Raw genomic sequence first — 121,029 nt, forward strand, 5'->3', positions numbered from 1 at the left:
TATGTACATTGTAAATCAGTGTCGGCTTGTACCTTTTCGAGCACAATGAGAAGAAACTTACTCGTACGTTTCCTTTTTTTGAGTGTACAAGTTAACTCCCTCAACAACTTGAGGTCATGTTAAATTTGGAAAAGCTGTGTATGGCGCCATCTGCTGGTGTATTTACGAAACAGTAAACCACAAGAGCAATCAGAAGTGAGGGTCATTCCAGAATTTAAATGTCTTTTTCTGACACTCAACTGCCTCCCTCATGAAACTTCACAAAATTCATGCACGAAAAACATAAACATTCATTAGTCGTTAAATTATAGTTGCGAGGCAAAATGTAGTTTGGGGTAAAAGTGAGACCTGGAATGAATGACGTGATCGGGAGGAACGGCCCCCCTGATCAGAACGCAAATGGTCTTCTGTTATTGGACTTCTGTGCTGGTCACGGATTGACCATAATTGCACCATGTTCAAAAATAAGCCTGTCCATATGTGCACTTGGCACCAGGACACCATTGGCTGCAGTTCGATGATGATAGACTTTGTTGTCGTGTCATAGAATTTGCGACCGCATGTTTTGGACACAAAAATTCAAGACATAGGAGGAGTTTTATATTTCTCTCTCCCTCTCTCTCTTTACGTCACAAGGAAAAACCGGAACCATTCCCATGCGTGCCGGAAGTACTTCAGTGTGACACCCAGCGGAAATAAACAACGTACATGATCGACTCCGTTGCCCGGCCTTGCTCAAAGCATAAAAGCAACGATGGCGTCTGTTCAATATTTAAGGCACTTTGTTAACGAGCGACTCACTGCTGCCGCTGAGGAAATATTTGGCGTCTTCGAAAGAACCATCGTCGAGTATCAGGAGGAGCTTCAGCGTCAGCGTCGAATGGTGGACACACTCTGTAGCCCCCAAATCAAGTTACACAGAATAGGTGCGTCAAACCCTTCATTCACTGTCACGTTAGCACCACTGACAAAGAGAAGACTATTGAATTGTTTTCAGCTGCGCTGTTATCTTTACCTTCAGAGGTCCAACATGAAGACAATCAACAAATTTGCACTGAGCAGCAGCTTTATAAACAGGAAGCGGACTCGTGTGCGGACCAAAGAGAACCAGAACCTCTACTGGATGGGGTGTCCAGGCATGAATTACATTTAGGTGTGTAAAACAGAATAGACTCTGCGTACCTCACCCGTTAATGAAGTAAAATCCATGGATACGTGATAGCATGACATACCAGTCATGCTTACGTAATCTTCTTTACATTTCTTTGATGATTTAAGTAGTAGAAATTCAACTTCATGGTTGTGGCATTCACTTCAATTGTTAGCAATTATGGTTCCTTTGTTTTGCCCCAATACCATGTGATGTATGGAATTAATAGTCTGCTATAAATTAAGATAGTATATATTGTTCAGGACATCCTTAATTTTACAAAGAATAGTTATAACCTTCAACGTTGTGTTTTTAACATGTGGCTTCCAACAAAGCTTGGCATCAAAGGATAATTCCAATAGATTTGGGGAAGTATACTCTTTTTATCTGAATTTAATTTACACTGGTTTTAATTTTTGTCTGCATCCATTTATGTGACAACCCTCTTATACCATATCACTATAATTATTTTCAGTGGTATACAATGATCTCGAGTGTCAAATGCCCCCCCCCCAGATCTATAAATTGATCAAACACTAGTAGATATATAGATAGATGTTTATGACAAGACAGAATGTAAATGTTTATATTTATGCTTGAATATGCTATCTTCCGTCATCTTACCCTGAGTTCCCATCAGCTCTCCTCAGTTTACTTTAAAGCTTCAAACCCTCAACACAATAACCCTTTCTTCTTGGTCGTTTTTTGATCTTCAGAAATACAACACATCAAGGAGCCGCAGCTTCTTCGTGACGAGCAGCTTTGTTGGCCGGAGCAAAATCCATTTGTGGACCAAGAAGAGCCGGCACCTCTGCAAATTAAAGAGGAACCGGGTTCCAGTCACGAGGGAGAAGAGCTAAATAATATCCTATCCATTCCTGTTGTCGACGACCATTACCAGAGAGGGAATGCCGTCCTGTATTCGAGTCCCATTGAAAGTCCGTCGGAGGACGTGAATGTACACAATGAGATGAACATAAAGTCATTCCGATGTGACTATTGCAGTAAAGCGTTTGGCTTCAGGTGCAAGCTGAAAAGACACATGATGACCCACACGGGAGTGAAGCCCTACTCTTGCAAGACGTGTGGCAAAGGATTTAACCAGACATCCAACCTGAAAAGACACTTGATGATCCACACGGACGAGAAGCCGCACGCTTGCAAAACGTGCGGGAAGCAATTCAGGAACACTCACGAAGTCATCACGCACGCCAGAACACACACGGGCGAGAAGCCGTACCCCTGCAACACGTGTGGTAAGAGGTTCGCGCAGCTGTCTATCCTCAAGAGACACATCATGGTCCACACGGGTGAGAAGCCGTTCCTCTGCAACACGTGCGGCAGAAGTTTTGGCGACCTGTCGGTGCTGAAAAGGCACGTAATGGTGCATACGGGAGAGAAGCCGTACGTTTGCAACGTCTGCGGCAGAAGGTTCCGCGCCAACAGCAACTTGAGCATCCACAGGAGGAGGGTGCATGCGGCGGAGAATTCTCTTGAGGAAGCCGCTTGTTTGGACACTTGTTAGTTTGTTCACTTGAAAAGAATTTAAGTGTACAATTTTTCTTTTTCTATGGAGTGTGCGTCTCTCCAATAAAAGATGATTTGATGCGTATCTCGATACATGGTGCGTGATACGATTAGGTTTCGGTTCATCTTAAAGTGGAGCAATGCAATTTAGTTTCACTTGGTGGGTTTGATTCAATTCAATATAATACAGTTTATCAGAGTTTTCTATGTATAGTTTAGGCATGTGCAGCTCCAATACGACATGTGATTCGTGGAGTGCGATAAGATTAAAGGATGGTACATTTTAAAGTAGAATCATTCGATTTGATGCACTCATATTAGTACACTGTTGTGTGCAGGGAGTAAAAAGTTAAAAATTGCAAATAAAGCACAAACACAGTACTTGAGAAATCTTCCAGTTAAGTATTTGTGCTGTTTGCACTGGGTGGTGTAAAATGAAAATGACCAACAGAATTACCAATTGCCTTTAGTTTGGAGTACCTTGCCAGATCTTGCCCTGTGGGATGATGGTGACTAATTATTGGTGTAGTTAACTTTTTTGCAGTATAAAATCTAACAATTGACATAACTGGGGTTTATATCTTGCGCAAGCCATTCTTTTTGAAAAATATTTAACCTGACACCCCAATAATGTGCCCAGCGTGGTAAAATGGTGTTATTTCATCATATTTATTTATAAAATTGCCACTGGAAGTTTGGGCCACCAGGCTACTGTTAATGTATGACCCTAGTTGGAAATAATTTAGGAACTAGTATGGTGAAGCTATGCAGTTTTCAGATACAGGGAAGGGTCATCAATATCAATATACAAGGTTTGGAGGTGATGAATGACATGTAAATTACACTCAACAAAAAAAGTTGAATGAACTCCAGATGTCATGGTAACAAACTTGATTAAATGTCAATGTAACTTTTGCTTTGTTGAAAGTTGGCGTTCCCACATTTCACAACCAAGAAATAATAGTTTCCAGAACAAGAGAAACCCAACTTAGAGCTATAAGAACAACTAGGTAAATTGATTAGACGCAAACAAATTGCTTGCTTTGTTGAGCTACCTTTTTGTCCAACTTAAATTTCAGTTTTAGGCCAACAAATACTTGGAAGTTTTGAAATGTTGGTATTAATCTTTCTTGGACCCTTCTGCACCTTGCCTCATCCTCCTCTTCACTTTGTTCTTCTGGCCTTCCTCCTGTCTAAACTGGTGTCTGGACAAAAAAATGTCCACCTCAGTCAAATCAAATCGGCAACAAATGAGTTAGTCTCAGGATGAAGAGTAGCATGCTGGAATCTCACCTGGACTGCCAGCGTCTGCCGCTGTTCCACACGCGACCAAAAGAGGGCAACCAGTTGGCGTCTGTGTTTGAGCTGTGATCAAAGTTGGCACCCACTCTGTTAGGGGGGAGCTTCTTCAATTTCTCTTGCTCCTCTGGGAGAAATACACAGAATTCCTGTTAGTGTACGTTGGCAATCAATTGTGAATGTCCTTCCTGTGTGGTGCCACGAAGAAGCACCGTAATACATCATAAAAAAAGTCATCAAGGCCGAAGATATTTTGTCCCCACCCAAGACGAGTTAAAAAACAAAAACATATGCTACTCTGTCTGAGGAACTCGTGGGCCGACGGGCCAATCTCGGGAGGTGCCACGCTCGTAGACGTCCCCTCTAGAGGATCATCATCCTGGAGCCAAGGAGGGACAGCACCTGCAATGCCAAGAGTTTGCAATAAGTTATCAATACAGCTGTGTCAGTTACTGAAAAATACTAGCACATGCACTACAGTGGGGACACTACACATACGCCTTCAATGAGGTGGTTAGACCTTAATTTTGATGAGCTTGTTCCAAAAACCTTTTTTTTTTTTAATTTCATGTTTTTTAATATAGAAAAACATCACAGTACAACTTTTGTGTGTTGTGCCTTTACATGGAGCAGCCTTTTGAAATTCAGAAATGCCAATAATCCGTTCCAACCTCTCCACTCTACCCAAAATATATTTCTAATCTGGACAACAAATACTAGAACATTGTACTTGCTAAACAGTAATCTTTGAAATGTGGCGATTGCTTATGGTATTGAGGCAAAGTGAATTGCCATGGGCTGAGTCAGCGCGAGCAGCCGAGCTATTGCTATGCTAAAAGCAGCTGAGCTAGCACTAAGGCGGCGCGCCCAGTGTATTTGGCTGCCAGGATGGCCGAGTGGTCTAAGGCGCCGCGTTCAGGACCCAGTCTCCCCAGGAGGCCTGGGTTCGAATCTCGAATTTCCCCATTGTGGGACTAATAAAGGCAATATTATTATCATTAAATAGAATGCAAAGATGTCAACAGTAATGCATCACAATTTAATGCTGCACTCCAATTAATTGTGCTGCTTCTTCTGGTGTGCCTGCCTTGTAGGCTTAAATGAGGGGAATACCAAGACTAATGACTGTAATAGTCATTTATTGAAGAGGATAAAGAATATATGCCTGTTAGTATTGCTATATTATGTCTACACGTGCTGCTGTGTCCGTAGCTTCTAAAATCAACTAATGCTAAACGTTAGCATGTCCATGGCGTTTTGCATTGTTCGTCAGCATTAAGCTAATCTCTCTTGACAAATTTGTGACAATATTAGCTTTGTTCCTTATTGCTGCTCTTACTAATGTACCTGTGTGCACGTTTCCGCTGTTTGATGAATCCTACGACAAAGAAAACAACACCAGTGAATGCTGTGCTTGTGTTGGGTGGGTTAAAAGGCATTTCATGTACCTGATAACCAATGAACGTCAGGCCCGGCTGCCGCGCGTCGACCATAGAGTCGAAAATGCTGCTCGCCGTCTGCTGGTGGCCTCCCCATGACGTCCCTTGAAAGCTATTTCGCACCCCCGGGTAAGAGCATGAGCACAAACCATGTTAAAAGACTCTTGAATGCATTTGAGGAGACGGTGTTACCTGACACTGGCCTCTGCTGCCTTTTCTGTTCCGTTTGGTCCGTTAATCGACCCCGGCTCCGCTTCATGCTGATTTTGATTCAGGAAAAGCCAACAGCGGTTCACATAGGAAGTATCGCCGCTAATCACCCCTTACTATCCAATAATTGTTTATCTATTTGGCAACTATTTTTGGTCAGTGAGTTTGACCTTAAAACCACTCCACAGGAACACCATTGTTCCTGATACATGCACACTTTCTTTCACAAAGGTTGTTGTTGCTACAATCTACTCAACTTCTCTGCTGTGCGTGTGAAAGCTGACAGTTGACAGTCAAGACCACAGTTATGGATACCGCCATTGCATCCTTGGAAACAAACCTCTAGAAGAGACTCAAGGAGCTGTTGGCGTTGTTTCTCCTGGGCCCGGATCAACTCGGCTTGCTGAAGACAAGGACACAAGCAGAACAGCAAATATGAAATCTTGAAAATTGTGCTCGAAAACAATATGGCATTAGTCAATAAAGAGGTGGTTCTCAGAAAACATGATCCAGAAGTGCGACGTGGGCCCAAAACTGAACTTGTGCAAACATAACCAAAAAAAAAAAAAAATCATACATGCTTTAAATCAAACCTTCCTGTAGTGTGCAATAAATAATGAAAAGGTAGGTCAGTCAGCCTTTTGTTGCTAGGAGTTGTTGCAATGTTGTGGTTGATGGACACCAAACACTGAGCGCTCAAGGGCAAAATAACTTCTCTACCTTCATACAAAGTTATTCAGTCGAAAAAAAAAAAATTACGTTGAAAATGCTGCCATTCAAGGTCGTTAAAATTGAGGCTCACGTTGAACTTATTAGCTGTTGGTGTCGCAAAATATCAAATGCCTGCAGCGGGACCGTGCCCTTTTCAAATCCTGCTGACTCACGTACTAGAATACACACACACACACACACACATGTGCACGTGCTTTCAAAAATACTTCCAGCCACAGCAAAAGTTGCAAAACATCAGACGTGCCTCGTGGACTCAAACTGTAGCAACCGGAACAGAATTTTAACGGCCAATGTGATGTAACATGCTGGACAGCGTGCCACTCAACTAAGCTGTATTGTGTTGTATTTACATCGTACCATTTTATTAGCGACAACTGTTTGTGAAACTGATGCATTTTAAGGGTATAAAGGTACATTGTTTACATAGTAGTGTTGGCAAGTCACAAACAGGAATCAGCTTTCTTCACTGCTCAAAAAAAACAACAGCACAAATTTATGTCAGTAAAGTTGTTCATTTTATCTCTGCAGTGTATATGCAATATTGCAAACAGTCAAAATTGGTGAAGGACTAAAATGTTGACTCTTGAACTGCGTGGGTCACCATTCGCAGTCTTCCATGGAACATGTTTTCTGAGAACCACCCAAAGACAGAGTGCTTTATTGTTGTATTAACAGTGGTTAACTTGTTGATGTTGAAAAAGTACAGAGCTACTGACATTTTGACCCTCTATTACTTCCTATAGAAAAAAAAAGGTTCATGTGTGAGTCACCATAAAATAAAATGTAATATTACCTGTTTGATGAATTCATCCTCCTTCTCCACAAATGTTTCCAACACTTTGGCCACCTCAAATTTGAACCTACAGGGTGGGGAAAAAAAGCATGTTTAACATCATTTTCACCTTGTTGTTGACTTGAGAAAACATCTCTCTTCATCTTTCCATGAGATTCACCAGGCTCACCGCTGAGTCTCTTCCTGCGTGATGATGACTTTGTCTTTCAACTTGGGGTCTGCCTTGTTTTCCCACCAGAACTTGTGGGTACTTTTTCTGTGTTCTGGCCTAAAATCAGATCGATTACAAAGGTCAAACACACTACACACTGTGCCCGCTTCTTGCATAAAAAAATCTTAGAAGTTATCCTATCTGACATCCTACAACAATTTTTGATGCTGTGTATTTAGGAACCCTTTAGGAAAAGTTGTCACTCACGTGGCCATGTGCTCCAACAATCCTCCATGTAACACGGTCATGTTGCCATCCGAAACATTTCGTTCCACTTCATGGCCACAGCAGTAACACCAAAAGGTTTTCTTGTGCTGAGCGCAATCAAACTTTTCAACTTCGGGTTTTTTAAGTGTTCGCCGAGCTTCCTTCACCTGGAAGACATGATGAACAGCTGTCCAAGCACCTTTGTAATATGTTAAAAAATAAACTAAAAACTATATATTTTGACTCAAGTTTTCTAGTTCTTTCGATTTCAGAGAACCAAATCACGGATCACCAATGCGTTTCTGTCTTTTGCCTATTCTACTATAACTCCAGTGCACTGGAGCCTATCCCAGCAGTCTTCGGGCAGTAGGCGGGGTACAACCTGAACTGGTTGAAAGCCAATGGCAGGGCACACGTAGGCAAACAACCATGGCGCTCACACTCAAACCTAGGAGCAATTTAGAGTGTTCAATCGACCTGCCATGCATGTTTTTGGAATGTGGGAGGAAACCCGGAGGAAACCCACGCAGGCACGGGGAGAACATGCAAACTCCACACAGGAAGGCCGGAGCCGGGATCGTTCATATTGATATAAAAAAGTTCAGTTGTGTTTAATGGCAACACATGCGATATTCTTAAAAATGTATATAGGCAAAAGAGTCCTTTTTGTGCAATCGAAAATTGATAAAATACTTAAATATTGCCTTTTAATTTCCAGTAAGTGATAACGTTCAAACTTAACAATGTTACATTGGGTGATATGTGAAATATTATTAATACGCACACGGTGGAAAACAAAAATACAGAACTCTTCGCTCCTCCAAGGCATTAATTACTCACCTTTTCAATGAATTTTAGTAACACGAGCCTAAGTCTGCTTTGGTGATACTTCCCAAAGATATGTCCTTTCCCGTTGAACGCCGTTTGTTTGCATATGGCGCAGTAATATGCGCCCATCTAGGCGAATAAGAATAATATAGAGACAACACTTTTTAGTTTGCGCTTATGACAATGGAATTATACTTGTCTAAACAGCAAAGAACGCAAAGTACTAAATTGCCAAAAGAGGAAATGCCGTCTCGATATGGATCCTCCTAGAAACAATAGGTGGAACTGTTTTTGTTAATAATCATTATACCATAAAATATCTACCAGAAGCTGGCTTTCACGTCATACAAAAAATATGTAGAATTTTCAATGAAAGGGTATTTACTAGATAATCAAATTGAGTTAATGCAATACTAAACCTTCTTTCCGGTTGTGGTCGGAAAGTAAAAAGCGTGACACATATGAGAAGTACTGTTGGGACGCTAGTTTTGGTTACAAATCTCAAACAAGTTCATTCAAAATCGCAAAAATTTCACTGACGCCTTTACTGAGTTTGTAATTTGTTTTAATTTCGATTTACTTGTGTTGCACACTTTCTTGGGAAACAAGTGGAATAAACTTAAAAAGGAAATACTTGTATGGGTATTAATGGCAATAAAAATTAGTACTTAAGGCATATGGAGGCAAAAAAAACTAACGATGTTTATAAACCCATCGTGCGCAAACAATTTTACACATCCTGAACAAACTCTTGACCTTACACAGTTGAAGTTGTACGCAGGAGAGTTTGACCATGGTGCCACACTTAAAAATACATTAGGAGATTAAACTCTTAATTTTACGAGAATGAAATCCCATATTTTGAAAATAACAAATCATAAAATTCCAACATTTATGTCAGTTTATTACGTCAATAAACTCTCATATTAAATTTTTTCTTTCTTTTTTTTCTCCAATGGATTGATGGATGCTGTAATGTTAGCAAAAACACGTGAAAGTCGTTTTAGAAATGAACAAGTTGTGATTTTCAATATCAATTGCATTTTCGCGACGAACATGACTATTTATTCAGTTATTTATTTATAAAAACATTTATTGCCAAGATTAAAGTATTTTTTAATGAGAAAAGTTAAAAAATGTTCAAGAAAAACTGTTATATTTACAAAAAGTACGTTTTTAAAAAATATATATTTAGGCAATAATATAATCTATAAGAAAGATATCCTAAATGTCTTTTAGATGGGGAAAAAAGAAGTTGTGTTTTATTGGGAAAAAAACATCTTATTATTATTGATTTTCTTTTTTTTTTTATATATATATGTGATCAAAATCTTAATTTTTCAAGAGTAAGCGGAATTTTAAAATAAAACACAAAAAGAGGGATTCTTTATTGCCTCACGTGCACGGTCGGAACCGAGCAGTGTGACGTCTACCGGAAGTTAAACAAACCCGAGCCGAAATTTACGTTAGCCATTTCGATTCTCCTTCGTAAGGCTAAACAACAGTCCCGTTTGCCATGTCGGTGACGCAGTTGGCCACGTCCAAATTCCATCATTTGAGGACGTTCGTCAACGAGCGCTTGACTGCTGCCGCGGAAGAAATATTTGGTGTTTTTGAGAAAACCATCGTCGCCTACGAAGAAGAGATGGACCGTCAGCGCAGGCTCCTGGACGCCGTCTGCAAACCCGCCGATCATTCACAACGGACAGGTTTGTAATACATTTACGTTTGCAAATTATTCACACGTATGTTCAAACACATCTGCTACAGCACTATTCATTTCCAATTCAATTGGATTTTGATTCATATACATACACAATAAATACAGGGCAATGCAAAGCAAATAAATGGAAAGAGTGTTGGTTATATTTCCTAAAATAAAGTTGACTGTCACCATCATAAAATCTTTATTGAATGTACAGAACGTTCTTAAGTAAGAGTTATTTTTGTTTCAATTATTTTATCACTTATTTTATCACCTCCCAGCGGGAGGTTTGTGTACCCAGGTTAGCATCTCCAGTGTGGCGCAGGAGCAGCAAGAGCCTTCGCACATTAAAGTGAAACAAGAGGAGCATTTCTCCAACTGTGCAGTCTGGCCGCTGGTTTTGGATTGTGACCAGAACGAAAGCGAAGCGGACAAAGACGCCACAGATGCAACGGAAAATGGCGACTTTGATGTGTCTGAACTGAGCAGCGATAATCAAATCGTCTTCCGTGGCTATTATCCAGAAAACAACCAAGATTACCTAGACGACAACGTGGCTTCTACATCTGCTCGGAGTATTAAAACGGAACATCACGACCAGGAGGACAGGACGTACAACCTGGAGGACGCCATGTCAGCCATCAACTCTCAGGCTCAACTTTTTGAGCAGCCTTTCCAGGGCAGCGTCTTCCACACCGACTCAGACGTGTATTCGCAAGCCAAGCCTTTTGTTTGCGACGTCTGCGGAAAGGGATTCGGCTTTAAGCGATACCTAGCGCAGCACATGATCACCCATTCGGCGGAGAAGCCCTACTCTTGCGGCAGGTGTCGCAAGACTTTCCGGCGCATGCAGGGTTTGCAGATACACATGCGGTGCCACACGGGTGAGAAGCCGTATTTCTGCAAAACCTGTGGGAAGAGATTCTGTCAGAGTTCCTCACTCAGGGTTCATATGAGAGTCCACACGGGGGAGAAGCCGTATTCATGCACCACATGCGGGACCGGATTCAGTAGCCTGCCGGTGCTCAGGAACCACATCGTGAGGGTCCATGGCAACAACATGCTGTACGTTACCTCACCCCTCGAGAGGAACTCTGTTGTATGGCCCAATTAAAGTGTCGTTACACATGTGATATATAACTGTATTTTTATGCAGGTAATTTTGGTGCAAAATTAACTTGTACTTGTAGTAAACAAATTTGAAGTTGAAACTACATTGTAAAAAAAAAAAACTCAGCTTGTACTTTTTTGGGCTAAAACAAGTTGGAACAACTTTAAAATATATATTATTGACATTTAGGGCAAACATTTGTTGCTTTAAAATTTGAAATTCATCCAGATTTTTTAAACAGTGTAGGCATGGGCTGATTAATGGTTTGATGGTTTACTGTGATTTTTAAAAAGTCAGAGGGGGGGGGGGCATGATGCCAGCGGGTCCTCGATAGCCCCTAGGAATAACATGAACAATCTTCCGGTCTGTTCTGAAAATAGGTAACCAGTGATGGGACACTGTGTCTTGCTAAGAACAATTAAAAGCACGGGATAACTTTCTTAATGTGCCAAATATTCTGTATTTTGTTTCAGCATAAAATAGATTGTGTTCAATGGTAACAAATGCTGTTTTTATTTACCCATATAATCTAATATCGGCCCATGCCTAGTTGTTGCCATGAATTGCAGTTTTAGCATCTTCCCGGTCTAGTTTAAACAAGATATTTAGGAAAATATATTGTTTGTGGAATAAGAATTAAACAGAAAAAAATCATGTTTTTATCCATCTCAGGAGGCGGCCAATTTGTCCCGAATTGCCAAATAGGGTTTACTGAAATTGACGGTAAAATACCCACAGGGTCGCATTGTCAAGGTCACGTGACCAAACCTAGAAAACAGGTGATGTTCGCAAGCTGAGGCCTTCGGCGCAGTGATGTCATTTTCAGTCAACAGCAAGTGGCAGTACGAGGCAACATGGCTGTTCCTTAAAATGGATGAATGCTGCATAATTCATATTGCACAAACGCAATATTAATCAGAATTCCGTGTTTAGACTAGTGAGGGGTGCATAGAACACATTTTTTGACTTGCCATTCCCTTTAATGTTGCATTGAGTTTCTCAAAGAGTCATGAGGTGAATTAGTGACAAGTCGACTGACAATATGCGAGGGATTTTCTGAGGCTTTTCTGGCCTCCAAGTGCAGTCATCCAGAAGTATATACTGTCTTATATTTATTTTCAGGGCAGCATGGTGTGGTTATGCTTCTGAGTTCAAATCTCGGCCCTTTTCCCCTATGTGATGATTGCATGTTTTCTTTTTTCTCTTCAGATAATCAGACCCCCGCTCCCAAAATGGGCGTTAGAGTAATCGAAGACTCCAAAAGTCTTGGTTCGACATTTTCCATCATTTTTGTAAACAGGAACAGATTTATTCACATTACACATGAAACATAAGCTTTTTTTAAGTTAAGTGAAACGTTTGTCTTTGTATGAATTGAAGGCTGGAGACAAGTGCAACATTAACAGTTTTAACGGGGTGACTTGTGCCATAAAAGCACTAATAAAGGCATCCGAATTGCTTTAGCTGCATATGAAGGGCTGTTCTAATGCCACTGAAAGTTGTTTTTGTCAGTTTTCCCCCCTCTCCTGCACTGATATCCACTTTCATGTGTTGTCGTTTCAAATGAGTTGACAAGTTTGAACTTCTGGCAAAAGCAAATCTCTTCTCACGATGTGCGGGAGACAGAAACTGTGCTGAGCTGTTTATGGACTGTGCTTTTGGCTAAAGTGCAAGGCAGTTACACTTTTTGTCCTCTAAATATTAAGTTCTGTGTGGTGTAATCATATTTTTATGATGGATAACGTGTCTCACTGAGATAGATGCAGCTCATCTGTGACCCTCTTGAGGACACGCGCTATGGAAAATGCATGGATGGATGGATTTTTGTTTATGTTTATTGTCACCACTGAGACAAGACTGATCATATTTTCGCCAGCTGAGATAAGCTACATCTTTGTAAATAGTTGAACTGTGAAAATATTTAATGTTGTGAAGACATTACAATTGTTTATGGTTCATTTGGTTTCAGACACCTGAAAAATTATTTATTTTCTGTTCAAATAAACTACCTCAATGATGTTGCTTTTCTGACATTAGGTTGCAAATCACAGAAGTCACCAAGCTTCTGGATACTCTCCAATTCTGCATTTAAATTTTGTTTATTTATATGTAATGAAGACACAATAAAGGTGCAATCGCTAAACGAAGTGTAACAGTCAAAGTTGGAACAAATAAAATGTAAAACTAAAATAGTGACTTTCTTGTTCTAGTTCTTGTTCTCAAAAGTGTGGGCTTGCTCTATTGGTTCATGAAAGAATTACTGTGCAAGTGCTGTTCAGTTGTGTTTAATTTAAATTCAGTACATGTACATTTTGAACGACTTTCCGAGTATTTGCATGTGAATGGAGAAGTGATGTATACATTACTATTTTAGGGATACAAAAAAATGTATAAAGTGAAAATTCAACAGAGGGTTAAAAGTAAGGGCGTTAATTGTGATTTATAGCTCATTAGTTGTGTGCATGTCGACAATTATCAAAGCACAGCTCGCAACGGTTCACCAGCTCCTGTTTCAAATTCGGATTACATCAGATTAACTGTCGCCATCTAGTGGGATTTTAAAACAGTTACAGCCATTTCTGTTCCAAGGTTTTCTTTATATATGTATTGCTTTAAATGAAATTGAACTCTATTAAAAGAAAAAACCCCACAACTTTCCCCGTACATAACGTTTGAATAAAATCCGCTCGATCTGTTTCATACACACGGCTGCCGCTATTTAGTTACGTGATTAAACCTCAATATGTAATTGGTCCAGACGCCATTTCGTTTGACGTCACCTTCAACTCAGATTTCTGGCGGGAAATGTCATTTCCACTCCACTGCGTGTCAGATTAAAAGTGTAACATTTAATAGTTAACACGTTTGAGTGCTCCCCTAAAAACTCCGAATGAGTTTACAGCATAATAAATGAAGGACATCTTGTGTGAGGTTCTCTGTTCTGCAGTAAGGTAAGAATCTATGGTACTGATGATTTTTGTTGGTAGCCATTTTGTCTGCTTGACAACATATATGTGCTCATCTTTTTTTTCCTCATTCCTTCATTCTTTGCCTTACTTTTTTTTAAACTACTGCTTCTATTGAGTCTAACTTGTTTTGTGATTTGGTGGGCCCAAGGCATGTTGTTTGAAGTGGGGTTGGTTTCATGAATGTTGTAAATTTTGCCACATTATTAGGACAACAGCGGCACAATCTAATGCAGCAAATCCCCAAAAAGTACTTAGAGCTCCAAGTACTATCATAAAGTCCAACATTGAAGTACACTGGCGAAATTGAGCCAAGTTGAATAATTAGAAGTTTATGTTAAAAAAAACACTTCTGTATGGTTTGTATCATTTTCAACCGCCAATTTGCTCTAATTATTGCTATGCAAAGATATAAACCAAGATCACGGACCTCACCAGCACGTCCTCTGACCCGAGTGAGTACTCCCGCTGGGTGCTTCAGAGTCGTGTAGATGGATACTTTTTACAACGGTAATAGATCACGACACTAAAAGATGTTGGAATTTGGAAGTAGCACAGTTCATTATGTGAGTTTAAGGGGGCACAGTGACACAGCTGACATGAATATCTGAGGTTGTGATCCCCAGCAGGTGAGGGGCCCCGCCGGGCCCCACGTTTTGCTCTGATCTTCCCTCTGCTTGTTAACGCGTTTTGGCAGGGACTGTCAACAATAATGTGTTTACAAGTTTAAGTGTGCATCTCTTGACAAAAGTATGATGTATTGTGACCCAGTGATGTGACTTAAAATGACACGTCAACGGTGACATTAAAGACCGAGGATTCAAATATGCCATCAGGCTCAAAAATTCACAACTTCGATACAGCTCAGATCAACTTTATTTTCTATGATATGCAGGTTCATTTTAATAATATTTTGTATATGCATAACAGCGTTCACAGATTTTTTAAAAAATAATCCTGTATCACTTTGGCGCCATCTGGTAGAATATTGGTCTTTCTATTAATAGCCCTTGTGGTCAAATTTGCTATTACAATTTGCCTATAATCCGTAATTTATGATTACGAGTAAATCCCCAAAGGTGAGTGATATGTTTGCGCATTGTGTAATGTCACATCAATTTGTGCTTGTGTTATATTGAGGCTAGTAGGCTACCTGCTACTAATGATGAGCTTCACGTGAGTGTTTTTTTTTTTTTTTGTCGAATACTTTAAAATATACAGTTGTTTATGGGGGGCACGGTGGCCGACTGGTTAGCACGATGACCTCACAGTGAGAGACAGCATCGGGCGTGGGTTCAATCCCGGCTCCGGCCATCCTGTGTGGAGTTTGCATGTTCTCCCTGTGCTTGCGTGGGTTTCCTCCGGGTACTCCGGTTTCCTCCCACATTCCAAAAACATGCATGGCAGGCCGATTGAACACTCTAAATTGCCCCGAGGTATGAGTGTGAGCGCGGATGGTTGTTCGTCTCTTTGTGCCCTGCAATTGGCTGGCAACCAGTTCAGGGTGTACCCCGTCTACTGCCCGAAGATAGCTGGGATAGGCTTTAGCACCCCCGTGACCCTAGTGAGGAGAAGCGGTACAGAAAATGGATGGATATACAGTTGTTTATGTAAAATAGGTTCACGATGTGTACAATCTAGATGAATGGTGCAGGTGGTTTATGATCCTCTTTGTTTGTAGTCCTTGGCCGCTATGTTGTGGCATATTGATGCAATTAATTAATTAATGTAGTTCCTTCAGATGATGTTTTGATGTTATTGCTGTAGGATCTTATCAAAATGATACAAAATACAATTCTTAAAGTATTTTGTAGCATGTGACGATCTTAACGATAGTGGAACCAGTGTAAAAATACCCATGTTAAAAATTAACTAGGGCTGCAAGATATTGCAAAAAAATTACATTGCGATATTTGGAGAGGCTGCAATGTACATTGTGATATTAAAACTAGAAAAATATTCACCAGATGACTCAAATAGCTCTGTTTGGGAAGACTTTGCTTTGTTTATTATACAGCTCTGGGATGGCCACTTGATAGAAATACGTGCGCCACGGCATTTTATACCTTTTGTTGAGCATGCGGATCATTTTTTTTAAACCTCTCTTTCGTGACGGCATTGAGTTTCACTTTCACTTTCGCCCCGTAAAAAGTTATTGCATTCGTGATTTGTCGATGCTGTCTGGACTTCTTCATAAGGTGTTATAATAAAGGCGTCTGTCATTGTTTTTTGAGTAGATGGTTTTGCATCGGGTTCCACTAATGGGTCTGAACTGGTTGTAAAGGAGCTCGTAATAGCATTCAAATGGTCGGACAGGTTTGTTGTATTACCTCGAGTTGTAACAACAACGGTGAGGCACTGTCAGCAGAGGGTTTTTTGTGTGTTGTATATTCCTTTTTATGGCCGAAATAACTCCATATTTCGCCGCTTCTGCTGCCGTTGTCGGTATTAGACGGGTTGCTAGATGTGGACGGGGTCTTTCGGAGGCTGCGCGCTTGCTAATGACGTCACGCTAAGAACGTATTTTTCAAATATATTTCTTTGCCACTGTGTTTGTTTTAACCCCTGGCTGTTCTATTTGCATATTTTGATTCGCTAAATACAAAAATAAAACAAAATCACTGCATGCCCGCCACGTTGCCGGGTCAGCTGCCTTATCACTTCCGCCTATGCCCCCGGGAAGCCGCTGCCACACAGCAGTGGAACGTTTGCGTTTCTCCTCCTTGTAGCGTGCTGCTTTTATGAAACAAACCAAAAGTTTCCGTGTTCTAAAAAAAAAAGATAGAAACATCGCCCGTCCTACAATGTGACTATTGCGCTAGCGCACATCGCAATCGCGATGTTAAAAACGCATATCGTGCAGGTCTAAAATTAACTGTTGCAAACACATAACCTTTTGCATAACGGCAATTGTTTGCTATAATTGTCCAAATTGTATTTTAAATAACTAAACTACTAAATATAGTAATCAAAATAATGGTTGCGTGTTTGGTCAACCAAATAGTTTCTTGACTTCTTGAGTGGGAGCATACCCGGTACTGCATATATGTATACACAATAGTGTTTTATCTTAACTGCAAAACTAATATTTGTTACTCCCCATCAGCCTTATTTTAGCCCCGTTCTACATTTCGCTTATATTCACCTCAGTAAAACATCCCCAAAAAGCATAAAAAAGGAGTCTGTTTATTTAATCGAACAACTGAAACAAATATGGGATCAAAGCCAGAGCCGTCAAGGCCACATCTGAGCCATCAGTCTTTTTACAAGCTTTCCCTGATGATTAGCGTTGGCTGGCAAACGCATGAAATCCCAACCAAATCCATTGTGGCCCCCGACACGCTCAACGCCCTCAGCGTGTGCTGCTTGGCCAACCCTGTCATTTCCAAATGGTAAAGTCACCACAGTGAGCCAGTCATAACCGATGGCCAGGGGGCAAAGGCACAAATTACCAGAAAGGTATTCTTTTTTTAAAGGGACCTGGCGTTTGAAAACCGCAAGATTCATAAAGCTGCTGTACCTAATTATGCTTTTATAGCTGTATAAACTGTATTGCTGCCTTGTAATTTGATGGTTGCAAACATAGCAATTTGCAGACCCCAAGTTTGATTTGGCTTCCTTTTATTTCCCTGTTTGGCGGTATAGTCACATCCTCACTTTTTGTACTTTCACAGTTACTTCTTCTAACACATTTCAGGTTTTTTAGTGAAAAAGTGAACTGGTGTGTAGATGTCATACAATGGAACATTCAAGGTGGGACACATGATCCTTTTCTATGATGCTGGGCAAACTCCGATTTGTTTATATTGTAAAAAATAAGATCTTTGCAGTTTCTTCATAGCAACACGAAACAAATGATTTTGCAGTGTTCAATCAATTTTTAATTTATTACTACTGCTTGGATAGAAATTTCCCTTCGTAACTAAGTTAAAACTCTCCGTCCAACAGTTATGGCGATTCACTTTTTGCCCCTTGATTACATCTGATTTTTTTTTTGGGGTGTACTTTAAGGCAGGTAAATTTGGTGCAAGCGTAACCTTTAATTGCAGAAAACAAATCTATAGTTGGAGCTGCACTGTAAAACATTAATTATTTATTAGTATTATTATATGATGTATATTATTATTATTTATTCATAAACATACGTTATTGATTTTCCTAGATTATGTATTCTTATCTGAGTTGAGTGTTTAAATGTTCAGTGTAAAGAAAAAAAACAGACAAAAACTCCCAATGAAGTACACAGGCAAGATACGTAATAGAATACAAGCAGTGACTAATGTGTTTACTTCAAGGTCATCCCTTGAAGGTCCATTTGAAAAGATGAGTTTTGTGGCCGAAGCTGATCAAGGTTAGACAGGCTGTAGAACTTAATGACTCTTCCAGCTCCCAGGACGGACGAAGATGGATGTTCTCCTCTCAGCGGAGCAGTTTGAGTGCGAGCAGCGAAAATGTGGCAATAATTTACTTGGCCTGCAGTGAGAATATGTCTCACAGAGGTAATGGTGCCCTTAAAGCTACTCTGGCTGCAGCGGGGAGGAAGCATTCATCAATGTGCTGTTAATGTGAAATATTGACCACCTTCCCAACGAGAAGAAAAAAAGGTCCGTTTATGGATTTAAAAATCTTACTTTGTAAGGAAGGTGGGGGGGGGGCAAAGTGTGATGAAGCATTTCTTCCCTTTTATTTCTCTTGCAAAAATGCCCCCTACTGTATTGCAGATTTCACTACTTCTCTTTTTTTCCTGACAATTTATAATATCGTTTCTTGCAGAAGCTTAGCCACCATTAAACGTGTTGTTTACTAGAATAACCGCATAAAACTGAGTTTCATAGAGCTCTTTCAGTGGACGCCTGAATAGTTGAAGTCAAAGTGAACAAGTGGAAAACATTTGTGGAGTGTCACATTTGATTTTGTTTGTCCAACGTTGCCGGGTTGACTGACGACACAGTGACGCAAATGGTGAAAATGAATGTTTGTTTGTTTCGTTTCTTTTGCCCTTTTACTAAGTGATTGCTCGGAAAAGGCTAACTGTATGATTTTTACTAAGCACTGTACTTGGGTTGACTTTTGAATTCTTTCCCTTTTTTTCTTTTAAACTACTCAACTTTACAGCAATCGTCTTACTGTATATACAGTGGTACTAATTGTTCCATGGCCATGCATGTAACCCAAGCCACTTGTATCTGAAGTCATCTTAGCCTGCTGAAATGAATCCAAGTGCCATCAACGCCCCGCCCCCTAAAAAAACAGTGGGAAATAGCATTTTATAATATATTACTTTGTCAAAACATCGATTAGTAACAGAATGAAATAACATGTATTGGGGTAAAAAACGACGTTCAAAGGATTGAATGCTTCAGTTCATTGTGCTCTTACTTGTGGTGTGCCCCCTTGACCACCGGGGGCAGTATAATAGTCTTACAGATACACTATTACCATTTATTGAATAGATTTAAAGATTCTGCTATTGGTCTATAGCAGGGGTGAACAAACTTTTTGTTGTCGGGCCACAATGGGTTCTAAAAGTTGACAAAGGGGCCGGACCGGGAGCAGATGGATGGAGTGTTTTGGTGACCTCACCTCATCGGAGAAAATAAATACATTTAATTTTAAATGACAGTGAACAAAAGCATTACAACAATATATATGTCTTTAAAAAACCACAGTATTTAGAAAATAAAACAATAACAAAGTTTGTTCATTTAGTTTTTTCAAGTTTGGCGGGCCCGATTAAAACGTTTAATGGGCCGTGTGTGGCCCCCGGGCCGTAATTTGTCCACACCTGGTCTATAGATAACTTAAAGTTGTAGGTCCTGAATACATTTGAGAAATGTTAATTGAATATAAGCTCAGAGAGCTCTGAAGTATTTAACCAGTGGAGTTCAGAGTTGAAAGAAAACACGGTGAAGCAGCATTTAGTTGTTTGCTTCACGCAAATGGAATAAGCTGCCAACAGATGTGAAGTCAGTCCCAAGTGTAAATACTTTTAAATCTAAGTTAAAAACTATGCCCCACTTCCCGTTCATATGATCAAGCTCTTATAAAGCATTTTAAATTCAATTTCGCTTTCTGTTCTTTTAGTGATGTGAGAAAACTACTTATTTGTTTTTGAAAGTTTTTGACTTTGTTGTTTGTATGTTTGTCACTGTATGTTCTTTTAACAATTTTGGTGGGGTACTTTTTTTCCTCTCTTTGCATTCGAATATCTTTGAGTGTTTCATTTGTAAATGCTTTTAAATTTGGTACTTTTGTGTTAAGCACATTGAATTTCTGAATTGAAGATGCTCGCCTTACCTTTTCTACAATAATATTGGTCGTTTTTCATAGATGGTATCATATTCCAGTATTGTTATATATCTGTCTACATGTTTTGCTACACCGTTTGTAGTCTTATATGAATTTGCTAAAAGGGTTCAGATTGATTAAACATTCAATACTAGAATACCATTAAAAAAATGGCCTGTTCTGTTCTTTAATCCAGCCCACCAAGCATTTTCATTATCAAGAGTCCAACAATACTTGTTGTATTCATTTACCTATTTTCCCCTGATATTGGTTCATTGTAATGTAATTGTTTATTTACTTTGTTTCACTTCTTTTATTAAATAATTTATTAGCTTATTTATCTTTAATAATAAAGTGAATGGTGTCGAAAAGTAGTTAAACTCATTTAGAAATCTTGTGAACGTTGATGATAATGTACCTGCTTTTGCCAGCAGGGGGCGACTACATCCCAGCTTTCAATTTCAACAGATTCAGTGCAGCTATTGCCGAATGCGCTAAGCTTTGTAATAAAGTGTTAAGAATTTGATTCGAATTCACACTTCAAGCATATTATAGGAAACAAGAGAGAAACAACCAAATCTGCTGACGTGACAAATTAATGACTAAAAAGACACTGAAAAGCTCTTTAGCTGCAAAAAAAAAAATCCTATGTATATTTTCCAGCGGCGCATTAACACGGTATGCACATACTACTTAAAATGTTAATAACCGATATGTTATTCTTCACATTTGGTCAGATGCATCTTTTTGGTTTTGACTTTACGTGGGCCTTTCTCACATCTGTGGCTGGCCTCTCCCCAGCACAGAGTGTAAAAGCAGCTGGGAGGAAGATGAGCTAGTCAATCTTCCTCAGCCAGCGATGGTGTTGGCTCACTGACCCAGTGACACCACTTCAAAAGAGACCCCCACCTTACGCCACCCCCACCCCTAGTCTTCAAATGAACTTTACTTAGACAGTCTCAGCTGGGCCAGCTGGGCCAAATGCATGTGTTTTTTTTCTTTAAAAATAAATAAATGAGTAACTGTTTTTTTTTATTATTATCTTTTGCTTCTTGTAAATCATATCAACTTTACACTGCTCCATATGGCTACTGTCTGTCTGTCTATCTCGTCATCACAGTTATCACATCTTTAATTTCAGCCTAATTATGTATTTCAAAGATGATACGAGAAAAAAAGGTAGCAGGGTGAAGCTGTGGTTAGCACGTCTCGTTCACAGTTCTGAGGTTCTGGGATTGAATCTTGGCTTCCCGACGTTGCATTTCATTTGAGCGATCAGCACGCTTCGCGACCCCTCGTTCGCCTCCTCGTTTAAAAATGATACTTGTAAGTGGGGTCGTTTATTTGTCATCACGCAGATTGTTGCTGCTGCTGTGCATGGACTTGCATATAGAACAAATAAAGTCCATACTGCTGTGGCGCGAGACGGCTTAACACCCTGCATCCAAGCAGCGGCGAAATATATTACTTAAGGCACTACGAGTGACAGCGCTACGCTTTTCTTTCTTTATTTTTTTAATTAGTACTGCGTGACCTGCTTTGTGATCGTGGTGCACAAACCGTAGTTTTGACGATCTCGAAATCGTGTCGTCTGAGATCGCGAGTTCCATCCCAAAACAATAAATCGTTCAGCCCTGTCAAACATATACATGTTTGGTTCATTGAAGACTTTAAATTGTCTCTAGTTAGACCAGTCAAGAGTCTTCCCTGCCTCGTGCCCAAACTCACTTGGGAAAGACTCCAGCTCAACAACAACAAATCTCCAGTGTTTTACTATGTATGTATACAGTAAAATTTCGTTATATTTTTCTCAATACGGTGGTGGTACTCATAAGTAGTAGTAGGGTTGGACGATTCTGATAATTATAACTGAAACTTAAATCAACTATTCAACTAAGACTCAAAGGTATCATCACAGCCTCATACCCCTTCCGTGAATCAAATTAAAACTGCTAATAAGCATCTTTGTCTTATTTTATTGTTCAATCTGTATCTTTGGATTTACTGGGCTAACCTGGAACCTTGGGTCCGACCGCCACTTCCTTCCATCACCATCGCTTATTCAGTTGTTTTCTATGTAACAGACGAAATAAACAGAGGTGTGTGTGCGTGAAACTTCGTAACTTGACATTCTTGAGAGAGAACGGGAGCTCTTGGACGTGTGCAGTTGTCTCTTCATATGTCCACCTTGTTTGACATTCTGTCCATATCTGGCAGGGGCTTCTGGCCTCTGACCCCCACTGCTACTACTATCACACTGGGAAGTGAGTGGAAGCAAAGTGGGCCCCACTTTCACATTTGTTTTTGCTTCAGTGGTGTTTTCATGTATTTTTTTTTTTTATGCTAGCACATCAAAACTTAGTTGTAGGTAGGCTCCCTACCAAGAAAACCACAGTTTTCCCCCATACTGTCTGATGTGCGTGTATAAATTTTAATTTCTTTTCCAACAATGTTAAATCTCTCCGACAACACAAATCATTTGCGCTTCATTCTAAAACTTGACGACTGGAATAAAACTTTAACTATCAAGCAGACGCAGCAAACTAAATCAATAAAGTTGTTCTGATTCTTTTTCCTGGCTGGTTTGTGCCTCCGCGTGTTGCCAGGCAGAATTCATGCAGCTGAATTGCAGCTACTCCTGATTAACAAATGAAAAACTTCATATTGCAAAGTACCAGCTAAAAAAAACAAAAAACAGAAAACCTAAAATGGGCATTTTACAAGCGTGGTCCCACTCTCCGAAAAGAAACAGACCAGCCAGGGGGTCAAGTGGATGAGGATGATCGGTGAAGCAAATGGCGTGTGTGCACGTGACAGTGTGTGTGTGAAAATAAAACGTGAGTAGAAAGTCAAGCAATGTAGGACACTCGCAGAAAGCCTCCATTTTGCAACCCCCGCCTTCCTTCCCATCGTCTTCTTTAGCCTTCGTCCCCTTGACCCTTGTGCTCCCTCACCTTGCAGCCGTGAACTGTCAGACATCCGCCTATCTATCCAAATTCCTCCCTCACTTCCATCTCCATTGCTTTTCCAGTTGTCTCCTCGTGGTTAGAATTCAGGATGTCTTGTGTGTGTGTGCGTGTGTGTGTACATCTGGCCTACATGAGGCGTGCAAAGACAGCAGACAAGTAATGGGAGAAGTGTGTTGGCGTGTGGGGGTCGCGCACATGAATGCGCACGTGCGCAGACGACAAAGGCAGCTGGATGCCTTTGTCAGCTAAATCCCATATGAACGTATTATTTCAGATGAACTTTTGCTTCTCACCCACAAAAACCGCATGCGTCTCAAACCCATCTGAAAAAGACTGCTGAAATGTGTCATGACGTATCAATAACTATTGACATAAGAATTAGGATGGCTATTCAAAGAACTGTATTTAATAGATGGTTGGGAAAATTATTATATATTTGGGTCCGACCGATTGATCGGAAAATCTTAGCTATTTTATAATCGTCACAACTATTTTCTTTGCCATTTTTTCCACATTAATAGATTTAAAAACAAAACGAAGATAATGACTTAAAAATTGGAAAAAAAACAAAAAACAATTTTTGGGGGTCAATTTTTCTCCCTGAACCAAATACGAAAGGACAAATTATTGTAAACAGTAAAATGGTGTGCCTGTAAGCCAAGCAAGTCATATCTGTGTTGTTCAAAGTGTAAAAAGACTAGAAAGGAAGCATTGACCGTATAAAAATAAATTAAAAATCCGCTTCAATCAGGCCCTATTATATGCATTTTTCATTTTCAGGACCATGAGGACTCATCGTTGTGTTGAGGGCACCAATATAATCAAATGTCGTACGCGTCATAATGCGCAGTCGCTTAGAAGTCATAATTATCGTTAGTTTTTGTAAGAAAAGCAATTCTATGGCAAATACAGAAAAACATCAAATGAAAAATGGTAAGTACAGCAGTAACTGAGCTTTCTTGGGCCGCTGACCCCGTTTTTGCTAATTGCCAGAGGCTTTCTAAGAGATCAAAAGTACACGTAAATCCCTTATCTTTATTGCCTCAAAGTCACGTAGCTTCAAACAGAAAAGAAACACCGACCAACATCGCGCACATATTTTTTTGCTGATTTATGCACATTTTTAAACCGGTTGTCTTCTTGCCGATTTCAAAGAGGCACACGGTGGCGGATTTTGGCATGTGTGACATGACAGACATGGATAGACTTGCTGTGTGACGTGACAACCCAGACAGAAATTGCTTCATTATATGGGAAGGCTGGTCAGGAGTATCGCAACTTCGGCTAATGGTGCGTTCAACGTTGCATCGACAACACCTCTTTAAGGATTTATGGAATTAGATCGTTTCCTCCAGTACTGTACTTGCTCAGATAGGAAACGTAAGTTCCCATATACTGCTCAAATAAATAAATAAAAAAACTGAATCCCAAGAACCGCTCTGGTCAAACATTTGAATCAGTCAGCAAGCAAACTGCCGTGTGCTCGAGTACAAATTAACCTGGAAACTTTGATTCTGCACCATCGTTAACAGAGTCCAATGAGAGACGGCACATCATATTGATATTTTGCGGTCATGCTCTTGACTTGTGAGCTGAAGAATCTGTCATACCAAATTGCATCGCCGAGCAACGCGACCTTGCTCAGCCATGTGCGCTTAATGAATGTGGCTCACTGCAGACACATGCCAAGTTCTGCCAAGCGTCTGCAGCCCGCTGGTTACGATCAGCGTACCCCGAGAGTAACTTGACAATGAGGGAATATGCTAAAACACGTAGCATCTGTCAAACTCTAATTTGATGTGTGAACAGACGAAGGTTACTTTGGTTCTTCTTTGAGGCATTTTGGCGGTTTCTAGTTTGCCTGCGGTTTCCTCCTCATTACCTTTGCTTGCACCTTGCAAGCCGCAAAACACTAAGTGACTCCGGGGAGTGACAAATTGAGGGGTTTTGGCAGTCAGCTGGCGGTAAAACATGCCTGTTTACATGGGAGGATCCCGCAGAACCGCATGACGTGCCGCTGGCAGCCAATAAAAGGCCAGCGCGGAAGGGTTGGAAGGGAGGTGCGCGGAGGACGGCAGAGAGTAGAAGGAGACAGGAAATGGCAAGGAATGCACAGACTAGTTCTTGATTAATTTCTCAAACACACTAGGCTTTAGGATGATAATTTTGCTTGTGCACTCCTTCATGCATTCTTGAGGAGATGTAGAACCCACAAATTATGGTTGAAACAAAACAAAGAAGGAAATGCCATTTTCTTGATTTTACACGACACCATTAAATCACCAAAGGACCCATCAGTCAGTATGCTGGGCCTCCTGTTAAGGGGGGGTGGGGCTGGACCGAGACCAAACTCTTTAAGACTCTCTGACAGAAACGTCTGAGAAGGGGAAACCCTAGCCGGCACTTGTCATTGTGATTCAGGAATATTCTGTGATTTAAAAGGTGGAGCGCTCAGAGATGTGGGCACAGAATTCTGCGGCAGACCAGACAAAGGATGTCTCTTTTCTCACAATGGAAACGTTGTTGGCCTTCTCCTTAGTGCAGTATATATCCAATTTGAGATTGAACTCCAAATCTGAATTTTCCTATTAGAGTCTGAACGCACCATTATCATATTGTCATCAGATAGGTGTGCTTGCGTGGCACGTCTCTCTCTGGCTGATGTATCAACGTGGGGAAGTGCACATGCATGAAAGCTGCGTATGCGCTTTATTCCAACGGATGCCCGGAAGTATATTTTGGACGACTAATTCCTTGATTTTGTTTAGACACCGTCAGCTACGTCATAGCAACAGGAATATTTACCCGGCTAATGCCGTGCTAGCAATAAACAAACGAAAATTTTCACAGTCTGATTACAAACCTGGGAGACAAACTAGCTTAGTGCTAGCTAGGATGAGGCTAGTAGCAATATAGATGGATTTAATAAAGAAAGAAAATTATCCTTGATTCTGCAGTCGGCCAGTGTATGCTGTGGGATCCTTTAGGTTCAAGTAAATTAACGAAAAACGTGCTGACTGATTTTTGGTGCAAGTCTGAGCTGTAATGTATACATAATGTATATAAATAAATGGGGTTTTTTGGGGTTGCTTTGCACGGTTTGCAATGGGCCTTCAGTGAAACCAAACTCATGTATTTAATTTTGGACAACTTTTCCTTTTAATCTAATCTGAAGATCGCCTTTTTTTTTATGAGAAAAACATCTGACATTTGTTTCATTGTTTCATTGATCGGCACTTGAAGAGTTGAAGGGGAAGACGCACACGCACACGTTCTCCTGCCAGCTGTAAAAGCCAAAGAAGCGTCTGCGAAGACAACAGGCGTATTTGAAGTCGGGGGGGGGGGGGGGTCGTCTTTGAAAACATGTCACCAAGGAAACAACCGCCGTGAGCCGCCGAGGATTTACGACCTCTTGCTGCCACCTCTGCAGATGATGTGACACATTAGTGTTAATCAGTCTTTTCGCAGCTGTGAGTGATAAATGAGCTAATGGCATCAAGGCCCATGAAATAACAATCAACATTTGATTCATGAGGGAGCAGTAAGGTCACTTGGCAGCGGTTTCTTTCACAGCACATTATTAGAGTGATTGTCGCACTCCTCTGAATTAACAGAACAAAACAGATTGACCCCCCCCCCCCCTCATCATATTAATCTGAGTTTCCAGGGACGATAACTTTATACCTGTTTGATGATGGTCACTCAGTAGTGTATATATTTCCCAGTCCAGTCCATTTTCACCTCAGATGAATCCGCAGAAGATGTCGCGTAATTATATATGAAAAGCAAGACGTGTAGAGCGGTTCATGGTGTTTTGACATTTTTTAAACTTTTATTGATATTCGTTGAATTATTTCATGCATTTGTCAGGCTTTGTTCACATTTTTTTCTGACTTGACCAACATGCGGTCAGAAGCCGTCCGCAGGCACTGATTCAAATCTCCATCCCGGCTTTGATCATACGTGGCGTTAGACCTATCAGTTTGGTCTTTTGCGCCAAAGGCAAAAACATTATTCAAGTTTGTGTGATTGCCTTTCAACTGCTATCTCGTCTTCTGTGTAGTGAGGCCAAAAATGTTCACAGATGGAAGAGGACTAATGGTCCAGATGGCTGTGGGGAAAATAAATAATAATTGTTTTAAAGTGAGAACAGCCCATGATTACAGTCTCCTGCTTTTACAAAAGCAAACATATGGAGACTGTTTCCGTCGGAACAAAAGAGAGATGGCACTTTTTAATATCATCCTCACCATCGTCTTCCAACATGTGAATCATATGATTGTTCTGTTGATAAAATGCTCTTGTCAGAAATAGGATGAGCTCATAGACAATTTGTGTCCATGGACGTCACATAACGTAACTCCGCAGTGCATGGTTGTGCATATGTTTACAAAATGACATATATTTTTTTGTGTGATTTATGATAAAAGCGGGGTATGACGTAAAGCTTTTTGGGGTAGTAGTTAATATCGGAACTTGCGAGCAGTGGTTTAGTATACCGTCACCTGCCAAAATATCAAGTATACCTGTCGAATGAGCTCAGCAAAAAAGGTGATGTGTTACTGTTGAGCTTTTTAAAAATATCAATATTGAAACAGTTAAATTAAATGACATTGGCAGTTAAAACATTTTGTGCAAATGTGTGAGAATACTTGAAACAACAGCTGTTTTTGGTTTTTATGCCTATCACATCAGGTTTTTGACATTTTCCTTATTTTGTTTTTAAGTTTACACTTGCGCAATATGGATTTTACCATGCGTTGTCATTTCTAGCTAAAAATCCACCTGTCGCCAAACCTAACCCTTAATATATGAACATTGCTAAATATATTGCAATATTGCACATATATCTACATTTGTTTTATTATTATTATTATTATTGCAACCTGATGCACCATAGAAAAAAAACAAGGGCAGATTTGGAATCAGCGCCCAAAAAGAAAAATACTTTCTTTGATTTTCTGATTTCTATAAAAAAAAATAATTAAAAATATGTTGACCAATGTAATGTACTATTTTTAGTCCATGAAGATTAATGGTCTTTTAACAATTTATTGTCCGTATTTTTCTGTATTTTGTACGTTGATTGGTGTATTTTACTGAATGTCTTGGCCTGGTGTTTTTCCCTCTTCACACTTGAATTTCGCTGAGAATCAGACTGAACCTTGTAGTGTTCAATGTGACCTTTAGGAACGAATCCATGGCTTCAATATAGAGATCTCCAGGAGTGATTCCCAGAGCGAATGACTGCACTTCGCATTCTGCTCACATGACTCTCTGGAGAGATGAACCCAAAGATAGGACGGCGGCTTTATGGCCCCCCAGATGCTGCTGATTTACAACTATTGTTTAATCTCCAAATTCCAGCCACATGAAGACCTTTTTCTTTCTTTTAGAGCACTCATTTACAGAACCCGAAAGAATCCACGTTTAACGTTGTAGTGACTTTGTGGCAGAGCAGCCATCTCGATGCTTGCAATAACTTTTATTTTGGAACCAGATGTGGAGGTTAGTTATCTTTTACGCAAGGTGCAATCTTTTTTAGTAAAATACAGAACACAGGTTTTTTTAAGAGTTGAGGCCAAAGATGCCACACCGAAATGACACTTCAAGTGCAGCTTTTCAGGCAAGTTCCCTCTGCACGACTACTTTTTTTTTTTTTTTTTTTTTACTCCCCAGTTTGCGGCAAGTGTTCTTGTGTTGTGGTGGGAGGGTCGACGTGGGCCAGTCTCGCTGTTTATTTCCATTCTGTCATGTGAGTGAATCTGATTACAGGTCGTTAAGTCAATATTTAGCTTCTGCGGACAGCATCATCTTGGCTCAGTTTATTTATTCTGCAACCCGGCACACATCTGCTGCCAGCGTCATGCGCGGTAGCAGACGTGTGCCGCTAGCAGGAAGCAAAGCAAACAATGAACGTGCGAGATCCCGCTTGAGTAACTCGAGTGGGGCCGGAAAAGCGTTTTGTGTAGCTAGAGGTCAGACTTCTTAAGGATGCTTGGAATAATTTTATTAGGAATGTAAAAAGGGGCATTGAAGTTCATGCTAATTATATCTTTTATCACCATTTAAAAAAAAAAAAAAAAACTTTTTTAGATCAATACTGAAACGCAAATCCTTAACTCATTCACTGCTCTCCGTTTTCGAAGTAACCGACCGATATAAGCACTGACCCTACCAAAGGAACGAGAAGACTTTATTAGCCGCCAAGAGGAACACTCCGTTGAGGCCTCTCTTCATCTGGCCCTCGGGCAAGGAGGATTTGATATTTATTAAAAAATAGAGAACAGTGCATTTCCTGGAGTTCTGACTCCATAACCTCGGGTTATGTCAGTGAGGCAGACCACACACCGCGACTGGATCTGGAACACCTCCGCTGCATGTTTACCTGACCTACTATTTGAATTTTGGTTCCTAATATATGCAAGTCAGGACTTCATTACACTTGGAATCCTTTCTGTGCTTCCTTGATCTTAAAAGAATGCTTAGTCTTTGTCACAAGCATTTCAATGAGACAGATTTGCATTTCATCTGTTTGGCTTAGGTCCACCACTAATGGGTTCATATTTCCATATGATCCTGGAGAGTCACCATACATTAGGGCCCAACTGCTTTTTTTTTTTTTTTTTTTGTCAGGCGTCCATACATATATTAGACATACACATCATAGAAAAAGACCAACTGCCAGCAACCCTCCCCCTAAAATTCACTTTCGTCTTTAAAACATCTGGAATTCATTTGGAGAAGGAGGAGGTTTTGAGAGGGGGGAGGGGGTAATGAACTCCAAAAAGAGTCTGAGGATTTGGACACAGCCCCTGACTTTAGGTTCCCTCAAAAGAAACCTTCTGATTTGACGTCTTAAAAAGACTTTTGCTTCCTCTTGTTGTGAGAGTGGTGGAACAATTCTGCTTTTGTTTAATACAAACTCCGACTGTATTGATGAACATTATTTTAAGTTTAAAAAAAAAAAATCGATTTTTTTTTTTGCCTGACTTGGTCCACCTGCAATCAGCTCACAGCTTGCCTCCAGTCTTAGTCGCATTACATTTGGATTCTATTGACTCTTTTGAAATATATGTAAATGTCTGTCATTACATTGGCCCTTCAAGTTAATTAAATGGTAGAAAAGTTAGTTACTTGTACTAAAACCCACCAGGAAGCTGCGTGATTACTCTTTTTTACTTTACTGTATTAATCTTGTCTGCATGATCCATACAATAAAGCATTTGGTGAGTTGGTGATTTTGTTTTAAATACAATAATTAAATGTGATATTTTTTCATTAGAATGTATGTATATATCAATATTATATATACATATTTTTATTAGGGTTGCACATCAGTCCAATATGAAACGATTCATTGCCTATGTCGATATATGGGGCGCGATTCGATGCAAGGCAGGTACGTTTATGTCATGGCTCCGTTTGATACAATAAGATGGAATGAGTTTCTTATCCTTTTACAAACATACAATATGGGTACATAATGACATTAATCAAGCTAGCATTATTAAAGATGTAATCACTGGTATATGCTCAACCCAACAACAGTTACTTGCATCACAACTTGATACGTTTGACTGCACATTGTTAATCGGTTTCAACAACTGCATTGTAGCCATGTTGTTAAGCATGTATGTGTATTTTTACTGCCAAAATATGAGAGGAACATGAGTCTATAAATGCTCGTTAAAGGAAATAAAATGTGCAGCGGTGCTTAAAGCAAATAGTTGTGCACTAATACCTGGCTGCACGCTGCATGGTGGCTTATATGAAGAGAATTACATCTGTTTTTTGTTGGTCTGAGACATTAATTATAACCTGCCGCAATGGTCTTTACAAAGTGGATGTGTGACTGCAAAGACAATAACCAAGTTGTCTTTGACCTTTTTTTTTTTTTTTTACTCAAACGTGTTTTTATGTAGGTGACATTTTTTGTCTGTATCTATCACTATAAACATAAATGTCTGTTTGATTCTCATTTTTGAGTTCAAGAATTCCGCCCTGAGAAATTGAGCCACCCCAGAATTGACGTACTTTTGTTCTTCTTCACGTCACATCTCGATAACATTTAACGTAGATCAAGAATTAAGATTATAAATATTTCGCAACATTTTCCTCTTGAATTTCTTCAGTCAAAAATATATGATGTAATGCATTCAAGACAAACTGGCTCAATATTACATTAATATTGTGGCATGTGCGGATATAGCCTGTTTAAACAAAAAGTTTGGCTAAAGAGTCAAGAATGCGATTTTTTTAGTCGTATTCTAGTTGGATTTAAGTTATATTCTCTTTGTGAAGGGCATGAAACAGGTGAAATTTGTTTCTGTCTCTAGAAGTAGTTTCACAAGATCCTCTCCAGTAGCTTAGAGGGTGAAACTCTTTGGATTATCATGTGAAACCTCTAACAAAGCTGATAGCTGCATAAATAAACTCCTTCTTGTTCTATCTATGGGCTACACTTTTTGGCAACACAAAAGAAAATAAACACCTCGGTGACGGCAGTTTCTTTGCTGCGGATTTAGGATTTATCCATCCATTAACGTTTGGCCCAACTCAAAAATAGTAAACACAAAGCAATTTTCGTTTGGTTGTCTGCCAAGGCACATGGCTGTATTATGATAACAGGCCTATTTCCTGTACTTAAGATTTTTCTTGAGCATTAGGCCTCATTCTCAGGCTGCGAATAGCAGTGATCGGTGGCCCGGTTTCAATAATCTCAACTCCTCTTGCTTCAGACGTCCGACCAGATGTGTGTTCCCCTTTGCAAATTATTAGTGGTTCCGAGTACAGGTTCTCTGCTAAATGCTTCCAGCTCAGCTTTGGCAGTACACAACCGAGGCATTCCAATCGTGCAAGATCACATTTTCCCTTTAGTTTAGCTATTGCAAATAATTATTTATCCCAGAGAAGCTTAATCTTAAAACCTGATGTGTCCACTCTTTGTCTTTTAGGTTAGGATGAGGCAAGTAAAGGATGTTTAAAAATATCCTTTCATTTGTCTTTTGATTTCTCGTAGGGCTGGGCGATATGACCTCAAATCAATATTGCGATAAATTGAGCAATTTTACCTCGATAACGATAAATGCACGATAAATTTCTTTTGCTCAAACATCGTCTTTATGGAACCCAAAACATTTCCAAACGACAGATGTCAAATTTCTTTTTGGCACAAGCGCAACAGGAACAACTTCAAATAACGTTACTTCGTCTTCAGCCGTGTCAGCCGCTTCTGGATTTGAATCGCCAGCTATGACCGCGTCGTCTGTTTTCTTTCTTGTTCAAATGGGTGGAGTCACGTGACTCGACGCGCTGTAGCCGTCTTAAAAGGGCATGAACATTGCCGCAGACAGAAATGACTTTTCTTTTCTTTTTTTTTTTTTTTAAGCACCGAATTTACCGACATGGGCAAAATGATGTCGGTCATTGTAATACATTTCGGTAACGGTAAATTTTATCGCCCAGGCCTAATTTCTCGTTCTGTCCAGACAGCATCATCCACGGTTGATGGTCATAGTAAAAACTAGATCATTTTCAATAAAATGTGTGAGTGTGAATTTTATTAGGGGGCCGTAGCATGAGAGCATGAGATGCTAAGCTAATATATATATATATCTATATACATATATATATCTATATATCTATATATATATATATATATATATATATATATATATATATACACATACATACATACATACATACATACATACATACACACACACGCACACCCCCCCACACACACACACACACGCCTAAGAGTCTCGCTGACCAGGGTATGACAACAACGCTAAGGAATTTGCTCTAGTCGTCTTCATCAACATGTCACGTACTCTAGACATGAAGCGCAGCTGTCTAAGTGGTGTCCAAATTCACACCTTCTTAAAAGACCAAGAGGGAGCCGGACAAATGTACAGCTAAGAAAATATTTACAGTAAGAGACTGCTCTCGTGTGGTGGTTGTCTCTCTCTGACTGGAACTGGTGTCGCTCGAAGGAGGTTGACCCCCCAAATTGAGAATAAACAATGAGCTGGAGCAGGAGCCCACCTGGTGCTGATGTGCACGTACAAATGCAGATTTGTGAGGTGGCCCTTACGTAACAATTGTCACCACACACTGGGATGACCATAAATTTGACATTTGCTACAAATAAGAGCCTGTTTACACGAGACAGAATTGAACCCAAGACAGATGAAACTTTGCTCCTTTGGTGAGACAACGACATTTTGTAGCCTGTTAAGACTAATGATAGTATATAGCCTTACTGTTTTTATCTAAGCGAAGCATTTCAATGCTGTGGCACAGGACTGACATATTAAAGTGGGACTTGGAACACACCTGCTCCTAGTTGACGTTCCTCTGATTAACCCCAAATAAAGTTCAGCTGCTCTAGTAAGCTTTTCCTGACTTTTTTTTTTTTTTTGCTTTCTAGCTGAACATTTTGTGCTCACTCCTACTGCTATTTGGAACGCTTCATACTTCCATCTACATTGTCAAAGGCCACAGTTCCAAATTACAGTATCGCATTACTGTTTGTGTGCAAGTAGTTGTTTCGCATGTGGGAAGTGTTTCCTCACAGTAGCATGGTCAAGCACTCGAATGACATGCATTGCCTATATATAGCATTTTTTTTTTTTTTTTTTACATTTTCTTGGTACAGCTCAATTGGGATTATTTCTGTTATCTGTATATAAAAATGAAAACTTGAATAATGCTATTAAGTTTAAGTCAAGCATTTAAAAAAAATAGGAAATAAACTGTTAAAGTCACTGTTATTGCAACCATTGTCACCAACAAATGAAATTGATTTAACACTGAATTTTGTGAGGTATTATGTTTATGTCCATATATGACAACCTGCTGCTATACTTAGATGTTTATACTGAGAGATTTAACAAATTCGACTTAGAAACTGCAAACTCTCTCGTTAAAAAAAAAAAAAAATAGTCTGTTTCACACAGAGGCAGGAATCAATCACTTTAAAATTTGGGGCCAATATTTTTAGGTTTTTTTTTTTTTTCTCCTAAACAGTGAAACTCGAAAAGAGAGTACATTTTTTTTTTATTTCTCCAAAATTCTCCTTGGCAGCATACTGAACGCCATCTTTCTGTCTGTTTTCAAACACAAGGTCAGACGAGTGTCCTCGCCAAAGCAAAACGTCCCTGGGTCTTGCGGTCCAAGGCGTAAATGAAGAACACCCACACTGACAGCGTGGAGTTAACACAGACGAGGAGGACATGGTAAACCATGATAAACACAGCAGACCACCCTTCGGCGCTCACTGTTTGTAGACGAGTGTTGCACAGCATCTCTGTGACTCTTCCAACGCAGCTCTATTTGACTTTGCAGGTGGATTTATGGGGATAACGTTGCAACAACTCGTGTGTTCAAATTACTGCAATGATAACCATGTCATTGTGCCAAGTCCATTTGGAGTTTAGTTTAAAAAAAAAAAGTCTATACACGCCTGTTTAAATGCAGTACCAAATTAAAAGCTTGACACTCTTGCTGTAGATCCTCACTAACGTGTACGGATGAGGATCTGGATAAAAGTGTGGTTATAGTGTAATAATCTTTTTCAACATATAAATTGCTATGGCAGCGACAGATCCACCGTCACCACAGGAATTAAAACTCACAAAAAATGGACAGGCTTGACGCATTTTTGCTCAGTTCAGTCTGCATAGTGAGTGCTAAACCGTTCACCAACATGATTTATCTTAAGCTTCCTCATCCGCCTGAAATTATTTTTTTGTTCTGAGGCCGAGCAATAACATCTGTAAGAAATGTCCAAATGGGTCTTTTTACTCGTGTGGGAAAAGGGTGTTGTGTGTATGAATCCACGCTGGGTCTGCAAGTCAATTTTGCACCACATTGAGGTGTTGACATCGTCCAATACTTCTTATTTACCTAACCTCTTCCGTTTGGGCCGTCTCTTCATCTCTTTGACACCAAACGAAGCCGGGGCCACCCTAATCTTGACTCCCCCTCGCAGGTGGAACTCCAGACTTGAATCTCAAGTTAGAAGTGATTATTGTGTCTTGAAACAAGCCTTTCTACACGCTAGCACGGCAAATAAAGCCGTGAAGAAGGTGAAAATAGCCAGCGTCGTCGTCGTGCCGCAGATCCCGAGGCCAAAGCCGAGCAGCCGCTCGCCTGCTGCTTGATGTTTAACAAGCCGGCCTTTTAAACAGTGCTAATAAAACATCTCCTGCTGGGGGGATAGGCGCTTCATAGACCTTTTTTTTTTTTACTTGATTCCGAGTGCACATTTTTCCTCCACTCCCCCATGGCTGCTGAAAAGGGCTCTTTTGCGGGCGTCATGTTTTTAACTATAATTGGCGTGATAAAATGGCAACTGCTAGCGCATTAAAGCTGCTGTAACTCATGTCTGGGCTTGGGGATCATAGCTGCTTGCACATGCTCTTGGTTCGTTCCTATACCCCGATTGTACCTCAAAACACTAATAATCATAATGGAAAAGAATAGAAATACCCCATTAATATGTTCCACCCTCCACCCTAAAAAAACAATTTTCAAGATTGAGCCACCATATGACTTGACTGCGATCAAAATATTAGTTTTATCAACATTATTAATGGAAAGCAAATGATAACTGGGCTTAGCATCATGATCAATCATCTGGCTGCATTTGCTCCTCTGAATATAAAAATCATTCTGGGTTTTGGTGGAGGCAGGGTTATTTTTATTTTTCCCAGAGCTGTCACGCGAGATAAACATGAGAAAGCTAGAAGCAATCTCGGAGACTTTGGCGGAAGACTGATGACATTCCAATGAGCTTCTGGGGCCTCGGCCTCATGGGGTCCTCTTTACTAGGACTACTATCAATTATGACGACCAGCAGTGTCGTGCTAGAACTGTTCTGGTCTCTGTAGTCGAAGTTGGACTCGGGAAATATTCAATCAGTGTTTATTTTTATGGATCAACCGAGATTAAACACCTTCTGCTCATTCAATTGCCGGCCTCCAATTTCAAACTGTCGCTATTATCAAACCATTTATTGACGTTCTTAACTGTCACGTTTTTGCGAAAATAAGTTAGCCACTGCATTAATTCACCTAAACCATTGAAATAAGTACTTTACTTGCATACATACTAAGTGTGTATGTAGTACGAACATAATGACCAAGATTAACATACAGCAACATAGTAGGCCTGTGTGTTCATCAAAAAAGGAGGAAGAGGTTTTATGCCAAAAAGGTGCAATAATTGTTGTAAACCACTCTAATATGATTCACAGATTGAACATTAACACTGTGTTTAACTTTAGAGGGCAAACTTCTTAATGAATAGATGAAAATTTCTTCCATGCAAGTTAAATGAAAACTGTACTTACATTTTTGATAAAAACAAGTCTTAGAATAGAATAAAAGCACATTTACTTAAAATCTTAACTCTCCTATAAAAAAAGTACTGTAAATGAAAAGTAAAAAAAATACTGTATAGGATTAAACAAACAATTTGAACAGGTTTCATTATTTTTAAATGTACAATGATACCTGGACAAATCAAGATACCAGCCGTTGTTCAGTTGATTATTATTATTTGTTTGGCAATGATGACAGATTCACAAGCCCCTATATGAAAAGCCCGACAGCAAAACACTTGCACCGGATGCTTTATATGCATACTTGATTCCAGGAAATGCCTGAAGCATGAATTTGCACCGACCATTTTCGAACCGACAAAACTATAAAAACCAGGCTGACGTTTTGGCGAATAAATCGTCATGAAACAAATCTAAAACTGAGGTTTTACCATATTTATGTTATACAATTGCGAATCATAAACGTTAACCATTCCCCCTCAGTATTACTCTGTTTGACTTTCCAGTTGATATAAATAAATGAAGAATTTCCAGTCACCACAGTTTGTTTTCCCCTCCTTCTCACATTGCCCCCCCCCCACATACATTTCATACACCCTTGTTAGTGAACCAAATTTACTGGTATCATTAGCCAGTATTCCTGGAGGTTACAAGCTGAAAGCCGTAAGGGCAGAGCAAAGGGGGACTTGGGAAGCATTCCGAATATTAGGTTTCCATTAGTTCGGATGCCGAAGCGCATGAGTCATTTCAAGCCTGTTGTCTTTGGACTGAAATCTGGATTCCAACCCCCGGGCTGCATAATCAGCTGGCGCCTTGAGCTACATGAAGACAAAAAAAAAAGCTTTCTTTGTAGAAGACGCAGAACCATAAATATAATGGGAGTAACTGTGCTTATGTGGCATAAATCCTCCTTATTAGTAATGTTACCAGCCATTAGTGGTTTTGCAGTGACGCGAGAGAAAAGCGATTGCCAACAACTTAAAAACATAGTGATGTTATTTATTGTTTAATATACTGTATGTGGGTACTTCTGAATAGCTATCGAGTTTCTGTGCACTCTCAAACCCTCAACTGGTGTGATGGACTCCAACCATCATGTCATCAGGCTGCAGCTGCATTCTCAAATACACACACGCGCACCCCCACACACACATACTACACACACTACACTGCACATTATCTCTCTGAGCAGCTGTCTCCATTTCACTTCAAATCGTCAGTTTGAAAAAAATATATCAAATCAGATGATTGAAACTGATTTGAAAACATGGTTTCCCCAAAATCATGAACAGTAATTTGCTCCAGGATCAGCTCTTTTGAATAATAAACCATTTATACCTTGCTTGTATGACAATAACTATGTTACCTAAAAAAAAATAAAAGACCCTGTAAAGTGATTTTAGCGATATGTAGTGATGAATACTGGACTTGTTTGAAGATAAGGATGACTGATTAGCACGTTGGTCTCACAGTGCAGAGGTCATGGGTTCGATTCTGGCTCCATTGCTTCCTGTGTGGAGTTTGCACGTTCTCCCCGTGCCTCTGTGGCTTTTCTCGGGGTACTCTGATTTACTCCCACATTCCAAAGACATGCATGGCAGGTTGATTGAACTCTCTAAATTGTCCTTTGGTGTGAGCGTGAGTGTGCCCTGCGATTGGCTGGCAACCAGTTCAGGGTATAGCCCGCCTACTGCCCGAAGACAGCTGGGATAGGCTCCAGCACGCCTGCAACCCTGGTGAGGAGAAGTGGAACAGAGAAGGGATGGAAGGATGTTTGAAGATAATAACAGGTGCAAAGACTGAGAATCCTATAGGGCTCTATTTCCAAATCTGATTAACGTATCATTTTCAATTTTTGACAAGGCTTCCACTGTTTTCTGCCAGTATGTATGTATTGCAACACAGATTTTCTGCCACAGTTTTTGAGTTTTGCCATTTTTGTAACGTAGTTCTAGCACCTAGCAGTATCATCCTGAAAGTCTCTTGCAGCGTTTGCGACCCGCTGCATTTTTTTCGAAAGTGTCAGTATCTGTTAGGAACCTTGTGATGTGAAGATGAAACCTAACCTGTCTCTTCATCCTGCGTCTGGCTCTTTGGCGGATGCAGGCAGTGGGCTGTCTCATAGAGGTAGCTTGATGCGGGTGTGCAGCTGCTGGTGGACTGAACTTGCCGCTTGAAAGAATTGGGACTTGCTTCACATTTCAAAGACCAAGACTGGTTGTCTTGTCTATGCGCTTAAACGCACACCGAAATCCTATGGAGGCACTTGAGCCTGTCACATTCTGCTAAAGTCTAATACACTCCGCTATCCAAAGTATTGGGGACCAACTGATTTTTCATGGCTGGTTCCAATTCTGATATTTGACTTATTATGAAAAGTCACAAAATGAACAAAGAGAGAACATGTTTTGATCCAACGTTACTGGCTAAAGAATATTTATTATGCATGATACCCTTTAATCACATTTAATCATTTCAAATATTTTCTTCAACATAAAATGTTGACTTCCAAATGAAAAACTACCAAATCATGTCATCTTTGACCGCGTTGCATTTGAAATATGACTTACAGAGTGAGAATTCAACTCTAACAAATTTCTGTCTGTCCGTCTGTTTCTTGTTATCAAAACCAGCTTATCCAACATAAAAAGCATAAAGGCAAGAGTTGTATCCATCCACTGTTGGTTTATTAGTTAGCTGGATGACCATTGTATGTGTCATGTCATACAGCCACACATAAAATAAGACTTGGTGTTGATCATTTGTGGAGATGGACAAATCCTGCCGTCTGGTACTCGCCGCTTGCTCAACAAATCCCAGCATTCAGGGTCAGGTTTCCAGAGAAAAGCACAAGATTGCTCTCGCTAAGGTTTCTCTCCGTTTGCCAAGAAAGCACTTAAGGTGACCCGCTGAGGTTCCTCCGCAAACGACACCGTCATGTTAAGTGTTGCGTTTACCCGATTAGTGCCTGAAAGCGATATAATGCAAGTACTGTTCTGGTGCTGCATGATGGTACCGAATGAGTTATTTTTGGCATTGCACGTCTGCGTTTTACTATGCTGTATGTGTTTTTTTTGCAATTGTCCACGCGATGCAAGACCAAACCCAGCAAATGATGTTGTCAGATTGTAATCACAGCATGGCTGACTCATTTGCAACATTGAATTTATTGCTCGGTCGTCAATGAGCTGCATTATACTGTATGTATGATGACCCAGATTACCTGTAATCTATAGTAATTACATTTGTTATTCTTTGGAAATTTATTCGTAAGAAAATGAACATTTATAGGTTTACTATTCAAGTGAGTTACACTGAGAGCTGCAGTGCCCAAAGTTCTCCCTCAAATTTCCATCCAATTTCATCTAAACTGGACGGACCGAAACGCCAAATTTGCCAGTTGAACCTTATACAGAAAAACTGTAACTCAAGAGGCACAAATATGTTGACACCCCCCACCCCCCTCAATTACTGTAATGTGTCCATAAAAGGCCCAACTGTTAAGGCAAAAACTTTCATTGCTTTTCGAAGGCAGTTTTTTACATAACCGATTGAATTTGAGGTGTAGAATTTTCCCCTCAGCATTATGGTCGCAGGGCCACAATTATCTTGGAATAGTTTTGATGCCGGCCATAATGTGCGCCGTGACTATCAAGAACATCAAAACCATGCCTGGAACCGAGGCCAGAAGTTCCCTCGCAAATGAGTCCCATATGGTTTCAAGCAAAACAACTCGCCTGAATTTATACAGAACCGCTGCATCCTTGCCGACTGCACAGTAGTCTGACTTGATGTTTGTTTAAACGTGTTTGTTTTAGCGTTTAACGCATCCTAACGAAGCCATCGTTCACTGTGTGATTGTTACATGCTTTGACACCCGTCCTTGATGCAGCCGTTTCTTTTTCACCGAGCGATCAGGCAAAATTGACTGCATCAGAGCCGCAACGGCAGCTCTGGAATCTTCTCGAACCTTGTTGAAATCACTAAAAAAATGTTCAGCCTAAAAACCATATCACGTTTTGTCAGTTTAATTGTCACTGTTCCCTTACATGAGAGAGAATTATGCCTCTGAATTTCTTGTTCTGTGCAGTTTATGTTTCAGCTCTGTGTGTGATGAAGTACGTTGTTTGCAGCATGTATGCTAATTTTCATTGGTCGAGCAGTTGCGTTCTGGATTACACTATATGTTGGCATTAAGCTAGCAGACGTTCGTTAAGACAAATGACGTGGTGTTCTCTTTCGGCAGACGTAAAGCTATATTAAAAATGTTTTTGTATGTTGTCTCTATATCACAGATTTTGACCTATTGCTGGTAGATCTGAAATATACAACGCATACGTGAAAAATGGGAGTTCCCTGGAACTATTAGTTTTATTATTATTAGTTATGACTCTGTTATATTGTCTGTCTACATGTATTGCTGCACAGTTTGTTTTCAGACCGTTGCTTAAAGGATTACAGCACCGTAATATAGATGCTATTTAGCCTTAGCATTTAACTAGCCGTCTGAAAGGCTAAGCTAAGTGTCTCTTTTAGAGCCAACAGATGTAATTATCTTTGTTTAATGTTTAGTTTGATGCTGAACCTGAACTAAAAATGGCACTAAACAGCTTTTTTAAAGAATTTTTCACTATACGACAAAGTGCTGCTTTGTAAGGTGAGTTGAGTTGGCCTCACTGTCACTGCCTAAAATTACCAAATGAAAAGAAGGGTAATTAAAAAGAAAAGGGAACATTCATTATCTTTACTCTTGCGTTTGGCTTACGCACTGGAAGAGGTGCAACTGATTCTGCTTGGAAACTAGGAAACGGCTGAATGACCGAAAATGGTTGAGAACCCCCGTTATATTAGCATTTGTTTGACGAAACACTCATTAGCCTCATTCACAATTCACTAGCATCCAAGTCATAGCAATCTACTTTAGTGTCTGTGTGGTTTTGCAAGCTCTCATTTAGCCGAAAGTATTATTACATATCCAAGTTATAATTGCCTCAAACCTTCTCAGGCTCATGTTTTACCCATCAGTGCTCGTCGTCGCCTTGTTTTTGTCATCGATACAGGGAACGAGGCTGCTACTGCAGTGGCATTTTGCCCAGAATGGTAAGGCGGCTCGGGTTTCCGTCCAGTTCATCCCCACTCGATGACCCAGAAGGCTGCGTGGCTCATTCGATGGTCTTAACGAGCTCAAATAGGATTGTATGTGGTCATGCAGTGGGCTTTAAGTGTGATAAACGTTCACAATTTTCTCTCGGGATCCATCAGGGGGATCATTCCATTTTTACGACTTCATAGGTTTTTGTTTGTTCATCACACTTGTTTACACAAGGAGAGTATTGACAACGCATATGTATCTCTGCGTGAGTGTATGTGCACAAGCCTGTCAGCCTTGGTAAAATTAGAACATCACTCTGAGTGCTGACAGGAAATAAATGTAGAGGAGGGCAGCACTGGTGGAATTTTTGGAGATGACATGGCCTATCTGTCATGAGGTGCAGCTGCTCCTGTCAGGTAAGGGAGGGGGAAGCAGTGGGAGAACAGAATGATGTGTTTATCAGGGCCGCGTGAGTATGCTGCGGACTTCTTCGTTGGTTCAGCGGCTTCTTCTTCTATGCTTTAACTGCTTCTTCAACGTGTTTGGAGGCGACTGCGCACTGCTTACTACATGCACGATGATTCAGTTGGGGTTTGCGTTCTGTTTTTTTTTTTCTATTTACGATTTTATCGTAGTCATTTTTGATTGATATCACGTGTCTATTGTGATACTTATTGAATTATCGCCCAGTCCTATCTGTATCATTTATTACATACAAAATGTATTTTCTGTATGTATGGGGACTGGCATGCCAATAAAACAAACACTAAAGCACTTACTCTAGATGTGTATTCCATTTTATCGGAGAGAACAAGTAACCGATTCCAGTGCCACTTTTACATGTAAAATTTCTATCAAAAAAGTAGGCAACATTTAAGTTTGGCATTTCTTTTGTTAAACCTGCAAGTCCATTAAGAATGTAAAATTGTTGATGATAGTGCAATGATGGCAAGATTAACCTTGGAACTGATTAATTCTGTTTTCCAATCTGGCTGACAACCAATTCAGGGTGAACCCCTGAGTCAGCTGGGATAGGAAGTACAGAAAATAGCGGTACAGAAAATGAATGGATGAATTAAAGGATAGCATAGAGGAAAAGATCTTCCTTTAATCTGCAGCCCAGGATGCAGAATGTTTGACCTTAGCGGTCCCACTGTATGCCGATGCTAATGTCCAGTAACACCTCTTGCTTCTATTTTGACTTTGATGCGAAAATGCAAATACGTGCACACAGATACACGCAAACACACCCACAAATCCATTTCCCTAACACCGACTATACTGAGACTTGTTATCTTAAGTTCAAAGCAAAGCCCGGCTGTCTCTCTTCTTCTGTGAAGAGCCTTAGCCAACCCTTAGAAAATGCTTTTATGATAAGAGCTAATTGTGTTGGTGTGATTGAGATCAGACATTTAAGACCTAATCACGCTGACCTTTTCCTGGTGCTGGGAATTGTAGCACTATTTTTAAGAACTGAAACATTTGGGCTCTTAGTTATAAAGACAATAACAAATAGGAATCTTAAAAATAACCTTCCAATAATAAAGACAAAACATAGGCCAAATAATATCATGTTTTTTTGTTTTTTTTTTGCAAGATAGTAGACCAGAAAGTATGAATAAATGAATTTAAAACACAACCACAAAATAGGTGATCTAAAAACGGCTCTCCATGAAGGATTGGTCACCATTTGAGTATAAGTGTGAAAACACAAGAATATTGATATGAAGTCTCGGCATTTGACTTTTAAATGCACAAATCTTTCACGTTTCCGAATGAACCAAAATCTGAACCATGTCTGGTTTGAAACTATTTCAAAAGTGGGTGATTATAACACCTCCAACGGTAAAGGCCAGTCAGATAATACCTCTCATGGTTTTCATCACCTCTCTTTGGAATGAGGTGCGCTGAAAGACAAGTAAAGTGATGAAACTTAATGTAATCAACTGCACTGCAACTGTTGTTGTTCATGCCGGTAGTACTCCCAACTTTTCAATACACCAACATGTTTGTCGACGCCAAAGTTTTCTCAAGTCCGTATGTGATGTTTTTGACTTGATATACCTTAAATACTTTACCAATGACAACATAGGAAACCAACCCTCGATAAAGTGTGGTCTCCGTACTAGCAGAATAATGTCACCATGCATCATTTACAAATATTTCGCTCTGTGAGTCGATTTCTGACTGGCTTAGTACACTTTCTATGTTGAGCTCTGCTAGTTCCTTTGGAATGACGTCACACTTCCGGGTTTGTCGCTCGGCAGAATCTAACTTTGGGAAAACTATTACTTTGTCAAATATACCAAATATTTTTTTTTCTGCTTTATTATTTTAATTTTCTGTAATTATTTTACTTGTGACAGAAAAAGATTTAATTTGCTATTGTGTGAACTTCACACTAGGTCTTAAATCGTAACGGAGGTGAAAGAAGGTAGCGCTAATATCATGGCCTCAAATATCATGGCAAATGCATGCCATTATCCTCCCTCCAAGCACTAACAAGTTAAATTTGGATAAGCTAAAAAAAAATGTTTAAAGGTTTTTAAAATATTTATTTACAATTATTTTGTACTATAGTGGGAATTTTTCGGGTAAAAAAGTACAAACCAATCATTTTAGATTGTATTTTGTTTTTAAGGCATGGAAAAAAGTACTTCGATGTAACAAATAAGTGGCTCGAACGGACGAGCCCTTCCCCCAGTTTGGCGGTGAAACTGAGGCTGCTCTCTACTTCCATTAACATTTTTACTCTTATGTTTATATCGCAATATACCCCGCTATACCGTTATCGTGAGGAGGCTGAATTCATACGGTGATATGAATTTTAGGTTTTACATTCTAGCCTTATTTTGCCTCAGTTGTTTTATCAAAAGCTGCAGTCCATGAAAAAGTCCCGTAAATATCACCTTACGGACATTTATGAGGTTACCTTTACTAGCTGCTGTAATGGTAAACTAGCACCAGACAAACGCATCGCGTAAACCCCTGTGATTAGTGTCATTGCCTCTACCTTTGAAACAACCATGTTGACAAAAGCCAGGTTCGTAAGCGACACCGCTCGAGACTTTATTACATGAAGCCGAGGGCTGCAGCTGTCGCCTTCTCGATCCTTTCCTAATTTTATCAGCTCCATTTCGTGAGGGTTGGCCATTTTAGACCCGAATGTCACCACAGGCTTCTAATGAGAGGAAACTGCCCGCTTACTTTAACGGCTACTCTTGCCTGACTTCTTGTCTGGCAGTTCTCTCCATTTGCGGCTGCAGTCTCCAGAGTCGCAGAAGGCCTCTTTCTTAATCCCTGACATCTAAGTTTGAAGCTAAATGCGTATCATTAGGGCTCCTGAGTATTCTCTCTGGAGGGACTCGTCGGGGGAGGAGAAAGGTCTTTAAATTGGTATTATCCAGCCATCTCCGTATTTCTGATATCCCGGTGCTGACTGATGGTCTGCTCCTTTATCTTCATTCACGGTGGACAGATTGTGACAGAAAGTATGTCTGGACAGAAGAAGGGCTAGATTGTTGGCTCGTAGATGGATCAGAGGTCTCCCTTGTCCTGGTGGATGAGTGTGTTTGCTAAGGGTTTGTCTATGTGGGCCCAGACTGCCAGGCTCCATACATAGACAGCCCAAGTCCAGGAAATTACTGCCATTATGCCAGATGTCCACTCATTTTTTTTTTTCACCACATGGTGATTGATACGGTATGTAATGGAGTCGAGGCTTAAACGCCACCATTTTGATCGAATGTGACGGGCCGTTTACGAAAAGCCGGTTTTAACTGAAACCATTGTTCATTTTAGGGTTGGAAAATTTGACCAGACCTCCTTATGAGGAAACTGAACAATCCAATAATGGGGTCATTGTTATATTTTTGTTCATATATATAGCAGATAAAAGACGAATAAACTATTTTCGTAGATCTCACTCCTGCGGCATGTCGCGAATATCTTGATTCTTGGTTTAACCCAAGGCATGTGTTTGCCAAATTGTGTGTTCCGGTGCAGCAAAGGCTGAGCACGTGCCCGGCAGTGTGAAAATTTGGTGTCAGAACATCAGTCTAAAGTTACCTGGTCAGACCATGTTGAAATGCTGGCGCAGATGGTCCGATCTGATGTTAAGTCAACCAATGCCCATGGTAACAAATATGATCATTGAATTGTATCAGAAAATATACACTGGATATTTCCAAATAAAATGGCATCAATATCTAATATCTAAAACAGTATTTCTTCAGCGTTGACAAAACACCCGCATAAAACCTTAAGTTCAACATTTAACTTTGTACATATGTACACGTCTCGCTAAAAATTTTTGTCATTTTTAGACTGCTAAATGATATCCGTTACACAACAATTGTGATGCCATACTGACTATATTTTGTCAGCTAACTCCCCAAGAAGATCCAGGTACCGAATACATTGCCCACCATTGGCATAAACTATGAATCAAACAATTGAAAGGGTGTCATTCACTTGAATGTGTTCATTTCAAATGACTTAAGCAAGCGCATTTTTCTCTTCTGTTGTTGCAGTGAACACGTGTGGGTAGATTCTGACATTTAGATCAAGACTAAACACATTCCTTCAGCCCATCTCAGTCCAGAAGCAGGTTTTATATGGAGTGTGATTTCCTTTTTCGTCTTAATAGACCATTTGAGATTTTTTGCCTTAATTTGAAAGACTTGGTGTCTCTTGTCACTTTTGTGCTTGAGGAATTGTTCAGCAAACAAAAAAATAATGATGTGGACTCATTAATTGTCTTGATTTTTACTCACCAGAAGCCTAATTCACACATATTGAGGTTTAATAATTGGAATCTAAATCACTACAAAATTGGACCGTCTTTGTCCAATAATTAGTGTTTGTCCAATAACAAAGCTTGACTGATTCCAAATATAAACCTGCATCTTGAGAAATATAAGCTAAATTGAGTCCCCGTAGGGATTCACAGGATCCTCTCTTGATTACAGTTACACCTTGTTTCCTTCGTACAAAAGTCTCTGCAAGCTGTGGTGCTGAGCAACCAGCCGACACTCATTGTGGCGACATCCTCGCTCCCGCTGCCATGTTAGGAGTGCAACAGGCCGAGGGAGTTGCAGCGAGGGATTCGACTTGTTTATTTTTGTCAGTTGTTCCTGTGTTATAAGCATCACGTCATTTAGCACACAGTGAAAACTTTTCTTCCCGAGAGTTTATAGAAGAATCGCTCACTCATAACCAAGCTTTTATTTATCTTTACACGGGGAGGAATATTATCTTCTCGTTTGTTTATCTGTGCTCAAACCCAGTATGACGTGTGCTCAGCCCAACCTTAGCGATGCGGCTACCCGTTGGGAAGGAGTCATAAATTTCCGCCAAGGAGTCGTAACCTTGTGACTTGAAGTGACTTCCTTTGCTCCTACCTGACAATGCTGAATTAGCCCTGCGCGCTGATGGATTACCTGCGTTTGACCTGGGGTGTTGACTGCGATGAATCTGTCCAAAGTCATCTGGGGTTGAGGCAGAGTTATTGCCGGGCTGTTATCAGCTAAAAACAAGTTGTTGCGGTAAAATTTCAGTATTTGACTTTGCGAAGCTGACGTCTTGCCCAAAAAGAGGAGAAAAAAATGGACAATTCTGACTGTCGTCAATAGGCAACCCTTCCTAAAAATGTCAGGCACTGCCACGTCACCATGTCTTCATGTGACTGATTACGAACCTTCCTCGCAAAGTGATTTGTTTTGAGTGTGTAACATGTGCGTTGGTCACAGTAATCCAGCCTGAGTCAAGAGTTCATAGAGGAATGATGCATCCCGCTTATGTTAGACATGTGCTTTTTATTTAATCGCCAGGCAGCCTTATCAGCGCTGTTCGAAAGGGGCCCCCGCAATAGCGACTTGTGGCTGACTTTTAAAAGGAATTCTCTCTCGTGTTCTGTGTTTTTTCTTAATAGCTGTTCAGCAAATGCTGACATTTAGTTCACACCTTAACCCTCACAACCAATAGAGCAGTGGTTCTCGAACCTTCTCGGCTGATTGTGATTGGTAGGCGATTGTTTGGAGCACCACTAAATATTTCTGAGGCTCACTGAGTCAGTTGTTAAACGCTGAAGAATGGACAACTCAGCACGGGTTTAAAGCAAACAGCATAGTAACCACATCCTGTGATTTGTGTTTTTCTTTTCCAGTGCAAAGGGCTCTCTTATGTAAAATTTACCATTCAAGAAGAGCACAAAACAACAAACCAACATTAAGTGCAAGAACTCATTTTGCTCAATTTTATATTATTGCGGTACTATGTTTGTCCTGCATATCCTTCCTAATCTGCATAGAAATATCCGGCCAACTCATACTTGTAGGATAGGGCAAGATATGACCCGATGTATGCGCAACTGAGCCCAACTATGTCTGGACTATGGAGTGAATGTCGCTGAATATTGAAACCTAAAACTATACAGCCAATGCATTTTTTTTCAATAATTTTTTTTTTTTACAATTGTGCTTCTTTCCATTTTTCTCCCCAGAATTGTTTTCTCCCATTTCCCCCTTTTTTGTAGAAAACATGTATTTTTATAGCATTTTTTTTAAGAACTCTTTGGGTCTGTTTAACAAAAAAAAACAAAAAAAAGAGAGAAGAATTATGTGTGGTCCTGAGCCACCAGCAGCCCATCCTTGCACGAATGTAATTCTGTAATTTCTCTGTGTGTTTTATAACGTACAGTATTTTATGTCATGTTCATTCATTTAAACTGGGCAAGATTTATTAAGACACTAGTGTTTTAAGTTACCAGCGTGGGCAAGGGACTAATTAAAGTTTTGTCTTAAGACATCACTGTATGTGCTTGTCCAACTTCCTTGGGGCAAACTGGAATTTCTCCAATCACCATCGTGCGGTCTGACAAAATGTAAGCAGTAATTGTGTGGCTCCACAAAACTTAAAAGACTGATGTTCGTATTTGACGGTGGTATAATATCAAATATTCTCATGAAACTTCAACAGAAAGCCTAATTCAATAATACAATAGAATACAGCTTTATTAGTTCATAATACGATCATTTCAGTAGTACATGTATCACGATGGAACAGGCTGTACCGTTTTTGATTCGGGGCAACACTTTTATCACGGCTCCAATGGGAGGAAGAGACGATAAATTCCTCAACCACAAGCTTTTGTTTCTTTGTATTGTGTCTTTATATTTGTTGGCAGGCTACTTTCGTGTCCATGGTGAATGACGCAATATGAATGAAAGTCTATCATTTGCTTCTTGGATACGGGGGAAACGTTCCATCATGACTGCGCATAGACGTTGAAGTCCTCAATACATGTGAGTGATATTTTTGCGAAATCCTGCTGACTGTCAAACAACAGACTTGCGAAATAACACTTCTTGCCTTCAAAATTTCACACTTAGAGCTTCTCAAACAATAGAAGACTGTTTGGATCTGAAGTTCTTGTGCCATTCGGAATGTCACAAATGCAACAGACCGCTTTTGAATATAAGGGAAGCTTGGTTGAGTGTTTCTCTGTTTATTTATTTTTTTTAATGGCATTGAATCTTTCTCAAGTACAGCGTTGCCTTCAGATATGAGTCACTTACGACTTTTTCAAGATACAAGCTGTCATTTGGCTGAATTTTTTTCTCTTGTGACTTGCGTGTGAAAACTTGAGATACAAGCGTTGTCTGACGACAGTCAAATAAATTCAACTCACTTTTCAGTGAGCAGCAAATGGTGAACAATTGATGAAAAAAGTGGTTTCAACCTGTTTAATGCCAGTCAAACTTACAAACAAAGACAATTGCACATTGCCCAACAGCATAATGCTAACCTAAAATTAAAAATGCCACTGACATGCTAATAGTTAGCATCAATAATCGTGGTTTTTGAGCCCTTTAAACAACAGATATTTGAACACAAAGGTTGCAGCAACACATGTAGACAGTATAATGTATTATTTATTCTCTTGACTTATAGGCAGAACATGCCCGGACATCGGGCGCAGTTCGGGAAACTCCCGCACTTTCAGATGGCCACCACAACCCTGCTTGTGTATGAAATCTGCAATATGAATAAATATAAAAATTGCCTTGGCTTGCATTAAAAAAACAAACAAAAAAAAAACTGCATTTTTTTTTTCTTGAACGGTTTAATGGTATTTGTTTTTATTGAGGAAAGATGGTTTCAGATACTAGTGTTTTGAGTTCCAATTCTTTTCCATATTTAGTTTAAAAAATGTCAACTCAAGACTTACAAGGGTTAACAGTATAAGGCTAAGCCAAGTTATTGTGAAACAACGCAGTAATCTTTTGACCATTAGACTACAAAATCCAATGCCAGCAGGATTTTGTCAAGTTCATTTGCTCTGTAACGCTGCAGGCAGCATTTTTAGCAACAGAGGCCATGCACAGTTGTTGTGCGGAGGTCTGTAATCGGACAGTGGTCTTGGAAGATTAAGACTATTTATTCATTTATTTATTTGTGTATTTTTAAATCCTCATTAATTGGCTCGATCACCAGCATTTTTGCTCTGAGGGGGCTGGAGCTGGAATAGAGGCCTGTCTGTACAGAACAGCTGCAGGAAGAGCGGCCTTTTGCCTTTCTTAGACATGTGGACAGAGGGTGGACGCAACTGTGTGTGTGTGTGTGTGTGTGTGTGTGCACTTACCGATGGGATGGAGGAGGGGAGAAGGACGTCGGGGAAAGAGAAAAAAGCTGACGGTTTTAACAGCCTACCCACATCTGTTTATTTAGAAAAGAAGCCATTGTGTCATTGAGTTATTCTAACAACCTACTTCAGGGCCAGTGTTAGTCCCACAATGACGGCTTTTTAAATACACAGTTTACACTCGTATGAAGTGGCCTCATAACTGCGTCGAACGTGCCAAATGGGGGAACATGCTTGGGTTTCACATTCCCGCCTGCACTACTTGACGTCTCTATAACCGACTGCCATGCCAAAGGTTGGCTGGGGAGAGATCTATTGGGGCTCGTTCGGGCCCATTTGTTTTGCACTTGTGTGCTTGTTTTGGGTCTGATCCGTTTTACGCTGGTACTTTTGGTTCTTTGAGGACGGCCAGAAGAACGAGTGTATCCTGTGGGATTTGCTGTGTTGAGTTCCTTTCAAGTGAAAGTACGGTGGCTGCGTTGCATCATGGAAAGACTTGAGATTCTTGCCTCAAGTCCAAGTTTTAGGTTGTCTGCTTGAAGCTTTTAAAGCATTCCCTCCATTTTATATTGAGCGGTTCTTTTTGTCGGAGGTCATGTGGTCAGTGAGGTCACAGAGGCTAATGGCCACAACAGCTGGTTGGAGTGGCCAGAGACTGAAAAGCAGATTGGAGCGGTCTTGCTTTGTGTAAGTTACCTGCTTCAAAAAGTGCTGCCCCCATTCTTTAGTCCACCTGGCACCCAGACTGGAAAAAAATCTGGGAGCCAAAACATTTCAGTCGTGAGTTACAAAGTAATGACGTTTTGTTGGATGTTTGCTTGGACACTTAACAGGACGTTCAACTCATGGAAAGCCGATCGGGTGTTTCCATGAGACTTAATACACAATTTCAGTGCGAGGAGAAGAATTGTTGGATTATGGGCAGGAGCTTTGTAATGATCATTTAAAGAAGGGTTTCCAAAAATGGGTCACAGATCAATTTGTATTGGGTCTTCAGTTGTCGGAATAAAATGCTGCACTTATTAACTTATTCACTACCAGCACAGTAAAAAAAAAAAAAAAGATTTTGACGTATTTAGCCGTCATTGGTATTGAATGAGTTAAGATGGTATAATTGTGGTCTGCTGATAATCAATGCATAGGGTATATTAAAAGTCTACACACCCCTATTCATATGCTGGGTTTTAGCGAAAAGTACAAAATTATACGAGGATCAATTTTTTCCAAACTTTTTCCACCATAATTGTGGCCTATAGCCTGTATACTTATATTAAAAAAAAAATAGCAAAACATAATGACATGCATAAAAGGTATGTTTGAGGCAAACTCATCTAGTAAAACCATGTCAGAAAAAAGACTACTAGAACAGCTGACATTGAACACATTTGTTTATTCTGAACACAGCCGCTTCCCAAGTTATGACGTATGTTCGTTATTGTAGTTGATTATTTTTAATTGGTCTCGCGAAAAGATTCAAACCAATATTCAACTGAACTATACAAGTTGTGGGTCATATTTTTCACAAAGCATTTGAACCGTGGTGTAATGATTTATTTTATTTGTTTTTTTTTTTTTTTAGAGATCAACATCAATTGATTGAATTCTTATTACAGGACAATGTTTTCCTAGTAAGTTTGTCGCGTTTAATGACAAAAATACAGTCTTAAAGTGTGTTCAATTCTGTGTTATTGAATGAGACATTGCCAGCAAGTGCTCGACAATTTGAAAATTGACCAGACAGAACTGTGAGATGAGACAGTTTGTAAGAAACCCAACATGTATAACCTCGAAATTGTATTGATTCGTTTCACGTTATCCTCCAACTTTCAAGATGCCATGTGTTTAGTCAAGTACCGTTATAGTGTAAATTTTCTTCTTGCAATCAACTTTTGAGAAGACACAAGATTTCTGTTCTCTTTCACTGTAAGTTGAGTTTCGCCTCAAATCTAAACTACAGTACTTGATTCCAACCTATACCGAAAATTGACCCTCTTTGTAGAGCTGACCGGTTGGGATCAAGCCTTAACGTTCTTTGTTTGATGAATTGCTCCTTTGACCTCATGGCTTTTGTTATTGAAGCTGGCGCTATAACTTGGAGCGGAAATGCTTTTCAGTATCTTCCCATTCTTCATTTGGACTCCAGATGATAGGAGTGGTTTTGTGGTTTCTCACTTACAGTTCTCCCTTCAGCCTGTTTGACTTGGCGCTCACACATAGGCCATTTATTTTAATGAGCTTTTATTTTAGTCAGTGAATCCTGGGTCGTTGAAAATGGGCTTTCTGAAATCACCCACACCATGTGTTATTTTGGTGCAGTCTTAAAGTATCCGTGCGCAACATTGTTCAATGGACTATATTATTATGGGTCGGCTGAAGTGGTGCCCGTTTGGCATGATGGATGACTTTAATCATACTGATTAAACACACACACAATCGTTATAACACTTCATTTAACACTAACCTCATTGAGTAGGATTATCGAGAAGGGACACTTTGAATTTAAGGTTTGCAATCAACTTGGGAAATAATCAGAGATGCCAAGTCTGTTGGATGCAAAAATGGAGGTGTAGAATCATGATTTGGACTCTCCTTCAATCAGTTGTAGTCTCCCTGGCGACATCTACCACATAGAAACTTTTAATCTCTGACGCATACTTCTGCATTTCCAAGCCGAACAGCTCAGCGGAAATCTCCGGAAGAGGACGGAACATGCAGAGGCAAATTAACCGGCAGACATGAGGAAGGAAATGAAAGCTTAATCTTTCTTGGTTGTGTTCCAAATAACTTATCACCTCCTTGAAATCCCTCAGCGGAAGCAATTTAAATGGATAGTTCCTGCAAAGTCATTTCCTGTATTTGTATATTTCCGCATCGTGACGGGACGCCGCTGTTCGATGACTGATAAGCTCCTCACGACACGGGCAGCCCTTGAATTAAAATAGTGAAGTATGCTTATTCTTAAACGATGAGGACACCTATAAGGTCTCCCAATGTTCGTGTTACCTGAATATGATCCTGCCACATTTTCAAAAATAGCTCTAACCTGCAACATGATCTAAAATCTGACTTTTAATAGTTATTATACCCACCCCTCAATTGGATTTTTAGCAAATATTTTGATTTTCCTGAGCTCTCAGGGTAGCGGCGCAAGGTTCTGCAACACATCTGGTTTATTCATACAGATGTTGGCATTGGAAGATTCCATCATCTCTCTGTCCACCCTTTAACTTCGGGATGAAAGATTTGTAGCCAGTCGGCGGGTGTTTATGGAGGCCTTTTCTCCTCCAAAACTGTTTTCACCCATGTTGTAGCATTCGCTTCTGTTCTGTACGTTACTCGTACGCGCAAACACTTCAGCACCCTTTTAACAATGTTTCCACCAAGCTGTCAAGGTCAGTGTGGTTCAGACTGCTCGGTCCTGATCAAGCTGGTTTCCACAGTGGGCCATGTGGTGTTTGAATATACGGCTCCGTGTAAACCTTGCTATAGAAGGCATGAGCATTTACCTAGCAAACAGAAAGGCTAATTCCCATAATGTGTCCCCTTTAAATATATTTTCAAAATGTGCAGCATTGTTTACAAAGTCATCTGGACTGTTAAAAAAACAAAAACAAAACAACAACAAATGAATGGATCAATCAAATTCATTTGAATGGAGTCGCCACTCTTGCCTTAAAACCACTTGAAACAGCGACCGTGTTGATGTTTGGAAATCTTCTTCCGACGCTGCCCGAGGTTCCGTTCTTTGTGCTGGAGGGACTCGTGAGGTATTGGGTTCCCAGTATCCATCATTTTGGACGAGTTGGGACCTTGGAGGAGCGCCAGCAGCGTCTCCGCTCGCCAGCCGTAACTGACATTGAGTGCATTGTTTCCAGCGGGAAGCTCAGTGCTGTGGCCTAAAGGTACATTCCAGAGATCAGAAACACAAACAGTCTTTGTGCCCTCGCTGCTCTCTTTCTCCGACTCCCTCATCCACATCAAGCCTCCGCAGCTAAACGGCCTCCTCCGGCTCGTGTGTCAACATGTGGGCTATCGTTTTACTCTCATCCAACAGACACACACACATGCATACGCACTACCCACTCGTTTGTCATGTGGATGGTGACAGTGTCGGCCTCTTTGAGAGAGACTGTGAAATCAAGACACTTTCTAAAACAAATAGCATTCAAGTTTTATTGACCTTTTGTCGGAGGGAAACAAGGATACATGTCAGAGAAGGCTTCTTTCAATTAAAAGTAGTCAGTCATTTAGTAGGGAAACAGCGATTTATTTCACTCTGGAGTTTGAAATATGCATTTTTACACGGGTCCTCTACGAGGGCATCTTGATCATTTTTATTTCGAGGAAGTTTTGAATATTCAAAACGCATGCCCCTCAGGGTTTCGTTATTGATATTATCATCAAAGAGATGAAACGCTGATTTATGGTTCTCAAATTTGAAAGAGCTGTTATTAAGCATACACATTTAGGAGAATTGCAGTTCCCAGGTGTCTTTATTTGTCTTTATTAATCAACATTTTCAGTGCACCCACCAATGTGAAATTTCATTTTGGCGAGAATGCAAAACAAAAAAACAAAAAAAGAAGTCAGCAAAAGCCTACTAGAACATCTGAAATTAAAGGTTAATCAGAAGCACTTAACCACTTGTGTGCTGACTCATTTAGCATAAATTTGAACGTGACTGGTTAGCTGAACACAGCCACCTCCTAGTTATGTGTCTGCAACAGCACAGTTTTTTTTAAATGACACTGTCAAAAAAACTATTTTAAAAAGATTTTTTTTTTTTTATTTCAAAAAGTTTATAGGTCACAGTGGTAGAAAGTAGTTTTTAAATTATATTTTGATTTTTAATAGGTTTAGGGTGTTTAACCTGTGGTGTGCAAACTTTTTATATCTACTGTAGACTTATAACCGTCAGAATATTAAGTGTAAAGATTTAGCTAACAGGCAGCCTATTCTGGACTGGACAATTGATGTATCCTCTTTTATGTAACGATGATCCTTAATGAGCGATTAAGGGAAGGATATGCTGCACCATAATTAATTTGCACTGTGGATTGAGCTAATTGGATGTGGATGATTCACTCATCATTACATGATGCTGCTGCCGAGTTTAGTGGACAGCGGCACATTTGCCGTGTCGTTGTCAATTAGCCATTGTGGTCTACTCTAGACAAAGTTCTGATGATCGGAACGCCCTGTCAGCTTGAGGTTGGGTGTGCATTTCAATTTCGTTGACACTGTCATCTCAGGCCTCCCCAGACCGCAATGGAGAGCACTTCTGTAATTTGGCCAAAATCACATCCAAAGGCAGGTACAAAAATCGAATTAGATTCAATATAAGAGATGTATGAAATAATTGATGTTAAGCCCGTAGAGAAGAAATAGCCTCAGCATACACAAACTTTGCGTCACCAATTCAATTTTTAATTGTTTTTATTTTTATGTATTTTACAATACTTTATGAAACGTAATCAGCCATTGAATGCAAAGCTAAAAAAAAAAAAAGGATAGTGTATTTTATTTTGTTTGTCACATTAGACTAGTTCATGAGTCACCAACTTGGTGCCCCTGCATTGTGCAGTGCGAACATTAAAGGGGGCAAAATCACCAAAGAAAAATATTGCACAGTGTAGCTGCCATTTGTGATCCGGACAGAATAAACTTTGGATTTGAAAAAAGTAAATGAATTGAATAATAGAGTGCACAAGTACTGGTCCAGACTATCAATTTAAAGAGTAGTAACCTCAATGCTTAAATTGTGTTGTTCTTCACCCTCACTCCTCCACCACCTTCTCCACTTGGGCCGAACTCCCGCCCTCCACACGTCAAAGCCACAACAAGGGGGGCCAACCAATGAGCTGCTCCGGGCTCCCGAGTGGAAAGGGGCCGGGGAACTCGCGCACAAAATGCCCAAAGGCGAGAGAGCGCTGGACCACTTTGCGACATATAAATCTTGTTGTTGTCTTCTCCTCCTTTGCATAAGTTTGTTTGCACTCCAGTCAGCGGCCGGACTCCGAAAGGATCGGGCGCGATCCACTTGGAGGACTTTTTGGGGGACTTAAACCGTTCATTTTTTTTGTTGTTCGCTGAGATCCGGTCCAAGGTGGTGGAGGGGAAGCGAGGGTGTGCAATGGAGCGCTGAAATGGAAAGATTTGTCCATTAAAAAGTCCCGCAAACAACTTTGGGCGTCTCGCGTTTTGGATAAATGGGCACGCGAAGTGTTGACGGAGCCGGGATTCCACGGCAGCCTGTTGAACAAGGCTCAGATTTTCGGATTAACGTTCTTGGAAGTGGCGTTCAAGTTTGCCTTATGACTGTGCTGTGAGTTTTAGCGTCCACCACCACCACCACCATGGCAACCTTCGGCGGGCTGGCACGGACCCTCTGCGGCTCACTCGGCACACTAACCTGCGTGCTTTTACTTGCGACGTTATCCGTCGCCTCGCCGCCCCATGGCCGGAGACTTATCTGCTGGCAGGCCATCCTCAACTGCCAAACGGAGCCCGAGTGCAATTACGCGTACGATCACTACCTGCGCGCCTGCGCGCCGGTGCTGAACGGGGACAGGAAGAAGTGTCCCAGCCATTGCATCTCGTCCCTGGTGCAGCTCAATTTAACCCGCAACGGACCCGCGCTGGAGGACTGCAGCTGCGGCCACGACACGTTGTGCACGCGCACCAAGCGGGCCATCGAGCCCTGCTTGCCCCGGACTACCAGCTCGGGCTGCACGGCGGCCCGGTTGCAGTGCCTGGACGACCAGCAGTGCAGCTCCACCTTGAGCGACTATATGAAACACTGCGGCAAACTTTTCAGCACGACGGTGTGCACCGACGCGTGCCGTAACGTGATCGCCAACATGCGCAAAATCCCCAAGGGCCAGCAGCTGGACACTTGCATGTGCGACGGCGACGAAAGGCCCATCTGCGAATTTGTCAAGAGCAACATGAAGCTCCGGTGCTTCGATGCACCGGTGACGGAGGAGAGCAGCGGCTCCCACGACGACTACGACGCCGAGGACGACGAGGACTACGCGGACTCTGACAACATCGAAGAGCAGGAGAATGGAGCTTCTCAAACCGAGATCCGCTGGGTTTTGACCCTGCTGCTGGCATCCATTTTGACTCTCACGCCCATCTTTTGATCATCAATCGGAGGGCGGCATGGACGTTTGATATACAGACTTTAGTGGATTATATTTTCTATGCAAATGACACCAGAGGGATACTTTTGTACCTCACATTCACCAGATGCTCGGCTCATACATGTGATAAACTTCATGAGTTTGTTCACTTTTCACACAGAGCCTGATAGAGTCCAGCAAGCAGTGTTCCAATCCACATAATGCTGTGCACTGCTCTTTTTTTTTTTAACTCTTAAAAACAAAAGATATGAGCTATTTTTATATGACTGACTGTTGTCTTTTTGGGCATCTGATTTACAAGTATTTAATGCTGGAATCTAAAAAAATGTACATATAAGAAGGGTTATAGAGAAAATAATTTATTACATGCCAAGTTGCCAACTAGTCACATCCAAATGTTCGTTGTGTGAATAAAAGACTGAGTATTCCAGCTTTAAAGGGAAGTTATTGCCTGCATTCTCTTGTACATTGTATATATGTGTACAGCCCATATAGATTTGTCCCCTCCCTCAGAGAATCCTCTATGGTGCAGGCTATGTGATGATTTATTGACTGTGTGTAGCCTATAGAAAGAAATGTCTAAATCCACTGTATGGTTGCCTTAATGATATACTTTTATAGAAGGCATAAAGAAGAACTTGAATACATCAACCTTGACTGTGATTTGTTTTTGTAGAGGGATTTAACACTTATTGATAGATTCCTATTTCCGAAAAAAATTGGTTTCATCTGAATGTAGGGGGACTTTTCCGAAATACGATTGAAGCAAATGATTGGTCTTGAATTTTTGGGAGGTGAGAAAAAGTCAAACTTCTTTGTGTATTTGTTTGATATCCTCAATGGACGTGAATGTGATGCAATCACAGTGTTATGAACACTCCCTTTATGTTGCAGGATAGCGTAATGACCCGCTATGTCTTGATTTAGCCAGCTGTTGTCAAACACAACTGCCACCATAAATCAACAAAACGTCCCCCGTTCCCCTCGACTGCATTCCGCAATCGGCCTTGGCAAACTTATAGTATGTGTTTTAATTCACAAGGAAAGTCAAGATTTCAGCAACTTACTTAAGGTATATTTTAATCATTGTGGGAAAGCCATTTTTCAACAGCACTTGTCCTCAGAAGGGTCACGCCTCAGCTTGATCCCAACCCAGCTGATTTTGGCCCGAGAGGCGGGGTACGCCCTGGACTGGTTGACAGCCAATCACAGGTCACATATAGTCAGGCAAGCATTCACGCCGTCACTGAGTGTGAACCCAACTCGTGCTGCCGGCACAGTGAAACGCTACACTATCAGTGTTGCGGGAACCACGACAGAATCAGTGACCCAATGTTGATCTAATAATTGAAAACCATTCACACAGAACATAAACTATTAAAATGATGAGAACAGAACTTGGATCCTTTTGACTGTGTGGTAAGCATGCCAACCATGAGTCACCGCAAAAATCATGCAAAATGTTAGCCTAATAGCGTAACTGGCTAAGTCAGGTTTTCTTTTTTTGTTTTTTTCTTATTTTTTTTACATTTTCGTGAAAAAAAAAGAAAAACAAGAATGACTCAAACTTTACTCTGGATGATATAGAATCTACACTCAAGCATATTGGTATTTTTTTTCCTTCTTGGCTGACGCTGACAGCAGAGCGACGGCTATGGGCAGGAGCGTCTGTTTGCATTTAAAACAAAACAACAATTGCTTGTTCCTCGGGCCTTCTCTGTTCCACTGATGTATCGCTCCTTCATTTTCAAATCTGCGCACGGGCAGTAAGAGAAACAGTTCATTACGTAAGAAAGGAAGTTAAAATAATCATGATAGATGAAGCATTTTGTTTTGTTTTAAGCGTGTGAATAAAGATGAAAAGAAAAGCAGTTACAATTGTCTCTGGCAATCATGCAATTAGGCCAATGTAAAGGAAAAATCATTTAACTCCCGAATGCCACTAACATCCAAAAAATAATATTTGCTCGTCATCATTTTCTTTTAATGAATCTGGTCTTTGGTCTTTCCAAAAACCAAGATCCCAGGTAGCCCACAGGGACTACACGAGTAGCCTGCTGAAACAGCGATGGAAATTGCGATTTGTAGAAGTGATTATTTCCTACCTACTCATTGGTGATCATTTTTGCGAGAAATCATTAACATGATCATTGTCTTTACATAGACGGATATCATTGAATTTTAATGCTAGTGTTTGCTGTAACTTGAAAATACACTTTCTGGGGAATGTGCATGCTGAATGAATTAATATGGAATTATGGAATGATATTAAATGATGTTGAATGAAGTGTTGTGGACTGATACAGAAAGTGAATGATGAGGGAAGTTCTTCTTCCAGCATTCACGGAATCGATTTGAGCAACTGCATCATTTCAGAAGTGTCTGTTAAACTGTTAGCCCTTTGCAATAATTAGTGCCCATGTAGTAACTTTTCGATTTCATACAAGTTGGTGACCTCTGATCGACAGTCTGTGGTTTCATTTTCCTTCCAATTAAAACTCTCTTCTTACTCCCCTAGTCATATAAAACGCGTTTTTGTTGAGTGTTTACATGCAGCTATAACGCATGTGTAGAATTTTTTTGTTGATTTCCTTGGTCAATGATTTGCATCAAAATGTTTTATTTTTAGAGGGTTGGTCGGGGGGGTTAAGGGCCTTCTAAGTGAATGGATGGAGGAGAAGTCGAGTGGCATCTTTGTCATGGAAATGTTAAGCACATAATAGTTGAGCGGGACAATGGCGAGGCACTTCATTCTTTCAGGCGGGCTTGACACCTCTGGAGAGGCAAGCGGCAGGGAAGCATGTGGGAACGATCTTGCCTCAGCCGCCGCCAGGCTCCTGGCTCCTCGAAATCCTGGCAAGAGATGCTTTTTGTAAAATGATCTTTTTCCATGATTAATTGTCGCCTCTGCCTCCATGAGACGGCGCAGCAAAAACTCAGGGAAAAAGCCTGTTTTCGTCACCAATGCGTTCTTTATCGTCCGCCAATGTTGTGTCCCTCAAAAAGTCCCCTCGCAAAAAGTTTCCCCGGCGTCATGCAGTATCAGCGTGCAGCGTTCCAGTCGCAGGAAAAGCTCAGGAGCCCAGCATGTCTTCCCCTCCTCCTCCATTCTACTCCTCCTCCTCCTCGTCTTTCTTTAGCCTCTCACACTCGCACAGGCAGATTCAACACCCGGGGAGGGGGGGGGGGGGAGCACAGCATGCACATAATAATGTGTAGGGTGTAAATGAATGTGGAAAGAGGAAAAAAAACTCCAAAAACTGGCCTGGTTCTTGTCATGAAAATGGAAATGTGAGGGAAATGAACTTGCAGTTTGGTTAAGTCGCAAGCTGTTACATTTAGCGCCTTTATACACCATCTGAACAAAAATAATCAATATTCAATTTGGAGCGAAGGCTTTAAACATTTCATTTTAGGGGTTTCACAAACATGTCAATTAGTATTTGGGAGTTTCAGCAAGGTGCTTCCAGTTTTAGAGGGCAAATGTATTTGGATTTTGTTAATACTCCGGTGGACACCCACCCCCTTTGGCTTGTCAGATTTTTTGGGGGGGGAATTTTGATTATGAAAGCCGACACTTCCATTACACATTTTCTTTTACATCTATTGTGCTTGTTGTGTCAAGGCAAAATAATGGAAACATTTTTGGAGATTTCAACTCATCTACTATATTGTAATAACCTCTTTCCTCTTTCCTGGTATGTGCATTTGCAGAGCTGGGTACTTGACCCTTTTTTGCCGGGCATCCCCCGCCCGCCTTCATAAAAATTGTCGGACCCCGACCCACCATGCATCACTGTAGGTTTGGTGTTGTTTTGGTGATGTTTGCACTGAATATACCTTTTGGAATAATGTCCAAAAAGTTCAATCTTGGTGTCTCCCAGACATTTTGGAAAGGTCAGGAAAAGCCCACTAGAACAGCTGCAGTTTGTTCAAGGTTGATTAGAAGCACTTTCAATATTGACGGGTGTGTGCTGACTCACATTTAACATGAGTGACTGATTCATTCTAGATACAGTTATAGGAGGGTGTGCACACTTGTGCAACCGTGCTCTTTTTTTCTTTAACTTCCCCTCTTGAAAAAATTTTTTAAAAATCTTTTTGACTTGTACAGGTTGTAGGTTGCAACATGGGGCGGACTGGTTAGCATGATGGCCTCACAGTTCAGAGGTGCAGGGTTTGATTACGGCTCTGGCCTTCTTGTGTGGAGCTTGCATGTTCTCCCCGTGCCTGCGTGGGTTTCCTCCGTACTCCGGTTTCCTCCCACATTCCAAAACATGCATGGCAGGTTGATTGGACACCGTGAATTGCCCAACGGTATGAGTGTGAGCGCAGATGGTTGTTTGTCTTTGTGTGCCCTCCGATCGGCTGGCAACCAATTCAAGGTGTACCCCGGCTGCTGCCCGTAGACAGCTTTGATAGGCTCCGGCACGCCTGCAATCCTTGTGAGGAAAAGCGGCTGAGCTAATGGATGGATTAAAGGTCACAAAATGGTGGGAAAAGTTTTGAAATGATTTATCTAGGCCTCATTTTTGTTAAAATAAAAGCTGTGTTTGATCAAGGGGTGTGTAGACTTCGTGCATCCACTGTATGCTATGATGGTGGGTATGAGTTGAGAGACGCCACACTAATATATTTTTGACATGAGCTTTTTTGCTACCTTTCAGCCCCCGACTAAAATGAGCCACACTGTGCCCCCCGTGCGGATCTCCTCGCCCCCTCACCTCGAGCGCACTATTGCAGGACAATGGTTACAAAACCACAGTGGTCTCTCGCCGCCGATGCTGCGGTTAGAAGCCACATGCGGCCTGCTTCTAATAAAGAACTCGAATAATCCCCGCAACCATTTTGTCCAAGCACAAATTCATGTTTTCGTTTGGCTCTCGGCTCAATAAGTTAGCCTGAGGACAAGGCAAAAATAATTACAACGAATTTATTACTCATAGGAATACTCTACCACATGGAATGTTTAACCTTAGCCCCACTTTTCCTTGCAGTGTTTTCACTTAAGTCTTGGCATCTGTTTGGGGTGACGTTTTTTTCCCCTTGTTGAGGTAAATGAAAAACTGACATGGAATGTGATCTCAGCAGGAGTTTTTACCATACCCCCACCTTCCCAAAACTCCAAAGTGTTCCAGTTTGTTCTCTTAAAATGATTCCTGCGTCCACAGTGTAGCTTGCATATTTAGTTTTAGGATCCCTCGACTAGAATCCATAACAAGGTCAGAGCGTTTTTTCCAAACTCATAAATCTTTATTGGAAGGTCAGCTGAAACTATACAGTGTAAAAGAAAAATGGCATTTGAATTGTATTTAGAAAAAAAATATAAACATGAGTTAGCGATCAAGCATGATGTCACATGAGATCATAAGTGAGACTAATAAGTCACAAATGTGCAAGTCTCAAGTTGTTACCTTCAAGTCTCAAGCACTTCACAAGTTGATGAGGAGAAAAAAAATCAAGCCAGGCTAGTTGAGTCGTACAATCTTGCTCGGTCCCAAGAAATACTAGCGTAATAATAATAATAATTAAAAAAAAAAAAATATTCCCTAAAACTAAACGGTATACAGTATTAACAAGTTAATGTCATTAAACACCAACTGACTGTCTCATTCAAAACTTTTTTCCCCACCTTTAATGTTACCTACAAATTGTACAACTCTCAATCTGACTATGATTTAATAGTCTTGATAATTTCAGCAATCCAAACCAAACTATTTGCCATTGACGGATATAGAAGTCAGAAAGTGCATTCTTTTCACCTGCGCTCGTAGTGAAGACGTTGTTGTCCTCATTTGTGTGAGTTGCAAACCATACGTTTTTCCATCCTATTTAAGATAATTTGGTGAATTCAAATGTTATGTTCTTTGGAGCTGCTCAAATCGCTGTTACTGTTTAGTTAGCCACTTCACACCAGCAATTGTGCAAAAACATTGACTGGGTTGCCAGTTTGGCGAGAACGCAATGAAAAAGCATTTTTTTTCCTTCGTTCGTTAGTTCTTTCCTATAAAATCTGGGCTAAATTTCCATATCTAAATAAAGTGACTTGTCAAGTCATGAATTGTAGTTAAAGTCAAGTCTTTCCCAAGTTTTTGGCAAGCAGGTCGCAAGTCCTAAAAATGGCAACTCGAGTCAAGTCATATGACTCGAGTCCCTCATCTCTGCATGAGAGCTCAGTTCATCAAAGGATTAACTCGCTGCAATACTTTCAAACGGGTCCAGCTTCAACAAGGAGGATTAAGACACGAACATGGGAAGAGAAGCAGAAAAAATGTACAGTATACTGGAAGTTACGCAACATGTCCCAGGTGTCCAACTCAATGCCCAGGGCCTTGGTCCGGCCCCCCGCATTTTTCGGGACCCACTAAAGTGTGTCTACGTCATGGGTTTTGTTCAACTCTTACCATTTTATTTTCACTAAATTTAATTATTTTTCAGTACGCAGCAAAACTGTCAAATTGCGACCAATCTTTGACCCAATCTGCTGTCTCAAAATATTTAACCCAACCTTGGGTCAAAGTAACCCAATCTGATCAAAATCCAACGCTCCACAGCTAGTGGGTTGGGAATACAAGCCAAGACTTTGGTTTCTATTGATTTATCAGCCGTTATTTCTAGATATGGTGTTAAGTTAAAATGCTACTTAAAACATTGCCTGACCAATTCATGAAGTTTTTACGTTGGTGACTGTATAATCTTGGAATAGATTAAATCAGTTTTCATTTTTTCCTATTGTAAATTTCTTTCAAAAAACAAACAAATCAGAGGTCAACCATTGTGTTTGTCCTCAGTGGTTCCGCTGTCATTGCCTTGAAGCATGTGGCTCGGCATCTTTCTCACAGGCACTGCTTATGTGTCGTGGCTCCGTGAAGGCTCGTGTGCAGAAAGTGATGTAGAAAAGGTTGGACAGTTGGAATGGCTGAGACGTCGATGGAGAAGGAGGAGGAGGAGGCGGCACTGAGATGGAAAGTTCATTTGAAAGGATTTGGAAATAATCCCCTGAAGTTACCACAGTGTAGGGTGGAATAGGCTCCAACTTGACTCCCCCGTGTGCTTCCTGCTTCAAAAGTGTTTGGTCTTGTTTCCTGGGATTTTCGATTGTAGTAGTAATAGTAGAAATAGTTACCTCTCTTATTACACAATTAAACTCAGAGAGCAAAGAAAGCCTGTCGATTCGGCCTGGCGCTCATTAGCAGCTTTGCAAGAAGACTTTCTAGCAACCCTTGTTGTTTTTCTCCCCTCTATTTCAGCTGCCACTTTGATTCCGTCAGGCAAGACCACTGCTGGGTTCGCAACCCTTTGAAATGAGCAAAAGGCCTGTAATCCAGTTACTCAAACTGCAGGCCCACTCCTCGGGTCCTGAGACAAAACCTGCAGCACTAATCCCACTGTCACTAGGAGGAGGAACGCTTTGCTACCTGACTGGCGGTGGCAGCCATTTCTAATACTCCCTGTTTGAAAATGTCGCTGTGGAGAGTTGGACAAAAACGGAGGGCTAAAAGGGTAGCACGCTGCTTGTTTTCTGAAGACGGTCCTTGTAGTTTTTTTTAATCAAATATTTTTCCTTCAGTATAGCATAGCATGTAGTTTGTTTTGTTTTTGGGTGAATGAAAAAAAAAAAAAACCCGAGCACTTAATTAATCAAACGAGCTAAGAAAGTCTTCAGGTGTCTTAGAATACTGAAAAGAATACTTGTCAGAAATGTTGCTTTTTCGCTGCCACGCACAAGATTACTGACTTTGGAGCAACTCTGAAACCTGTTTAGCCAGAGCAGCAGCCAGTCGAAGTTTGTTGTTAGCTAGCTGGTGAAGCCTAAGTAGCACAGAGTTGTGCCTCAATCACCAACTACCCGCGATAAGTGTCGTGAGCGACACTGTCCTCTAGAGTGTTCTCGACGGTTGATTCTTAGCTATGTTCTAATGAGGTGCAAAATGCTAATTCTGCCTTGCAAACTTGGACGCAAAACTGCTTGTTTTTTTTTCGAGCTATGCGTACATTATCAGTCTGTCTGTTGATTGCGGCACTAAACAACATCGGCCAAACAAGTGTGGCGTAAACGTGCTGTAAGTCAGTTAGTCTTCTCATTTTTCATAAACAAGGACTGCACTTAGGAACTGAACTCGTCTTGACACTATATTCTGTAAATTGATCAATAAAAATCTACATATGTATAAAAAATTAAGCCTACCGACCGACTAAAATGAAGCAGAGGTGCTCCGCCCCACCCAAAAAAAAAGTTAGCCTTTGCGATTTGAAAATTGCATTGTCCTCCCCAGCAATGCTGATTTAAATTCTCTTCTAGGTCACACCAACGTTGTTTTGATTGGCTTTTTTCACCCCCTCCTCATCCAATCTTGCATTTTTAGACCTTACTTTGCGCACTGGAAGATCACGTTGGAACAGAAAAGGGCCTTCCTCAAACTGTTCAAATTGTCTTCCCATACGTTTGTCTATCAAGTGTAAATGAGGTTTTGTTTGCTCGCAGGGCTTCTCGAGTTCAGGGGGACATTCCCAGCATGTTCACATACGTCACTCTAGAGGAGCTGGAGTGTTTTTCTTTTACTTGGCAAACAAGGCAAACAGCTCCACCCGCCGATAAACAAAACATGAGGTTGGGGCCACACGCCGAGCAGCAGTCCAACAAGATGCACACACAACAATTCGCGGCTGACTTTGTGTGTGTGTGCGTGTGTGTGTGTGTTTGTGCCAGTCACCACAACGTTCTGATTGCTTCAGGAAAAAAATGTCACAGAGGGTGTGTTTTTTTCCCCTCCAACCCCGGCAGCCCAAAGCCTAGCCTAACTCTAACCCCTTTGCGAGAGGCCCCCACTTTTCAAGGAATACGAGGGGAGGGAGTAGGAGATAATGGCAGTGGGGGTGCGCGGATGAGAGAAAGAGACAGAGTGAGGAAAACACAAAACTTGCTGACACGGGGCATAACTTAATTTCCACGGTAGGGGGACAGCTGTGCGGTGTAATCTGCCATGGCAGCCCATTCACACTTCAATGGCAGGCTTGACCCGCCAAGGAAAACTGGAAGCACAGCCAGCTCATTCCCACTGAAGGAGGTGCTGACCGGGCCACCATTTATGGGCTTGTCTTAAAGAAACATACCCCCGCTGGCTTGTTATTGATGACACCCCTCTACCACACTCACACACATACACGGAAGGTTGTGGAATTTCTTAACAACTCTGACGTCTCCAGAGGCCTTTAAAATATGTATGAATATCACATTACAGTCTTAACAAAGCTATTTTAAAACGCTCCAGTTGCCACAAATTGCGGCAAAATGGTATTCATTTTTTTTCAGGATTAATGTCGAATGATACTGCAGTCAGAGGTCATGTAAAATGCAGCACTGTGATGCTTTGAAGTATGTCAAATCATCCTTTCCCTTTAAAATGAACGGAAATGCCATCAGCCCGACCCAACAAACTTTTTGGGGGAGTAAAAATAGCACTATATAAAATTGTAGCTTTATAAAAATACAATTAAATTGAATATAAAAAATGAAAATTTCTTTGTTTCTACGACGATTGAAAGTGACCCAGTAGCCACTGTAATACTAGTCATTTTTCACAGAGATTAAGAATACATACTTGTGAGTATTTTTCTTCGATCAGGCTACATGCATTTCTCCACCGTTAACGTTCAAATGTCCGTTGCTTAAAAAGGTTCTAAACAGTGCTAACCATTAGCGTGGCAATGCCATTTTCCATTAAGCTAGCTCAGTTTGTTTCTTTTACATACACGTGTAATTCTGTTGTAATTGTTACAACTTCTTCTTCTTCTGTTACTTCTTGTATCTGCAAAACCTTTTAAGTATGGTCACTTGTATCTCAAGACACTACAGTGCAGTATATCCAACATGAGATACAGTTGATAATAAGCACATTTCTCCCTGTCCATGAACTATTAAGTGGCCCATTTGTCACCAGGCTGCACTTTTTTGGGGGTGGGGGGAGCAAATACTGTACGCCCCAATCAGTAATATACGTCAGCTATACCGTCTGGTGTATATTCTCGCCGTTCTGACGACTATTAAACCTATTGCCATCTCTGAGACCTTCTCTACCTGCTAATGCCGCTTTACTCACTATTGTGAGAAGTGAAGCCACCGGCGGCCATCTAATATTTCTAATGTCCAAGCTCGCCTTACTTGAATACATTGAGATCTCTGCGGCGTTTCACGTTTTTTTTATCTGTCTCTAACGCACAAATGCCACGATGTGTGGCCTACAAATGAACCAATAAGTCGAGGAGAAGCTCGAAATGTAAATTTCACGGGTAAGAATGAACATTTTCTGTAATAAGATATATCTCAGTGTTCCTCAAAGATTTATCTGTGTCATGTTGTCAGAACCACCAACCGTTAATAAAAACAAATGTGCATCAAAAAAGAAATCGCTGTGAAATGTAAACCTAACCTCTGCCAGCCGATACTGAGATAATATTCCCTGAATGGTCGATGCAGCTAATGAATTTCGCTCTCAGCGAGGCTCTCATTCCTCCATACACGGATCGTGGTGTAAAAAAAGCACTAATTGTTGTTTTCAGATGAAAAATATTTCTCAGCCAATCTGGCATGAGAAGATCACCACTTTTCCTTCCAATGCTTAGATCAACATTGGCTCACACTGATCGTGTCGTGTGTGCGTGGGTTCAGTTCACACTCGGTGATGGCGTGAGAGTTTCAATGGCTTTGTATTTAAGTGCACTGTTTTGGGCTGCCAACGAGTTCACGGAGTAGTCCGCTTTTTGCCACAAGTCAGCCGGGGTAGGTGACAGCTCACCCACGACTCTAATGAGGACAAGCGCTATAGAAAATAGATGACTGTATGGATAGCTCTACATTATTTTTATGCTAATCTAACTCATATAGCCGCATAGTGTAAGGACAGCCCCCATCCTCAGGCTTACAAAGGTTGGCCAATTAGAGGAAAGTTTAGGGAGGGGGAAAGTTGGGGGAGTTAACGCAACATTTTTTTTTCCTCTCGTCTCCCCGAACTCCCCTCCTGAATAGGTTACCCTAGTACTGTATAACAAGAGTCTGTTTTGCACTGCAAAGATAACTTTGAGATTTGATTGATACTGTCGGTGGTGCTTTAATCTAACACTGTTTATTGTTGTGGTTGTAATTAGGCCCTGACCGATATGGAATTTTTGGAAGCAATGCCAATTACAATATTTGTGAGAATAAAATGAAAATAATTGATTAATCATCTAATTAATTAGAAACTTTTTTGGTCCCCTAAGACTTCCGATAAGAAAGACCTGAATTACAGGCAGAACATTCGACTGTTGTAAAATCATTTAACCTTTACAACGGAGAGAAACCATTTTTTTTGCCGAGTTTAATTTTTTTTTGGAGGGGGGGGGTTGTTTGAACATAGTTATCTTAATCTTGCGAAGAAAACTTAATGCGATTAAAAAAAAAATCCCATCTGATTTCTTTACATTTTAAAAGAGCTAATCGGTTGACGCTAGTTCTAATTTGCAGCGTTGTAAAAGCAGGCTTAAATCAGGTGTGTTACCGCAGGGAGAGATGGAAAACAGGTTGGATAGCGAACCTCGAGGAATAGGATTGAAGACCCCTACTGTAGCACAAAATCTTGCATCCACCGCCATCCTTTGTATTGCTGGCCAGTCATTTCATTCGAACACAAAGTGGTTTTCATTTGGACATACCGTATTTACAAAAAGCAAATTTTGACAAAGGCTCCCCTACTCAATTAAACTCAAATGTGTTTCTAGAGCATTTTAAAAACAACCAACGCGATAATAAACTACTGTAAATCATAAATAAAACAATATAAAACAGAAAACACAATACAAAATAACATCATAACCAAATAACATGTAAACATTTTTTTCGAATCAAATAGAATCCTTTCGGAAGAATCTCCAGCAGAGCCTCCTCCGTGTCTTGAAATTGTCACAGTCCTTGTCTGACGTTCAACCGATAAAAATGAGATTTTTCTTCGTGTGCTTGTTTTTAAACTCACATACAGACACTAGTAGATGGACTTGATGATATATATATATATATATGTATATTGTGAGTATTATGAGTATTAGCGATTTCCCTCTAAGTAGCCCATCTTGCACCAACTTCAAATCAGTAGCCCAAAACTATTTGTTCTGCTACAATGCTATTGAATCCCCGTGAGTTCCAATGACACCAGTCTTGTCACAGCATCACGCCAACAAGTCGGCAAACTTAAATATGTAAATGGGAATGTGCTTTCAGCCCCAAATGAATAATGAGGCCGTAGCTTGGGAGTTGCGGGGAGTTAATAGTTTGGCTGTGGAAGTCAATAGGGGCCGGGGTCTCACTCCATTAAGCTGACCCCCAGGGCCACGCATTCATCCCTCACACATTCATTTCCTCCTTTCATGCTGCCTGTGTGAGCGCAGCTCAGGCAGGAGCGTGGGCTCACGCAGGCCGGCCTCTTGCGCAGACTGTAGGTCATAAATATGTTGGCTATGCTGTGTGAGCTCGGGCGGCTTTGTTAAGCCAAACACAAACGGGCGCCTTCAAAGTAATTAATGAAAAGGCAGGCGTGGGACAGAAGATGCTTTGAATGCCAACACTCAGCTGAGTTAAGTCTCTTTCTAGTGCGAGTGTGCGGGTTACTTGGACTCCTGTACCTTTTGAAATGTTTAATAACAGATCTTATCTGTTGGGTCAATGCGTTAGTGTTCCCTGACACCACATGTGAAACCACTTTTCTGAGCAGTGGCTTTGTTGGAGGAAAACCTGTGGGGGCTATCAACTCAGTATTCTCTCTTAAAGTGTGAATATCTTTACTACATTTCCACTTTTGTGGACAGGTTATTGTACATGATAGCAGAGCCCTTTGTGAAAACCTACATGGCATTTGTCCGTGGTAGTTGGAGTCACTCTAAGAAGAAGAAAATACATTTAATGCACGTGAGAGTCAAGCAATGTAAATACTGATCAATGACAAATAAAGCCGACGAGCAGCTCTACAACAATGTTTCTGCATTTCAGCTACCAAAATAAATTGTGTCTGAAAGCGATTGTAAGTGATCTGTGTATTCAGCAGATTAGCCCCTGATCTGTGTAAGCTTGAGTCCTTTCACTGGGCTGGTCGAGGTCACGTTCTTTCCTGTTGTGTTCTCCTGCGGTGGCATTTGTAAACATCTTCAAGTGAAATCCCAAAAGCAAACACATCCCGGCCGAAGGCCGACGGCAGGCTGCACTTCACCTCTGAGTGCATGGATGACGTCTCTGTTTAAAGTCTGACCAGGCCAAGAGAAATGCGTGCTTTATGCAAGGTTTAGGTGGCTAAGATGCACCCTAAAATAACATTTTTGTCCGTGAAAAAAAACCTGGACAATTGCTTAGGTCTTTAACAAGAATAATTCCAAGGTCTGCATCTTTTGTTTCCTAAATTGTGAGTCTCAGTGGCACAAAAAAAACCAAACATGATGCATCAGACATGAGCAAAGCACATAATGAATAATCCCCACTTTTGGCTGCAAAAAGGCCGCACAATGGTCCAGTTTAGTGAAGCAGCCCAGAGCAAGGCCGCTGATTCAGGGTCATCAATAAAGCCCTCTTTGTGCTTGTGTTCACAATGGAGCAGAAAGGTTTTCACATGTCTCCGCTTCTCCCGTCTTCTTTTTTGGAAGGGGGTTCGATGAATTTAATGCAGAAACTAAAATTAGGAAGCGGAGGCATTTGGGGTCACAGCTTTGCTGTGCAAGTTGGTCTTCACTGCCACAAAACAAGCCATAAATCCAGCAATGTGGGAATCGAAATGTCATTCGAGGTTTAAAATGGGCAAATGCAGTGGTATGATATTTAGGAAATAAAGACACATTTTCAAGGTGAAAGTTGCTATATTAGAAGAATAAAGTCATAAGACTACAAAAGTAAGTATATTAGAGATATAAGAAAAAACATGCATATTTTCAAGTCCTTGTTAATTGCGCGGTTAAGAAGGTTTTGGTTAGAAAATACTACCGTTACTTGTAATATCTGTTAAAAGTGAAGATCAAATGCAACAGTACTTCAAAGCCAAAAGACACAAAATGAGCAAGAAAACTGAATGAGTTCCTTCATTTTCTTTAGTGGACCCCAAAGAATGATGTAGTGGGCCAGATCCGGCCCCTGGGCCTTGAGTTTCATGGTTGTCATTTAATCAATGTCACCAAAGACCTGATATCGATAATATTTTGACATAAATTTGCCAAAACATTTTCTTTAATTTTAGTAATATAATGACTTCATTCCCAAAATGATGCAAATTTTGTATTTCATATTATCGCATCTTTGATATGAGAAAAGACTTTTACCTCCAACAAATTTAACTTTATTCTCGTACGATTAGGACTTCAGCCTCCTTGTATAACTTCTTCTCCCCGTGTTCAATCATACTACTTGTATAAATCTGACTGCACCTTTGACCTAACTATTCCTCAAAGTGCAGAAACAGAAGACAGGCAGTACACAGAACAGGCATTTGGTCAAGATTTAAACAAGAAACAGAGGTGTGCTTTTTTTTTTTCTCCGTGCATCCGTAGGGGAGGAGGGTAATGCAGAACATACAGGAGTGAAAGTGAACAGACGAAAAAGGGAGTGAGGCAGTGTGTTTTTGTGTCTGCAGAAGAGAGGAAGCACACATGGTGTTGCGTCTCAAACTACAGAAACGAGCTGGTTATGTTAGCCAGCTCTCCCTTGTTTAGGAGAGAAAGCAAAGGAATCATTTTTACATTTTAGGGAATACTGAACAGAATTGCTTTTTTTTGCTGGCCGTTTGATTCCACATTTCAGTTAGCTTAGTTCAGCTCAGCTTAATTTGGAGAAAAACGGCTATAACCAACGCATAAATGTCAAAATCAAATGTGATTTTTTTTTCTCAATCTTATCCAAATGAAATATCTATTGTTCATCCTGTTTATACTGTATGTTGGAGTTAAAGGTGGTGGCTTAGAAGATTTTTTTCTTCTTCTAAACTGTAATGCTGTTTTCCAATTGAAGGCTTTTTTTTGGGATCCTGACTCATTGCGTTCCATTCATTCACACTTAAATTGGTCACATGTAACAAATACTAAAGACACCCCGAAAAACATACTGACCCAAAAAGGTGCATCTTAGCTTAATTTAGTTTAGCTTTGATTGGAGAGAATTAGCTTCAACACCTACCAAAAAGTGTCCAAATCTTATCCAAAACAAATTGCGTCCTATGTTACATAGACATATTGGATTCAAAGTTGCTGTTTTGGAGATTTTCTTTTAAATTCACGTTCTAGCTCTTTTCCAATTTTGGTTAGTTTCGAAACTAGCATTACCTTCATTGCCATCAAAATTGGCATTATTTATCAAATACTAAATACAGCATGGAAACAGACAGTACGCATTAGCCAACCAAAAAATGTGCCTTCAAATGACTTTTGGCTATCAACATGGTGCATTCCATTCCTCAGTTTGGAAAGAAAAAGCCACTGAAATATAACCTTTTATTAAAAACTGATTACGTCACAGCTTACCGGCTGTAAAAGTTATTTGTTTGAAGAATGTGTAATGTACATAGGTTTAAAAACATGTAAGAATGACGAATTTTATATGGATTCTTCTGGATTCAAATAGATGAGGGATTCATTCTTTGCAGGCCTAAAGTGTCTGTTATGGATCAGACAGTCAGCCAGACGGTGCAAGGTCAGCACTCCGCAGCTGCGAAGCACCTCTGGAAGCAGCTGTTTCTTCTCTGAGACTCGACCTCCATTCACGGATACAACGCAAAACAGGTGAAGACAAACACGCGATCAAATAATCAAAGTATAACTATGTTTTTACTCAATGAATTTGCTTCTGAATGTGTGTTCCTGTGACACGGCCCCTTGTTTTATTGCATACTGTTTTCTGTCACACATTGTCATTTACGATTCAGTCATTGCCACTTAAACATGACTGTAGCCAGCTAGTTTGAAGAATACGATGAGAGATGAGTGGAAAGTATGGTGTCCTCAAAGGCCCCCCCCCCCCCAAAAAAAAGAGTAAAGCTTCAGAAAAATTGTGAACAGTTAAGTTATATGGTTGTCACACTACTTAATCAGGTTGCAATGATAATAATTCTTCTAGTGGTAAGCGGATCGATACAAATATTGATGGATACCAAATCAGCATCGACATCGGATTGATACTAGCCAAATGAGATCGCCGGAGTAGTTTTCACTTTCGCTCTGGTAGGCACTGCTGCGTTTTCTTCAAACAGGCGACCGCCAGGTATGTCTCAGTGCAGATCAGGCACACTTTGCCCTCCCATACCTTGAAGGATCTCTTCCCAAAATTCCGTATGCAGAACTGCACACCACTACTACTTGATGTCCTGTACTGTATCACGGTTGACTAAACCGGTGATCTTGCCCTCTACATGGCTGACTGTTTTCAGAAAATAGGTGGATGGGAGGATGATGTACGCGAACATATAGAGGATAAAGAATATATGACCTTGACTACTGTTACATAATAATGTGTAGTGAAGGTTTAAATATGAATTGCCCATCATGAGAGCATTAAGCTCGTAGACTAAAGGCTAAACTACGTTTTTTGCATGATTGCATACAATTTAATTCGACTTTTATGTTTTAGGAAGTCTTGCTTAAAATTTTGCCCTGGCTCGGGTCCTGAATGAGCATGTTCCAAAAGCTAATTTCGCATGGTATAATGCCGCAAAAAAACTCTGGATCCCCGTCGGCTTTTGGCCACACACTCACCGAGATAATAGTGAAGCACAAAGGCTAAAAGTGCATTTGTGAAGCGATGGATGTAAATATTTCCAAGCGTGTGTGAACCTACAGCTGCTCCTTGTGGCATAACACTATTCATGCGAAAAAAACAGCCTTTTCATACGTTCAAACGAACAATCGGCGTCAGTCAGGTCAGCGTTGTGGGATGTGCTGCTTTCAATACTCTCCTGTGTGTGTGTGTTTTTTGTTTTTTCATGACATGACGATTTATGGACCAGGAAATCAGTGGCTGATTTTCAAAACCAAACACTTAATGTCGGGTTTATGTTTTTTAATGCAAGTGGCACTGCCTGGGGAGAAGATATACGACTTCCTTCATCGCTTGAAAAGTGTGGTCGAAACCCAAAAGGAGATCTATGCGGTCAATTTGGGTGGCATCACCTCGTCGAACGGCATTCACGGCCGCGCTCCGATTGTGCGCCCAAGGCTGTCAGGTCCTCTTTTCTTTGCATGACTCTCCAAAAGACTTCTTCTCGTCAAACAATCTGCGCCTGAGGCGACAAATTGTCATGGCTTAGAGAAGAACTGCCTCATTCCTCTGCGGCCCGACTCGTTTTACAAGCGCCCCTCAGCGGAGTATCAGCTTCCAGTGGGTCCTTGGCCTTTGTTTGGAGAAAAGGAAACAACAGCTGTCGCTTTCACAGGATTTCTGAACTCGGAGTCCTTGTGCAGAGCGGGGAAAAAAAAAAAAGGCTTTTTTCTCCCCCACCCTTTAAAACAAAAACCTCTTCTTTTTGCCAAAGGACCAACGCTACCAGCGTACCTTTTTTGTCCCACATTGCTCTCTCACTCATCAAGCAAAGAAGGTATACTAAACTCCCAGGTTGTTCTCATTATGAGCGGCGATGAAGGACACCGTCAGAATTCTCATCCAATTATTGTGCCATCGAGCCTCCTGCTTCCCTCCGTCCACCTGCTGACAGATTTGCTAAATGAGTCCCGGCCGGCGAGGAATGTTAATCAGAGAATCAGACATGTTGCTGGACATTTGGCCCGCCGCCCTCTCGGTGGGCCCCTTCGACAGGTGGCCTTGTCTCTGTGGAGCAGATCTCATATCGGCGCTGTGTTGTATGTTAAAGCCCTTGGAAATGCGATTTGGGGAAGAAATCAATGAAACAAAATGTTACCCTGTCTAAAGGTCTTTTATACCGTGAAGAAATCAAAAAATCAAAAAAAGTGAAAAAAAACACAAATAAGTGACAAGCCCTCACCAATGTTTCTAATAATCGCCATAATTGACTCTCAAAGTGTGGTCCAAGTGCAAAGATTGGGACATGGGGCTTTCTTTAGTGGCACACAAGTAACATTTGGAGGTCATCAGTTCATTCACATCAATAGACCGTTAAAAAAACACCACTGGCATAGTTTTGTCATTGGAATTTGAACAACTTTCAAGTGTAAATTCTAGTTCTGTTAACTTTTATTTTTGTTTGTTGAAGGTGCAGCAATGACATTTTTCACATGATAAAACTTGCCCAACTTTTATGGAAATTTGTTGCCTTGAACTTTTGAGTTCACCCGACTTTCTTTTTTTTTTTTTTTTCGAAGTGTAGCAGTCAGTGACAGTAAAAAAATGTTAAGCATGTGACATTGAAGCTTGTCTTTTGATTTAGATTTTTTTTTAAGTTGAAAAATTCTCGAGATGCATCTCAAAAATTCATATCTTATATGAAAAATGGGGGTTGCCCCTGATCATTATTTTTTAATACATGAAAATTAAAAAAAAAAAAAAAAACGCGAGTAGGTGTCTCTGCAAATACTCAACTGTCAGTATGTGTTGATCTACTGTATTTAATATCATTTTCTGTCTAAATATATAAATTAAACTTTCAAAAACAATGAATTTAAAATCTACATTTTGCACTTGCTGAATTCACACTCAAAATGCTGTGCTGTTATTTTACTGTTGACACGATATTAACTGATTTTTTTCTTTTTTTTTTACATTATTGTGTCATCGCCACTTTTATGACACAATAAAACCCTTTGAATCCAAGTTTGTCATGTTTTCCGCAAAGATTTCGTATTGTAGAAACGGAAATGCTTTTTTTTCTTCCATTGTTTACAGTATTTATTTCCGCAGACACGGACTCCAACAATAGAAATGACAACTAATAAATCCAGTTCATCTCGTGTATTTATGAAGAAGAAAATTGATGTCCAATTTAACCTCAGAATGATTTGTGAACGTAGTAGACGCACAATAAATCCTCTTTAAAAAATTTAAGTCAGGTCTTGAAATCCATTGTGGGATTTAAAACCAGAAGAGAAAATAGCAAGTTGTGGATTTTGAATTGGGTAATTGTACAATTATTTAAAACCAATGAGCATGTCAAATTTCTTGACAATGAACTCGAGTCATAACTCACATTTTTAACAATATCCATGTTTAAACGCAATTTAGCAATCTCGATCAAAGCTGTCCCTTCGACTCACGTTTAGACAAATTAAAGCCTCCATTCGCAGTTCTATTTTTAACTTAATTCCTTCAAATATTTGCTCTCTCTTTGACACCATTAAGCGGGCGGGTAAAGCGTTTGAAGCCACAAGCCACAGAAGCCCACTGGCACTGTTCGTCTATCGTTTCTTGTCCATGTCGTAAATGCGCAGGATTGTGCAGACAAAAAGAAGCTGAGAAGGCAGCCGAGGATGAGAGATGCCTCCATATTTAATTGTCCGAGACAATAGCCTGTGGTAACTGTGCTGTAACTGCGAAATGTGATGTTTTTGTTTGTGGTTTGGCTGTGACAGGAGATGCTGTGAAGATCTGACTCTGGCTTTCTCCAACAGTAGACTACAGTAAAAATGTTTTTTTTTAATGTGGTTAGAGGGGTAAATTTATCATGTAGTTGAAGGGCCCTCGGGGAAAATCATTATTATTATTATATAATGTCAACTAATTGTTCAGTGCTATAGTGCGCAGGTTTTGTCTTTTGGCGAAAACCACAATATTTAGTCTTCACCTTTGCACACTTGTTGCAGGTGGAGAGGAGATGTTGATATCTGTTTGATGGTGGTTAAACAGATAATCAACAGCTAGAAAAACCATCTGATGAATGCACTTGAATCATTCATCAGCTACATGATTAAAAAAAAAACGTTGAGTGAACTCAAAACTTTGATAACATTTTAAGTTGGGCGAATCAGCAAAATATTTAAGAGTTTACAGAACTAATTTTCCATGATATTATCCTCCAATTTTAGGATCATATTAAAAAAAAAAAACTCAGCTAATTGTTTTGAAGCAGTTAACTCACTTGTTTTTTTTTTGTTGTGAAAACTAACATTGTTGCCATACAATCAATGTCAATAACTTTTTTTCCTTTTGAAGTTATTGTTTTAGCCCCAGAAAATAGAAGTTGTGTTTTTTTACCGTGTAGACTCTGCTGAAACCTGAAATTAAACACCTTCCCTACCATAGTACATGGGACTCAAATCTGTTTCGTGTTGCAACATATGTACTGAGGTCTATATGTACTTTTTTCAAATATAGAGGAAAAATTCCCCCCATTCGTTTTAAAGCTTACCCGTTTCAATGGATTATTCTTAATTCTGTTGCTGCATTTTTTTCCCAAAAAAATCTCTTGACTGATTTGCAAGAAATGACTTGTCAGCCACACACAACTTTATTTTCGCCATTTCAGAAGATGTTGCCAATGTGGTAAAGATTTCAGTTGCTGTTTCTTTTTCGGTGGCAATGAAGTTAGGGGGGGTCTCCTGAAAAGTGATGTGATTTTGATGCTTGCTCCATATTCTTTACGCTCTACAAGAGGAAGTAATATTCTTCGTTTGTTTGCATGACTGTTTGAGTTGTTTGTTGTTTTAGTATTAGTCATTCTTCACAGCAGATAAAGAATCTATCACTAACTGTGGGCCTTGTCAAAAAACACCATTTGTTCTTTTATTTATGTTGCCTTTTCGTCAGTAATTGTTTCATGCGCAGCTTTTTTTTCACAGCCTCTTGGAGTCAGTTTTTTTTTTTTTTTAAGCAAATGCCTTCACAATGCCGGTACTTTTATCTAATGAGCAAACTTCGGTTTAACCTCACAGTATGCCAACAACGCGAAGCGTGCTTGAGGAATTAAGAGCAATCAAAGGTGGTGACCGTAAAATAAAACGTTCAGATCTCCTCTTAAATCCCCTCACAAGTAAGCTTGACTCAACGGCAGCCAAAGTAAACTACCTCTTCTTGCACTTTGAACGCAAGCAGCACATACAGTGTACCAGCCTCGCAAATCCCCGCAAAGCTCTTTGTGTGAAAAGCTATTTCCAATGGCAACTGCGCTGTAAAAGATGAGCAATTATCCAAAGCCGGCTTATAAAGAAAGAAAAGATTACGCTGCAGGTCGCCTTGGTGGTTTGTTAGTGTAGGAAAGGTGGCGGAGAAATTGCAACCAGGTTTGTTTGTCTTCGAAGCGACTTTATGTAGTTAGTTTGAAGCAAATGCAGAGACGCAGTGGACAACTCAATTCCAAAATGGGAGTGAGGAAACTTGTTTAGGCAACTGTTGAAAAGCTGTATTGGTTTACATCAACATTTCATCATGGAAATTAAAACCCAAAGCCACAAATCCACTTAGGAGTCGCTCACACATACGCACAATTGTACATTCCAGACAAAGGTGTACATAAGAGTGCGGTGAAGCAGTGCGGAGAACACACTTAAGTGAAAACAGAGAACAAGTCCGATGCGGCCCGATTTAGAACACTCTGATTCATGGAGGGGAGTGTCCCGCCAAGGCCAATCACGTTGCATGATGCCGCACCACAGGAAATGGACTCCAAATCCTTGAGTCTGCCTCTTGCCTTTTTACTGACAGATGCTGAAACACATCACAATGAACGCAGAGGTTCTAATTGCACGTCATTGCACCATGCACATCTGATAACATTTGGCAAAAGTAGCTACAGGAGTGCTTTGAGAAGATCAAATTAAACAATAACACGAGCCGACACCGTTTACTATTTGTTTTTTTAACGGAGATGCAAAGAAACTTTTGGGAAACTTTAGGGGTTTTTTTGTCTGCTGATTCGGAATTTGCCCTAGTTTTTTTCTCTAGCACATGATTTTATCATTGTCATCATCATAATATAATAACAAAAATATAATATGTGCTATAATAATATATTTAGTTATTGTTATTATAACTTAGGTTCAGCAACAGTTAGAATTTTATATCTGACGTGCTATAGCTATAAATGAAACACATTAGAAATCCGCATTACACAAGCCTTAATAGGTAATAATAATAAATTAGATTCAGATTTTAAAACAAAAAAATATCGCAAAAGACCTTTTTTACATCACCGTCAAAAATATACATTTTGAGCCATCACTGATTAAAATTCGATGTTGACCAATCTAATGATTTTGGTAATCGTTGACTCGTTTAGAGCCCTTGTTTAATTGAATATTGTCCGAATCGTTGGAATTTCCGTCTTTTAGAAATCAATTCAACTCACTCAACTCACACAACTCACAATAAACAGCTGCTTGATCAATAATAATAATAATTCTTCTGAGAAATCTTTAAGCCACTTAAGTTTGAACGAGTATTATATATTGTGTAATTAAAACATCCAAACAATGTGACTTTAAAAATGGCCTGTTAGCTTAATTCTATCAGATAATGGAAAACGCTGCTACCATGCTAACAGTCAGCAGCAAAAGTCACGATATTTTAACACGATCGATGTAACAGAACCAAAAGGCATATTCTCTTTATCTTGTATGAAAAATGACTAAAATTACATCATCTTGTGGAGTCACTTAGATTAGTAGTAGTGAAGGAAGTTCTATATTTCTGTTTTATGTCTGAATGACTGTATTTTACTCCCTCTCGGTGGCCAAAGTGGACGCAACAGTGTAATAGTCGTCAATTGTTCTTGTTGTTTGTTGGTGCGCTCAATGGACAATGTTTTTCACAGATTACCACTATAGTATATAAAAGAACGACTGCCTCTTGCAAAAATAAGAAAAAGTCACGTGATTCAGTGTACGTGATCGTTTCAAAAAGACACAGTTAAAAGGGAGTTTTCAATTTTCCCTCCAAATTTGTATTTTAAATTTTTCTTCGAATTGTCAGCAATGACAATTGCACTTGAGTCAAATGATCTGTGCAGTCAAGTTATGTCCAAATCTTGCTAGGAGTTTTTAAACGGTAAACACCCCCTTTTAACAACTTCTACTGACATTCAAAATATAATTTTATACACACTTTTCCGTATATAGAAAATGACCAATTTTAAAACCGTTATGAGCTGGTGCGTGTTGCTGCACAACAAAGCCACACTGCCAACTACTGGCCTGGCATGCATACTGCAGCATTGTAGATTCATATCCTCCTCGAAGACGCGCCACCATTTGAACAATTTCTACTGCAACAGGTTGGATTCGATTGGTGATGGGTGGCGGTTTCTTCTTAACACAGACACGAAAACGCATTTGAACAGGCCTAAAAACTTCTCCATGTTCACCTTCACCAATGCGCAGTCCAGCCTGATTCCAGATGGCGACAAGCCAGGCCAAAAAGATTAGCTCACCACTGACGAGAGAGACACGCTGGCCAAGGCAAACCCGCACGCGTGTTTAAGGACTTTTTTCCTCTTGCAGACCACAGACTTTCCGCCAGTGGCTTTGGAAGTGGCCGTCAGTGTGTGGGTGTGTGTGTGTGGGGGGGGGGGGGGCGTGTGTGCATGTGTGTTTGATCATATGTGCCCGCCATGTTTTTTTTTTTCCACACTAAAACTCACTCTAATAAGTGTTTTAATTCTAATTGCATGTTGAGATGTTTTTAGGGCAGCTTTGATGTGTTTGTATGGCCCGTTTTGGAAGAACAACCTAATTACAAATTTACGATTAGCAGGCACTCAAAGTGGATTTTTCTTTTTTTTTTCCATGTGGGATTGCATTGTGCGTAGAAAATCACCTGGGGCCACAAAGCTCAACACAGCAATTAAAACACAGCAGTCTTTTTATTTATGTTACTTAGCGGCCTATTGTGTCGTCCACAAATCCCTGTCGTGGTCCGCTAATTATTTTGTGATGGAATTTTATCCCACAAATGCCTTCAAATATTTTCCACAATGTATCTAACCAGAAGTGCTATCAAAATATAAAAAGCTGAATAATGAAGAACTGAAATAATAAAAAATCTACGTAAATACATGTATGAAGATTTTGTAAAGATTTTTTGAAAATCAGTTACTAATTCCATCATTTATGATTATTTTGAACAAGTTGCAAAACCTCTTTCTCAATACAAATATGTAATATTTTAATAAAAAAAAAAGTCTGATTCATTGAGGTTTCTTTGTACTTTTTGCAGAGGCCACTTTTCCAGATTTATTTTGATAAACAGATAAAGGTTTTGAATAGTTGTGTATTGTGGCACAACCCTGAAAAAGTGGCAAGTATTATTGCGGACTGTTATTCTCTAACAATTGTGAAAGTGATGATGCTCTCAAGCATGTTGGGAATATCACGTTTTCCTGCTGTTTGGGTGTGCGTGCATGTTTTTTTTTTTTTTTTCAGATAACCAGCTGTGAGTAGTTTGGTCGGCAATGGGAAATCTCTTTCCCATTAGCTTGTCTCCTGCCCTTAGTTGCCTCTCTTATCTTGTGGCTGCGTCCAGTGAAAGAGCAGTCCTCCAATAAAGACACACAAATATTTCCTGATGAATGTAGTCTCAGATTTGAATCTGCTCTTGTGATATCTGAGAACATGGGCCATTCTCCTGGGTTGGCTTCATAGCATAATATTGCACGTAAGTCCAAACAGTCTTGGCCTTTCGAGGTCCCAACGGTAGTGAGGCTCAACTGGCTTCAGAATTAGCGATATAGAATGCAATATAAATTAAGGTAAAAATGTAATAAAGGGGAATGGTTTGAATGCATTATTGTGTTATTAATGTGTTATTGACATGTTATTACCATTATTTTTGACAACCCCCAAAACTTCACACCCCGTTTACTTCTGTTACACGAACTGATCATAAATTCAACATAAATGTAAGAATAAATAAATAAAAGCAAGACACTAGATTTCTCATGCAATGCTTGGCCTTTGCATTGGCTCTTTTGGTGAGCGCCATAAAATAAATGATACTTGAGAGGCAGCATGCTGACTCTTTATGTGTGGTTATAAAGGCTTTATGTGACCGAGGCCCGCCATCTTGGACTTGGTGCTTTGCGCTACATGACGTCAGACGGTCACCAGCCAACTTAAATTTAGTACAACCAGCTGGTGTAACTGTGGCATTTATGTACACCAAAGAAAAATGTTGCACAATACTCTGTTGCAATGGCATCTTCATTTAACAGCTGCCTTTTATTTTTGTGCAAAAAAAACCTCAGTGCGAGTCCGTTTTTTTTTTTGTCGCCTAATTTTGTTCCGTCTGCATGCGAGCTCATCCCGCTTCTTCCCTGACGCAGCAGCAGACATTCTTTGCCACAAGTGGAAGATAGCAGCAGCATGAGATGGCCAGATAAGATGAGACTGTCATGACATGCATGCTGTCCCTCTCTGCAGTTCATCATTTGGAGACTAAGCTGCGAGCAGAAAACAAAACGCTTATGTTGTTAATCTTTTCTGAATGGAATACAGTGTGCTCGTACGCTACTCGCCAAACCAAAGTGGACATAGTCGCGCCACATGTGCTATTTTATTGTGATAAAAACAGATGCGGGGAAACCAAAAGCGAGGTCAAAGTCAAAAGTGAGACGTAAAAAGCTGACATGGCCCGTTTCAAACATGTTCTGCCTCCGGGCGCTTTTGCCAGCTGCTTCTCATAAGGCATCCCCCAACCGAACATGTACAGTAGGTTATTAAAAAGTCTCCCAGCAAAAGGCCTTCCTTCACGTTCTGAATGTGGGCCGCCAAAATGCCTGTCTTGGTTATTTTAATTTCCTCTGTCTGCAAATTTTCAATTTCCTTCGGCGAAAGTCCCCATGTGCTCAGCATAATGCCACGTTGACGCCGCTGTTTTGACTCTGTCCCATTCGAGTTTTTCAACATTCTGTTCAGTGAATGATTTGCTTGGAAATGAAGATATTTGCTTACTACATAGACTGAAAGCTACGTAGTAATGACATTTGGAGATATTGTGTACCGTACAAACCTGTAAATATCACGCACCCATTTATAATAATAAATATAAGAACTTTAGTGGCTTTGTTCACATCCGTGGTTACCCAGCGCAATTATGAGTTACTTAGGTATTATTACTCTGCTCATTTTTCCCTTGACAGTGTGCAGTTAGCAAGCTAGCTTTGCCTACATCCTAAAAATGCATCTTTGACAATTTACGTTACAGTTTGGTGTCGTTTTTAAAATCTCAAGCGAGGAGGCGACACTGTGGACAGGTCAGCCAGCCAAGAAAAGCCCAAAGGCCCGTTAGCTTGTTAGATAGCTTGGCGGCTAACGGCTTTTAGCTCAAACATTTTGATTTTAAAGCCTCATTTTATACACTTACCGTTTTTTTTTTTTTTTGTTTTTTTTTAATTTAGCACATTTGTTAACAACACTTTTCTTTGTGATGTCCCAAATTAGGAAGACATTAATTTTAACTTTACAGTGACGTTCAGCGGTTGGCTCTGAGGCAACTTTACGAATGGCAAAGTTAACATTTTGATCATGAAAACCGCACGCGGCATTGTAATTTCTCCCAGTGTCAGTTTTTGCCTCCCCAACCACACTCGACGCACCACAACTGCTAGTTATGTCGACAGCGCTAAATACAGCTTGTGATCAGTTCAAAGCCGTGTCTCCAGGCTCACTCAGACGTTCAATTCCATTCGAATGGATCACCGGTTCAAACGACTTTCCAGAATACAGCAAGCTAACATGCTGCGCTATGTTCTCATTCAGCTGATTTCTTAGCTTGCACTGAAGAAGGAGTTTTGCTGTCAGCATGACAATTCTATTGTATTCGTAGTTTGTTCTTGAAGACAGTCCCACAAAGTTCCCACAGTTCTGTATGCCAGCTGTTTTGGTTCAAATGTTTGGGACCTCGGCCAGTCCTTTTACTCTATTGTCTAATAGTGGCCCAACTGATTTGAAAAAGATGTTTAGCAAAGGCAGCTTGCATTTCAAGCAAGTGTTTTGCATCCTTTATTAAGCCAAGGCTCATTTTAAATTTTTAATTGAAAATAAATAAATATCTGCACACCTTTCTCCATTTACTTACTTATTTGAACACATATTCTATATACAGGTTAATTAATTCCGTCAACCATCTAATCATGTGTCAACGTCCATCATCCAAACTTTACTGTCATGTGTAGTAAATAATAACGTTAAAATTTTTATAGTAACTTCATCAATAATTTAGCAAGCTATTACCAATGATAAGAATAAAACAATTATTTGGGATGAATTGGTGGCCCACAACAAAAATAAGTTTGACATCACTAATCTAGTGGAATAGCATTTAATTGTTACGCCGGCCACTATACATTGGTAGCATTGATAGATTAACAAAGAATTGGAGCCCGACCAATTAATCAGATGGCCGATTTAATTGGACAACATTAGCGCTTTAAAAATTGGCAAAAATCAGCAGATTTTCTTTTTACACATTACAACATAAGACAAAGAAGGGAAAAAAATTGGATGATTTTTGCTGATTTCTCTCTCTAATGTAATGTTAAACTATGTAATAAAATCAAAAAGTCAAATGTTCTGCCTGAATGTGTTGTAATTGTTAAGGCACCCCCAAAAATAAGTTATTTTAATCATTTCATGAATTGGCTAGCATTAGCTAGCATTGCCTTAAAAAATATCAGCTGAGTCCTACAAAGGACTCATTCTTATCAAATTAAGGGTGTTGGATAATTTTGTGCCGCACACCTGTTGATCTCTGACGGCATATGCATTAGTGGTCAGGAAAAGCTGTGTTAGATGACAATTCACTTAAAACTTGAATTAAAAAAATCAATAGAACTACAAAAAAATCAAGTTAATATGGGATCAACTTATTTTTACGTTTACAAAAAATAATTGCAAGGAAAACTGTATAAAGTGTAAAGCTAATCATTCTTTTTTTTCCAAGTATATGGTAAATGACTGGAGTGAGAAAAACAATGTCAACCTTTTTTAACTTTAAAAGATCTGATGTGGAAATTTTGGCTATTGTTTAACCACCCGTAATCCGACATGTCAGTGATGTCATTTAGATTCCACACTGCAGCGTATCATTTATTTGTGTCACTTCTCATCATTCGGAGGAGGCAACCCACCTATCAAGTGACGACCTGTTGATGTATTTGTACTGTACAGCGCGGCTGTCTTTCTTTTTCAATTTCCGCCCGGGCCAACGGTGGGCGTGACGATCCGCATGGCTCGGAGGGTTTGACAGTCAGCCAAGATGGAGAATGAATCCTTCAGCTGACTTTATTTTTATGTGAAGCAAACCACAGTAAACAAACAAAAAAGCACATAAATGCTTCATGAACTAGCCTCGAAAACCAAAAGCCTAAAAGTGGTCCTGCAGGAAGTCTTTTGGATCACACAAGTATAATGAGCCCTATTTCTTTTTAGCTTTTCCTATAAAATGTCGCTACTCTTTGGTTACCAAAGCAATCTGACTTGACATATAGTTCCATGAGTGCATCATACTGTACAATTTAGCATGTTATTTGTAGCCTGTAGCTCACTCAACAGGGGAAAAAAAAAAAACCTCAAAGAACATAATGTACTGAAGTGATTGCACGGAAGAAATAGCATGCGCTGGATTTGATTATGTTTTGGAGGGGGGGAAATATAAAAGTGAAGAATTTTACAGTTAATCATGCCAAGATTTCAAGTAATGCAAATCTGCATCAGTAAAAAAAATTACAAACAGAATCAATGCATTTGTAAGCATTAAAAAAAGACAAACAAACACAGAAGAATAATACTTCTTTTACCACTACCACTTAGTACGACGCTGCAAAATTATCATTTTTCTTAAACAATCTGTATAATTCGGTTTTATTTTTAGTTAATTGGCTAACAGTATACTTAATTTTAAAGGGTAAAAACACCACAGCATTGATGCTATTATTTAGCCTCTCTATGGAGTTTTGCATTGATTGTTAGCATTAAGCTAGCAAACGTTAGCAAGGCATGTGCGTTGGTCAAATACTCATCATGTAAATCTCTTTGAGTTGAACGTGTACCTTTTAGTGCATTTAATCATTCTGCCTGTCACTATACGTTGCAGGCATGGATAGAGAGATGAACAAAAACACATTTGTAGTCATTGTTGGTGAAATAATGCACCTGATAGGCTGTCATGGCAAACGAGCAGTCACTGTCTGAAATGAATGAAGTTCCAAGTGTAAGCAAAAATGTAAATCTTTGCTTCAGTTGCAAATTGGCAACACATGATACCTATAAAGCTTTCGTCTTGCACAATACTCGTACTATGTGCCGTGGCTCACACATACTTAGTATAGGCAGCAAATAATTACCGTACAATAACATGTTTATGTTCACATGGCGTGTCAGCGTCAAGTTGGGCTACAGGACATGATTAAATTAGGTGTGTTTTGGTGCAACAAACTCATACCTTTTTCTCCCCAGACTCTCTTAACGGACAGATTGTCTTTGTTTTCAGCGGTTTTGGAGTCACTTATTATGAGGACGAAAGCTAACAACATCTGGACTCACTAAAGCACTATTAGCAGCTCGCTTATAATTGGCACTGACCTCTTATTTTGAGAGGTCATTGGTCAGAAGAGGTTGGCTAGTTTAGGAACAGGAAAATGAACTTCCTGTTATTCAACCAAAATGACCACATTAAGTGCAAAGTTAACGAAGGGTCATTAGGAAACATTGCATCGACACAGCTGCTTTTGGAAGCATCAAGGGGATTAAACCCAAATATTAAACTCAGACTTAGTGATGGACTTCCATATTTCTTTGACGCACCATCTCACCGAGGTTTTTGTTCTGGGCTCCAAAAGAAATCATAAACATTGACCGGAATCTTTGAAGCTGTACGCAGCCTGCAGCGAATGGAAAATGTCTAACTGAGACGGCCGCTCGCCGCTGCTCGTGTACGTCTATGAGACAGAAAAGGCCCGAGGCCCGCTGTTCTGTTGCTAACCAAGTCCATATGCAACTTCTAAGAATGGAGATGAGTGGTGTTGTATAAACTGAGCATTCCATCTGTCCCACTTTATGCATTAAGGAGAATTTTATTTTGCAATAATATTGCTGGCATCGGGCGGAAAACTCCAACGTCTCAATATACAATTGGTACGTCCACACATTTTTACAAATGACTGACCAATCTAAATGATTGAAAAACAACTTGCGCATTTTGGTGATGCAATGTCAATGATTGAGCAAACATTTTGGGCTCTTCTCAAAAGTAATAATTTTGGAAGTACGAGGATTCCGCCCGACGCCAGCGATATGTTTTATGCCGCCCCACTCGTCTAAAAAAACACGGTCGTTTGTGGAATATGAATTAAGCAGCAAACTGTTTTGTTTGGGAGCCTTTCGAGAGCCGGATGGTGAAAGGCTCTGCTGGCACGGAGATGGTGAGTGTGAATGAGCCGACTAAAGAAAGCCTACAACAGGTAACAAGGACCCACTGCTGAGAGACAGATGGCTGAGCTCCACAATAAGAGGCCCGCGTGCATTTGTGCGGGTGTGTGTGCAGGACTTGCTTGTATTCTTTGCATATAAATTTGTCCAGTGAGTAATCAAAGGATGGGCCGTGAATGACTGTTTGATTGAGAGCTGAATCTCTTTGCAGGGTTACTCACTCTTTGCTCTCCAATGAAGGATGGCCATGTATGAGGCCGCTCAATTAAAAGAGGAGCTTCAGAACATGACTGAGAGGTTTCACAGAATCGCTAGACAGAACCATCCGAAAAGTCTAACCATGTTGACGTTAACTTAATGTGAAATGCAGAGATGGCCACACGACCCTATTTTGCCCGGTCGTCCTTCGTCCGCAACGTGGGCAACCTTCCGTCATAGCCCTTCCGTCCTTATTCATAAAATAATCATCCTGCGCCCCCCCCTCCTGTCCGTCCTCAGCTCTTTAAAGTACTTGCCTCCTTGTATTCATATGACAAGAGGCGAATGGGAAAGGTTTCATAATTCATAAACATTATTTAAAGCTGGCTCATTTCCATTTTTTTTTTGGACTACAAAACACACCAAGCCACAATAGCTGAACTTAGCCACGGAAACGGATTTGGACACACATTAGCCGCTTCATCTTTCTTAGACCTCAATACAGACTGATAGGGGAAGTGTGATGCTGTAACTCAGAAGCCTCACATGAAATTTGTTCCTTCACCAAAAAGCTTGGCTTCACCCAGCTGGATGTGATTGCGAAACTGGAACGTGGACTGGAAATTTGGCCTCATGACGTAATGGCATTGTTCGTATTGCTTGGGAAAAGTACCACGAAACGTCCTCTTAAGTACATTGCAAAGAGAGGGTACATCTCCACAATTTGGATTGCTTCCTCAAATTTCACAGCTGATCAATGCCGCTTTAAACAACACGCAAAGACCTGACAGCATGCAGGCTGCGTAACACACCTTTTTTTTCGTCTCTCCCGTCTGTGATTACGGCAAGGGAGCATGAATAGCAGTGGAGCATGCAGGCGTAGCACGGATGATGAGTGAAGAGCTCAGATTGTAGGGCTCCAGTCTCTGTCATTGATACTGGAACCTCGATCCCCCCCCTCGATCCACCACCCCTCTAATCTCCGACAAAGTCAAAACCTCATCCAGTCTGGAACACTGCCAGCGAATTAGTCATCGCTGCAGCTATCCTGGCCGACATGGAATCATATGGATTACACACACACACACTATGATGCCCTATGAGACTCGGCTATTTTCCGGAAGTGAGTTAGCCGACTGCGGTGGCTCTCCGCGCTAAATCTTCGAGGCTAACCAGTGTTTGCTTTGTGGAAATCCCTTTGGCGTTGGCAGTGCGAGAGGGGATGGACGACCCGCGCGAGGCCCTCCTCCGTGTGGTCACGTGTTTCCGCCGTGTTTTCAGTTCGACACGCGCGGCGACAGGGCGAGACACAATTATTTCTTTCTTTTCGGCATAAATAGGCCGAGCGATGCCAGAAATAATCTTTTTTTACGTCAGTCTTGTTTTGAGCTGCTACTTTTTTTTAGGCAGGGGGGTTGGGGTGAAATTCAAATTCGAGCTGTGGAGTCAATAACGTCTTTCAAGAGTTTGGACGGGGCAGGAAAGAACTTGAAGCGATGAGGATTCAACCCGGCAACCTGCAGACTTAAAGTGAAAGCTCCGCCAGAGTCAGGCCTGGTCTCATCTGGTTTAAATTCTCCCTGCCTGGTCCAATGAAACCTGAGTGGCTTTAGAGGAGAACTGAATTATGGCTCCATCAATAAATCCCATATTTCCCCCCTTTGAAGCTCCATACGTGATGGAAAGTGGGACAGTGTCACGTGTTAAAAGTTATTACCCAATTCCTTGCTGCAAATCTCGCTCGCTGTTCCCGTCGTCCGGGGATGGTGGTGACTTTATCTATCCTGACAGCAAGCAGACCGAGTGTCAGAACTATTTTCAATCCAACTTGCACTTTAGAAAAAAAAATCGGACAAAGGTGAAGCAGTGCAAAAGGAGGAGAGATTATTACGTGTGATAGGCTACAGGGGAAAGATTTCGTGACAATGGTAGATAATTTTACCAGCTGCTGAATAGTCAGCTCTTGAGTCATTTGGAGGAGCCTGTAAAGTTTGTGTATAATCTTCCTGCTCCCCCCTCTTTAATTGCGCCTCTCACGGAACAAGTTGCTTTTGCGGGGGGAAGAATTAGCCTCAGGACAAGAGGAAGTTTTTGTCTTATGTTACTTGAGATGAAGATAGAAATGATGATTTGAACAACTTCTCGAAACGTTTTGTGATTCCGATGAATGTCTTGGTTCGTCGCTATGGTCTTAAAACTGCTGGGTCAAAAGTAAGACAATTTCAGTGAAATAGCGAACCCAACCTTGGATCCAATCGGGACTGAGCCAATGCTGAGTTATTTATACCGAGTGCATTGGGTTGAGGATTTGGGTCAAAGTTTTATATTGCATCTGTTTTATATAGCGCTTTTTTTGGGATACTAAAAGACGCTTCACATTGGATACATAATTCATGCACATTCACGAGTTAACTATGTTCTATAGCCACAGCTGACCCTTCTCAGTGTAATTAGAGTTGGAGTTTTATGAATGTAAGCTGTAGCTTCAGTTAGTTTTCTTTTTTTTTTTTTTTTTTTATTAACAAAATGTTTTTTTCAGATTTACTCATTTCGGTAGTTTTTGTTAAGTGCAAAAACCTCGGTCTTAGCTGTTCTGACTAATATTGCGTTGGTGGAATAAAAATTCTCAGGTGGGGGGGCCACCCTGCGTTTTCTGAGCTAACTAGCGTCACAAAGGGTTGGCAACATGATGTTTGAACAAAATGGTAGCAACTTTAGGTTGGCATTTCAAGTGGTGCAGACACTTAACATATTCTTAGGAAAACCATTGCTTTGGTGGTTTGTTTCCATTTTAAAACCAAGGTGGAGCAAACAGTGATTTTTGCACCCCGAGGGATTTCACATTTGTGGTTCCACACATATAATCAACCCCCCTGAGGGCAACTATCACTACAATATGGCCCGCAATAAAAACAAGTTTGACACCCCTGAGTTCCATCAATGTGAAAGATAAAAAAAAAGCTAAGTGGTCGCCTGCAGGCTGTTTCTTGTCGTGCGCAGGTTGCGACCCTGCAGGCGCAGGCAGAGTGAGCCATCTGTTGTTGTAAACTGCTGAGCCTTCACAAGCCTCTCTCGTCGTCTCTCTGAAGACCTCTGACAGGCTCAGATCAATCGGCCAACCACCGCAGCCTGGAGGGCCATTTCCACTCACATCGCCCTACCCTGACCCACAGAGGTCACAGTGTAAATGAGAGTTTTTCTTCCTAAATTGAATCCTTGTCTCTACGCACAGCAGCCTCACCACGAGGCCTAAAGACCCTGGCATTCTGCTGATCCTCTACTTTGTTCCAGAACTTCTATCAAAACCTGAACATCAAGCACACAACAGAGACAATAACATTGGTTATGCGCTTCAAATAATCCATATTCTACTGCCCCTGCTTTACAGATGAAAAGAAAGGAAGTCCAAATTTGTACGCTTAAGATTTAGCCGAGGTTCCTCCCTGAAAATGTTCCACCCTGCGGGGAATCAGCCGGGGGCTTTGTATCGGACTAATTGCGGGAATGTGACTCCCCTCCTTTCCTTCCAGTCCAATTACTGGCCTATGCACTCGCGAGATGCCCAATGGCAGGTTTCAGCTTGTTCAACGGGGGTGTTTGAAACGCCAGTTGATCCTGAAACGAGGACATTTGTTCAAAATACTTTTTGACTCTTCCACTGTTGACATTCAGTCAATGGATTCAGATCATCAACAGTAAGTCTTTATATTGAGTTCTGTGGTGTTGCCAACCAATCAAGCAGCTTTAAACCGTTCTCTCCATAATTATATCAAATAATACGTTCTCTGTTTTTTTCAAAAGGAGACACCTTCCGACTCTCAGTGTCCATCCATCTCTATCTGTCTCCCTGTCCGCCCACACGGTTCCCTCCTGTCATTTTCTGGGGAAAGTATAGAATGCTGCGGACAGATCTGTCTGACCTAAAAGACTGCAGACACCTGTCTGGTGCTCATTTATAACTTTTACTTACGGACATTTCCAAAGCACCCTCATGCAGACAAGGCAGCAGCGAACAGAGTGCAGCTTTTATCTTCGAGGTGCTGAAAACCGAGAAGATTGATTTCAGTCTATTCGAGTCCAGCGCAATATTTGGAAGATTGCCAATGATCAGACTGGGGTTTTGTTTTGTTTTTTTTCAGTAAACTTGACCTTTCAATGGTTGATGTTGAAGACTTCATGAAATGAAAAAGAATCAAGTTTTGGTGACATTTGCCGCAGCCATTTTGTCGCATTTCCCAATGTATAAATTCGCTGTCTCTAAATAGTAACGTTCAGCTCTGGACCAATCTTATTTTAGTTCAGGAAAAAAATAAAATCGCTCAAATTAAAATTGAGAAAACATTTTCTTTAACAAAATAAAATAAAAACTTAAAGAAAAAAAAAAATAAAACTAACGAAAGCTACATCTGATGCTTGAGATGCATGAGAAAGCATTTCATTTAATGAAATAAAATCAAAATGGAAAAAAAAAACTACCTGAAACAACTCTTTGCATTTACAAAACTAAATGAAACTAATTACAAACATAAAAAGGCATTCTTGCTTAATTAAGGTTTTAACTTTAGAAACGGTATTATGCACTGCACTTATTGTACTTCAAAATATATGGACTGTTATACAGTACCCTTTAAATTATTTGTGAATGGTTGTTTTTTGTTTTAAAAAAATATATTTTTGTTTGTTTTAAATCATGCCCACATGAATAAAAACAAACAAAAACTATAAAACTAAGACTAAGACGAACTAATACTTACTGCAAACTAAGCATTTATTTAAGTAAGCCAAGCTAATAAATTCCACAATTTCCAATTCCCAAACTATAAGGACTCTGTTCTGGACGATGACCTCTGTACAAAAAGAAAAATGAGAATTCTGACCAACCAAAATGCTAAGATGAAAGTGTCTTACTCGTTGGTGACAAAATGGCTCAGCCAGAAATGTAAAAAGGAAGTAAGTAACCAAACTAACTAAAAAGATATATCAAACCTTCAAAAATAGCTTTTCAAACTAGTCGGCCTTACTTCAAATATTTGAAGAGAATGCCAAATTTCTGCATCATTTCAATATTTGACTCCAACATCACAAACACGTCTCCTTTTAATTCCTTGAGCAGCGTGAACACACAGGTGTTGATCGGATAAAACGGCGCAGAAAAGCTGAAAATGAGCCCCATAAATACCACAACATGCTTTGACAAGCGAGACACGAGTGCACCGGGCTGTTTTGCCAAAGGATATCGGAAAGACGCATTCCAAAGTCTGTTGATTACACTTTGGCTTCTCATTTAACTGAAGCCAACATTTCCTTTTTTTTTTTTGTTTAATGGCGTTTATGGAAGTCAAGTACGTGTTATGTAAGTGGGCGAGTGTGACGTTTCCCATTTATAATTGGAGGGTTTTGTGTGAATGGATGAATCCCTGCGGGCCTAAGACCCCCTTGAGTCCCTTTTTTTTTTTTTTTGGACAACTCATCAGAGTTCGTGGGAGGAGGGGAGTCTCTTGTATTGGACAGCTTACTGCAATTAAAATTTATTTAAGGCTCACAAGGAATCCTTTCACTCTCGAATAAATCCCAGTGAATTCCTCTGACTCTGACAAGGTTTTTCCCGCCCTGTAATTATCCTCAAGCGCAGCAACATCAGCCCCTCTTCAACCCTTCGCTATTCCTTGCAGCTTTGCACTTGTAATTAAATCATAAAACAACTACTGTAAGAAAAAAAAAGATTTAATCACATTTAATCACAAACTGTCTGGAGAATTACACCATGGGCATTTTAATTGGTACATGTGGAAAGCAACAAGAGCTAAGAAATATGCATGGAAATTATTATTATTATTGTTATTATTATGATTATTATTATTATTTTGAGACAATATTTTTTTCTCATGTTCCCACCAACCACTTCTATTTAAATTGTTTGGCAGAAATCTGCAATTCTTCCAGAAAAGTAGACCAATTGAAAAAAAAATGATAAGCCAATATTTAACTTAATTTCATTGGTAAGACTCAAACGTATTTTTGTTCATTTATGTTCACAATAAATACCACCGGCACTCACTGTTCCAGCAAATTATTAATCTCTCCTGTTCCTGTTTAAAAACTTATTTATCCTGCAATATATACTTGATTCTTATAATATTTGGAATTTATTCTAGATTTGACCATTTTATTCTCAGTTTTTCTCTTTTTCAGGGTGGTGCTTGATTCAGAACTCCATCAAGACCGGTCATTTTGGGTCAGCATGAACCATTGCAATGCTGCTCCTCCATATTTATGTAAGGATGAGTTTATGAATTTGTCATGGAAAACTAAAGGACTTGTCATTGGATATTGAATACATACAAAAAATACCTTTCCATTTGCTATCAAAATGTGAAAGATTTTCTGCGAAAAAAACAACAACGTCACTTTTAAGCACTAATACAGAAGGTTTGAGGTCATTTTCGTTCTGTGAAGCCCTTGCAAAAATGAAAATTATTTCCCAAATGATATTTGTGCTACCACATCAGAAAGAAAAACAAAGGCAGTGGTGGGAGGTAAACATGTACACATTCTTCATTACTAAATTGAAATAGATTTTTCAGCTAGCTACACTTTGCTGGAGTACATATTTTTTTTCTGATGACTTTCATGCTTTTATTAGCTAGATTTGAAAACGGATGTCCCTACTCTCTACTCCTCGATGTCAAAATGGGCTTGTAACTTTTTGACCTCTGCGGGAAGATGGCTTGCGAGTGCATTTGTCTGCGCGGTAGCAGGCTGGAAGTTGAACCAAGCAGTTAGCACACTCAAATACAGGCTTGGCTGTAGGCAAATGTGTCGTTTCTTCTGACGGCCTTAAAACCACCAACAAGAAACACTTACTGGTAAACTGTATTTTTTTTTCAGTTGTTGAATTTATGAAGCTATTGATTTGATAGCATAAAACCCTACGTCAACTCTAGCTAGCTCTCAGTTGAATCAATACTTGTACTTTTTTTATACACAGTTATTTGTCCTTCTCTTTTAAGTACAGAGTATGAGTCCTTTTGCCACTTCTGAATAAATCCATCGTGTACATAACAGGAGTAGACCAGTGTAACGCGACACTGGCTTTGCTGATGGCAAGTTACAACAGGCTAGCATTTTTAATCTGATTCTCCTGATGGATCTGCAAAGTGCAGCTCCGGTCTCACTGCCATACACGACGCGTACACGTGAAGCTCTTTGTTGTTGCCTGATGGACCCTCGCTGGCCCACTCGCTCCTTCCCATTGGCTGAAATATGCAGTTGTCCGTTTCATATCTTTTTATGATTTCTTCTTGCCCTTGTGGCCTGAATGCCTAATTTAACATGGCCCTTTTGTTGGCTGCTCTTTTGTCGCGCGCCCTTTCTAAACGTCCAGCGGGGGCCGCGCTGTTGTTCAGGCCCAGGGGCCACTCAGTCGTCTCCCATTGTGCCCCCGTGACACCGTGTTCTTGGGCAAGGCATCAGAGCTGTCATGTCTCCCTGTCACACTTCTCCGCAGGCAAAATGTGGCCAACCCACAGCACAGTGAGGGGTCCTAAAGCCCCAGGAGAGCGCTCATCTCCAAACATGCCTACCTTGGTTGTTTAGCAACCGACACTGCCTGTCAGCGTTTGTTGGTTTGCGCTTGGCCGCCGTGTGATGGAGCGCTGCTTTGGCGGGTAACAGCGACACTAACCAAACAACACGATGGTTCCTTTTGTCAGTGCGGTGAAGAGGAGGAGCGACCAAGAGACCGCACTATGTGTCCCTCTTATGGCACCTCGTCACGGGAAAATCAAGTGTGCTCGCAAAGCATAACGTGTCACGCAGAGGGGTGAACACTAATGTCACAGAAATCTGCTTGAATTCGATAAATGTCATTTTTCATACCGCCTATCAGCCATTCACCCCCTTCAACGCAGTTGAAGCACCTCTTGCAGCCAGCCAATCGCAAAGCACATCTAAACAAACAACCATCCATGCTCACATTTACCCCTATGAATCCTTAATCAACATAACATGGATGCTTTTGAAATGTTTTGGTTTTGGAATTGAAATCAGGAGTAGACCGAGAAACACCCACCCAAACACCGGGAGACTTGAACCCATGCTAAAAATGCTAAACACTGACACACAAGTAAAGTATTGCTTCGGAGCATTTTTTAATTCCAAGGAACCCGCGGTGAGCGGTCAAGGCCACGAAGGCCTTCTCTGCTGGCCGAACATAATCAAGAAATCCTGATCATATTTTTCACATTGATGTCATATTCTATCCTGGTGTTGAATTTTTGGGTTAAGAGTTTTGATCCTATCAGAATTAAGCTGGCTCGTGTTGCCAGGCAGATTTCATAATACCTTCAGATACAATCGAGCGGGCGTCTGTTCTGTAAGTCAGTGGGCTTTCACAGTTGATAGACAGTTGCGATAGCCAATTAGATCACGAGTTGATGACAGTAAGGCCTTCTCGCTGGCCTTATGCTGGAGGTGGTGAACGCGTCTTGTGATTGGATACTCACATGTTGAGGGGGCAGTGCGATGCGGAATCCACACACCCGGAAGTCATACCTATCTTTTTTAAACCACAATGGCCGAAGGAGGGAAAAGTGTGGATTTAATTGCAGATGGACTTGCGAGGCCATTTTCAAGACGGACCTTTCAAGAGAAGCTAGCTCGTCCAACACTCACTCAGTAGTGCGTAAGTGTGTTTCTGTATATTATTTCTCCAGCCGTGGTGTCATAAATGACGGTATTATGAGGGGGAGTCGGACTAAGTAGGACTTCACTGAAGGCCTAGTTGTGAAGAAACTTTGTTTCAGTAAGTTGCAAAGCCTTGTTTTTATGCTTTTGACACCATACCATGGCATCTTGGGGCCAAGAATATATGTTGAGTACCTCCTTTAGTCGTCTTTTACCACCATTTTGTGGCATCTTGGTGCCAAGGAACAATTTTGAGCTTCATTAATAGTGATTTAACCAGCATCTTCACAAATAGTGCTTCACAACCAACTTGTGCCATCTTTAGGCAATTGTGGAGGGCACTTCAAAGTGCTTCTTTTCGCTCTTTTAAGTCGGGTTTGCTTACTCTGTCTACAAACAAGTCCATCCATCCTCGTCAATTTATTCAATGAATATTTCCCTTCCAAAGAGAACTTGCCTAACACGGACACCCCTCCCACTGTAGTAGAAATAAGCTTCCACAAAATAAAAAGAGCATGACCAGCTTTAATTCTTATGTTGTCATTCAGTGAGGTGAGCTTGTGAACGCCAGTAGAAGAAAAGCCACAAAGTGCCGGCTGGCAGCGACCCACTGAGCGGGCTTCCTCTTCCTTTCATCTTCTCTCTAATCTTGTGTTTGCACAACTCTCCGTCTTGTCAGCATAGTTTGTTTCGGTTTTATACCCGTCAATACAGTTGCATCGCTCCCTCTCAAGGTATCGGGCGCATCTCAAAACGTTGCCGCTGAGTGATCCCCAGCCAGAACATTTCCACAGCCACGATCTTTCGCTTTTGTTGGGGAAAATAATTACGGCTAGCCTGAACGGCTGCAAAGAAAACGTCTTTTGTCGCTATAAGTCTGCAAATTTGCTCTCCTTTCAACACATGCTGTGCTCAAGAGATGATTTGGGGATTTTCATCAAACCTTTTCCTTCTTCTTCATCTGTCGTGGAACTTCTATCAACGAGAATCTGGCCCAGGGCGCTGGTGTAACTCAACAAATTTTATGCTTAAAAATAAAATAAATGGGAAAAAAAAAAACATTTTAGGGTCAAACTGTCACCATTTTATTTATTTATTTATTTTACTTTGCGGGTTTTTTTTGTGCGTTTGATTCAACTCCAGATTGACTTGTGTCAATGAAATGAATTGACGTGACGATGATCACCTTAATGACATTTTACAGTAGAAAACCATGTAAAGCTGAACAATTAATCACATTCCAATTGACATCGCAATGTAGTTTGAATGCAATTTTCAGATCGCAAATTTTGAGAAAAATAAAAAACGGCTGTATTTTTTCATGCGGTATATGTGTATTATGTATTTATTTAATATTTAGAAAAGATCAGTGCTTAATAAGTGCAGTTCACGTTTCCATGTCATTTTTGTCATGAAATATGAAAAGTTGATTTGGGGGATAATTGTTTGCTAGAAATGTGCAAAGTTGTTGTAGTGGAGGCGAGGAGGTATTGACTGCTTAGCACGTCTGCCTCAAAGTTCAGAGGTGCAGTGTTGGATTCCGGCTCCGGCCTTCCTGTGTGGAGTTTGCATGTTCTCCCCTTGCCTTGGTGGGTACTCCGGTTTCCTCCCACATTCCCAAAAAAAACAAAAAAAAAACATGCACGGTAGGTTGATTAGACATTCAAAATTGTGCCTCGGTGTGATTGTGAGCATGAATAATTGTTCGTCTTTGTGTGCCCTGCGATTGGCTGGCAACCAGTTCAGGGTGTACCGCGCCTGCTGCCCAAAGACAGGTGGGATAGCACCCCCTCGATCCTCGTTAGGAAAAGCGGGCAATAGATGGATGCATGGATTTTGTAGTGGACGCTTAAAAGAGTCAAATGATCTCGTAAGTTCACAACTCTAATTGAAGTCATAGATAAACTGTCTTTGATAATAATTAATATAAAACCAAAACATTCATGTTTAATAAATCTAATGTTTATTAACAAATAGGTTGGAAAAGGACCGTGAAAAAAATAATCGCATATGAAATGAGGGGGAAAAAAATCTCAATTTGATTTCTTTTTTTTTTTTTTTTTTTTTTTTCAAAATCATTCAGCTCTTACAGTCCTGTAGTCATTGTGGGCTGCCTGATGACTGTGGTCGACATATGAGTGACCCCCGGTTTGAAAAATATGTCCCAAGATGAACGGGGGTTCACTGCATGTATTTCCTTGCACTACAACAATTGTGCGTACGTGTGATCGTAATAAAGCTTGAAGCGCCGAACGAAAGTGTGAATGCGATGATGATGAGCGAGAACCGAACACCTCTGAGCGTAGCAGACAGAACGGAAAACCTTGTTTTTCTTCCAGCTTGACAGTCAATGAGTCATGTTGGAGCGTGTCGCCATCACGTAGACGTTTGACAGTTTAACATTAACGCTGACAATTCCAAAGACTAACTTGGGTAATTAGGGGAGGCGATTCCGGACAGATGTGGACGGGTGGGTGGGGGCCGCTACAAAAGGCTCTATTATTTGGCTGAAGTAAATCCAGTCGCCTCTCCCATGACTCCATTAAAAGTAGCAGCCAAGTCATTGGCAAAATGATCTCGCCTTGCAGTGAAGTCACGTTTATTCAAGGCATGATGTCACTTTAGGGTGTGACATCACGTCAGGGTGCATTTAGGGGGAGGCGTCGTGTTGACTGCTGGGCATTTAGCCGCACCACCTTCATTCCCAAACACACGATTACTCAAATGGAAGTCGAGCAGTTGAACGTAGCAACTGGATATTTTGCCAACAGCGGGAATGTAAACATGAACAGGCGTGCCGCGTGGCTCCTCAGGCCCGCTGTGGGCGCGTCAGGTGTTGTTCTGTCGGCGGCAGATTGCCTCCATGTGGACAGAGTCACGTGCTCATTTCGAATGTGCTGTGTGTGATGTTAAAACGAGCAAAGCATTCAAGTGGGGTGACAACACACGGCACAAAAAGGGATGGGAAAAAATCCGTTTGAAAATGACGGCAAGTATGAAAATTACAACTTGACTGGGACTGTGCAAACAATGTTTGACTTTTTAGTTCAGAAATTTTTGTTTTGTTTTTTTTGCTTTGACCTGTGAGCTCAACCCACTTCCAAATAATTGTGAACAATTATTCTTCAAGCCGTTTGTTTACTTTCAGTCCTTAATGGTAATAATCCAATCTTGTGTATACACGAGAGACTAAAAGGGAAAGGGCCTCCTCCACCATGTCAAAACCTGAAAACAATGGCCAAAAACTCTAAAAAGATCCTATTAATTCCATTTAATCATTTTATTCCTGTGAGTTTTTGGACAGTACCACATTTATGGAGTTCAATGTTGTTGAGATAAAAATGGCACTTGAGATCATTTCTGCATCCCAGTAATATTATACTACAAAAAAAAAACGTTGTTCCGCTGCCTCGGCCTCTGACTGGAACGTTTTTCTCTCTTAACAAGCCACACAGCACAAACTGCTGCTTAGCCCTGCTTGGTTGAAAGCGGACGTCAGTCATCGTTTGTCCGCAGTGAACGAACACAAAATGTCCATATGTGTTATATCGGCGCATATGCGGTCCCTCTGTGCAGTACCGTCTTCGGCCTGGTGGTGGAGGAATTTCATCTCAAGCCAACATGAGCTCTTTGTAGCAAAATTGTTTTTATACAATTCCAAACTTTACCTTGGCCAATAGCAACGATCTACTTCCCTTAAATGCCGGCCCACCTGGGCCGAGAGTCGTAGTTTGGTGCAAGTAGTTGCCATAAACACTCGGGGCCCGATACAAGCATGAGGTATTTTGTTACACTCGAGTTTAATGAGAGATGACCTGGGACCATTTATAGGCTGTAAAGACCCCGTCGAGATTTGAGTGCGTAAGCGCAAAAGGTTTCAGACGCAGGTCAGCACTGACACAAGAATGTGACCAGAAGTAGTGTGACATGTTTACCTGCTGAGATGCATTCAAATACTTGCTTCATTTCAATATTGGACAAATAGTGTCGAAAAACATAAGCCCAAACTGGTTGGAAAAACATACGGCTAATTGGGCCTGATAAATCAAGTTATGTAATATTGTTGCTAAAATAATGCAGTTATAATGTTGAGAATAATCTTCAGACATTATTTTTGCTGCAATAATGAGATGTCACAGATGAATCTCGTGAGAGTGTTGGAACTGGACTTTTTGGAACGTAAAAAAGAATTTGTTTTGAGAATGTTATAAGTGATGACTCGACTTGACCAGTTTGAATTAAAACCAGATTGAACATGATGATAATAATGTGCGTATGAAATTGCATTAGTTTCTGCCCAAACATTGTCTTCATTTTGTAGCATCCGCAAGCGAGCAACCGATGTTCGCTAACTTACGGTACCTTTAATATTGCTGCGGTACGGATGTGACATGTTGAGCCACACCTTGGTCTTAGAAAGAAACTCTACGCTATCCTGATAATATATAACATAAGAAATATTCCTGTGGACACCAGCGTCTGCGCCTATTGGCCATTGATAACGTATCTTCTTCAAAGGTCACAACAGATCAAAGGTCACACATGAAAACAAGGTGAAAGCCAGGGATTTGGCGCTAGAGGTGGCCCCATGCATGTTCAACGCCGACGTAACATGGGGGTCCAAGTGTTGTTATTGAACAAATCCCCAGGCTTTGTGGTGCTGATGCCCCGCCCCTTCTTGCTCTGCTTGTGTGTTTGTATGTGCGTTTTGACAAAGAAAGAGGCCCCGCAAACAGCCAACCTTCACACTTCTCTTAGCCGCACCGCTCAGTCAACTCAAGCACTTTCCTTTGAGATGAGGAAAATATACCACACACACTACAAAACAGATTCATGGCGAGTGGGCCGCTCTTTCTCGCCACTGGAAGGAGCATTGCAACTATTGAGTGGTTCATAAGAAAGAGTGAAAAAGGCGCAGGCTCCTGTTCAATTAGAGGCTTTGAAATGTTTTTTCTTCAAAAGGGCAAAAAAAGTCTGAGGAAAAATAGTGCCCCCAAACAAGTCAAGCAGCTTGGAACCTTTCTAAAAGTGCCAAATATGAATCACTGCGCCGTGGATGCCAGACAGGCCTTTCCTGTGTTGCTTAGCGAGCCCTCTCGCACTAGAACTTGCCGGGTGGCAACCGGGAGGTTAAGCACTTCAGCTGGCTTTACAGTGCCGCACGCTAGATATGACTTGATGCTCCCATTCCCTCCTCGCAGCCTGGGTGGTCCACACTTGATTTTATACTGCCCCCTATTAGCACCACGAGGCGGTGATTTATGCAGCTGTCAGCTTCAACTTCATCAGCCCTGTCAGCCAGCGGTGAATTGTGGGTACGCTTGGCGAGGCCTTCTCGCCAAGCGCCTCCCACTTGAAGGTCAACGTAAGCCACCCTTGAGAGGCTGGGGGGGGCGGAGCTGAGACAAATACAATTTGGATAAATAATAAGCACTCTTAGCATTGAGTCCTGCTCTGTGGAAACCGTCCAGTCTAAACAGTGGCCAGCTGCACGTGGGGAAGAAGCTGTTTGAGTGAAAGCAAGGTGAGAAAGAAGTCATTCATGAAGCACTAACGGGTGACCTGCTCTGTCATAAAACATAGACTGTATAGTGCGTTCAATAACAGACGGAACTATGGAAGATCCACTATATTTCCAGTACGACTCAACTAATGCTGGGCCGACACCTGACGATTTTCACAGTCACGGACTAAAAACTGAAAGTCTTAGTTGAAACTTTCAGAGTTTTACGAGAGTGACAGCGCTCCCGCCATCTCGATCCGAGAGTGTAAAATGGCAATCTCAGGCGGTTTTAGGTCTTTCCTGGTCTTGGCCTTACGACCATATGTCAAATGTGTTGAATCTTTCAGGCTTCGCGGTGACTTGACTGTCCCAGCAACCAATAGATGAGCTTTGACAATACCGGAAACAGGAAACATTGTCAACAAACATGAACTGCGTAGATGAAAGGGAAACGTCGTCCAAAATGAGAAATGTCCAAAATACGTGACTAGCACTCAGTCGACTTCTAGAATGTCAATCCAGATTTGTAAAATCAATCAGTTCAATCCCGACCAACTCTGGTTACTTTTCTCTTTCTTTTCTATTATTTGGTACCAACTCAACTACTGCTGTGGAAAGCCAAGAGTTCCAAATAATCATTGACAGCATAATGTTGAATGAGGCAGCACGGTTGGGAGTTGGTGAGCACGTCTGCCACAAATCTTTCCCCAGGTTCTCCTTGTACTCTGGCTTCCTCACTCATTCCCCAAACATTTTTGATTCTTGTTTAATTTGTCCCTGTGTGTGAAAGTGTGAATGTTTGTTTGGATTTACTGTAAGTGCCCTGCAATTGGCAAATTACCAGTCCAACATGTACCACTCTTCATCGGGCCTAAATGTTAGATGGGATAAGCTCTAGATCTCCCTAACCCTATTCGGGACAAACGCTAAAAGACGGATGGTTGTTGGTTGAAAAAGAGTTGCATAGAAATTAAATTAGATAACTGGGGGAAAATATATAGATTTCTTTTTTTATGTAAACAATATGGCACCAGGTTGCAGACTGTGGTTGACTATTGCTGACCTGAATTGACATAAATTTGTCTTTGGGCTTGCACTGCCAGATATATCCCAAAAGATTTTGTTTTTTTTCAACTGCCCTTTAAAAAAAAAAAATAAATAAAAAAATCCTGATTAATTCAACGGAGCTTGTGAGTGAGAAAAATGAATCAAGTGGATGTTGTCAAAAGTTGTACAAAGAACCACACCTAAAGCCACAGATTGGTAACAAATTTCCACCATGTAGTTTGTTCAAGACATTTTTTTTACCAAGGTCTAAAATGTTTGGTTGGGTTTCCTTTAATTTAGCAAAACATAATGGCTAGCCTGCTATCTAGCTAGCTATGCTACAATACGATGCATTTCACGTTCAAAAGAACACACACGTGCTATTAATTCCAGCGATATAAAAGTCAATTCATCAGCAAGTCCCTCGAATGAATGTGAACCACAACTGAATTTCCACCATGTATATTTTTTCATCAACTTACCTGGTGAAAAGTAAATGACGGCGAACGTCGCATTTCTCTTCCAAGCATATCAACTCAAACTACTGCCATGTTCTACTGACTCGGAAGAGTTTGTTTTCTCATGACTTAATCAAAGATCACTTAAAATTCTGCCAAGCGCAAGTTTGTGTGATATCACGCTAAAAAGGTCGATATTGAAACGCAAATTATGATCCGTGGGTGGGCTGACATTCTTGAATAAGCTGGTAGATAGCTCAAAAGGATACAGTCCTTTCCTCTTGTTCCTTTTAGACACTTTATTGCTGACTGCAGCGCTGCAGTGCGCTGTTGTTGGGTTGCGCTTTGACATGATGCAGCTGTATTGTGTTTGTCGCTTCTCCAGACCTACATCAACGTCCACGTTACCGGGAAATGTTGGTGTTGGCCACGTGCGGGGTGCGACTGCAGCAGAAAAGTCTCCTTTCGGTGTGAAGTGCTTTGTCTGATTTATGCTGGCACGAGAGCACACGTTACATTTTGAAGACGTGAAATGAAACGAACATGAGGAAAAAAAACATATGCGTCGAAATGTGAGAATGTCTGACTAAATGAGTCCCAATTAGAAGCGTATAATTTGACGACATAATGATATTAAAGATGGCAGCTTGGTTCGCCCAAACTAAACTCACTCAGCTGGCGGCTGACCATAATTTAAGGTTCGGTTGCATTCACACCCCGGGGTGTAGGCTTAGGAGACTGTGCGTGCATTCATGTGTTGTGAATTGCGAATGCTTGGTTGGAATTCAAAAATGCATTTCTGGAGTCCAGAAGCAACATGAGTCTGGCATGAACCGGGCGGAGTCACAACAGTTTGTCACAGTGGGGGCTTCTGGATGCCAGTGTGTGTGATTTGAAATACAGTATTTGGCCTCCATTAGACACACGGTGACTAGCCAAGCAGTTGCCATGGTGACTAAAAAAACAGAGGCGCAACAACCGTCTTTAACCACAGGGAAAAAGGAAGGCAGACAAATCGCAACTGAAGCTATTGAGATTTACAGGAATAGTTTGCATCTCGGAAAATACAATTATCTCCTCTCCATTCGATCTTTATGAGAGAAAACTCCCATTTTTTGGGGGGGGGGGGGTGACAACCACGTGCTAATTAGCTTAGCATACACAATTTGTTAAAATAATCATTGTCGACTTTCGACCTGCACCTTTTTGTGTCTACACTCTCTCAATTTCCCTAATTGATTTGAAGCAATTGATTCTTAAAGAATAAATGCAAATGTATTGTACTATTCATTCCAATATGCAGACTGTATTGTGTTTAAATATAAATTTTAGTTTTCTTTCGTGTACCACTAGAGAATTGGAATGGTCCTTTGTCGTTGACTTATTCCAGGAATCTATTGGCTAAAGGCCTTGAGCAGAAAAGCGGGAGCATTTATGTGATTGTTTGAAAAGCATGGACGGAGTCTCGCCGCATCATCTCAATGACAGGCTGCTGCACAGGGACCACTTGAACGTGTGGTCCTTTGCAAATAAATGCACGTGTGTGAGGAGAAAGAGAGGTTTGCTCAGCTCACTGAAGCGTTGTGACTCTTCGAGTTGGAGGCCACGCTGCCATTCAAGCATTCGGCGTGGATCCAACAGGGACTCCCGACTCCACATATGCCGTCCTGACTCGCTCCGTCTGTTGACACTCTCCTACTCCATTGACTCTTTCATTAACCCCTTATCTAAATGTTTTTTTTTCTTCTTGTTGTTCTTTTTAACTCCCACACTTCACTCATGGTAACCCCCGCCAAGATCCCTGGTTGTGTTGTTCCCCCTTGTGGTGGGATTTGACACAGTATTTGGGGACTTGGGTCAATCCAGAATTGGAGGACATTTTCAATCACTCGTGAAATTTCAAATGATCCAAATGACAAACTAACTGTGAAGAGATTTCTCAATATTATTTACCCTAACAGCTCTCTTGATGACCAATTTTGAAATGGTCTTTTTTGAGGAGGAAGGGGCACGATTTTGTTGCTGTAATTGTTAAAACTCTTTTGCTTCGTTACAAACACAATTTAAATAATTATGCGCTAACGTCTTTGAACATTGTCACAACAAAGAAAAATAAATTGTGAGCTACATGACTTGGCACTAATGATCTCATCAGGGTAATATTGTTCTGACCCAAACATATTATTACTTCTTATTTCCGAGGAACCGTAGCAGTATTTGCAACTCTCTTACGGTTGTTAAAGTAACACTAAAATTCAATTGGAGGGATTTATTGGACACATATAATAGAGCGTTATTTTTCTTTAAATGAGTTTCACTGGACATAGTTTGTAATATAATATAATATTAGCAATATAATGCTAACACTGTTTCATTGTTATATATCAGTTGAATGTGGGGAAAGAAACACCAGCAGCCAATGATTTATGAAATACAGGATGTGAAACAATTCGTTAATACTTTATGAAACATGACGGACATTCATCAAAAAATTGTGTTAAAATTAACTGTGTGAAAAGGTCTTTTTTTCCCCCCCAGCCATAAAATTCAGTCTACAGAACCCAAACTGACTTTATTTGGTGCTGAAAACCTCTTAGAGGCCAACACCGTTGTCAGCCTCTCTTAATTTTTAATCACCTGTAAGTGTCAGAGCGGCCAAAATCAATGTTTGCGTTGGCCCGCGTTTACTTATCACGTCCTCGGAAAATGTGAAAATCTATTTTACTCCAACTTTAACTTAATGTTCCTACTTAAAGTAATGGGAAACATTTGCTCGACTTAAAGGGGACAGTTCCAAATAAAATAGGGGCCACATCATGTAGCACGCAATAGGGCAGATGGTTAAGTACACATTTACGTGTTTACGGCAGAGTCTTGTGAATATTAGTGACGCTAAATTGAGCGCTCGAGTCGTTGTGCAGAGGTTACAGCTACATTTTGGGTTCGGCTTTGCTTTGCATGTTGTTTTTTTCCCCCTCCACCTGAAAAGCATGTCTGTGCAGGGTCACTCCCCCACATGTTCACTGCAAAGCTCTCCTAATGCATTCCAGCTGTGAAAGTGGATAGAAAGAGCGCACACTAGTGGTTGGACAAAGGACCGGTGACAGGAATAAATGGATTGAAGGATAGACGTAGGCTTACAGTAGTCAATAACAACGTGAGGGAGACTAGATAATGAATCAGTGGTCACCAACCTTTTCGAAAGAGAGCTACTTCTCGACTATTTAATAAGCTGAAGGGCTAACCAGTTTGATGCATGCTTCTGAAATAACTTCACTCGATTCCCCTTGAATGTTGTTAAATGCAATTATTAAAATCATATTCATTTATGTAGACACTCATCATGTTAGGAAACAGGTAAACATCAATGCGCAACACGTTTCTACTGTAAATTTCTTCCAGCATTTTGCATCTTTAAACGATCAACAACATTGCTAGGAAATAACGTCAGTGCCGAGCTGCTTTACAAAAAGGCCTGCAGGCTACTAATGTAGTCCTTGGGTGCTACCTGGTGCCCGAGGCTACCATGGTGGTGACCACTGCAGTCGATGCTGTACTTTGTCCGAATTGTGAAGACCGTTTTGCAGAACTAGCCACACAAGCTAATTTAAACACACACACACACACACACACACTACTCGAGAATAGACTGTTTAATTAACAAAATTGCAACTCATGTACAATTTGCTGAAAACAAAGAAATCCCCCAGACCATTATAAATGCAAGAGACCTTAAGAGCAATTACAGTTGTAATCGGAGACCAGGCACCAAATCACATGATGGAGCACACGCCACATGATTCAAATAACGTACTGTATGTTGAAAAACTGTAGATGACCAAATTGGCTTCTTAAAAAAAACAAAAAAAAAAAACAGTCAGAGCCCTTTTACCGTTAATTTTTCTAAGATGAAACAAAACAGCTCAGAAGTCCTCCTCTGCGTTCCGACTCTTGGATGATTTGAGCTCCTTGAGACGCTGGATGCATTCGTCCACGCCGCGCTCGCCGTGAACTTTGTTATCCCGAGTGCGCACGTTCACGGTGTTACTCGTCTTCTCTTTCTCCCCCACCACTGTTTCATGAGGGCAAATGAGTAGGGAACGATATTAGAACGGTCGAGAAGGTCCGGAGTGAGCGTGATGAAGTCACTGACCCAGAATGAAGTTGTACTGCGCCAGCTGGGCATTTCGGATCTTCTTGTTCAGAGTGCATCCAGGATCTAGATCCACGTCGCTCATGAAGCCGGCGTTGTGGAAGTCTCGTTGAACCTGGAATATTAAAAAAAAAAAAAGTGAGGCCACTGGAAAAAGTCTTCAAATGGACAACTTGTGGATTGCAATTTCACACTGCTGCTCGCTGGTGAAATATGATTGCGGTGAGTCTCCAGTCCACTTGGTGGCAGTAATGCACCTTCCAAAACTAACGGTACCAAGAACTGAAAGTTCCTGGAGGATCAAGTGGAAAAGCACAATTTCTGTGACATTGCTTATTTACCTTCTGAGCGTACTCCTCACAGGTTGGTCCCACAGGTACGACCATAACTTGGCGAGGTGACAGCCACAGCGGCCTGTGGGACATTTTATTAGTGCTCGTCACTTGTGATATCAACACATTATCAATAAATCACGGAATTGGACGGATGCAAAACTAACCATTTGCCTCCGTAGTTTTCAGTCAGGATGGCGATCATCCGCTCGACTGATCCCAGGATGGCTCTGTGGATGATCACCGGTCTCTTCTTGTCATCTCCATCATGGCTGTAAAATTGCAGCAATTCTCAAAGTTGGAAACTTTCCATTTATTTACCAAACTGAAGGTTGCTTCTTGATAGGGAACGTACAATACAAGTGACAACGGATTTCATGCAAGTAAGGTGTGACACTCACCAATGACTAAACTTAAAGTATAGCGTTTGGTACAAGAAAGCTTTGGATATTTTGCCATTTGGTCTTAATAAAATAGATGAATTAAAAATGTTCTGTAATGCCTTGCGTGATTGCAAGGAAAAATATTGTGCAAGGTTGTCTATGATTTTTAAATACGATACATTTTTATTGTATCATCCTTATTTCTCCCACACTTTTGCAATCCTTGCTGTAAAAGCACTGAACAGTACCGCACCACAAAGCATCCCTCAAAGAGATTTTCATAGATTTTCTTCAGGTTGAATTTTAGCCAGCAAGCTGCATAAGCACCTAACAAAGGAGAGATTGAAGCGGATGGGAAGCTGGAAGTCGAGCTGGATGGTGGCGCACTGATGGTATCGGCCGATGGCGTCCTTGATCTGAATGTCGATCTGCGCGGAAACAGGACGAGAGGTTAATCGAAGAAGCGCATCCCCGCCCGCTGATTGGCAGTTAACGGCCTTGTTAGTTGGTTCACCTTTGGCCCGTAGAAAGCTCCATCGCCCGGGTTGAGAACCCATTTCTCCCCAAAGTCATTCAAGCTGTTCTCTAGTTGCTGTCAAATAGGCAGAACGCATGCAGGATCATTCGGTCTTGTTACTTGGTATTGGCATGCAAAGAATGCCCTTAATTCAGTGACAGTCCATTCTTCATTAAATGACAATTATATGACATGAAAAAAAATAATGAAATACAGCATTTTTGAAGAACTTGGACCGTGCGCTCGTAGGCAAGCGAGGCAGCGGCGCCCTCTGCAAACCTTGTGATTCCATTTAATTATTTTCCACAGTTGTAAATCACAACTATCTACTGTCAGTAATTCACTGCCATCCGTGCATAAATGAGAAATTTAGGATTCACCTCTACCCCACCTCAACGTAATTCACAATACATCAGTGTACTTCTTTCCTATCAGATATGATGTTTTCACAACCCTGTGGCATTTTAGAGAATTTCAGAAAGAATGTTTAAAAAAGCTAATTTATGAGGGGGCCAATAACAGGGGTTCATTTCCCCAAAAAAACATGACTGTCAATAATGAATCACAAAAATAAGGGGATTTACGCAAGTATAAACCTTACTTTTGTTCACGGCATTAATAAACTACCTATCTCTATCATCTCTCTTCATGGGCTGACAAATGTTGGAAAATCTCTGTGGCGAGGTAAAGCCTCAGAGCACATTTTTAGCTGACAGCAGATGTGCAGAACGCCGCCCATTTAAATATAGATGTTCTTTGTCTTCGGAGAAGCACGATCCATTTGTGCCGAGGCTCTTCAAATTCTATCTTGATAACAGCACGGCTCGGCCATCTTTGTTCCCCCGGGACTTTGTTCGAGCGGTTGACATTTTCAGCTAAGCAAGAAAAACAAGGAGGCGCTTTGATTACCTTCTCTGCTTGCTCCCAGACGGCGGGCTCTCCCAGGAATTTCTCAGGTCTCGTGGAGAGATATAGCTTGAAAGAGAAGCCGAACACATCGTACACAGTGCGCAGGAAGTCCAAGCATCCCTTGATCTCGTCCTCAATCTGAGCGCCAAAAACATTGCCGTGGTTCGAAAATGGCAATCAAAGCAAAATCAGCTGATACACCTTGACAGATTGATGGTGCATCGAAGTGGTTGTGGTTGGCCTCACCTGATCCATGGAGCAGAAGATGTGAGCGTCGTCCTGCTGGAAGCGGCGGACGCGGGTGAGGCCGGTGAGGGCTCCCGACAGCTCGTTGCGATGCAGGACGCCAAAGTCTGCCATGCGCAGGGGCAACTCTCTCCAAGAGCGAGGTCGGTGATCGAACATCAGACTGAAATTCAATCAGGCAAATGAGAAACATTGAAATCAGATGCAACAGTGCTGATGTAGACGAAGAGACCCTCACCAGTGGCCAGGGCAGTTCATAGGTTTGAGGGCGAAAATTTCCTTCTCCACCTCAAAGGAGAACATGTTTTCGCTGTAGTGCTGCCAGTGACCGGAGGTCTGCCACAGTTTGCTGTTGTAGATGTTGGGCGTCACCACCTCCTGGAAGCCCCTTTTTCTGTACTCACTCTGGCAGAGGAAAACATTCAACCTTTTCATATAACCTCATGAAGAGGTGTTTACTCGATAGCCAGTATCAAATCATATTGTAAGTTGAACAATGTTGAATTATTCATTGATGACTTTGCAAAACTATACTTAAAATGCGGACATTTGGCTCTCTGGGTGTACCCTGCCTACTGCCCAAAGTCAACTGAGCATCCCACGACCTTGATGGGGAGCGGATCTGATAATGGATGGATGGATTTCTGATGTTCCTATCTGGCTGACATGTTGTTGTAATTAGAGTTGCTACAAATAATCGGCAACTAATCAATTATCAAATCATCAAATAATTTGTCGCAAATTTTGATCAATCATTCAATTTGTCCTAATGCTCAGAATTTCCGCTTAAACAGTAAATATCTAATTTCTTTCTATTTTCTGACAAATCAGTAAATAAATCATGATTCATTTGTTTGTGCAAGTTCAACAACTTCAATGTGGAAAAATGTCCTCACTCATAATAAACAGATTAACAATGAATAAAATCTTTTTAATCCAATCATCCAAAATATAATAAAAATAATCATCATTGGGTTAATCATTTATTAAAATAATTGTTAGTTGCGGTCAGTTGTAATATAATTTCCATTGACTGACCACACATTGTATTTTTTGTAGTTTGATGTGGTGGACAACTGCACTTAATCAGGGGTAAAATATTTCAAAGAGCTTCCAGCTCAGCTCTCAATTCTCTTTTTTAGCAGACTCAGATGAACTTCAAGTATGACTAAAGTACAACTCCCAGTTCACGTGACCTCGCCGCTAATGGAAGCCTTCGTGTCTCACTTTTTGTCCAATTAGGACGCCGACTTACTCTGATGAACTCAATCAGGGTGTTGTAGATGAAGGCGCCTTTGGGCAGAAAGAAGCAGCTCCCTGGACTCAAGTCGTGGAAAAAGAACAGGTCCTGCTCCTGAGGATGACACATTTGCATTTAGGTCAAACCGGATTTAATTAGGATTGGATTTTTGTCTTGACAACACCACACACTTTCTTTTCGCAATTTGGCTGAGATTAACTTGATCTCCTCTAGAAACCAAAGCTAGTCAACAGGACCTGATTGCTGCAGTCTGGTTCATTTATCATCGCTCAAAGCTGAAAAACGTTCAAGAGTAATTTTTCCTGGGTGAGGAAAAAAAACCAAAAGCCAAATTCATGATACTTTGGGAGCTCACTGCCTGCTTGAGTTCATACCCGGCCCAGTTTGCGATGATCTCTGTTCTTGGCCTCTTCCTGAAATTTCTCCCACTCCTTCAGCATTTTGGGGTCAGGGAAGGAGATTCCATATATCCGCTGAAGTGTCTCCATGTCCGCTTTTCCTTCCCAGTATGTGGAGGAGTTCTTTGCACCAAAAATACAAAAACATTCAGTATCATGGCATGCATAACCACCTTCCACAATTAAATCCTACATTTCCTTACATTGAGGTCTCCTGAGTTTTCAAAGTTTCGATAAATTAATAGTAAATTGTGACGCAGCTCACCTTGTGAATCTTCAGAGCCTTGATTTTTCCTGTGTGCCTCACATGTGGACCCCGACACAAATCAATTAAAGGGCCACACCTGAAACGTTTGAGAGTCGAGGGGGGTTTGAGATGGACAAAAGACACGCAAACGGCAGTCACCGCGACAACATTCGCTCACCTATAAACGGTTGTGATGGGAGTGGTGACCTTCTCGTTCAATATGCGGCACTTGAACTTGTTGTACTGTCAAGGGGAAGAGTGTCCGTGATACAGTGAACCGTTGCTTATTGGCATTAGCAAATTTTGGGGGGAACTTGGCCTTGGGTTTTTTTTTTTTGTTTACTCCCTCCTGTATTGGAGGTGTCCGATCCAAATCAAATTGAAAAGAATGTTGTCAATTTTGTCGTTACAATTTGCTTGTGTTTCTTATGACGTGTTGTGTGTACATTCCAAAGAGTGAGTCGAATAACTTAAGTATTTGCTTGGTCGTGTGGTGACGTGGTGATTTGCTAACGTGTTATTTAGGCTCGTAAATTTGCTAATGAGCCTTGTATTAAGGTTGCTTGTTTATATTGAAGACGAAACATGGAGCCACGATTGTGTACATGCTAGATGTTGGTGTTTTATGGACCTCTCCTTTTTAATAGTTTTGCCGTCATCTAGTGGCATATATAAAGAACCCCTAATGCATCAATTCTTTTCAGATTTTCGCAATCCCTATCCCCCACAAATTGCAAGGGTTCACTGTGATAAGTTACTCCTGCGATGTGACTTTGTTTCTGTGGAATACCTTGAACATCTCCAGCAGAGTTTCCTTTTTGATCTCCAGCCTCTCAAAGGGCTGCTTCTCCTTGATTATTTTCTTGCACAAGCCCTCCAGACAAGGGAAGTCATTGCTTGACACCCCCCTGCATGCCATTTCCACAAAGAGAAATGGCAATATTATATGAGGCATTGATATTCAAACTAACTTAAAAACACAGCTAAATTTAGTACGCTAGTGCTTAAAGGGCATCTTAGTGTCAGCACCATTGTGATTAGCGAGGAACCTTTGAGAAATCTGGACTAATAGTTGAGAGTAATTGGCTGGAAGGGTCCTGCAATGTCAAAATCTCCTTGGTAAGAATCAGTCAGTAAGGAAGGCCATTAGCATAACATGACTTCATTAAGTGGGGTATGGAATTAATTAGACAGCGTGGGGGAATTACATAAGTGGAAAGGTTGTTTGTAAAGAAAGAGGCTCACCTCCCGTCCACTCAATTCAAAAGCTCAACTCATTGATTGCTTTGAGAAAAAGCGAAGCCGAAGCCACTCACTCGTTTCCGTCGAGGAACATGTCGTAGTAGAAGCCGTTCTCGATGGGCGGTCCGTAGCACAGGCAACCGCCGTACACTCGCTCCATGGCTTCACCCAGGATGTGAGCGCTGGAATGCCAGTAAACCTTCAAGGATATAAAAAAAGGTGGTTTTGTTACCCACTTTCATAGCAGCGATTCTCAAACAAGGTCACTAGAACATTTTTTTTTCTCTTCCATAATGGTGGTATCAAAAGGCCTTTTTTTTGTGGACTCATTGGTGTTTTTTTTCCAGCTTCCACAATTTGTGCCAAGATGTTTTTTTTTTTCTCCTTAACTGCACGGATTGGAATTGTATAGCAACTTTTCACAATTTACACAATACAATACTGGATAGAATACATCAAAATTATTTTTATTTGAATAAAAAATTGTTATGAATGCAAAGAATGAGAATTAGGTATGACCGTATCGTGCTTTTTGGGCACTCGAGTAAGAATCTTTGGTTTTAAGTATTCTGCCGATCCCAAGTCACGATCCAATACTTAAAGGAAAAAAGTGTGTGCATCCAATTTTGCTCAAATTAATATAGAAATATATATCAATGTGTACATGTTATATGTTGTTGGACCAATCCACCAAATCAGTGCTAATTGTTTTTTTTTGTAAACTCTCAAAATAAGGTCGATGTTTTCCTCTTTTTTTTAAGCACAAAATTTGATGACAGGCATATTGAACAACTCAATGTGTATTGTTTCATCTCAGAAATTGTTATATAATGTTTTTGTCCTGAAACTCTTTGTGGGTTTTTAGCAGACAATTAGCAAATACAAGCACTATAGCCGTAACATTTACGCAAACCGAATGTTAACTTTGAACACAATACATATCAATATGCAGGGCATTTTCATGACATTGCCTTGTTTGAATGAGGGATTCATCTGTTAGACACATTTGATTTAATGATAGACAACACATTTACATGGTGGCTTGTGCAGGAGCCTTCTTTAGATCAGGCAACGCATACTTATTTAATGGCCATCTTTCGGATTGACGCTCCCTCCAAAAAAAGCTACAAAGACAAACCCACCGCTCCTTCTCTGCCTGCAGGAGAGCAGTACGCAGCAGAGGAGACATGTCTGATTTCCGATCAATCGTTAATGAAAAATGATTTTCTGTGCTTCATTCAACTCTGTAATCAACTTTACATTTGAAAATTGAACTACCAAAATAAGTTAGCTTTTCCACCTTATTTTAATTTAGTGAGATGCAACTGTTCATATAAAAAATGGAGCTTGCAAATTGAAAAAAGAAAATCCCTCTGTCATTTATCTTGCAAATACGCAACAGACAAACTGACATAGGTCCTTCAGAAGGAGCTGTGCTCAGAATTTTTCTCTTTTTAATTCTTGTGAGTAGACACAATGATTGGCGTCAATGGACTTACAGCTTGAGCTTCGTCATCGTCAAACTTGAGCAACTCCAGGCTGCAGTCGTCCTCCAAAGGCCGGTCCAGATCCCACACGTCTTTGTTGACCTTGGCGATCATCGTGTTGTCGGCCAGACCTTGACTGCATGCCACAGCGGGACATATTCATCAAATTCACGCACAGACGTTGAGTCCACTTTATAGAGATGCGTGTAGTTCAAAAGTGCTCTGACGTGTACAAAATAGAGTAGAGCAAAGCACAGCATAAGAATGAGCAAGTTTCACTGCACTGATGATATGAATAGAGTTGCAAAGTTGCAGGGCAGGGCTTGACACTAACTTTTGCACTTTTTGGTCATAATAGTTATACAATTGTTTAATATTACATAAAAATGGACTGTGACTTAAGATATGATTGCAAGATATTTTAATGTAACAACAAGTCTGTCTGCAAAAAGCAGCGGCTGATGAAACATTTTATTGTAATTTTTTTTTGATAACTTTATGTAATTTTTAAAAGAAGGCTTTGCCGTCAAGTAAACGTTCTCGACTCAGTTCTTAATAGGATGGGGACAGTACAGTACATCCACCTATGATATAAAGCACTTCTCCTCAGGACGGTCACAAACGGACAGTACACCATGTATTGTTTAAAATTATTCACACAAAAACATGTCTCTTTTGATGTTGTGTGTGCATTCATCATTCCTTTTAATTATGCTGAACCAAAAAACGACCATTTCTTTCCCCTCGAGCGTTGCCTTGAAGCCGAAAAGACCTTGTGTTGTCTTTTTTTTTCAAGCTGCCACATTTGTGAGCATATAGCGTGTAGTCTCAAGCCATGATGTTTATCATTGTATTTGACAGCATCACAGTCAATATTTTCCCCATTGAGGTAGCTTAATAGAGTAACAACAATAACTGACCTGATGCCACAGGCCACTTGGTAGGGTGTAGTCTTCCAAGACTCTGCGTCCACCACTTTCCCATCGGGCAAAGTGACTTTAATGGCGCGAGATTCCTTGGCAGCTCTCTCTGCCATGAGGGCATCATGCTCATCTTTGAGCTTGGCATACAACGTCAGGCGCTCGTCGATGTACTCGGGTGCTGGTGAAAGCTGTGGGAAATATATGGGAGGAAAAATGCACAATATATCTACTCCAACCGTGCATGTGAAAAATATGAAACATGTTTTTAGTAGCTCACCTCAGCTCTGCCGCCAGCATCTCCAGCATTATTTTTCACCTTCTTCTTTCCTCCAACTTGACCATTCGATGCTCCTCCCTGTCAAAACATCACACAGTGAAGGATATCAATTTATGTTTACTCAATGCTACGTGTGTGTTTGACACAGTATACAGTATATATATTACAGTACCGAACTGCTAATATATTAATTAAAATCCCGAATGATTAAAATAGAAGTGCTTGTTGACGTATTACAACGTGCAAGTGCTTTGCGGGATACTCCCAGTTCAAGTTGACAGTCAAACCGTTCGACTCAAACGTAGAAATGTAAGTGTCAGAAGTTGCCATAATCTTACGTGCAAAGCGGAGTTTCCGGTTCTTTGAATCGTTAGCAGCGCATTGCTAGTTGTCGTCAATGAGAACACTAGAGCGGCTAAGCTAAGCTAAGCTAAGCTAACCGGCTAAACTGAATGAGCGTCGCTAGAAATTGAGGCGAAACGTTACCTTTTGACCCTCGCCCACAATGAGTTGGCTCATTTTCTCCACGACAGGCTGTTCGGCCATAACAAGTGACAAGCTGGCCCACTTTGAGCGACTTGTTCACGGGTTGGCGAGCTCTCCAACTGTCACGATGAGAGCTGAGCGGCGGTGACTGCTGATGACGTCACCCGGAAATCTGATGCAACATTTTTCTGCTGTGGGTAAAGTTTTTCTTCTTCATGTTGGAATTTCATGATGCAACATTGCATGTTTAGAGTAGTTTTCAATGTTTTTATTTTTATTTTTTTAATTATTTTTTAGAATCAGATCATGAACTAGCAATTGAACAGTGTGTTTTCTATTTTTCATTTTCTGTAACACTTTTCCTTTCGATTTAAATTTTTGTTTGGTTTTGAATCATAAACTCATCGTCCACTACCTATTTTATATAAATCAATACAAGCCCTCTATTGGGAAACAAATACTAAATTGTGAAGTCATTTTAACACTGCTTTGTGTTGACTAATTTCACTGTTATTTAGCTGCATTGAGGTACGGAGTAGAAAGGATTTGGCCATTAATACTAGTCCAGAAATGGGAAACTTTACAGTAGCAAAGGATGCACACAGAACCAAAAATTACACTGAGCAGTTCTGTACATGGATACTGAACAGTTTATTTATAAGTGGATGAGAACAGCAGCAAAAGCTGAGAATAATCCGCTGCATTGTATGTAGCAGGAAAACTCTCAATGCATCCATAAATAGTGTGCGTGTGCGCGCGTGCGTGTGCGCGTGTGTGTGAGTGTGTGTGTATATATCTATCCATCTATTAACTGAGCCGCTTCTCTTTTTTTTGTTTTGTTTTTTAATAATACGCTAACACTTGAATGAATGGAGTATTATTGTGTAATTAAAATATTAACTAATGTTGGGTGTTCTCAACCTTTAGACTTGTTGATTATGTTTGTCAAAAAAGGGAAAGTGAAACTAATAATAATAATTGACAAATGTTTATACAGAAGACATAACTGCAGGTTGTAATCCACAGAATATGTTTTAATTGCTTTCAATTAATCATTTAAACTCTCTGACAAAAGTGAGCACATTCAAATGAAATGTAGTCATATAGCATGTAACGTCAGGCAGGTCCCTCACAAGGCACGCCTAAAGTAAAACCAACAGCAATTTAGGTGATATTTGTCCTGCATTTTCTTTCTTCTTGTCTCCAGACGCCGTGCACATTGCAATTAATGTTCAACAGCAGTTTTTAAACTCCTGACACTCTCTGTGGGAAACGGAGGAGAAGATGAAGCGCACTGTGAGCTTCCATGCATTTTTTTTGGGAGGGGTGGGGTGGGGGTGGGGGTTTTGGTGCACTTGTTATGAGGGAGAGAGGGAAGTGTTGAATAATTCACCTTCAAAAGCTGAAAAAAAAAAATCAAAGACACGCACACACAAACCATGTTGATGCTCTGCTTTAGGCTTTTAACTTTGTTTCAAAGCCTTGTCAGGCACTCAGCGGTTCTTCGACAAATGTACGGCAAAGATGATATGCAGCAAAATTCCCACATCAACATTGGAATCAGTGATTTCATTTCCATTTACATCCATGTTCCCCATTTGCGACAGTTTTTTTTCCACTTTGTTGTCAACTGAAAATAACGTCACAATTGCTCAGGGCTCAGGTAATGACCAATCACGTCTCAGCTTGCGGACATCACAGGTGAGCCATGATCGTTTCCCGAGCCCCGAGCAACTGTGATGTCATTTTCAGTCCATGACGAGTAGCAAAATGGCCACCGCTGAGATGAATAAAAACACTTGAATTTTTTGACTTAAATCATATTCCACAATATTAATCAGCACGGCACATTAAGACCGCTGTAGTGGGGGCGCATTATTGTAAAGAAAATATTTGACTTTACTTCCCCTTTGACTCGTGCAATTGGACAATTATTGCTGAGAAGAAAATGTCATGTACATCAGCAGTCAATTGTTTTTCTGCAAATCCATTTTTTATGGAGGTTTTTCGAGGCATTGGAGATGATCACTCGATATATTTGTCAAATTCCACAAAGATGGTGGCCACTTGTCATATTGCTACTTCCAGTGTGGCGTTTACTGTATACCCCGTATTCAAACCGACCACGACCTTTGAACTGTGAGGCACATTTGCATATTATCATAAGTAGTAATCTACTAGCATTGTCTGGTCGTGAGGGATCTTCTTAAGAAACTAAATCTAATTTAGATACAATTCCAATATTTCTAACTGTGCCAAGGAGCAGCGTGACCCAAAATAGAGGTTGAAAAAAGTGTTTTGAAGCGGAAAGAGGATGCTTATTATTTATAGTGGCGACATTATGTAAAAAAGAAAAAAGAGTGTATCCAACCCCATGGAAGTGGAATTATTTAGGGGATCCCTGCTGTTAAGAGGATGCCACTTTGCATGTCTATAAGTGAATCTTCAATAATTTGGAGCGACTTTAAATATTTGATATTAGCAGTAATGTAGGTGTCAGTGGAGAGGTTCTCTCTTTTTTTTTTAAATGCCTGCACTTTGCACTCGCTGTCACTTGCGTGTCACATCAATCCCGAAAGTTTGCTGTTTGTCTCTGGAGCGAACAACGCCGAGCGCCCACCTCGTTCACTCTCGGCGAGGAAATTGCACAGACGAATACATGATGGGATTTGCTTCCTCCAAACACTTCATGAATATTTGATCCTTCCTATTTCTACATTCGTGTCGCTTTGGCACATTATTAGACCATCACTCACATCTATTGTCTCCCACAAATCATTCTCCTAAATAACGCAGGGCATTCGCCTGACTTATTCAACAATTTATATAAATCTCACTCAAAGAAGGCAGTACATTCATGATGCAATAAAGAGTGCGGACGAATTAATGGGGATCAAAGTGAACTGTGGAGCTGAGCTGCGTTTTGAAGGGATTTTAAAGGCTCAAATACAACCTGGGTGCAATAAAGCACATCTGAAAGCATTCCTTACAAGCCAGTCCAAGGGCATGCGCCGCCATGAAAAATCACTGGCCTTCAGCCGTCCTCCACGCTGGGAGAGGATGACGGATGACATCAGGTCAGCGAGGGGGGCGGCGTGCTACCACGAGCATGCAGACGACCCATCTGCTGAGAAGTCCTCCACGAGATGCTTCACATCCCGTCCGCTGGCTCGTGACAGCCGTCATATTATCGGACCCATTGGGTGGATAATGGCCGATAGACGCTGCATAATGCGTGTGCCTTTGCATTTAAACCTTTCCCATCATTACCGTCAATGATTTATGTTGTAATTAAACGGTGCAACAAAAAAAAGAATAACCCTAAACTGAAAAAATATATTTAGAGAGAATCAATGGTGTCTCATTACTTTAATAAAAAAAAAAATAGATATATTTCAAGGCAAATTCTGTTTGCACCATTACATTTATTTACAACCAACTTTTTCTTTCACAAATTAGATTTTAAATTCTTCCCCACACGGCCAGAGGGCTGGCCCTCGATGACATTAGCATCATTCCGTCCTTTGATGAGTTTGGCCGGAGCAAAACTTGTCGCAGCCAACTTTGACTAGCCAGTAGAGGGCGTGCATCGCTCCAATAAAAGACGCTTGATATGGTATCTCGATGCATGGAGTGGGATAGGATTCAAAAAGTGATTCGGTTCGATACAGTGGGAATCGATTTGATATGGTACGGCTTGGTTCGAGGGGGTACAATGCATTGAAGTTTCTTGTTTTCATTTTACAAACTTAGAAATGTGACATTTCCTTCAAAGATATAGCCCCCCCCCCCAATAAAACATGATCCAATACTTGTATACCAATCTTTGTCTTTAGTATCGGTAGCTGATATCGACAGCTCCCTCTTAGCACCCAATACCTAAAAAAACGTCCGGCCTGATACCAATACCTGGCATCAGTTCTCGCCCATCCCTACTTTTAATAATCATCTCTGGTGAGTGTGATGTATTCTATTCAAATGGTTTCTGTTTATTTGTCATGTCATATTGATTCTGAACGGCTCCACATAATGTTTGTGACGCAGTTGCGAGTCACAATTTTTTCTCATAATGAGAGTTTCTGTGATTACAAGTGCAGTCATTGTTGTGGTTTTAAGTCTGGTCCGTTCCAACTGAAGGCCCAGTTGGCAAACGAATGGCCTGCCGTTGAGTCTAAAGAAAATAATGTGCACACACATTCTCTTTCTGGGTCGCTCCCCGCAGTTTGAGGTTCAGGCAGAGGTGCTCCGTCACAGTAGAAGCTTACGGCAGCAGCAGCGCTGATGGTGGTGAT

General features: G+C 40.7%; 5 protein-coding genes and 1 long non-coding RNA gene across 6 annotated transcripts; 4 read left to right on the forward strand and 2 right to left on the reverse strand.

Moving 5' to 3' along the window:
• The first annotated feature begins 642 nt into the window (after positions 1-642).
• LOC148344111 (uncharacterized) lies at positions 643-2,762 on the forward strand. Its single transcript, XM_088293335.1, has 3 exons — positions 643-926; positions 1,022-1,153; positions 1,867-2,762. The coding sequence occupies exons 1-3, from the start codon at positions 755-757 to the stop codon at positions 2,673-2,675; spliced, it is 1,113 nt and encodes a 370-aa protein (XP_088149461.1). The 5' UTR covers positions 643-754; the 3' UTR covers positions 2,676-2,762.
• A 568-nt stretch (positions 2,763-3,330) lies between these two features.
• On the reverse strand, positions 3,331-8,641 carry cenatac (centrosomal AT-AC splicing factor). Its single transcript, XM_088293348.1, has 11 exons — positions 8,409-8,641; positions 7,569-7,735; positions 7,320-7,418; positions 7,151-7,217; positions 5,966-6,028; positions 5,608-5,675; positions 5,425-5,527; positions 5,324-5,354; positions 4,274-4,378; positions 3,971-4,103; positions 3,331-3,882 (listed from the first exon to the last, which is right to left on the reverse strand). The coding sequence occupies exons 1-11, from the start codon at positions 8,523-8,525 to the stop codon at positions 3,798-3,800; spliced, it is 1,038 nt and encodes a 345-aa protein (XP_088149474.1). The 5' UTR covers positions 8,526-8,641; the 3' UTR covers positions 3,331-3,797.
• A 1,175-nt stretch (positions 8,642-9,816) lies between these two features.
• Positions 9,817-11,783, forward strand: LOC148344113 (uncharacterized). The gene is made up of 2 exons (XM_088293362.1): positions 9,817-10,105; positions 10,383-11,783. Exons 1-2 carry the CDS (start codon positions 9,913-9,915, stop codon positions 11,213-11,215), a joined length of 1,026 nt encoding a protein of 341 aa, XP_088149488.1. The 5' UTR covers positions 9,817-9,912; the 3' UTR covers positions 11,216-11,783.
• A 2,241-nt stretch (positions 11,784-14,024) lies between these two features.
• Positions 14,025-73,448, forward strand: LOC148344114 (uncharacterized). The gene is made up of 3 exons (XR_015844033.1): positions 14,025-14,163; positions 34,567-34,678; positions 73,312-73,448. It is a non-coding gene; the product is annotated as an uncharacterized LOC148344114 (long non-coding RNA).
• gas1a (growth arrest-specific 1a) lies at positions 56,447-58,318 on the forward strand. The gene has a single exon (XM_088293375.1). The coding sequence runs from the start codon at positions 56,879-56,881 to the stop codon at positions 57,665-57,667; it is 789 nt and encodes a 262-aa protein (XP_088149501.1). The 5' UTR covers positions 56,447-56,878; the 3' UTR covers positions 57,668-58,318.
• A 34,066-nt stretch (positions 73,449-107,514) lies between the features above and the next one.
• tars1 (threonyl-tRNA synthetase 1) lies at positions 107,515-116,897 on the reverse strand. Its single transcript, XM_088293390.1, has 19 exons — positions 116,738-116,897; positions 116,252-116,329; positions 115,972-116,162; positions 115,064-115,187; positions 113,639-113,763; positions 113,113-113,230; positions 112,501-112,565; positions 112,341-112,419; positions 112,052-112,198; positions 111,672-111,770; positions 110,655-110,821; positions 110,417-110,579; positions 110,171-110,308; positions 109,259-109,336; positions 109,072-109,172; positions 108,529-108,633; positions 108,371-108,443; positions 108,030-108,144; positions 107,515-107,948 (listed from the first exon to the last, which is right to left on the reverse strand). The coding sequence occupies exons 1-19, from the start codon at positions 116,795-116,797 to the stop codon at positions 107,800-107,802; spliced, it is 2,175 nt and encodes a 724-aa protein (XP_088149516.1). The 5' UTR covers positions 116,798-116,897; the 3' UTR covers positions 107,515-107,799.
• Positions 116,898-121,029: the final 4,132 nt, after the last annotated feature.

Source organism: Idiotropiscis lumnitzeri, chromosome 1, assembly GCF_059441095.1.
Source record: "Idiotropiscis lumnitzeri isolate Australia: NSW breed Sydney's pygmy pipehorse chromosome 1, RoL_Ilum_1.0, whole genome shotgun sequence".
Lineage (NCBI taxonomy): Eukaryota > Metazoa > Chordata > Actinopteri > Syngnathiformes > Syngnathidae > Idiotropiscis > Idiotropiscis lumnitzeri.

Coding starts and splice junctions, on each gene's coding strand:
- LOC148344111 (XM_088293335.1), top strand. CDS start 755: ATGGCGTCTGTTCAATATTTAAGGCACTTTGTTAACGAGCGACTCACT. Junction 927..1,021: donor AATCAAGTTACACAGAATAG/GTGCGTCAAACC, acceptor CTTTACCTTCAG/AGGTCCAACATGAAGACAAT. Junction 1,154..1,866: donor CAGGCATGAATTACATTTAG/GTGTGTAAAACA, acceptor TTTGATCTTCAG/AAATACAACACATCAAGGAG.
- cenatac (XM_088293348.1), bottom strand. CDS start 8,525: ATGGGCGCATATTACTGCGCCATATGCAAACAAACGGCGTTCAACGGG. Junction 5,355..5,424: donor TGACGTTCATTGGTTATCAG/GTACATGAAATG, acceptor TCTTTGTCGTAG/GATTCATCAAACAGCGGAAA. Junction 4,379..5,323: donor CAGCGGAAACGTGCACACAG/GTACATTAGTAA, acceptor TTGGCATTGCAG/GTGCTGTCCCTCCTTGGCTC.
- LOC148344113 (XM_088293362.1), top strand. CDS start 9,913: ATGTCGGTGACGCAGTTGGCCACGTCCAAATTCCATCATTTGAGGACG. Junction 10,106..10,382: donor CGATCATTCACAACGGACAG/GTTTGTAATACA, acceptor ATCACCTCCCAG/CGGGAGGTTTGTGTACCCAG.
- gas1a (XM_088293375.1), top strand. CDS start 56,879: ATGGCAACCTTCGGCGGGCTGGCACGGACCCTCTGCGGCTCACTCGGC.
- tars1 (XM_088293390.1), bottom strand. CDS start 116,797: ATGGCCGAACAGCCTGTCGTGGAGAAAATGAGCCAACTCATTGTGGGC. Junction 111,771..112,051: donor ATCATCGCAAACTGGGCCGG/GTATGAACTCAA, acceptor TGTCATCCTCAG/GAGCAGGACCTGTTCTTTTT. Junction 108,145..108,370: donor GTGAGGAGTACGCTCAGAAG/GTAAATAAGCAA, acceptor TTAATATTCCAG/GTTCAACGAGACTTCCACAA.